The 144179-nt window shown below is 46.1% G+C and overlaps 2 long non-coding RNA genes across 2 annotated transcripts; both read left to right on the top strand.

Annotated features, from left to right (window-relative positions):
* The first annotated feature begins 41185 nt into the window (after positions 1–41185).
* LOC128575519 (uncharacterized) lies at positions 41186–45714 on the top strand. The gene is made up of 3 exons (XR_008377016.1): positions 41186–41827; positions 42654–42858; positions 45429–45714. It is a non-coding gene; the product is annotated as an uncharacterized LOC128575519 (long non-coding RNA).
* A 10832-nt stretch (positions 45715–56546) lies between these two features.
* LOC128575518 (uncharacterized) lies at positions 56547–96039 on the top strand. Its single transcript, XR_008377015.1, has 4 exons — positions 56547–56656; positions 58494–58566; positions 95683–95781; positions 95916–96039. It is a non-coding gene; the product is annotated as an uncharacterized LOC128575518 (long non-coding RNA).
* Positions 96040–144179: the final 48140 nt, after the last annotated feature.

Here is a 144179-nt window from a genome sequence, read left to right as displayed (position 1 = left end):
ACTGAGATGTTGCCCCGGTGATATTTGCGAATGTGATTCTGTCATGTATGCCATATACATTCTTACTCTTTCTGGTATATGGGGCCGGCGCCCCACTCCTTGAGCCACAGGCGCCACCCCATTCTTACTCTTTCTGAAAGTAGGGCCTGACAGTGTCTGGGGGAAGCTGGCCCAAGGAATATCCCAGAGGCATTTCTGCAAATCCCGAATCATGGTGGGTCCCAGGTTCTGCCCCAGGGAACAGTGGGGTGTATCAGGTGGTGAGGAAATGGCTGCTTCTTGAGGTCCTACTGTGTGCCTGGCACATGGGGTATCCTGTTCACACCTCACAATGCCCCCCAGGGGTGGGTGGAATTCTTCCGTCACAGCTGAGGGAGGAAGCCTTAGAAAGGCAGGGGAGCTTGTCTTGGGTTACCCACAGGACAGGAGAATGGCTGATCTAAGGCTGCTCTCCCTAAAGCCGGGCCTGAGTTCATGACTGAGCTTGGGCAATGAGATCCCTGTTCTGCCGGCCCCACTACTGACCACGAGTGCAGGATGCCATCTGCTAAGGGCCATTGGCAGTGCACAGAGGAAGGGCTGGGAATTTTCAGGGTTTGGGGGATTATAGCAGGGGCGGGAGGACAGAGTGGGGGTAGTAACATCTGTGCTTCCAGGACTGGGGACAAAGTGCCATCTGTGCCTGCTCCATGACAACCACTGTCAGTGTTATTGCAGCTGTTATTGTCATGGTGAAGGTGTTGAATCTTCCATCATCGTCCTTCTCCTCATCATTTTTTTGCCTTCACTGTCACTCACTGTCACCTTCATCTTTGTAGTCATCATTGTCTTGGTTGTCATCATTACACTCATGGTGTTATCAGTCATTATCCTCATCGTCACGGTCATCATCCCTATTGTCATCATTGTCATCCTCAGAGTCATCACCATCTTAACCACCCCTTAGGGAGTATCACCTGTGAGGATGCTGTGATGATCATCCCTGATTACAGATGGGGAAGCTGAGGCACAGAGAGGAGAGGACCTGCCCAATGGCACAGAGCAAGTCAGGGCTGGAGCTGGGCTTTACACTCAGGCTGCCTGGCTCAGAGACAGTGTCTTCACCTGCCGTGGAGGACAACATGAGGGTGGCTGCCCATCAGATGCCTCCAGATGCCCTGAGTATATCCATCCAGATCACCTGCAGAGCTCCTGCTCCCCTACCACACCCACACAGCTCCTGGGGCCCACTGCTGGCTGAAGGCCTACTGTGTGCTAGAAACTGTGCGCTCCCGCGCGTGTGTGCTTCCACACCTGTGGGCCCTCACCTGTGGGCTCATAGAACCTATAGCTCCTCCAGATGGTAAATCACTGTGGGGCTGTCCTTTCCACGGAGGAGGACCCTGAGGTTCAGAGTCCTCTATGATGAAGAACGATAAAGCCCAGCCCCAGACTCTTCTAAGTGCTTATGGGTTGTTGTGGGGATAAAAGGAGCTGGCACAGGAAATCTGCTTCTTCCGAAATGGCAGCTTTTGTAGGTGACACTGAAGCCTGAAGTGGAGACCTTGAGGTTTGGGCAGACCAGGGAGGGACTGGGGAGGGACTCTCCTCCCACCTCCACCTTGGCCCCTGCCTGCTGCCACCTCCCCCACCACAGATCCTTTTCCAGGAGAAAAAAATGACTTCCTGGTTTTGCCAAAATCTCACCTCTATTAACTTAAGCAGTTAACATAGTTCTCATGGGGGAATGTGTTTTGTTTAATACCTTGATCTCTCATCTGCTGGAAAAATGAATTCTGTCAAGCCCCTTGAAGCCAACTGTCAAAGTAAAGCATTTTGGGGGAGACAGATTTCTTACTCTGATGGCAAAATGCATTTGAAATGATCCTTTAATCTAGTCTCGCTGTGAAACCTGGAGCTGAAATTTTGAAAGCTGTTTGCTCTAAACAGTTTCTTCCCACTTCTCCCTGTCACCCCCTCTCCTATGCCCATCCCTCCTCCACCTTTAAAAAACAATACAGCAATGAATCATGGCTGCATAATGATAAGCACTTGGTTTCTCATACAGCGTCTTAGGGAGAAAGGGACAGAGCACCCTTGTCTTTGGTATCTGTTTGGGGAAGGGGGTCCAGAGGGCAGGCAGGATTTCACAGACCTGACTTCTCTGCCATCAGGAGGGATGTCTGGAGGATAATGGTGCCCTTATTCCTGCTGAGCAGTGGTAGGGGGGTGGGACAGGTTGTCACTTTTTCTCTGATCCCTGCCCAGCACTTCCTTCCATCCTCTGTCTGTGTCCACCTGCCAGAGCCTCACCCTGCCTCTGGGCCTAGCACTTCATAATGTACAAAGCATTTTCACATCCAACATGATCTTCTCTTCTATCCCTCCCTCCCTCCCTTCCGTCTCTCCCCTCCTTTCCCCAGCCCTCCCTCTGTCCCTCCCTTCCTTCCTTCTCTCCTTCCTTCCTTCTTTCCTTCTTGTTGGCAATCTCATGGTGATCAAGATTCACTGTGGGTTCTAGCCTGTGAGACGCTTGGGAACTACAAAGACCTACAAGTCACTTCCCTGTGTGGCGTCTAGAAGCTGAAGGAAAAGATAAAGTGTGGACCACGGGTTGCGACCTTCTGCAGGGAAGCCTGGGGCAGATGCGTGCTTGGCCCATAGTAGGCACGCCCACTGGTTAGGATGCGTTGGCAACATGTAACAAAAGACTGAACAACAGTGCCTTAAATGATGCAAAATGCTCTTGCATAACCTGACATGTAGTGGAGGTAGTTCCTGCCTTGTCTTTCCTCTGTTTTCAATTTTTTTTCAGTTTATGGTTGGGGCTGGGTTTGAACCTGCCACCTCCGGCATATGGGATAGGCATCCTACTCCTTTGAGCCACAGGCGCTGCCTGCCTTGTCTTTCCTCTTTACCATCCTTGGCTTGCTGCCTCATGGTTGAAAGATGGCTGCCAAGCTCCAGCCATCACGTCTCACACATAGCATTCAAGTTGAGAAGAAGGTTGTGGGATGAATCAGAAAAGTATTTCCCAGAAGCACTCCCTTCACCAGCAGATTTCCCCTTACACTTTAATGGCCTGGTCTGGGTCACATGCCCACCCCTAAACCAATCTCTGGAGAAGAGGAAGTGCCCAACTTGGCTTCACCCCAGGAGCTGGAGGGGCTCCCATCTCAGTGGTCTCAGCCTGTCTCTGCAGAACCCAGGGTTCTGTGAGTGAGGAAGGAGGGCCGGGCTGCTGCGGCATAGCCCTGAGTGTCCCTCACCTTCTCATCAGTGTTTGCTGACAGGGGTCCCTGGCAGTGTGTGCCAAGCCTGGCCTTGGGGGCAGAAAGCTCTGCTCTGAGCCTCACCCCTACAAGCCGTGTGATCTGGGAAGTTCTTGACCCACCAGAGCACAGCCGCCTCCTCTGTGGAGCAGGGACCGTAACAGCACCTGCCATGTAGGGAGGTCACATGGGTGACTTTGGCTCATGTGTGTAGGTGCCTGGTGCATGGAGCTGTTAACACCTGTCAGCTATTGCAGTAATTAGTCCTATCTATGAAATGGGCCATGAGGGTGACAACAGGAATGCCAGGTCCCAGGGGTGGGCACTTTTACCTGCACTCCCTCGCTCGGTCCTCACAACTCCCCAGGAGGAGGGAGCTGTTTTCATCTCATTTTATGTCAGAGGAAACTGACATAAACTGGGCTCTGGGTGGAGTTGGCACAGGCAGGTGCCCAGGGGACTCCCCCCTCCTGGTGACATCACTGAGGTCCAGGCTGGTGGCTGCGCTGACCTCTCTCCCGACCCTGTTCTCTGTCCCTCCTGGCACTCTAGGGCCCCAGACCTGCCTGTGGCGGGAGGAGATTTGCCCACCATCCCGGCTGCCCTTCTCCCCAGGACACATGATGGCCAGACTAGTGTCACTGTGACATGGTCATGAATTGGCAATGCACATTCTATGGGCAGCAGGCCGCACTTCTGCAGAGTGTAAGCATATGCTAATGATGGATAATTACACTCCATATTTATAGATTTATCAAAACTGGCTTCCACAGTTCCACACCTATGGGCACATCACAGTTTAATAACTGCTCCCCAGGCTGCTCGTCAGCACCCTAAGGGAAGCTGGGCTCCAAGAGGGACACAAAACCTGCAGTGCAGCCCTGTGGGGGAGGCCCCAGCTATCACTGCTGCGGCAGACTTGTCCATTGCTGCTTTCAGCCTTGCTGGCCTCCCGGCTCCCCAAGGAGGCTGTCCTGGAGGTGGTGGGAAAAGGGCCAGATGGGAGAGACTGTAGAGTCGATGTCCCCATTTTACAGACGGGGTAACTGAGGCCCATTCATCCAGTTGGTCACCGTAGAGCCCACTATGTGCCAGGCCCTGATGGGGCTCAGCTGGTGTTCTGGGCAGAAAGGGGCAATAAGCAAATGCAGGCGGAGCACCAGGCTGTTACTGGCGCTGTGAAGAGCCCTTTCCAGACACAGGGAGAGTGTGTCTCTGACCTGGAAAGGCAGCAACATTTTGTTTTTCAGCTTTAATAGCCTCTGATTTCTGTGTTCTGCGAGTGTAGCCTCTGTGACCCCCAGCCTGAGTCTCCCCAGGCTTCAGGTTACCTGGCCGCTTCCTGCTTAAATCACGTCCAAACCTTCCAAGGCCTCTCCCCTTTCTGGGCCCACTTGAGATTTTCTGGGTTTATAGCCACCACATGTATTATCCGCTATGACAATGGCAATTAGAACAATAACGTAGGGGCATAGACTCCTGTTGGACTCAGGACAGCCAAGTCAAGTCCCCTGCCCTGCTGAAGAGGCTGCCATAAGTCACCCTAGTGACTCAGCCCTCAGGCACAGGACAAGGGGGCAGTGCCACTCACTGGTTAGACCACGGCTTTTGCTGGCTCTGGTTTTCAGCCTTAGCTCTGCTTCCTCACTGTGAGACCTCTGGAAGTTTATTTAACCTCTCTGGTCTCAGTCTCCTCAAGTGTGAGTTGAATAACAAAGTAGCGTCTGCCTTTGGGCTGGGGAATCCGAATTTAATGCAGCAATGCAGGTACAGCAGGCTCAGTAAAGGATTCTGCTGTCATCCCTATTCTGCTGTGTCAGGGCCTGTGGTTCTCTGGTCCCAGGAGCATTCGGATGGGCAGTAACTCCTGTACCTGGAGGGCACTTGTCACTCCCTCAACCCCCGGGGCTCTCATTGTTGGAAAAGTGAGAAGAAAATGAGCCTCGACCCCCCTGTGCCCTGCAGACCCAGGCTCAGGTTCATCCTTCAGCACTCACTCAGTGTGTGACCCTGGGCAAGTGGCTCACCCTCCATGAGTCTCATCAGTTTTTCCCCCTGTAAAATGGGCACAATAATACAAATAACCCCTTAGGGTTATTGTGAGGATTTCATGAGGGTACATCGGCTGGAGGAAGATTCTTGGGTTCAAATGATACCTTCCTGCTGGGGGACTCTGGAAAAAACTCAGGGTCACTCTGTTCCTCAGATCCTCATCATGAACATGGAGGCTGTGACAGTCTCTGCTGTGTAGGATGCTGTGGGGACTTCAGGACGTAATGGGTGTTAAATGCCTGGCCCACAGTATGCCCTGGATGCACGCTAACTGGCACTGTTACCATCATTGTTATTATTCTGCTTGCAGGCAGACACCTGTCTCCTCTTTGTGCATGAAGACCCTGGCACGGGTCTGGGCAGAGTAAAGTCCCGATGCTCACCAGAGCAGGAAGAGCAGGGACCCAGCGCAGATGACATTGCTCAAAGTCTAGCTCCACCATTTCTGAGCTGTGTGACCTTGGATGAGTTTCTAAACTTCTCTGAACTTCAGTGTCTTCATCTGGAAAATAGACAGGAGGGGTGGATAACAACAGTGGCTCCTTCATAGGGTTGTGAAATAAGTAAGTGAACTAAGGCATGAAAAGCGCTCAGCACAGTGCCTGGCACACGGTAAGTTCCACACTGGTGGTGGCTTGGATTACTCCAGACCCAGAGGAGTGCTGGGGTTGAGGGGCCTCTGAGGATCTCTCTTTCTCCCGCCACTGCACTTTGAGATGAAGACACAGAGGCCAAGAGACACTAAATCAAATGTTTGGCAACAAGACTGTGCTAAGTTACGCAGGGCAGACAATTAGGGGAAAAAATGATCTACAATAAAGGGCTAACTGGGGGGGACAGATGCTAAGTGTCCAGGAGCCTGAGATGAAGGAGAGAAAACTGCAGCCTGGGACAAGAGTGGCCTAGGCCAGGGCTCACGTGTTTTTATTAGTAACACCGATCTTTCCCCCTTAACAGAGCAATGGGTCTTCACTGAGAAGCAAGTGGCAAGTGCAGACATTTATATGCAAGAGCTTCTAAATCATCTGATAGCCTGCCTCCAAAAGATAGGTTTTACTTATTAATACCTTTCTTCATTCCTGTTTCTATTTGTATTCAAGTATATATTTTCATACTTGCTTTCACCCTGGTGTGACTGTCAGGATGGGTTAGGATGTGCTGCAACAACAAACACATCCCTGAGAAACAACAAAGGTTGGAAAAGCTTACGTTAAGGAACTGCGGAGGGAAATAGTATGAAGTTTTCAAAACTAATAAGACTTAATATTTATGGAGTAAATAATTTTCAAGTCCTATTTGTTCAACCTTAATGTAAAGCCAGATCCAGTATCTTTTCACCCCCTCCAGGCTCTCACCCTGGCCCCACCATCACCATGCTTGGACTGGTACAGTAGCCCCCTAATGGATTCCTGCCTCTACCCTGGCCCCACCCACACTTAGGGACTCTGTGGGACTCAGGGAGGAGCCATCTCTGCTCTGCATCCAGGCTCCTGCCTCCCTCCGCCACAGTACAGCTGACAGCAGCTCTGCCCCAGCCAGCAGTCTCCAGCCCTATCCCTTCTTGGCCCAACTCACACTTCTCCCCTCTTCTTCACTTCCCTGGGATGGTCCTGCCTTCAGACTCTGCGTTTGCCTTTTCCTCCAGCTGGAACCTGTCCCAGTGTCTGCCCCCCTCCTTCCCTCACCTTTCTCAGGTACAAATGGTCACCTGCTTTGAAAGGCCCTTCCTGGCCCCTATTTACAAGTGGGTCCCCATTCCTTTTTCCTCTGAGCTCTTATCACCAACTTACACTCCCTGCGGTTCCCCATTTAACCCTCCGTGGCTGTCTCCTTCTAGCTTCTGAGCTCTGACACCAAAGGCCTTTGTCTGTCTGGTTCTGGGCTTTTCCCTACTGCCTAGGACAGCACCTGCCCACCACGGGCACTCAGTGAATACTTGCTGAAGAGGCAAGTGACTTGAGCGCCGGTGACATTTTGTGTTAGACACTGTCCTAACCCAGGTGTTCTTTCACTACTTGTCACAGACGCCCTAGGAACCAGGTTCTGTTGACACTCCTATCTGTTGCCTGGGCACACACAGCTAAGGACTGGCGGAGTCAGAACCCCCACCAGCTCCGCCGTGGTCAGGCTGGGCTCTGAATGCTGCCTGACTCAGCCCTTGTGGAGGTGGAAGGGAAACACTGATCTAGAGTGTTCTGGAAAGGCCCAAGGGGGATATCAACATACCCTTGCCAGGACTGAGAATCCTGCTAATTTGTTGGGGGAAATAGGTCTCCCTTCCTTGGACCCTGAGCTATAAGATGGGTCCGTGTTGGGGGTGGACAGTTGTTCAGAGACCAGGAAATTCTCTGCCAGCCTATGGCCTCTGGTCTTCCCCTCTCTGTTCAGCTCAGCTGCCTCCACAACCTCCTTATCACCATTGGGGACCCCAGGTCTTTGTCTCACATCCCAGGACCCAGCCATTGCCCAAGGGTATAGCAAAGACCTTCTGGCAGGTGTGCAGGAGGTCTCTTAACGCTGCTGTTGGCTTTTGTGAGAGCTGGGGATGGCGTCCCTGTGTTCCATTTGCGAGACGGTGGCCTATTCCTCCCCAATATCAATGCACCAAACTTGCTCTTCCCCTCCCAGGTGTCCCCTATCTCAAAAGGCCCTGCCCTCTACCCGGCAGGCCTGACCACTTGGTGAGGGAGGGGTTCAGGGTGGCCTCCACAGACACCTTTCTCCCAGGGGCCACATTCATTTCAGAGCACTCTCTACTGTCCCCAGTTTCAGGGCCTGATCAGGCCCAGAGACTCCTGAGTCCCAGGAGACATTCCCAGACCTGTGACACACCCCCCACACTTAGTTCTTTCTTCCTAAAGTTCCCTAAGTGCTTTTCTGGTACTTGCACAAAACCCTGACTCAGATACCAAGGAAACCTGTTTATTTAAAACACTGATTTTTAAAAAAGCACTCTTTCCAACCACAAGTGTGTGTCTCTCTCAGACGCATTCACAGAGGCCTCGTCGAAGGAGAGAAATGAGCCTTTTGCAAACCTATGTGGAAATCAAACCTGCAATCTGGACACATACTTATTAGACAAGTGATAATTAACTGCTGATAATATAATTTCAGCTTGGACACAAACATGTTTTTTTGTTAAACAGTAATTGAGGTGATCCCTGGGCTGGGGAGTCCAGCCCCGTCTGGGGAGCTCAGCTGCTCTGCTGGCCTGGGGTGTCTGCTGCTCCCTGCCAGGCTGGGCATGGGCCCCAGAAGAAACACTAGGACTGGACTCTGGTCTTGAGGTGCCCCAAAGACTCCCAGGAGATGCTCCTGGCTCAGCCAATCCCTCTCTCACTCAGGGACTATCCCCTCCTTGGGTATCCCAGCCTGCAAGTGCCTGGAACTAGCACAGGGACATGTCCCTGACTCAGAGAAGGAGATGAATGTTCTCTCTCTTTAGCCCCTACAACCTCCCAGGCCCTTAGTGGTCATCTCCCATTCCCCCAATTTACAGAGGAAGAAACTGAGGCTCAGAAAGGTGGACTCACTTGCTTAAGGCCACACAGAGGCTGAGGGGCTGAACAAGGATGTGAACTTCAACCTGCCTGACTCCCAGGTCCCCTCCACCCTCATCCCATCCCCAGCCCCTGTCTCTACCAGACACATCTGTTCTGTGCTTCAGTTTCCTCACCTGTAAAATGGAGCTAACGCTAGGAGTCTCCTTGGAAGGTGGTTTGAGGATGAAAGGAGTGCCAAAAAAAGTATACATATTTTAAGTAAGAAAAAAACTATATTAAGATTGTAATGCTCGGGTGGCGCCTGTGGCTCAAGGAGTAGGGCACCGGTCCCATATGCCGGAGGTGGCGGGTTCAAACCCAGCCCTGGCCAAAAAAAAAAAAAAAAGATTATAATGCTCAATATATATTGATAACAAAAGATGAATACCAGTCACATTGAATACCTCTTGTAACTGCATAAGTCAAATGTGACTTGAGTATTTCAAATTTAATATGTTTTTTCCTTTCTTAGAATGTGTATATATATTTTTGGCACCCTCTGTGTACACGTATAAAGCACTTGTAAGAGTGCCCGGCGCATAGTAAACCCTCCTAGTTACTTCTGTTAGCTACAAGGTCATCAAGCAATATTAATATTAATGTCAACACATGCTGATATGATTAACCAAACTTCTTTTCTCTAACCTATGGGCCAGTGGCTCTTCCCCCTTTAATCATCTCTAGGAACCCTGGGCAGGATGGAGAAAATTGAAAGCATGAAATATAGAACACCAAGAAAAGAGAAGGTTTTCAAAGAGCAGCCAGAGAGAAGACAGATCACTTACCAAGGAATGACAGCCAGGCAGCAGGTTCTCCACAGCAGGTAGAGGGACAGACAGCCGGGGAATAATATTTTTAGAGTCAAATGAAATAAGCAAAGTAGGATTCCAGATAAATTACCATTCAAAGTCCAGTGAGGAAGACATACATACTGAGGCAAAGACACATTTGCAGGCCCGTGTTAAAAGAGCTAATAAAATCAAAATCACTCAGGAGGAAGGATATTGAATGCAGAAACCAGGAAGGAATCACACCAGCAAAGAGGAGGGAAGAGATGGGTGAACTTGAGTCCAACTCGATGAGACGAGTGGGGAGGCAACAGCGAGGATAATGACCGTGAGTGTGGGGGTAGAAAGGAGAGGGGGGTCGAGATGGTGCAACAGCCGCTGAGAGAGCGAGGTCAGAGTTAATGCATTCTACCGGCTGTGTGGCGTCCGGAGGGAGGAGAGAGCTATCGATTGACTTTAGTTTAGACTGTGTTAAGCCAAGTGTGCTTATTATGATTTTTAGGACGGATCAATTAAAGAATAGAACGTGTAATTTCCAAACCAGTAGAGGGAAAAGAGAATAAACAAAACCTGATCAATACGAACTGGGTGTCAGGAAGAGAGCCAGAGAGCAATGTAGGCACACGCAGAGAAAAAAGGTGAAAGTCAACGGAAAAATCCTTGTAATTCAAAGCACAGCATGAGAAGGTGGGATCCTGACTCTGACTTTGACGTCTGTGCAACACTTTGGGCAAATGACTTAATTAATGACATCACCTGTCTGACCCAGATTTCTTCCTCTGTAGACTGGGGATAGCAGCGCATTTTGTTACAGGTTGTGATAGCATGTTCCACGTAAGGGCTGTCGTCAGGATCACACTCGGAAAGCACCCAATGAGAGCGAACTGGTCCATTATCACCATGTCCATCACCCCGCGCCAAGCACAGTCCTAAGTGCATCCCATGACCATCTCGCCTAGCTGTTCCAACAGCCCCACGAGGGGGGAACCATTGTCATCTTTACTTTACTGATGAGGAAACTGAGGTGAGAAGCTTGCAGAGGTCACCCAGCTGAGGATGTCTGCAAACCGAAGTCTTCTGATCTGAAGCCACATGTTGACCCTGGAACTTTGAACAACTGAGGTCACCTCTCTGGGCCTCAGTTTCCCAACTGTGCCTTGTGGTGCACAGGTGGACATGGGGCTGGACAGAGATGAGGTGTGCAAGCCCTGGGCACCATTCCCAGCGGAGCACCCAGCCAATAAATGGGGGCATCTGCTACCATTAGCCCTGATGCTGGTGTCTGCTGCCCTGACCTCTGCTGCACAGAGAAGGAGCCCGGGCTAAGAGAAGGCCAAGAGCTGGCATCACCTTGGTGGTCTGTGCTGATCTACAGGCTTGAGGCCTCAGCTGCAGTGTGAGTTCTGGGAGGAGCTCAGCTGTCTGGTTGCATTGACTCATACCCAGGACCAGGCATGGAGAATGAACGAATGAATGAATGAATGAATGAAGTCCTGAGATCCGCTCTGCATATTCCTTGTTCCCATAATTGTTCCTTATGCTGAGGGGCCTTCCCAGCAGAGAGAAGCTCCGAGGAGCTTGTAGTGTTAGGACTCAGGTAAGTTTTTTGTTAGGACAAACGAGGCCACCCAACTTCCAGCTTTGTCTGCTTGGCTTTCACCACTGTCTGATACAATTTACTGCTTTGCCTCTTTTGATCCACGTCCCCCAATGAGCATCAGCTAGTGAGAGCAGGGACTTTGCCTGGTTTGCTGCTGGGTCCCATGTGGTAAGTGTTCAGTAAAGGTATGTCATGTATGGGATGTCACTGCTCTGGGCCTCAGTTTCCTCATCTGTACAAGGGGAGGATGACACCCCCTGAAGCGATTGTGGGGATGCCCTGAAATACTGCCCATCCAGTCCTCAGTGCAGGGGCACAGGCAGGGACGGTGGCTGCCCTCTGCCCCTTTGCTCCCAGGGTCTTGGGTAAGACATGAATTTTATGGCCATTGCAGTGTGGGCATCTTTTTCCTTTTCTTCTTTAATGCTAAAGCTTGCTGCAGTCAAACTTATCAGAGAAATAAGAGATCACCAAACTGGCTCAAGCCGTCTAATAGGGAAATTTCCAAAGGGACAAAGAGGCATGAAGCATCTTTCCTGAGACATCCCTGCCTTGGCTTCATCCTGTGCTTAGTCCGCAGCAGAGTCACCGTGTTCTGGGTGGTGGCAGCACCCAGAGTGGCGCTGTTTCACCCACACTCCTTCATTTACACCTGTCAGAGCAGTGTCACCCTCCCTACTTTAGAATGAGGCAAGTGATGTTTGGAAGGCGAAGAGAAACCGGCCCAGGGTTGTGGCTGGGCTAAGGCTCAAATCCAGGCCTGTCTGATGCCAAAGTTCTTTCCCTTCTTAAATTCCTGGAAGCCTCTAGTCCCTTCCTTAGTCAATAATCTCCTCTACCATGTGTCAGTGTGCTGTGAGAAAGGGCATTTTAAATGCTTGCTTGTATTGAAGGAAATTTGATCTGTCTTTATAGGGCCAATTCTCTCTCTCTCTTTCTCAAACAACTTCTTCCGCTATCTCTTGGGGCAATTTGTGATGATCAAGGACAACTTGAAGAATATGGCAAACATAAGAAGAAAGGCACAGGTCATCTGCAGCTTCCTCACCTAGAGGTGGCTTACAATGGGTGTCCATGAAATTGAGCAGAGATCCCCTGATCCAAGTCCTAGGGAACATGGAGCTGCCCTGAGGCTGGGCTTGCTAAGGGAAAGCAGAAGGAGGAGTCCAAGGGAGAATGTTCTCACTGACAGAGCCTGTGCAGAGGACAGGCCTGGGACAGTCGCCACATCTCTGTGCCCAATGCCATCAGCTGAGGTAGGGAGACATGTAGGCCCTGGAACCACTGGAGTCTTACAGGTGACAGACCCCAAGGTAACTCATGGTCACATAATTTCTTTGGCCCACCAGGGGTCACCTTCAGGTTTCTGAACCCCTGGACAAAGGCCCTGAACATAACTGACTGTCATGCTCTGTCCTTGTTGTTTATAGGATCAAGTCCAGGCTCCTGTCTGTGGCTCTCAGGCCCTTTGCCGTTGGTTCCTGCCTCCCTCTTAGACTGGACTTCTGTCCCCTCCCTCCTGCCTGGGCCACTTCTACTATGTGTAATTGAGGGAGGAGGTGACTGTCACCCAAGCTGGAAGAAGTGGTGCTGGACAGAGAGTGAACCATGAGGAGGAGGTGTGGGGTTTGGCAGGCGCAGATGAGGGACAGTGGGCTGTCTGCTCCACAGGAGGGACTGAGTGAGGTCCAGTTTCCAAAGCCTGGGAGAGAGAAGACAGTTGAATGAGATGGACTATTTGGGAAAACAGACTTCTGGAAGCGGGAAGACATCCCAGAATCACAGATGCAAACCTGACACACAGTATTCAGTCCACACGACGGACAGCAGGGACGGCATCAAACAACCCAGATTCTCCCCCAGCCCCTCCAGGTGCTCCTCAGGCAAATCTCAGGCAAATCTCCTGCTGTCCCTGCAGCTCTGACTCACATGCTGACCTTCTGTCAACGCTGGCCCATGTCAAGTCCGAGTGGAGCCCTCCAGACATGTTATCTCCTTGCAGACTTTCACTCAGCACGGAGCCCCGCCCCTCCCCCAGAGCCCGTGGGTTCTTACATTATTCACATTTGCACCTGCCTGTTTCCAGACTTCTCAGGCCCCTGACACTAGAGGCAGCGCGCAGCCAGCAGGGAAGGGCTGAGACGGGCAGATGCTGATGGAGTGAAAGAGACAAGTGACAGCCTGCAGGGTCACCAGAAGACAAGTGACTCCAGGATATGGTGAGAGGTCTGCTCAGCAAACTATGGTTGTTCTAAAGCAGCGGTTCCCAACCTGTGGGTCGCGACCCCTTTTTAACAATGAAAACACATTGCGGCTTTAGGAAGGTTGAGAACCACTGTTCTAAAGAGACTGGAGGTAGCTTCTAAAACGTCCCCTGCACAACAGGGTCATCGTTCCTCAGCCAGCGCCTACTGAGCGCCTGCCTGTACCTGGCCTGGTGCCAGGGCTGAGAAAGCACCAGGGAGCGAGACATGGCCTCCACTATCTTCTAGAGGACACATTAAGAAAAGATCCCACCGTTATCCATGATAAGGGGTGCCCTCATTTTGGGACATGGTTGGGGGTGGGTGGGTGTGACTAACGCTGACCCTGTTCCAGGCCCGGAATGAGATTCCTGATAGCCGAATGAGTGTGAGAATTGGAGAACCATCCTAGTTTAATAGGGAGGTGACCGTGACTGAGGCCCAGAGTGTAGAGGTTTGTCTAATGCCCTGGACCCAGAGTCTCCAAACCCAAGCTCTGTACAACAGCATCAGTCAGCCTTGGGGTCTCACAGGGGGTCATAGCGACAGCTTCAACCCATCCTCCATTCCTAGGCCAGGCAGCAAACCTTTCCACGCCAACATTAATTACACCTTCAGGGGGTTAATTTGTAGGGAGACAGTGAAAACGTGTTATTTAAGTAGCGATTATTAAAATCATGACAGGGGTTTGCTACATAATAGGTAATTATCTTTGGCCTAATTGTGAAAACAATATAGTCAATTCTATTTAGCTCTTTCCGCCGAATCCAGAATTAATCCTGCCAAGGAACATGCTTAGCAATTTGGCTGATATTTGTTAAGTAATATTTTCATCCCATCCTAAGTGAGGGTGGCTGGGAAATTCTGCACCTCGATGCTCAGGTGCAGAGACTTTCTTTGGACTCTGGGGGGCTCGTGGCTCTTCAATTTATCTTCCCCTCGTCTGCTGAGGATATGCGTGTGTCCAAGTGTCCACTCATTGGTAAACTCATGCACTTTTATGTCCATTTTTTCTTTCACCTTTTCAAATAGTTTTTGTATATTCCTTTATTTCCTGAATTCATTTGTCACATATCCTCTTGTTAATTTATTCCTCTTGTATCATGTCCATTCCTACTTCCATCCCTCCCTTCCTTCATTTTTCCTCCTGTTCTTTATGTGTGCCCTCAGTTCCTCGCCTGGTGTCACCAGGGATTCATTCTGTCATCCTTTATTTCAGTGGTTCATTCATTCACTCAGCCCTGACTGTGCTCCTCTACTCACAGGCATTCCTCCTTTTGTGTTCATTTTGTGTATCTGTGAGTTTACGAACTTGTTTGTTCATTCATTCAACACTCATATATAATGTGCTGGTAAGAGTATAGATTGGGTGTGTCCGATCCAAGGTGGTTTCACACATGTCTGTCCAGGACATTCTGGGCATTTAATAACAAAGGCCCTGAGGCCTTTAAAGTACATTTTTATTACAGTACAACATAGTATGTAACAACAAAAGCACACAAACACAGTTGTAGAGCTAATGAATTCTGCAAAACAAATAAACAACAACAAAATTCTAGTACTCTAGAAGCCCTTCTGAGCCCTCTTCTTGGTCCCTACTCCTCCGGGGGTAACAGGCAGCTCAGACTGCCTGATCCTGTTCCAGAAGTGGGAACAGGTGGACTCACCTGTCTGTGCTCCTGCACCTGTGGCCTCCTGAGCACTTTTGTGTTAACTGAGACTTACCCAAGTTGGTGGGGTAGTGTTCCCCGGCATGAAGATGCAACCATTTATTCAACTCTAGGTGGAGTTTGGGTACTTTCCAGTTTGGGGGTGCAATGGACAATATTTTTATGCACATTCTTTTGGTGACCAGATGGCTGTCTTCTTGCAGGGCACATGCCTAGGAGTGGAGATGCTGGGAAGAAGCTATGTGGAAGTTGAGCTTGAGTAACACTGACGGTTTTCCCAAGTGATTGTTCTGGTGTGTGGGACCCACCTTTGCCCACAGGCCTACCCCTGGACCATTTCCTCATGACCTTGCCTCGCCCTTGATCTGTCACAGGTTCTCTCTCCAAGACTTACCCCTGCCTGGGGACTCAGTGCAGGCCTCCATTCCCCCAGTCTTGGTCTTGGCTCCCTGTAGCCTTGGTCCTGCCTTTCTGCCCTGGAGACACACCCTCAGGCCATACTGGGTAATGTCTTCCGGCCTGACCTGTCCCCCCTTCCCCACCCTGTGGTATAAGGGGCTTACTTTTGCTAGGGAATGTCTGAGACCCAGGACACACACTTCAGAGTGATCTATCCCATCCAAAGGCCAAGGAATCCAGGGGGTTTCCCTGGCCATGGACTCTTACTGGTCACTGGTTGAAGGCTGTTGCCAAGGGCATTAATTCCCTGGCCCTTCTGACCCCATAGGAGGTTAGAGTGGGTTGTGGTTCTTAACCTTTCTAACCGCACGATGTATTTTCATTGTTACAAAGGGGTCGCGACCCACAGGTTGAGAACCGCTGGTTTAGAAGGTCCAGGAAAGTCTTCAGGCAACAGAATGAGGAGCTGGTCTTTGGAAGTCAGGCTGTGCTGTAGGTGAGGGCCAGGGATGCGGCTGGGGCATTGGTGGTGTCTGCCATGACTGTAAAATGCGGGTAAGGAACAGTTGGGATGTTAGCAGGGGCATATGGCACAGGTAAGTGAGTTGTAAATGGAGCTACATTCTATGCTGATGCTGAACCACCAAGCCTGGGTGACCCAGAAGGCCGTAGTATTAGTCTTGGTGACTGGGGACACAGGCAAGGGGGAGACTGAAGTAGAAATATGATGAGCTGAGTTTTGAGCAGGGTGAGTTTTGGACTCGTGAGTTAGAGCTGAAAACAGTGTATCTAGGAGGAGACAGAAATACAGAAAACAGATGAAAGTTCCTGATGGGAACGGAAGACCTGGGGCGAGTCTCACCTCTGTAGACCTCACTGGGAGCAGGAGGTGGATCTGCTTTCCCTGCAGTTTCCATTTCTTGCTGTATTTCTCCACCCTTTGCAGGATCTAAATAAGAAACAGTGAAGTCCACTGTTATCCACTGTCAATGATGCGTTTTACTTTGAAATCCTAACACAGCCAAGTTGAAGTTCACTGCCTTGCTGAGCTGTTTTAGCCCTGACTGAGCACCTGCTGTGTGGATGACACTGAGTTTGGGATGAAGGGATCAGGCTGAGATGGATCAACATGGGTAGGTCTGGAAGAGAGAAACTCAAATGTTGACCCTGAGGTGGTGCGTGCCCCCTGGCATGTGGGTCTGCCTGCACCTCAGGGGCCTTGGTCCCAGGACCAGAGGGGTGTGGGAAGTGATTCTCCCGGCAGCTAGCTGCCCAGGTGTCAACCCTCATACCTCATCTTCCTGGGAGTCCCTGCCTAGACCTAGAGAGAAGAATGAGGTATCTCGTAATCTCAGGCCCAAGCAGCTATCTCTGATAAGCCTCAGGAGAGCGGAGAGCAGCTCTCTGAAAGCCCACTCTGCACTCCCTCTAGGCCTCAGCCTGTGGGGCTGCCTTGGAAAGGCACAAAGCAGCCTCAGGTCCCTTTTCTTCTGTTTCAAGGGCTCAGAGCTTAGGCATCTGGAGCAGGGAGGGAGAACGTCATCTGGAGCCAGGAGACCTCCAGTCCCAGTTTTGCAGGTGACCTGTAGCAGGTGCTGTTACTCTGGGGTGCCCCATTTGGGAGCTGAGTGATAATGTCTGCCTCCCAGGGTCACAGCCAGGAGTCAGACTCTGACCTTCTCTATACTGGAGTTAGGCTTGGTCATTTTCACTGTGAAAAAGACAGGATGGCATCTCACCACGATTACACTTCTTCTTACTGTCCCTTGTTTATTGTCCTCAAACTTTAATTTAAAAATGTAATCCTGGAAGGAAACTTAGAGGATGGCTAGTCCAGCCCCTTTATTTTATAGATTGGGAAAACCGAGTCACAGAAGACAGACAAGGGGTTCCAGGTGTCCCAGCCAGTTGTGGCAGCGTAGGACCCTCACCTGGGAATTTTAGCCCCATGTCTCCGCTTCACACATCCCTGCCTCTCTGAGGCATCAGGGTCTCCCATAGCCTTGCCACAGTTCCTTGCAGGTTGCTCTCACCAAGATCAAAAGCTAACAGGAGGGAAACCTGGATTTTCATGGCTGGAGGCTAATTTGCCCTAAGGCTGCTTTTTGGTTTGTTTATTTTCTTTTTAGAAATACCTCCACTGCTTAAAAGCCATATTTTTAAAAACTAAAGCAGCTCTCGGTTTCTCTCCAAAAGCAAACACGTGATCTGTTCTCCGTATGGAGTGGGATTACATCTAGTTCAAAGTCCCAGCAAATGAATGTTACAAGAAGGGTTTGATTTGGGAAAATTCAAACGATCACATATAGTTTTCTGCCTAACCTTTTTAATACATATTTTTAACCATGAAAAAGAAAATAGCTTTTAAAGGTTACCTTCCCCTTAAAAAAGATCTGAATGTGTGTAATTTAAGCTCCTGTTGAACATGTGAAATGTTAGCATTTTATCACTTACATAATCCTGCCCTTTCCGTCTGCTCCGAGAGATGAACTCAGGAAAGGCCAGGCAGCTGGGGGATTCCAATTCAGGCCTCTAAGGACCTTCTGTCTGTGGATCATCTAGTTACCACCTCCCAAGGGTCTACTGTGTGGGTGTGTGAGGTCCTTTTTAAATGTCATCTCTAACCCTCAGGCTCCCTGACTCCTCCATCATCACCCACGGCCTGGATCCTGGCAGGAACTGTCCCACAAGCTCCCTGATCCCATCTTGCCCCTGTGGTCTCCTCTCCACTGGGCAGCAGGAGAGAGCCTTTAAAAATGCCGGTGCTGCCACTGTCTTTCTCTGTTCGCACCCTCCATGGCTCCCACCTTCCCCAGGTTAAAGCCCAAGTCTTTCAGGGACTCCCAGGCCCTGTGGCCTCTCTGACCTCACCTCACCCCCGTCACTCTGCCTGAGCCCCTTGAGCCTCCCTGTTGACCTTTGAGCACACCAGGCTCATCCCCCCTACAGGCCCCTGCACGTGTGGCTCCCCCACCTGGAGAGTCCTCCCCAGATATACTCATAGATCACGGCTTGACCTCCTCTGGGGCTGTCCCCAAGTGAGTCCTGCTGAGGGAGGCCTTTCCTGGCCCCCATAGAGAATTGCACCCCAACCTGCAGACCCTCCTCGGCCCTCCTCTCTGCCGAGGGTGTCTCCTCCTCACTTGCCACTGTCTGGTACAGTCTATATATTTTCTTTGCCTGGTTTATGGGCCACCTCCTCCAGCACATTAGCACTATGTGAGTAGTAATTACGGTCTTTTCACTCACTGCTAAGTACCCAGTCCCTAGAACATTGACTAAGACATAAATACTTGTTGTATGAATGAATAAAACATTCACATTTAGTGTGGATGGGATCAAGAGCGTACGGCTGGAACAATCACACAGATAAATAATACAATGTCAGAGAGTGGTGTGTGCTGTGGAGAAGGTAGAGCAGGCCTCTGTGGCTGCTTCTGGTTGGGGCCTGGGAAAGCCTTCTCCTGCGTTTGTGCTGAGATCCGAATTTTACAAATCAGGTGACAGGCCCAGGGAGTGGATGGCTTTACCCAGGCCTGGCAGGGGTAAGTTGTGGGCTGGATCTTGAGGTTGCAGAGCAGGTGGGTGTGCCAGGGTCCTGGGGAGCTCTCCAGAACTCCCGAGATGGAAGATTCCTGCAGTACCCTCTGCTGACCCCACAGAGGGGCCTTTTGCCCACCAGGCTGTGGACATTTATCTGTGTGGCTCCCTTGTCTGTGGGGCTCATGGGGTGTCACTTGGTGGGATGATTACCTGTTCTGTGTCCCCAGCATCCATCACAGGGCCTGGTACCCAGTAGGGCTTTGGAAGAGTTCTTGGAATAAAGCAGATGTGTGTATTTCCAGACAGGTAGGAGCATGCTTCAGCTATAAGCATCGAACACTGTTTAGTTATAAATTAATTGAATAAATGGATTGAATTATTTTTAGATTCTAGAAATAACTGACTTTATTTAAAAAAATAACAGAGAAGGAAGTGGAAGCCCAGGGTGGGCAGGGTGAGTCAGGCCAGGGTTAGGTCCTTCTTGTGGGGCCGCTCTGTGGAGGAGCCAGCCTGGGGCTGGGGACCCTGATTCCTTTAAGAGGAATCCACGTGACTCAGGGAGACAGGGCTTTTGCAGACACTGGCTGGAAAGGACAAAAAGTGAGGCTCTGCGCTCCCTGAAGTTACAAATACCCTCAACCTGCAAAGACGTGTGTCCAACCTTAAATGAAAAACTAGCTTTCAATGCATGAAATTTTTTTCTTTGAACTCACGAAAGAGCTAACCCCAAGGAACAAATAACTGGCCCCAAATGTGAGTGGAGACAGGAGCCTGCAGGGAGAAAGGAGAGAGAAGCAACCTCACCCGGGGTAGATGCACTGGACACTGGGAGGGAGAGTTCAGCCAGAAGAAAAGGATGAAGAAGTTGGTGAAGGCCAAGTGCAGAATGGCTGGATGGTGGGAAGCCACAGAAACTGGGGAGTCCTCACCAAATTCAAGCTCTCTCTCTGGAACCCCAGGGGATGCACACAGGAAAGGTCAGAAAGAGTCCTAAATAGTGAGTTGCAAAATACTCTGCCCAGACCTTTCTCCCCTAAGAAAGGAAAGCCTTAATCTAGGTGAGAAAGGGGAATGTGTGCCCTGAGGCACTGATGAAAGCCCATTTCAGGTGGGGAAGGGAAGAGGGGATCCTTTTCCTGGGGGGTGAGAAGGAACTGCAGGGGGACAGGGGATTGAGAAGATCACACCCTGAGGTGCAGAGCATCAGGGCTTGACTAAGACAGACTAAAACTGATCAGGACAACAAAAAACACCCTCCCATGGCCCTCCTATCACCAAGCCAACTAGCTTCACTTAGCAAGCAAGTCCAGAATGATGCAGGGAGGGGAATAGGAGCGAGAGTGTGTAAAGAGAGCCTCTGAGGCCCAGGGCAGCGGGCAGGCCCAGAGCACAGCCGCATACAGGCACTGTGCTGGCGAAGCAGCCCCCGCCCTGAACGTGGGGTGCACTGCAGGAATCCGAACCTGGCAGTGCACCCAGGTAACCGCCGCAGAAACCAATTTCAGAACCAGCCCAGCTCCTAAGGAGAGTAATTCAATCCCCATCTCCAAAAGCTGAGCAGAAGGAAAGGTGTGTCCACTTCCAGCCATCAAATCCGTGTTCCTCAGTCTCTGCTGTCTGAGCCAAAAGGTCCAGCTCTCAGCAAAAACATCATGAGGCCTGTGAGGCCCACAGGGACCATCAGAACCTGACACAGACATAGCACCAACGCTAGAACTGGCCAATAGGGAATTTAAAATAACTATGATTAATATGTTGAAGAACAAGATGAAAGAGCCGATGAAAAATGCCTCCCATGGGCTCCTCGGCAGAGTCGGAACAGCTAAGGAGACGATTGGTGAGTAAACATAAAGATGGATGGCTAGAAATTACCTGAACAGAAACACGGCAAGAAAAAGGAGTGAAGGAAAAGAAACGAAGAAAACAAAACACAGAACTTCCCTGAGCAGTGGGACAATAGTTTAAGGTACGTGTGACCAGAGCTGCAGAAGGGGAGGGGACAGACAGAGGCAGAGAATGCACGTGAAATGTAGTTGCCGAGAGTTTCCCAAAATTAATGACACAAAAAACTACTTATCTAAGAAGCTCAAAGACAATCAAGTAGAAATACCCCTGTCCCCATCTATAGGTACAGGTGCACACACCTAGGCACATCTTACTTATATTTATTTATTTGAGACAGAGTCTCACTTTGTCACCCTTAGTAGAGTGCAGAGGCATCATAGCTCACAGCAACCTCAAACTCTTGGGCTCAAGCGATACTTTTGCCTCACCCTCCCTAATAGCTGGGACTACAGGTGTCTGCCACTATGCCTGGCTAGTTTTTCCATTTTAGAAGAGATGGGGTCTTGCTCTTGCTTAGGCTGATCTTGAACTCCTGAGCTCAGGCAATCCACCTGCCTCAGCCTCTCAGAGTTCTAGGATTACAGGCATGAGCCACCGCTCCGGGCCTGACCTATCATATTTAAACTGCTGGAGGAAAAAAGGCAAAGAAGACATCTCGAAGGCAGACAGAGAAAAGAAGGCACATTATACAGAGGAAAACTAAGACAAGAATCACAGTAGGTGACTCCTCAGAACCCAGGAATGCTGGAAGACAGACAGTGCAGTGACAGCTTTGAAGTGTTGCCAGAAAAACAAAAGATTGTCAACCCAGAATCCCATGCCAGAAGAAACAGCCTTCAAAAATGAAGCGCAGTAGAGATAAAAACTTCCTCGGTCAAACAAAAAGGTGAAGAAATTCGTTGTCAGCCTAGCTGCTCTCCAAGAAATGTTAAAAGGAGTTCTTCAAGCGGGGATAATGTGACATGAAGCAGAATCTTGTATCTGTACAAGGAGATAAAGAGTTCCCTAAACAAAGTGAGTACATTTTTTTTGGCTTCGTTTAATTGCCCTACAAAGTAACTGTTTAAAGAAAACTTATGTTTATAGAATATATACAAATGTAATGGATGACGACAATCATACAAAAGTAGGAGGAGAAATTGAGATGATAATTTAAGTCCGTTATCCTACAAAGGAAGAGGTATAATAAAGGTAAACTCTTATTAAAGATGTATATTATAAACCCTATAGAAACTACTAGAGATACAAATAAGACTAGATTAAATGGAATAATAATAAGTGATCAATTTACCCAAGAGAAAGAAGAAAAAGGAAAAAAAGAAAACCCAAAGAACAGATAGAACAGTGAATAAAGATGGGTGGTGGAACAGTCGAGAAGCCTTTCCTGCTAAAACCATCATCTGAATCTGCGTCTGCTTCCTTGATTTGGAATACTTTGTGAGGTCTTCAGTAAAGAAACTCTTCATACAATCCCTTTAATTGCTTGATGTCTATTGACCCAGCCACACAGGGGTTAGTCTTTTGTCACACTGCTGCCATGTAGGACAATGGAAAGGTGAAGTGCTTGGAAGCATAATTACAATGGGAGGTCACCAGACTCACAGCCTGTTGTCCTCCACCATGCAAGGCCACCCAGTGTGCTGTGGAGCTCACAGATCCTGCATCTTTCCTCTTAAACCAGGAGACCAGGATTTAGAGCCGTGACTCAGAGAAGGGAAGTGGTGCAAGGTCATACAGCAGATCCACTTCTAGTCACCTCTCACTGTGACTCTGCTGGGATTTCCTAACCTTTAAGAAGAGTGGCCCTGCAAAACAAGGTAACTCTTGAGTCACAAAAACCACAAGACGAGAATCATAGTAGGTGACTCCTCAGAACCCAGGAAAGCTGGAAGACAGTGCGGAGGGGGGCAGAACCAAAGGCTCTATAGTCACTGCCAAAGGTGCTGGGGAGACTACAGACCTGCCCTACCCCAGGGCATGTAAGGACAGAAGAGGATACAGTTGGATTCTGGAAATCTCTCCTTCCCTGTCACAATGGGTCTTCCTGCCACCTCCTCCACCGTCCCACCCTGCTGTCCCCTACCCCCACCCCAGAGTCTTGGAAAGCACAGATAGCAGGCAGATGAGAAAATAGGACAGAGGGACGGAGGGAGGGGGGTGGGGCCTTGGTGCGTGTCACACTTTATGGGGGCAAGACATGATTGCAAGAGGGACTTTACCCAACAATTGCAATCAGTGTAACCTGGCTTATTGTACCCTCAATGAATCCCCAACAATAAAAAAAAAAAGAAAAGAAAAAAAGAAAAGAAAATAGGACAGTAGCACAAAGGTCTACAGTGTTCTCAAGTGGCAGTTGGTGGCCTGATGGAGTTGGTCCTTCCTGCTCAGGGCCTGAGGCCATGTCCTTCCCAGGTGGAGGTGGTACAGCATCAAAGGTGAGCCCTGCCTTCTCCATCCAAGGTGCTGGAGGATAACCAGGCTGGCTTTCTGGGCTGCGGAGACCTAGTGTGGCCTTCACTTGATAGGGGCTGGGTGAATGATGTAAGAGGAGCACCCAGGTGCCATGGAGAGAGCCATGGAGTGATTCCAGGTGGGCGTCAGGACCCTGATGGAGCAGGTGCAGCAAGCAGAGTGAAGCACCAGGGATGAAGGGGGTCTGGAAAGGAAGTGCTGTGGTTTGCACGTGTCCCCTCCAAAATTCACGTGGAAACACAGTCTCTATTGTGGTGCTCTAAGAGGTGAGGTCTTTGGGGGACGTGATTAAATCATGAGGCCTCTGTCTTTATGGATGGATTAGTGCCTCACAAAGGGGCTGAAGAGAACTGTCTGAGGCCTCTTTAGCCCTCTGCCTTTCACCAGGTGAGGACACAGCGTGAAGGTGCTGTCCTGGAAACAGAGACCAGGACCCTCACCAGATACTGAATCTGCTGGTGCCTTGATCTTGGACTTCCAGCCCCCAAAACTGTGAAAAATAAATTCCTATCATTTATAAATTACCCCATCTCAGATTTTTTTTTTTTTTTTTGAGACAGAGTCTCACTTTGTCGCTCTTGGTAGAGTGCTGTGGCATCAGAGCTCACAGCAACCTCAAACTCTTGCCTCAGCCTCCCAAATAGCTGGGACTACAGGTACCAGCCACAATGCCCAACTATTTTTTTTTTCTTTTTTAGAGATGAGGTCTTGCTCTGACTCAGGCTGGTCTTGAACTCATGAGCTCAGGCAATCCATCTGCCTCGGCCTCCCAGAGTACTAGGATTACAGGCATGGGTCACAACGGACTAAGAGGAGAAGGGAGGAGAATTGCTGAGTTAAGATTTGGGAGTTTAGAATCAGAACATATAAGCAGCAATTATAGACTGGAGAGTAGAATGTTAAGTTCCAGATATTCCTAGTGACGTCACCTCTTTCATCTTCCAATTTAACACACTCTTTGTGAGTGTCCTCATGCTATGCTACCCATTTATATATGTGATCCCATTTAATTATTTTACAAACCCTAAATAAAGCAGTGTTATCACCATTTACGACTAAGGATGTGGAGCCAAGGTAGACACTTGGCCCTGGCCTCTCTATCGGTGTGATGGGCAGAATTCTAAGTTAACCCCTAATGGCCGATGGCCTTGCATAATCTCTTTTCCTTTAGTGTGGACAGGATGTATAATTTGCTTTACTAACAGACTATGTTCAAGGTGAAGGGATTTTTTAGATGTAATTAAAGTTCTTAATCTGTTGACTTTAAATCAATCAAAGGGGACGTGACAGTGGGTGGGCCAGGTCTAATCAGGCGAGCCCTTTAAAGGCCTGTAGACCAGGCAAGGGACGCTGTGGAGACTCTCTCTCTTCACTGTTGGTTTTGAAGAAGCTGCCGTGCATTTTACAACCACATGGAAATTAATTCTAACAACTTGAAGAAACTTGGAAGCAGATCCTTCCCTAGCTGAGCCTGTAAATGAGAACAGAGCCTAGAGGACACCTTGATTCCAGCTTTGTGAAATCCTGGGCAGAGAACCCAGCTAAGCCGTGCCCCAAATTCTCACCTCCAGAAGCTGTGAGGTAACAAGTAGGTGCTGTTCTAAGCTGCTAAATGTGGAGTAATTTGTGATGCAGTGGAAGACAAGTAATACAGTTGGCAAGTGGCAGAACTGAGGGGTAGAAACTTCCCTGTTTTCTGTAAAGCTTATGCTTTTCCCACTGCAGAGCCCCTCACCCTACCAGACACACACACACACACACACACACACACACACACTGCATCGTTGCCAGTTGAGGCTGCACGTGCCCTCGGGGGAATTGTGATTGCTGGGCAGGCAGAGTCGGGACAGAAAGGGTAACAACCCCATCTATTTCCTCTGACTTTGGGGCGGAGACAGCTAGACGGCTGAGTCGGTGGGGCCTGGCAGCCCATTCCCAGGAGGAAGGAAGCTGCTCACTCACTGGCATCACTCATGGCTGGTGGGGACTCTGAGCACCCACGGGGAGGTCACCAAAGAAAATCGACCTTTGGCTCTTGAGCCCCTGGCTCTCCCTCTGATGTGTCTGCAACATTGGTTATCTCTCCCCTCTTGTGGATCTGCAAATAACACTAAGAGCTGCTATTGGTTGAGTTAGATCTGTTTCACTGTTCCTGTTCAGCAAATACCTGTTGAGTACTCACCAGGTGCTGACATGGGGGCTATACCGGTGAACCCTGCAGGGCTGTCAAAGGACAGGGACCAGCCAGCTGGACCCCCAGCTGTGTCAGCACCTCCCCAAGTGAGGGCTTCTCCTTCGTATTCTGAACTCTCTGGCTGCTTGATCTCAGGCACTCTTTTCCCCCTCACTGTGTGCTGGTCCTGGGCATTGTCATAAACTCAGATCTTGGGGTGTGGGTAGGGGAGGGAAACAAACACATGGAGGCACATGGAGGACAAATCCCAGGGCCAAGGAAGGATTTTCTTCCTTTTTTTCTCCCTGAGACGTGAGCAGTCTAACACAAAGTAATTTAAGTACAGCCTGCATCTATGGAGAAGCCAGTTAGATTCATTTTCTTAATCAACTATTTCAAGCCCCGTATTAATCTGTTCATCAGCTCAGCTCATCAGGACGAAACATGCTTCTTCAGGAGTTTTCTAGCTGAAAATAGATGCCTCATTAAGAGAAACATATTAACCTGAGGACATACTGATGTCAGACACACTAATGAATGTCATTATAGAGAAAGCCCAATTGTCCTCCGAGGGACCCACCCGCCACCAGGAGCTCTCTGCAGAGTCCCTCAGCTATTATACCACATGGGTCGTCAACAGCAGAGAGGCAGGGAGGGGGAACATTATTCCTGATCAGCTTTGGTATCTCTGGAGCTTGAGAATGGGCATGTGTGACGTGATTCATTGTTGGATCGCAGGGGAGAAGCCAGTGTGGCCTCTAAAACTTGAGGAGAGGAGAGGTCAGGCTTAGGTATCAGGAAACCTGGACTCTATTTCCTGTTCTGCCCCATGGTGGGACCGGGAATAATTCCCAGGTTTTCTGCAAGTGTCAGGGGACTAGGCCTGGTTTCTTCCAATCTTTATTGAGTCACACGCCAGGCTAGGCAATTTCTCATACATTATTTTATGGGGAAACCCAGTTAGACATCTTTGCTAACGGCAGGCTCAAAGAAAGTGTCTTATTTGTTTTGCTAGATCGTTAGGACACGCAGACACAGGCCATGAGGCCCTGATCTGGGAGGGTCATCCATGAAGAACTGATCCACTTTTGTGAGAAAACGTATAAGGGGGAGAAGAAACTTAAGCTTGGTCAGAAGAGCCTGGTAACTGGGTGAGGGGGCTGAGTGACGCAGAATGCTGAAGGAGGAACCCTGGAGAGACCAAAGAAAAACTTAAAAATCCAGACAGGGCTGCCATGTGGGAGGAGGAGCATGTGCCCTTAGTGTGGGCTGAAGGCAGACATTTCCAACAGGCACAGCTGTCCAGAGACGGAATGGGTTACCTTGAGAGGCGATCAGCTCCTCGTGGGAGGGCAAGTAGCAATTAGACAACTTGCGGGCATACCATTAGGACAGAATGGATTGGAATGACAGCTGTTGTGTTTTCGCAGGACAAACTGTTTCATCTCTCTGACCAGTTTCTCATTTGTAAATGGGGATTATAAAGTTATTGAGATCGTATATGTAACACACTCCCAGGCTGGGTGCTGATGTTGCTTTTATGATCTATGTTTTATTTTTATGGAGAGGATTCTGACATCAGATAGGGCCATTTCCAGCACCTGGTATCTTTAGATAAGACCCCTCTAAATGCTCTGAGAATTAGGGAGCTGTTTCTACTATTTATTTATTACTTTTTAGCTCAGATCTCTTTCCTCTTGCCATACTCCGTGATACTGAAGCTGGACCCTGCCAACATGGCTCCTGTGCCAAAGGGTGCACCATCAGACCTTGTCAGCAGGAAGTTCTGGGGAGACTGCAAGGCCATGTATAAGAGGATGGGACTTTATCTAGGTTCTAATTTCCTTTTCTTCTTGCTCCTATGGCCTGACTGCCAGTGGCGTTAGAGCGACCCAGGGACTCTCACCTTCCAGGGAGCTTGGTTATCACCAAGTGAATAGCTTTCAACTCACTGCTTTTGGTCCACTGACTAGGGGCCATTTCTAGCCCATGGCACCCCAGTGAACTTCTTCATCCACTGGGCCACAGTCACATGACTTCCAACACTGTCTGCATCTTGGCCTTGGGCAATGTCACCCTCTTCCAACATTACTTCTTGCTTCAGGACTCTTTCTCAGCCCCAGAAGTAGCTACACCCCATGTTTTGTATTTCTATATTCATTAGTGTTTAATTTTATTTCTTTTGGTAGTTTATCATCTTTTCTTAGTTAATAATTCTTTTTTTTTTTTTAGAGACAGAGTCTCACTTTATTGCCCTGGGTAGAGTGCCGTGGCCTCACACAGCTCACAGCAACCTCCAGCTCCTGGGTTTAGGCGATTCTCTTGCCTTAGCCTCCCGAGTAGCGGGGACTACAGGCGCCCGCCACAATGCCCGGCTATTTTTTGTTGTGGTTGCAGTTTGGCTGGGGCCGGGTTCGAACCTGCCCTTGGTGTATGGGGCCGGTGCCCTACCCACTGAGCCACAGACGCCGCCTGTTAATAATTCTTTATATTAAATTTTCCATGTTCAAATTACTTTTGTGATTTCTTTCTCCTCATTGGGCCCCAATATGAGATATTCACTAATTAATCTCTATGGTGTCAATTTTGAATTACCAATGCTGTCACCGGAGTGAAGTGTGGAAGAGACGCAGAGTAACGCACCACCAGATGACATTTCTACCATACAGACACTGTGAGTCAATAATCTCTTAAAGCAGACACATTCATAACATATTAGAAAGTAATTAGGAATTGATGAGTTTTGAGCATTTATTTCCTTTGTTTTTCATATAATTTATTTCATTATAAGTTCATGTAATTTAATTTTTAATATTGCCTGTGTTTAACCAGCTGAAGATTTCCTACACCTCTACCCAGCAGCTCCGTGAGCTGCGCAGAGCCAGCTCCAGCACACCACTGCCCCCACTCTTCGTGGTCCCATCACCTTGTTTCTTGATCGTACAATAAAGGAAATAGAAAGTTGCCTAGTTTCTCAGACCCGTGAAACCAAAAAGCAGAACCCCCACGCCTCACTTTGATGATCCCTGCTCATGTGGCGTTTTGTACTTTCAATTTAATTTTTCAGTTCCTTTGTTATCATAAAGGATTCTATTTCCAAATAGTTTGCTTTGACAAACTGAATTAATCACAGGGTGGGGAGGCAGGGAGAGCATCTCACTTAACCCTTCAGTCCTCACCAAGGACACCCCAGGGGAGTCCTGGGCTTTAGGGGCCTGTTTAGAACCTCAAAGTTTGTGGTCACCTCCTTCCTATCCACCCTCCTGACCTCTGACCTACCTCCAGAAAGGTCTCCACTGGATCAGTCTCCTGCCCTGAATGGCCCCCAGGAGAGACTAATGCTGAGGTGGGATGGGGGTTTCTTCTCTCCCTGCTGTCCAAGCAGGTGTGGCATGATGGCTGTTCATACTGAGAGGGGACATGGAAACACAAAGGCTGTTCACTAACCCACTCAGGGGCTTGGGGAGCTGCCCAGCTGAGTTCTGAGGGTCTCCTCCGTCTACTGCACAGGGCCGATTTCTGTTCTGACGAGTTCTCAATCGCCTTCTTTGGACTCCAAAGTGCACTTTAGTTTCAGTATTGAAGACATCTAAACCCTGAGTGTGCCTTCCGCTCCAGGGCTCTGCGCAGAGCAGCCGTCAGGGTTTCCATCTTCTCCTGGTCTCGGTCTAAAGCCCTTTCCTCTAACTATTGGCCGCTTAGCACTTGTTAATGGATCTCAAAATTTCTTGGAATTGATTTTCTCATATAGAATATACCTGGGAGAAATAAAATAACCATCAAGGAACCTTAAATGAATTACAGCCTTGTCAAGAGAAGAAAAGCAATCCACTTGAAGCATGAACTACAAGGGAAATAAAGATCGTTGTGCAGTGAGGAAGGGAGGGTGTGATGGGGGACCCCAAGTGCAGCTGAATTCATGGCAGCGCGAGTCAATTTCTCTGCTCTGTGATGCAGCATGTCTTTGCTCCATCCTCCAAGCCAGCTCTGCCCCCATGGAGAGGTGGATGTCTAAATTACTCTCCTGGCTTCCCTGAGGGGGAATGGTTTTTGCCTTGGAGAAGAAAGGTGGGGAGGGGCTCTGCTCTTGCCCCAATACCTCCTGCCTCTGCTTTCTCTCTCATAGGTCCCATGGACTGAGGAATGAGTCCCAAGACACTGGGCAAACAAGAAGGGGGTCCTTCCTCCGGGGACCTGATGGCCAGAGGGAGCAGACAGAAGACAGGGGTAGGCAGTTCTGCGAGGGCTGCAGGGCCGACAGGGAAACGCAAGCTGTCCAATGAGGACCCGGGAGGGGTGATGGGTTCAGCTGGTGACAGGCCCAGGGCGCCCCATGACAAATGCATTCCCCAGTGGCACAGTGAATTCCAGAAGGCCTGAGCTGCTCCTATACTTCCTGACCTGGGTGGAGTTAACACAGCAGCCTGAGTCTGGACCAGAGAAAGGAGTAGAGCTTCCCCTGACACTTGCTACGTTGGATCCGTGATCCCACTGAAACACTCACTCCAGGGAAAATATTTGGAGGTGGTGGCTTTGGCAGGCAAACTGCAGAAGGAAAAGTCCAGGAGGTGGCAGGGAGGGCGGCTGAGCCTCCAGGGCCCTGGGACTAGGATGTGTAGGTGCAGGCCTTGGGGGCTCCCGTGGGTGCTCTAATGAGCCAGCAGGGCTGGACACTGAGGCTGGCAGCGATGTCGTGTCCATGCATGTATTTAGTTACATTTGTTTATATCCTACTATGAGCTGAGTATGGGGAGACAGTAGCAAAAGACAGACATGGCCCCTGACCGTTTCTTATTACATGTGAGGAGACCAGGATTCGCCTCTACCTGTGAGCTACATGATCTTCTTAATTGATTTTGTCTCATCTCAAACTGAGATACCCAAAGCAGAGAATCAGACATGACTAGCTTGGGTGAGGCATCCGCTCCAGTGCTATTAATAAGCTGTCGTGTCTGGGTAGGGGGTGGCAGAGAAGGCTAAGTAAGCTAATGAGCTGAGCAAGGACAGATATGCAGGGAAAAATGAGCAACTACAAACAGATATGAATTCTGGTCCCTATTTTCCAGATGGGGAAACCGATGCCCAGAGAAGTAAAGTAAGTTGCCCAAGATCACCCAGCTGGGGAGTTACAGAATTACATTCCCTCCCATCTTGCTCCACTGACTACAAACTCCATGGTCCTTTTATGTTTCCGTTTCTTCCTCCCGTTCACCCACATCCTATTGGCTGAGAAGGGCAGGAAACAGGAAGAGAGGTACCTTGCCCAGGGCTGGGAGGAGGAAGACCATCGTGATGCTCCCAGCACCTGGGCATTTGGGGTTTTCCATCAGAAGCAGGCAACTTCCCTTCCAGTGCCAGTCCTAAGCAGTCAGCAGGCTCGAATTCCACACTCAATTATTCAACACAAATATGAATTTAATTAAAATTTCATGATCCTATCATTTTTTACCCAAACATCTATCTGATTATGAGCATATTTGTCTGCAGTCCAACAGTCTGATAAGTAAAATCATCATCCAAAACCTTTCAACCTCCATAAATCATCTTTGATCACAAACCATCTTGTAATTGTCTCCAGGTCCGCAGTGGAGCAGGCCTCTCTGCAGACACAAGGCCCGTTGACTGTCTATTGAACCAGTCCCTCTCGGGAGCAGGGCTGGGGTTTCACACGGCATCTGACGGCCAGCTGGTCATGACCTCTGGTTCCAGGAGACAATCTCTAACATTTGCTCAGTGGGATCGATGGGACGATTTCAGGCAAACAATAGCCAGGAGGGATTTATGAGGGTCGTATCTGCGGGTTACTAAAAACTGCATCTCCACAGACAGGGGCGGTAGCAGGGAGGGATGTGTGTGTCCTCATCTCCTCTGACCCTTTAGCATTCCCTAGGTCAGGAGGGTGGCCTTGGGGCAGTGACATAACTTGCAGCTCCTCAGTTTTCCCACCTGGCAGAGCTGATGAACCCTTCCTGACAAGGGCAGGTGTGAGGGCCACAGGGTAGGTCTAAGAGACACTCTCAGCTCAGTTCCTGACACACAGCAGGAGCTCAGATCAGTCAGGGCTGATGGCCTGAGCTAGGATGAGTGCGATGTGGTGCCCTGGTGTCCAGGCCTAGCCTGTCCCAATGCTGTCATCTGAGGAGGCCCTGGGCACAGCTGGGCAGCAGGAGCCTGGGCTGACATCCAGGTGGCCCAGAGGTGAGATTCAGGATGTAGCCAATGGACTTTCCTGTACAAACAGACAAGATAGCTGTGTAACCCCAGGCCCAGCTGACGGGAAACAAGACTCAGCAGTTAGAGTTGGGAGGAGTGATGATCAGAGGATCAATCTGAGCATTTCCACAACAAAACAGACAGAGCACGATGTGTTTCCAAGGCAGGCTGAACTCCTTTCACCTCAGGGGATAAGGGCAGGTGAGAGGGGCAGATCCTGACTAGGGGTGAAGAAATCCCCTCCCCTAAGATCTGAGAAAAGGCGTAGTGCCCAGGCCCCAGGGCCTGGCAGGTCCTGTATTAGTCTGTTTTGCACTACTATCAACTAGGAATACATGATGCTAGGTAATTAATTTATAAAGAAAAGAGGTTTGTTTGGCTTGTTGTCCTACAGACAGTACAAGCATGATGCCAGCACCTGCTTCTGGTGAATCAAGGCAGAAGGAAAACGAGGAACAGGCACGTAATATGGTGAGAGAGGGAGTAAGAGAGGGTGGTGGTGCCAGGCTCCTTTAAACCACCAACTCTTGTGTGAATAAAGTGAGAACTCCCTCATCAGGGGAAGGCATCAAGCCATTTATGAGGATTCTGGCCCCATGACACAAGACCTCCCACTCTGACCCACCTCCAATATTGGGGATCAAATTTCAGCATGAGATTTGGAAGGGAAAAACAACCTAACTACATCAGGTTCCCAAGGTACTCACCATTGAGGGCCTGCTGTGTAAGAAGAGTAGGAGGAGCTGGAGTGCCCAATATGGTATAACGTCTCAGAGACACCTAAAGGCATCCTGTGGGGGTGCTGCCCAGGACTAAGTCTCTGGAGAATCTCAGGGGACAAGTGAGGAGAGGGATGGGAGTGTCTGGGCAAGATGCAGAGCTAGCCTTTTGACAACACCATGGTTGACAAGTGGGGACACTGGGTTCTGGTACTGACTCTGCTTCTAAATCACTGTAAAGCCACTGGCCGTCCTGAGCTTGGTCTGCACGTATTCAGAATAAGAGATGTTATCTACAGGATCTCTAGGACCCCTCTCAACTCATACAGGCCTTCACTCTGTATGGTTCTATGTGATGCCCACCTCTTTTCCACCCCTCCTGCCTTAATAAATCTTACCAGTGGCTTCCTACCTCAAACTGCCTCTGCCAGAAGAAGGCAAGTCAGCACCCAGAACCCGCAGTGCTGACTCAGCCACTCTCCAGGTCACTGTGTGATACCAGGTCTTGGTTCATTAGAGATCAGGGCTAATGTACCCTTGCCATTGAGATGCCATTACAGGGTGCCATTTCTGCAGCTGCCATTTCTGCAGCTTTCTCTGTGGGAAGGAAGAAAATGAGGAGAATGGACAGCTGGAGATGAACCTGACTTACCCTCCCAGAGAGAGGCCGAGCAAAGTTTTGTGCTAGTCTCAGCTTGTAGACTTAGGTAATGCAGGGGGATATCCATTGGGCTCTTCTATTTTCCATGACAAGAGCCTCAGAGTAACCTAGCTTGAGTTCAGATGGGATTCATTGGTTTGCACAAATAGAGAAGCTCTGAGACAAGGCAGCCTTCTGGAGCAGCTTAGACTCAGAGGCTCAAAGGATGCTGACAGCACCTGCATCTTCTTTGTCCATCTTTTAGCATTTCCCTATGATGCAAGGCCATCTCAAGTCCCCCTTCCTGGTGGCCAGAAGGTTTTCATGTAGATTGGCATTCAGCAGAGAAGAGAGAATTTCTCTTCCTTATGGATGATCAAAAGTTCTGGGCCACTAGCTTTAAGAACCACATTCCCTCCTCTGCACCATCAGATGGGACAGAGGACTGGAATGTACTAACTGACTTAAGACAACCAAGGTCCATCCCATGAGTGAGATCAACCCTACCCAAGCCATGTGGGCTGAGAGAAGGCGAAAGGGCACTGCTTTATCAGTAAAAGGATGAAAGGGTATCAGACCACAGAAACCCACAGATGCCCTGAACTGGGTTTAGGATGGGGGTGACAATAACAACAACATATTAACACAAATCTTATAGTTGGTTTCATCTCATTTTCTCAATAATACAATAATATTAGCACTTCTATTGTATTATCCCAGGAATAGAGTCCTAGGTGTTTAGAGATGGAAGCATCTTCAATACTCTCAGATAAATCACACTTTCTTATTTACTTTAGTTATTTTAGTTGACAGCTACAAATTGTGTATATTTATGGTGTATAGCTTTGTGTTTTTAAATATGTATACACTGTAGAATGGTGAAATTAAGCTAACTAACATGCACTAACCTCATGTATTTGTTTGTTGTGAGACTCCCACTCAATCCCACTTTCATAAGCAGGGAAATAAAGATCCAGAAAGGTTAACTGACTGTTTCAAGGTCACACAGCTCAGGGGAAGATAGTGGAGCAAAAAGCAAAAAGAATCTTTCTATCTTCCCACCTAGATAACAATGGTACTGACAACATCTAATGTAACTATTTTGGAACTCTAAAGTCTATTCAAAGGCTTGAATATTCCAGAGGAACGCTTGCACAGTGAATTATAGCTAATTTATGTCCATTCCAGCACCTGGTTAGGTGTTATGTCTTTTGACATAATTAAACTGTCAAAAGATAAAGACAGAAGCTTGAAAACAGCAAAAGACAAGGGATTAATCACATACAAGGGACCTTCAATAAGATTATCGGCAGATAATCAGAATGGAGCAGCACCCATTCCCCACCCCTCAGCCATGTGGCAGGCAGCTGTTCCTGAAGTAGTTTGTGTGCTACTAGCGTGAGAGCCTGGGTGGAAAATAAGGGCCTTGTCCTGAATGTTGGGGATCTGTCCTCTGATTGCTGATTGCTTTTGTTTGTGGAAATGGAGACACAGAATGAGCATCCATTGTTGCAATCTTTATTGCCATTGTTACAAACCCCTACTCCTCTGGCTAAAAACACTTTCAGGTAACTTAAAGAACTAGCACATTTTCCCCCTTTATTTTTCCTTTTTCTTCTTTTGGGAGACAGACATTTAAGGACTAGGACATTTGGAAACAATTGCATATACAGGGGAATTTAGAAAGTCGCTGCACATGCCCAGAAGGAGATGAAGCTCAGAAAAGATGTAAGAAGACCTTAAGTTTTTGCCTCAGACTGATTCCTGGTATAAAGACAGACAACAACAAAAAGACAAACCTGAAGAAGGAGAGAATCCTGTTTCCAGAGTTACTACATTATAAGATTCAAATGCCTGGTTTTTAAACTAAAACCTCATAGGGCACACAAAGGAACAGGAAACTACTTTCCATTTGATGAAAAAATTAAATTAACAGAAACTGTCAAGATGGTTGACTTACTAGACAAAGACTTTAAAACAACTGTCTTAAAGACTGTCAAAGAACTAAAGAGAAAGTCAAGACAAAATTGTATGAACAAAATGAAAAAATCAATAAAGAGTTAGAAAATATAAAAAGGATACAAAAATATTCTGGAGATAAAAAGTACAATGGAAATAAAAATCTTTAAAAGTATTCAAAAGCTGATACTATGGTTGGACCGTTTATGTTCCCACAAAATTTATATGCTAAAACCTAATTCACAGTGTGAGAGTATTTGGAAAAGGATCCTTTGAGAGATAATTAGCTCATGAATAGGATTAGTGCCCTTATAAAAGAGACCCCAGAGAGATCCCTCCCTCCTTCTGCTATCTGAAGATACAACGAGAAGAGGCTATCTATGAACCTGTAAACTGGAAGAAGGCTCCCACCAGACACCAAATCTTTTTTCTAACTATAGCCTTCCCAGGTCCTAGAAGTATGAGAACTAAATTTCTGTTATTTGTGAGCTACCCAATCTATAGTATTTTGTTACAGCAGACTAAAAGGACTTAGCAGATTTGAGCAGGCAGAAGAAAGAATCAGAAAACTTAATATAATAAAATTGCAATGATAAAATCTGAAGAACAGAAAGAATAAAGATAGAAGAAAAATGAATAGAACCTATGGGACATGATCAAGTAGACCAATACACACATCGTAGGGTCCCAGAAGGAGAGCAGAAAGAGCAAGGAGCAGAGAGATTATTTGAAGAAATAATCTCAAATTATTGGGAGGCTGAGGCAAGACAATTGCCTAAGCCCTGGAGTTGGAGGTTGCTGTGAGCTGTGACGACATGGCATGCTACCAAGGACAATAAAGTGAGACTCTGTCTCTAAAAAAAAAAAAAGGAAAGGAAAAAAAAGAGAAATAATGGTCCCAAACTCCCCAAATTTGATAAAAGATAAAATACGACAATATAAAAAAAATTCAGTAAACCCCAAGTAAGATGAACTCAGAGACACATAGAACGATACATAATTAAACTGTCAAAAGACAAAGACAGAAGCTTGAAAACAGCAAAAGACAAAGGGTTAATCACATACAAGGAACCTTCAATAAGATTATCAGCAGATAATCAGAAAAACTGGGAGGCCACAGGCAGAGGGGTGAAATATTCAAAGTGCTAAAAGAAAATAAACTATTAACAAAGAATGGTATATCTGGAAAATCAGTCCTCCACAAATGAGGGAGAAAATAAGACAAAACCTCATGGAGTTTGTTACTACTAGTTCTATTCCACAAAAAATGCTGTCAGATAAAAATTAAAGGACCCTAGGCAGTAATTTAAATATGCATAAAGAAATAAATATCGCAAGAAAGGCAATTATAAAGACTTGAATAATTGTAACTTTTGTTTTTAACTCTTTTTTGTTTGTTTTCTACATGATTTAAGAAACTAATGCACTTAGAAAAATAATCATTAATCTAAAATCTAGTATTATTATAACTTTGGCTTATAGCTCCACTTGTTTTCTACATGATTTAAGAGATTATTGTATAAAAATGTATTAGTCTGCATTTTTGGACATAAAATGTATAAAGACATGGTTTATAACATCAATAACAGAAAAGGGATTGGAAGGAGCAGAATTTTTGTATGTTATTGAAGCTAAACTGGTATAAATTTAAATCAGAGTAGAACGACTTTAGTTAAATGTAATCTCCATGGTCACCACACAGAAAATAGCTTTGGAATATATACAAAAGAAATTAAGAAGGGAATTATAATGTTTCACTACAAAAAAAAATCAATTGAACACAAAAGAAGACAGCAATGCACAAAACATGGGATTAAAAAACTATAAGGCAAAATATTTCAAGAAAACAAATAGCAAAAGGACAGAATTAAGTCCCTCCTTATCAGTAATTTCTTCAAACATAAATTTAGATTAAACTCCAGTCAGAAGACAGAGATCGTCAGAAAAGAAAAAAATAAAATCACATGGTTCATGCTCAATCGCATGGTTCAACTACATGCTCTCTATAAGAGACTTACCATACATCCAAAGACACAACTATGTTAAAAGTGAAAATAAAGGAAAAGGTATTCCATGCTAATAGTAACCGAAAAAGAGAAGGCGGGGGGCTATACTATGTCAAACAAAATAGAATTTAAATCAAGATTGCACAGTTCATTGGTGGAATACCTAAGTATTCCCAGAGAAATATCACCCCAGCAGGCACCTCTCTGCTAAGAGTTGCTGCAGAATTACAGTGACCTGTCTGCAAGAGGAGCCTCACTCTCACTCAAATCAGGTAGGGCAGCTGAGTAGGTCAGAGTCTACCTTGCCCTGGGCTAGCAAGAATGAGGGTCCCTCATCGCTTCCCAGGTCCCTTCCATCCCATCTCTTCCATTTGTGCAGATGCTGCCTCCCTAGGTGCAACCAGCTAGGTCCTGGAGACCTCTCTCCAAGGATCCCGTGGCTCATTGCACCCCAAACTCCTGGTAGCATAGCTGATCCCAACCTCTGCCACCTCTACTCTTTATGGGTCTGTAAAAGCATGAAAGTTAACTTCAGTAGTATAAGAGATGACGACATCCCCCTTCATTTTACAGGGAGCAGAGTGTGGGCCAGGGGAAGGAGCAGTCCCAGGCAGGCGGAATGCTCCAGGTGGAAGGCATCTGGGCTCGCAATCTGGTGCTCTCCCACCACACTACCAGCTTTGCTGGCTGTACCAGTCCTGAGCTTATCATGCCTCGTTAGAACTGTCAGCCATCCTGAAGCCTATTTATACATTCACCACCTCTATCCCTTAAACAGTGTTAGGTGTATCCACTTTCCTATTTAAACATGAGAAAACTCAGGGCCCAAAAGTTGTTGGGGTTTGTCCCAGATCATGCTGGCTGACCTGCCAGAGATCAGGACCAGCCCCCAGCCTTCCTGCATTCCAGGACAGATATTTTCAGACAGTTTATGTCATTTTTTCCTCTTTTGATCCCTGGTAGGCTGACATCACTGGGAATATTGCCCTAGTTATAGATGAGGGATGCTGCTCAGAGAGGCCCCGTTAGCTGGGCTCCTGACACACAGCGGGCCAGTGGTGAAGAAGTAGGCCAGGTTTCCTAGAGTCCAATCTGATGTTCAAGTTCCACCCATCCTCAACCTCCCACTACCACTTAAACACCAGGGAAGGGCATTGCTCCCTGAGGAACAGAGACACAAATTAGGAGTTTACTTTCCTCACCCCAAGGGGCATCTAGCAAAGGCCCTGCAGCTTCCTCCTCTATTTCCCCTCAATGGCCTTGGCATGTGTGGATGCCCTGAGGTCACAGCCTGGCTGCATCGCCCCCGGACCTTGGATTCCATGTCAAGAAAAGCAGCCACTGTTCTCAGCCCAGCAGGCTCTAGCCCTTATCAGGAACACTTTCCCAGAATGCTCCGCAAAACCTCTGCTCCCATCCCATTGGCCAGGACTGTGGAACAGGCAGTGTAGGTAATCTTTTCCACCTTATTGGCTGGGGCTATGTCATGTGACTAGGCAGAGTAAGGTGAGAAAAATAGCGTTTTAACTAAGGGGCGCCGTTTCTGACAAAATAGGGGTTCTGTTAGAGGGAAAGCAAAGGAAAGTTAATGTCAGCGGACAGCCTGCAGTCTTTGCCCCAACACTTGGGAGCTCTGTTTCACATTGGTTAGTTACCTCATTGCCTCTCCAGCGCCCCAGACCAGCCTTGGTCAGCACAGCCCTGCAGCCTGGAGTAGAGGGGGCAGGGACGGTGGTTTATTATTTATGTTGCTGGCACCACTTTCAACTTGAAGTACTTTAAATAAGTCTGATGTCCAAGTCCAGGAGCAGACCACCACCTGCTCCCATCCCGGTATTATATCCTGTGGATGTGCATGGTGGGGGGGTAACCTTAGTAGAGGACATTTGTATAGCATCTATCAAATTCCAAATGCACGTGCCCTTTGATTCGGCAATTTAAATTCTGGTACCAGATCTCTTCCAACTTAGGAGTATCTATGTATGCAAGGACGTTCACATCATTTGTGAAAACGTTACAGCAAAAATTTGAGATAATCTGATGTCTATTAATAGAAGATTAATTACATAAATGATGGCATGGCTCTAGTAGTCATTAAAAGATAACAAGCACAGTCCCTATGCACTGGCTCAGAAGGCTGTCCATCACATTTTTTGAATAAAGAGGTTTGATGAAAAATATGAACAGCATACTGCTACTTTGCATAAAATTTCTGATCATTTTGTATGTGGACAGATACATATTTTGATGGATGAACACTTGTACTAAGAAACTCTTGGGGAAATCCTTTATAAATCTGACACTGTCTGACAACATGAACTATCTGAGGTCGCTTGTCCAAGATTATCTTCCTTGTCACTGCTCGAGGTCATGGCCCCAGCATTCCTCCCCTCTGTCTCCTGCTTCATCAATTTTGCCTCTCCATAAGGTCATTACTGTTAGTGTACTAACACCACATTATTTCTCCCATCTCAAAACAAACGAAGGAAACCCACCAAAATAAAAACAAAATTAACCTTCTCCTGCTACCTTTGCTTTCCTTTACAGTAAAACACCATACTTGTTAGCTCTAATTTTTCTCCTTACGTTTTCTTTGCATCTCAACCCCTCACACTCCCCTACAACTGCTCTTGCCAAGGTCACCCACCAATGAATTCCTCATTTGTAAACCCAGTGGTCAACTTTGAATGACTCCTACCCTGTGGTCATTTGGTAAGGGGCTTACTCCTCTCTGAAACCCTCTCTCCGTGCCCCTGGGACGCCGCCTTCTTCTGGTGTTCTTCCCGTCTTCCAGGCTGTTCCTCCCTGTTTCCTTCCTTCGTTCCTTCCTGGCTTCCAAGGTTTACTTCCCAGTTAACCTTGAGCTGCCCCTGAGCTCGGTCCTTGGTCGTCTTCTCCTTCTCTTTCCTTCCCTTGGGCCTTTACCTGCAGTTCTCATGCTAATGCTCCCCAATTTACATCTCAGCATGACCTCTCCTTAAACTCCAGGCTTGTACGACCTACTACTCACCAGCTCTCTCTCTTTTTTTTTTTTTTTCCCTATTTTTAGGAACCATTTGTATTTAATCAATGTGCATTTATCCGGGCCTCAAAATATGTGCATAGGTATACTGAAATATGAGCAGCAAATATTCTATGGAAATGTTGGTCATGACAATAATGACGGGCTGGTTAATATGTCTTGAACACTGGTTACATGCCAGTTGCTGTTCTATTTTTTTTTTTTTTTATTAAATCATAGGGCAGCTCAGACCACATACTTGGAGCCAAACCGGACCCCTCTTCTTCTCATATCCCATTTATCAGCAAACCTGCTGGCTCTTTTTCAAAGCATTTCTCGAACTGACCACTTCTCATTACCTCCACAGCCACCTCCCCAGTCCTCACCGGCCCTCTCACTCCTGGACTATTGCAGCCTCCTCCTAACTGCTCTTCCTGCTTCCTCCCTTTTCTATTCCTCGCAGAAAAGCCCCGTGATCTCACGTGTTCCTATTAGATTCATTAGATCCTATCTCTCCTCTGCTGAGAAACTTTCGATGCTCCCATCAGTGAGAGGAAACTCCAGAGTCCTCACAATGGACCACTTGGCCCTGCAAGAACTGTGCTCCCCGCTCTGACCTCACTCCTGCCGTTCTCTCTAACCCTAACCCTGCTCCCTCTGCTCCTGCCGCACAGTTCTTTTGCTTTTCCAGGTCTGTCCTGCCCAAGGGCCTTCGTACTTGCTGCTCCTCTGCCTGGGGTCCTCCTCTCCAGACATCTTCAGGGCTTAACTCCCTAGTCCTTAGTCTTTGCTCAAAAGTCCCTCTCAAGGAAGCCAGGCCAGCAATTTTATTAAAAATGGTACCTCCCTAGGCCCCTCCAGCTACTTCCCTTTCTACCTGGCATCCTCTGATACAGTATGTCATGAACTTATTTTTTTGCTTATTCTAAAGTTAATGATTTATAGATAATTCAGTAAGTCAGCCTGTTTTATTCTCTGAGTTTCCCAGAACACCAAACTCAGTTCCTTGGAACAGCGCAGATGCCCCGTTAACATTTGTTGACTATCTGAATGAAGGAAGGCAATCGCTTTCCCTCCTCATAGGAAGAAAACAAGAGGACGAAGCTGTGAGCAACGTGGATTGTTTTTGTACAAATTTCTGCAGAGCCCTGAGTTCCTCCAAGAAAGACCACGTATCTGTATAGAGAGAATCGTAAATGGTGTTGGGGGTGCTTTCTAGAATTTACTTGCTCTAGAAACTATATCTGCCTCTTTTTAATGTTTTTATTAAAAATGTGCCAACCTAAGTGAAAAAAGAAATGGAGAGAGATTCTCCAAGGATCATGAGTTTAATTGGGAGTGAGCCTTGCCATGCAGAAAACGTGTGCCATAGGAAACTGCAGACATATCAGGAAGGCAAAGGAAGATGAAGGCTTTACTGGGTTGTTTTGAAACAATTATCTTTGGTTATGAGGCGCAGTAAAAAGAGTGGCATCAGACCAAGACAGGACAGGCCTTGCTGAGCTGATGTCCCTGCAGGAATACTCTTTTGTGTACAGTTGTGGTTTTGGCAGACTTTTTTGCAATCAGTCTTCTCATCAGGACATTTCATGTGAGAACACTTCTTTTGCATCCTTCCCTGGCTTCACTTAGGTGGGCTTTGACCCAAGGGACTCCATTTGACTCTGACAGCTTCCACAAATGGAAAGCTTTACATGGTGTCTCGAATAAGGTAAGAGAATCTTGACTAGATGTGAACCATGGCTGCAAGTCCCTGCCCTGAAGATGTCCGGACAGTGAACAGAACCCAACCCTCCCGGAAGGATCCCCATCTTGCAGACTGAGGCTCAGCTGAAGGGGAGCTCAGCCTCCCCCGGTAACTGCATGCAAAGCACAGTGCTCTGTGCCAATTCTGGGGATCTATACCAGGAGGAAAGTTGACAGCCACACCCTCCCTTCAGGATGGAGGTCGGGCAGCAGGGGCAGAGTTTCCCAAGGATTAGGGGGACAGAGAAATCTTTTGGGCAAACTGTTGTTGTGTGTCCTGAAATTGCCTACTCATTGTAATTAAAAAAAAATTGTTCAAAATATTTTTGAGGCCGAGTGGGGAGACATTTCTAATCTAAGCTGTTCCTGTGACCCCCCTGAATTTTAGTAGTGAGTGTCGGCGGAGGGGAATGGAGAGATCCTGAGAGAAAGGCTTAAAGTTTGACATGTCCTCTTCTGCTGCTTTTGGAGTTGTTTTTTTCAAGGAGCATGTATTACCTTTATCCCGTGTGTGTGTGTGTGTATTACTTCCACACATGTGTGCACACACGTGTGTGTATGTGTATGTGTCTCCCAGCTTCAGGAGGGAGGGTTACTCACGAGACAAAGAGATTCCACAGTTTACAATAGGATTTGCTAAAGGCTTCTTTGAAGTGTTGTGCTCTCTAGGGACCAACAGAAAAGGCTTTTGATTTATAAATCCTTTCTTTGTACCTCGTACATGCCAACACAACCCTAAAGCACAGGATCAATTTCTGTTTCAAGTTCTGTCTGATTTGCGTTCTCCCCAGCTGTCCTCCCCTGGCACTGTGCTTGGCCCACTGGGGAACAAAGATGAAAAAGAGCCCGATTCAAAGAGGGCCTGGCAGTGCCGACTCTCTCCCAGAGGAGACTTTTACCGGAAGGTGTTCCCAGGCACAGTTTAGCAAGAACCCTCTGTATTGTCATATATCCAACCAGGATTACAGCCATGGCAAGGTGCCTCTGGTCTCCAAGGTGAGCTGTATTGGAGTCAGAGTGGGCCTGGGGAGTTGTTGGTGAAGGGAGTGCAACTATTGTGCTCCCCTGCTTCCACCATGGAGGTGCAGAACCCACAGTAGGAACCCTGCAATGTCATGCGGGATAGTTTTTGAAACTATGATCAAATGATGTTAGAGAGAGGTTGGGAAAGCAGGCCCCAGATACACCCAGAGAGGGCCAGGAAGGGGCAAGGAGCCCTCAAATAGCCCCATGGTTTACTTCACCTGCAAGACCTCTTATTACCCACGGCTATCAGCAGCCCGCCTGTGTGGCTGATGTTGGGTGGGAGGGAGGCAATGGGAAACCCTACAACACCCTTGCAGTTATATCTGAATTTTTATTTTATCGTTCCTACCTGAGATGAGTTTCTCTATTGATAAAATATTTTAAACAAGGCTATATTTCTTTTGAAATGAGAAAACACAGCACAATAAAAACGTTAAAAACAAGAAAAGATAACAGCACACACCTCACTGGGTTGTGGTGAGATTAAAATGAGATGATCCAAGGGCCCAGGGCACAGAGCCTGGCAGTGGGGTTGGGAGCCGCCATGGCCTCACTACTCTTGTGGCTATGTGGTTGTGGTGGTCACTGTTGGACATCAAGGGTCTAGGTAGTGTTATTGCTGTGAGACTTTGACAGGTAGTGTGATTTCTCCATGCCTTCGATGATTCGTTGATAAAATCAGAACACCTTCTTTCCAGCCTGAGAGTGGGAGAATGGGCTGGAAGACCTTGTAATGCTATTTCCAATGTCAGAAATCTTGATTTTTGTGGCTATGCTAGGTTGGTGTCTTTTGATATTAACACAACAGGAGGACAGGGGGCATGATAGAAAATCCTACACCCATTTCTTCACAATTCAGTAACATGCATTCAAAAACACTTACTCAGCTCTCTCCTTATTCCCATTATACAGATGAGGAAACTGAGGCTTGCAATCCTTGATAGGGCCTTAATCCTCTCTGTGCAGTGGGCTCTCTGCTTGCCTTGACTGTGTTGTCAAGAGCTCAAGGATCTGAGTGGCAAATCAGGACATGGGTAGTTTGAAACAATTGCCTCCCTTGAAGAGGGGTGGGGGGGTGGAGTGTCTTTTCTTTCTGGATCATTGCCAAAAAGTCAATATTTGTGCCACCTACACAAAATGTGCTGGTGCTCACAAGAAGTGATAGAGAAGATCAAAAATCTTGACAAAACCTGAATAACCAGAGTAAACCAGAGGGGGAAACCAGAGGGGAGGAGATGAGCAGGCAGCCCTCATATATCTGAGGCTGATGAATCACCTGGGCAGGTGCCTCTGCCACCGGTATCCTGGCTCAGGACAGAGCAGCGTAATTACTTTTCTGGCGGCAGTTATCTGGAGTGAGCCAGTCCATTTTTCTCTTTTATTACCATTGAATTTCGGGAAAGTGTGCTCTGCAGGCCCCTCTTATCTAAATGTTGGATTTATTTGATGACTCCACTAGGCCTGGTGATAAGGGCCAGAGCGTGCTCTGCGGGAAGGAGGGCTCAGTCCTTGTGCTGCCTGCCTGGAGGGCTCTCTCCCAGTATGATGAGTGGGCTGCTGGACAGCCAACCGTTCGTAATTGTCACCCCCATCAGTGGTCCCATTCATTTTCCTTCCTTCCCTGTTTCCCTGCTTTGTGCACTGGCTGGGCCCAATTCAAGGCAGTGGGAAGAGGCTAAAGCTGAGAACAATTCAGGACTTTGGGAAGAATTTCCTGGCCTAGACAAGGAGGGAAAGGGGCAGCTGCCAGCAGGGCCATCTCCCTGCAACCGGCTATAACCTCCTCCTTACTTAGTTTATGTTCTATTGTGGTCACAGCCCCAATAGGAACTGGCTCCAGTTAGCAAAGCCACAGATTCCAAGGTGTCCTTCTTCTAAGCATGTTGCCCCAGCTTCCCTGACACTCTAGGTCTACGGCCCAAGTTGTATATCAGAATTATTGTTTTTCTTCCCAACTCTTAGCCTAGACCTTTTTTTTTTTGAGACAGAGTATCATCTGTCTCCCTGGGTGGAGTGCTGTGCCATCCTAGCTCACAGCAACCTCAAACTCTTGAACTCAAGCCATCCTTTTTTCTTATCCTCCCAAGTAGCTTACACTACAGGCATCAGCCACAACGCCTGGTTATTTTTTCTATTTTTTAGTAGAGATGGGGTCTTGCTCTTGCCCAGGCTGATCTCAAACTCCTGAGCTCAAGGGATCCTCCCATCTCAGCCTCCCAGAGTGCTAGGATTACAGGAGTGAGCCACTGCACCTCGCCTACTTTTTGAAGTAATGTCAGCTTCGCTGAAAAATATCCAAGTGTCTGATCTAGGCACTATTGAAAATTACATAGTAAGACTCCATATAGTGGTGGCTTATCTAAGACAATACTATATTGCTCTTGCACGTAACAATTCTAACGTTAGCTATTGAGTCCTCCTGAGGCGACTCTGTAGAGTTGGGGACACCAGACTGCTTCCATCTTTTGTTGTTGTTCCTAATTTGTAGGCCCCATTAATTTTGTGCAAAATAACTCAATTTCATGTCCACACCCGTCCAGGAGGAAGGAAGAACAAGAGGACGTGAACAGGGCAGCCCTTCTTTTCAAGGACGCACCTGGAAGTTGTCCGCACGATGACTTGCATGCAATTGGTAGAAAGTAGTCACGCCACATGGCTACAGCTCCTTTGCTATGACTTCTGCCTCTTGTCAAGATGGAATAATAGGCACTGGATTTACCTTGGTGCCTGAAACAACTAAAACAGCTGAACAAAAAATATATGAAGCAACAACTTTCCAGACCTTAGGCATCAGGCAAGGAAGACGCAATGATCCCTGCAAGATGGGAAATGAAAAGGCAAGTCCCGCGAATAAATATTTTAGGTTTGAATTTCTAAAAACTTTTTTCTCTTTTGTTTTTGAAATATTCTTGCAGGGCTTAGAATTTTAGGCTCAGACGTGTTTGTTTTTTTGTTGTTTTCCCCCTAGCATTGCCAGATTTCTTCTGTTTCTTGATTTATTTCTGAGAAGACATCTGCTGTCACTCTTGTATTTGTTCCTCAGTGCTTCCTCCTCCCCCACCATTCTGGCTGCCTTTTTTTTTTTTTGCTGTTTTGGCCGGGGCTGGGTTTGAACTCGCCACCTCCAGCATATGGGGCTAGCACCCAACTCCTTTGAGCCACAGGTGCCGCCCCATTCTGGCTGCTTGTAAGACTTTATCACTAGCTTTCAGTACTTTAATTATGACCAGACTTTGTGTAGTTTTTTCTTTTTTCACGTTTTGTGTGCTTGGGATCTGTTGCAGTTTTTAGTTCTGTGTGTTCTTACTTTCCATTAACATTGGGAATGATTTGGCTGTTGCCTTTTTAAATTATTTCTTTCAGGATACCAGCTGATCTATGCTACAAGAAATGTCTTCTAGGGCGGCGCCTGCGGCTCAAGGAGTAGGGTGCCGGTCCCATATGCCGGAGGTGGTGGGTTCAAACCCAACCCCGGCCAAAAATCACAAAAAAAAAAAAAATAGCCGGGCGTTGTGGCGGGCGCCTGTAGTCCCAGCTGCTCGGGAGGCTGAGGCAAGAGAATCGCGCAAGCCCAAGAGTTAGAGGTTGCTGTGAGCTGTGTGATGCCACGGCACTCTACCCGAGGGCGGTACAGTGAGACTCTGTCTCTACAAAAAAAAAAAAAAAAAAAAGATGTCTTCTAAGCAGAAGCAAAATGATGCCAGGTGGAATTATGGATTGCACAAAAGAATGAAGTGCATTGGAAATGGTAATTACACAAGCTAATGTAACATACTATTATTATTATATATTATTCTTTATTTATTTTTATTTTTTGTAGAGACAGAGTCTCACTGTACCGCCCTCGGGTAGAGTGCCGTGGCGTCACACAGCTCACAGCAACCTCTAACTCTTGGGCTTATGCGATTCTCCTGCCTCAACCTCCCAAGCAGCTGGGACTACAGGTGCCCACCACAACGCCTGGCTATTTTTTTTGTTGCAATTTGGCCGGGGCTGGGTTTGAACCCGCCACCCTCGGCGTATGGGGCCGGCGCCCTACTCACTGAGCCACAGGCGCTGCCCATTATATGTTATTCTTTAAATCTCTCTAGAAGGTCCTTGACCATTTGAAGATAATAAAAACAATATAGTGTTGGATTTACACCATATATAGAAGTGAAATGAATGATGTGAATAGCATAAAGGCCTAGGGAAGAGAAAGAGAAGGTGCTCTTATAGGGTTCTTATATGCACAGTGGTACTTTAAGGAACACAGCGATAAGCTAAGTATGTATAATATAAACTCTACAGCAACAATTGCAATACCCAATCAAAGAGTTATAGGCAAAATTCCAACAAAGAAGATAAAGTGAGATCAGAAAAATATTCAATTATTCAAAAGAAAGAAAAAGAAAAAAGTAAATAAAGAACAGATCACATTAAGTGAAAATGATCTAAACATCTCTGATTAAATGTGGAGATCACCAGATTAGATAAAACATCAACACTCAACTCTACATTCAGAAGGAATCTACTTTAAATATTAAGGCATAAGTAAGTTAAAAGTAAAAGCTTAGAGAATGGGTTATCATGCCAGCAATAGTAAATCTAAAACAGGAGTGGCTATAGTAATATCAGAATATATTTCAGAGCAAAGAATACTATTACAAGAACAAAGAGGATCATTTAATCACGATAAAGGTGTTAATTATCAAGAGAATGTAAGAGTCCTAAATATATATATGGAAAAGCAGAATTTCAAAATAAGGAAGCAAAAATGGATAGAACTACAAAGAGAAATAGACAAATCTGTAATTATAGTGGGACATGTCCATATTACTCTTACAATAACTGATAGAATAAGTAGAGTATAAATAAGGAAATAAAAGACTTTTATAACACCATTGATTTATTCTAATAGACATTTGTGAGACTTTCAGCAATAGAAAGATACATATTATATTCATTTGTATCACATGAAATATTTACCAAGATAAAGCATAGAAAGCAAGTCTCAATAATTTAAAAAGATTCTAGTAATATAAACTATGTTATCTATCAATAATAAAAATGAATTAAAACTCGATAGCATAATGATATCTAGAAAATTCTCAAAATATTTGGAAACTAAGTAATATAATTTTAAACAGTTCAACTTAAAGAGTAAATCAAAAGGAAAATTAAAAAAATTATTTTGAATTGAATGAAAATTAAAAACAACATATCAGAATTTATGATATGCCACTGAAGCACTACTTAAGGGGAAATTTATACCAGTAAATGTCTATGTTAGAAAATTAGATTGGTCTCAAATCAATGGCCTCAGCTTATACCTTAAGAATCTAGAGGAACAAGTGAAACCCAAAGAAGAGAAACGATAAGTTCAGACCAGAAATTAATGAGATAGAAAACATAAATACAATAAAGAAATAGAAGGAAAATATGATTATTTGAGAAGATCAATAAAACAATAAACAAATATGCAGAGGGGATAGAAAAAAAGAGGGAAGACACAAATCACCAATACCAGGAATGAGAGCGGAGCCATCACTACCATGGAGTCCAGTTCCTCAACTTATTTATGATAATAGTCCTTGGAAGTAAATAAACAATCTCCAGATGTCAGCACGTGGGCTCATCCAGCCTTATTAGGGCCTGACCAGCGGTGCCCTGCATGAAATGGCCATTCAGGTTAACAGCAGTTGGTGACACACTGAGTGTGTGCCAAGTACTTAAGTGCATTACCCAGTCCAATCCTCCCCACATCCCAGCACAGTCCCCATCACAGGAATATAACAACTGAGGCCCAGCAGCATAGATGACTGACCAAGAGTCTCATGGCCACGCAGTGGCAGAGCCGTACCTCATGCCCAAGTGCCTCAAGATCCTTAATCACCTCACTTCTGTGCTCCTAAAGTACAAAGCCAATCTCGGCCCTGGAGGTCCCGGTCCCTCCCCAGGAACCCCAGCTCTTGAGGACGGACATCCTGGTTTGTGTCCCCATGTCTTTCCCCCCCAGCCCAGGGCCTAAGCATACCTACCAGACCAATGATGAGTAAGAGGAAGAGAAAGCAGATTCGGCCCCAAATCCAGGCTCATCAATAGCTGTCAATTGGCAGAGTTCAGTGGGTGCCCGGAGCTATTCGCTGCATGAAGGTCTGTGGGAGAAAGCAAGAGGAGCAAAGAGCCTTCCCCCACCCCCGCTGAGCCCAGTGTTCACATTTCTAGTTGATCAGCAGGGATCCTTGCAGGGTGAGCTGGGCTCTGGGCTGCTGTCCAAGGCAGCAAAGCTGCTCAGAGGTCTCCGCCCTCCCACACTGGTGCACGGTGGCCTGCACACCTTGTCTAAGTATCTCTAAAGACCCAGCAAAGGGCAGGGCAGGGACTATAGCTGCACTGTGAATAACACAATTAGCCCTTTAATGAGGAGTCCAGGGAGCATCCCCTTGGACTGCCCCCCCCAACCCAAATCACAGTGATTATGAATTGCTAATCCCTTCAAAGGCTCTCGAGTTCTCACCACACTTAGGACAGATCAGAGCCTCTCTGTGCCTCTCACCAGATTCTTTCTAGATCAATAGATGTGCAGCCTTGGGAAGAAAACAAATCAGAGTGAGCTGAGGCTGCAGAGAGGCCCAGTGTGTGGAAACTAACAGATTAGGAGACCTGCGTGGATGAGGCCATTCATTCATTCTGCCCAATAAACACCCTGGACTGGGCAGTATTTACCTAACCTCTGAGAAGTTGTGTGATCAGCAATCCCAGATACAGGGGTAGAAACGGTCTGCATTTAGCCAGTTGAACCTCAGGGACTGATTTCTGATGGTCACTGGTTTGAATCCTGCTCTGACTCTGTCATCCCCAGATAGAGTGGCCTTTGGAGAGTCTCATCACCTCTCAGAGCCTCCATTTCACACCTGGATTGCATGGGGGTGGGGGAGGGCCCTGGAAAGAAGCCCTCAAGGTTTGGGTCTTTGCTTTAGGAGCAGTGGGAGCCTCTAAGGGGCTTTAAACAGCAGAAGGACAGGAAAGTTTTACATTTCATTTCTTTTCTTTTCTTTCTTTCTCTTTCTTTTTTTTTTTTGAGATAAGAGTGTCACTTTGTCATCCTCGATAGAGTACAGTGGCGTCATAGCTCACAGCAACCTCCAACTCTTGGGCTCAAGTGATTCTCTTGCCTCAGCCTCCCTCGTAGCTGGGACTACAGGCGCCCACCACAACTCTGGGCTATTTTTAGAGATGGGTCTCACTCTTGCTCAGGCTGGTCTCGAACCTATGAGCTCAGGCAATCCACCCACCTCAGCCTCCCAGAATGTTAGGATTACAGGCAAGCCACCATGCCCAGCAGGTTTTTACATTTCAAACAGATCACTCAGGACCTTTATCTCAGCCCTTGTGTGGGTTGGGGACAAAATGGTAAAATGCTGCTGACAAGTTTAGACCAGAGATGGCTCAGAGCCCAGAGGCTCTGGGTAGAGGCTGCAGCCCCACCCATCATAGCAGAGTCCCCGCATTCCCCTACAACCACTCCCATCACAGCAGCAGGGGGGCCCAACCCCCAGAAGCTGAGCAACTTCACACGTACCCTCACTGCATTCTTACAGCACATAACGACAAGAGTTTTATTACCACCTTGTGTTATAGGAGGGGAAACCGAGGCTCCAAGAGGTTATTGACTCTGTATCTGTTAGACCACAAAATCTAGAGTGGGGGGCACTTTAGGGACTATCTCACATATGGGAGAAAGTGAGGCATGGAAAAGGGTCGTGGTTCAACTACAACTTGAACTTTGCCTTAGAAATGCAAACAATGTAACCTAATCATTTGTATCTGACAAGGCCAACCACAGGGACCCAACTCAAATAGAACCCAGCAAGCTCAGGGACACAGAAACAGAGTGCACATGTCCTGCGCAGAAAGGGATGAGTGCACCAACCCCCCCAGCCCCGATCTTTATTCCCACCCCGCCCTAACCACATGCTGACTTCCTTTTTGAACTCAGCCCACTCACACATGAGTGGATAAAGGCCACGTTGCCCACACAGAACCCGGACCATTTCTTTTTATTCACGTCTCAGAATAACCTCTCAGGACCCACATATTAATCTGAATTTTAAAAAACTAAAAAATAGCCTGTAGTCCCAGCTACTCGGGAGGCTGAGGCAAGAGAATCGCTTAAGCCCAGGAGATGGAGGTTGCTGTGAGCTGTGTGAGGCCACGGCACTCTACCGAGGGCCATAAAATGAGACTCTGTCTCTACAAAAAAATAAATAAATGAAAAATAAAAATAAGGCCACAGTGACTGATTCCGGGCACCTGTGTAGATGTATTTCAAGCTGGATTTGAGTTACTCACCATAGAAAATGTCCTGATCTATATGGAGGAGCTTTTGTTTATCCCTGGGGAATCCTTTGCTTTCCTCCCTTCCTCCTCTGCTCCTCACATCACCTCAGACCTCGAGGGCAGGGAGCAGGCCTCCTTCAGCCCCATGCAGCATCTGCACAGTGGATATGAGCCGCCTGTTGGTGAAGCCCCACGGGCAGCCACGTCCTGGCCCTGCCACCTGCTGAGCTAAGCGCAGGCTTCTGGGTGAGACACCAGGGCTGAATCCTGGCCCTGTGACCTCAGGCAGGCTGCTTTACTGCTCTGAATGTCAGTTTCCCCAAATATCAAAGGTGGATTTTAATATCAACCAAGCAAATATCATTGTGAAAAATAAATGAAACATTTAATGCAAAGACCCTGGTGTGGTGCCTGGCATGTACCAAAGTTCAACAAACAGAAATAGCCCTTCTCCTCTCCTGGCTCCTCCAAGGCCATTGTCACCAAGGGAGCTCCACCTGTAAGCATCATTCCACACCATCAGGACAAAAATGAAACGTGGAGTGGGTGACAGGGCCCTCAGTGTGACCCCATCCCCCATCCTGCTGGGCCTCTGTCTGCCCAGGGTGTGGTGGGAACCTCCTGGGTTTATAGCCTGGTCAGCCATCCTCAGGCTCCCAGCACTGTATCTCATGAGGCCTCTGCGGAAAGAGGCCAAGGCCAGGAGGCAGGAAGCTGGGGAACTGGGGGGTGGGAGGAGCTGGGGTGCTGGGTGCCTGGGGTGCTAAGGGGATGAGGGCTGGGGAATGTGGGAGCGTGGATGCTGAGGGGCTGAGCCCTGCCTCACCAAGGGCCCAGGGCCCAGGTGGGGTACGAGGGTCAGCTTCTGCTGTGGGGGTCAGGGGGCCGGGCTGGGAGGGAGCAGAACTTTATGATCCCAAGTTGTACAAGAAACTGGACTTCTGACCCACAGAAACGGATGATATATAGGTGTTGTTTTAAGCTGCTAAGTTTTGGGGTATTTTGTTACTCACAGAAAACTAACATTGGAGAGTCCTGTCTGCCTCCTTCTTGGGGGAATGCAGAGTTGAGTGGGGAAAACACCAACCCAGGTGCCCCTATAGAGCCAGGCCATTCCCATCGTCAAGCCCTCCACCCTGGGATCCACTTCTTCAACCTACTCAGCAGCACAAAACTAGAGGGCAACAGGGGATCGGCGAGCCTCAGAGACACGCCCTGCCCTCTCCTCCTCCACCCTGGCGCTACTGGCCCCGGCCAGGCCCTGCTGCCGACTGGCTTCTCTGCCCGTGCCATGTCCCTGCTTCAGCACAGTCAATAGTTCCTTGTTTCTTCCTGAAGGAAGCCCCTGAGCTTTAGCAGGCCAGGCTGCCCGTGGTCAGCGGGGGTTCAGCGGTCAAAATACAAACTCTGGAGTCAGACAGGACACCACAGTCCAAACCTGGGCTCTACCACCTGCTGTGTTAGTCACTGAACCTCTGTGAGCCTCAGTTTCCTCTTCTATAAAGTCTGGATTGCTTTTCTCATAGAGTCTCCTACACAGAGTTGTGGGGAGAGATAAGTTAGTGGATGCGGAACCCTTAGAACTGTGCCCGATCCACGGTAAGCTCTCAGTGTGTGCTCATCTTTGTGAGATGTTAGGTTAATATTTGGGGGGGAGCTGGTCTGACTTGCACATTTTCTGTCTGGGATCAGACCTTCCTCTCACCCCTGCACACCTGACCCTGGCACTGGCCTCTCAGATAAGCTAATGCATTTCCTCTCAAGCTCCGCCAGATGGGCTGGGTTTTCTGTCACTTGCAACCACGTAGACCAAGCCTGCCCATCACTGTCCTCATCCTCTCTTGCTCCTGAATCCTTCACCACAGCTCCATCAAGTGGCCCCTCAAACATGCCCAGCACACGGCTCACCCCTGCGTCTTCACCCTTGCTTCCCCTCTGGTGGATTTCAATCTCCTAAACTCTGAGTCTCCCCAAATGCTCCATGTCCTTCAACACACCAGCCCCATGGACCTTGAAAGTGGAGCACACAGGAAAGAGCTGGGCTTTGGAGTCAGGGAGGTGCTGCTTTCAACCCTGCTCCACCCCTCACTTGCTGAGTGAGCAGACTCCTTATTTAACCTTTCTGAGGCTCGGTTCACTCATCTGACATGTGCAGATGGTGACGCCACCCCCACAGGGGTCTTCAGTGGATTGAGCACAGTAATTCATGAGAAGCGCCTGGTGCACTGTGGGTGCCTAATAATTGCTGGCTGACACACACTGGCTTCACCACCACACTGCACCTCCAGAAGGGCAGGACCCTGGGGAAATCTCACCCAGCAGCCTCATTCTGGGAAAGAGAAACAGAAAATATTCTAATTCTAAAGAGTAAATGTCAGAGGCGTGGGAAAGATTCTGAAGTTCTGGAAATAAACACCAGGCACTGAAGGGGAGGAGGGAGAGGAGTGGAAGTGGAAGGAGTGGCAGGTCAGGGTGAGGGTCAGACAGGAGATGCCAAGACTGGAGAAGGAAGAAGACAGGGGAGAGAGAGAGAGGCAGAGGTAGATTCTTTTCTTCGGGACTAGTCCTCACCCACACACACACAGGAGGTGGCCTCACCTGTAAAATGCAGATGTTGATCTAAGTCAAAGGTGGCAATCTGATGGCTATAGAATGGATCCACCTTCGTTTTTTCTGCATAAAGTATTTTTTCAAAATAGGATGGACTTCCGATGTCTACCAGTTGGGATATTCTGTGTAGAAATCCACATCTCTGTCTCCTTGGATTCACAGGGAGGCTGGACACTCTGGGCTTGAGCCCCCTGGAGAGGGGCAGGCACTTCAGTTTCCCACAGTCCCTACCACTCCTGACCACCACACTCAGCCTGGAGGTTGCACACCAGTATCTTCAGCATCATGCTTACCCTGTTTTGTCTCTTACTCTGGAATTCTCCCTGCCCTCTGGAAGATTCCAGTGATCCCTGGACTAGAGAATCTAACTCTAAAACTTACCTGTCCACCCTGACGGTCTGTGATGGTCTCAGCTGAAGGTCCTCCTCAGAAGGGCTTCCTGAAACAAGATGGTCATCCCCCGACCTCACTCTTTATTCTGTTGCTTAGGTGTCAGAGACAGAATGAACCAGAAAATAGTGCATGGCTGGGCCTGCTTTAGTGTCCCATTTGAGAAAGGACCTGAGGCTGCAGAGGCAGGGATGAGAGATTTGTCCTAGATGGTTTAAGAAGAACTTCTCTAGACCTAGGTCCAGGCTATCTTTGGGAGGAGCAGGGTCCAGGACTTTCCCTTATGCAGGCGAAGTTGAGACTCTTTTAGAGAGATGACCTTTGGGATCAGCATCTGAAATAGATGAATTGGGCTCCGAATTGGGACATGTCAGAGTGGCTTCTAAGAGAGGACCAGCCCAAAGGAGCCCTCTCCAGTCCTGAGTGAAGAGCCTAGCATCAGGCCTTCTTACCAAAGCAGGAGGATGGCAAGGCTGGAAGCCCCTTCCTCAGCTCAGAAAACCTGGGAGAAGCCAGCAGCCCCCTTGGCCACTGACCTGTTGAGTGACCCTGGGCAAGACCCTTACAGACCCCATGCCTCCATTCCCTGCCCTGTCTCCATCAGCCACACACACCCCCAGCCTCCCTGCCTAGTCCAGAAGGGAGCAAGCCATGGGGCAGACCCAGACTATGCCAGGAAGAAGGCCATTGGAGATTTAGCACCTTGGCGAGGGCCTGGGCTGCAGCCTTCCCCAGGTGTCAGTTACTATTTACTGTCTTCCTGACCTCAAGGATGGCTCCTCAGTGAAGCCCAAGGACCCAGGGCTCACCCCTGACACTCCCAAGTAGGAGGCAGCTTTCCTCCACATGGTGACTCGGGGCCTGAGGATGAGGATGGCTCCTGCTGCAGGTCCACATTTGGGACAAACAGAGCAGGTCTGTAGTGCTTGTTCCCACAAGCACTTCATTCATCCTGGTGAATATTTCTGCAGGGCTAATTGGATGCCATGCTCTATGCTTAGTATATCCGTAGACTATTTATTTCTCACATCCAAAGTACATAAAAGTATTATTATCCTCACACTGCAGATGAGGAAATAGGCCCAGACTGAAGGTTGCATAGCCAGTAAGTTGTCTCAGGCTCAGCCCTGCAGCCCACATTAGTCCCTGCCATGGAGCCTTCACCCAGGCCTCACCTTGCCTTGGGTCCCACACCTGTAGGACAGGGGCAACTCATAGGATAAGCAGGTCTCGCTTTTGAGAGTTGAAATCTGTCCCCTGCAAGTTTCCTTTCAGAGGTCCCAGGTCTGCATCTTGGGCTTCACAGATTGAGTGGCATCATCCACCAAATAACTTTTAAGCAACAGCAGCCGCAGCCACAGACACCCACAGAGCCAGCTGACCTGTGCTGGATACCTACTGCTTGTCAGGCCATTCACTTCGGGGTGAGGGATGAGGTATGGATCAAAGTCCATTTTTAAAAATACGAATATCCACTTGTTCCAGCACCATTTGTTGAAAAGACTGTTTTCCTCCACTGAATCAGCTTTGCATTTTTATCAAAAATCAGTTATCCTTAATGTGTGCGTCTATTTCTGCACTCTCCATTCTGTTCCTATGGTCTGTTTGCCTATCTTGATGCCAATACCACACTCCTTTGATTATTGCAGCGTTATCCTACATCTTAAAGTCAGGAGTCTTAGTCTGTTTCTGCTGATATAACAAAATACCTGAGACTGGGTAATTTATATAGAACCATAATTCTGCTGTTTTATTTCTCACAGTTCTGGAGGGAGGGAAGTCCAAGACCAAGGCACTGGCAGCTGAGGGCACAGTCTTGCTTTCATGATTGCACCCTGAATGCTGCATCCTCCAGAGAGTAGAAATGTTACGTACTCACATGGCAAAAGGCAGGAGGGCGAAAGAGGTGACCTCCCTGTGTCAAGCCTTTACATAAAAGCATTAATCCATTCAAGAGAGCAGAGCCTCATGATCGAAACACCTCTCAATACTGTTATATTAGGGATTAAGTTTTAACACGTGATTCAGAGTAGACAAAAATATTCAAACTATTGCACAAATTTGTGCAGATTTTGTATGATTTCATCCTTAAAAATTTGTTACAATTCTGTAGAGAAGCTGTTTATACAGAGGCCTTGTGTTTTCTTGAGGGAAGATTTTTAAGTCTAATTGTTCCATTTCTTTCATGAACATGGGACTATCTTGGCTATCAATTTCTTCTTGAGTAATCTTTGGTAGCTGTATCTTTAAATACATTTTTCTACTGAAGTTGTCACATTTGTATAGATTTGTTCATGTTTGTCTCTTATACTCATTCTAATGTCTGTGGGATTGGTACCAGTCAAGGACCCAGGACACTCTGTGCACACAGTGAAGTGCTGACTAACTATAAACTTAGTCTGGAGTAAAATGCTTTGATGATATAACCACTCTAAGGTAGGAAGATGTTGTGTACGTTTGTAACCTACGAGGGGCAATCTGTTTGAAATATACTGTAATGGGTAAGAACACTGGGGAGACTTACTGTGAGACTATAAAAGTAAAGAGAGGGAGGATGGCAGAACAGTACTTTGAGGAGACACCCTGGCTCTTCTCTGGAATTGCTGGCTTTTCTGTAAATACAAGTGAAACTTTTGATCTCTCATCTGCTTCTCCATTAATTGGCTTGAGTGACAGGCAAACAGAGTCCTTAGTTTGGCAATAGGTGCTTCATAAACAGTAGCTCTTATTTATGGATCTAGTAAGCAGGTGTTTAGTGAGCACCTGCTGTGTGCCAGGCTCTGTTCAGGGAACTGAGAATTTGGCAGTGAAGAAAAGCCAGGCGCAGCCTCAATCTCAGTTGTCTTAGAGTCTGACAGAAGGGGTGCAGGAGAGGCCCCAGGATGGCCTAGCCCTGAGGGAGAAGCCTCCCCAGGAGGTGGCAGGTCCACTGAGATCTCTGCATTAATTAGACATTTACTAGGGAGGGAGGAGAAAGAGATGTTTAGACCCGGGGTGTCTCTCTGGTAGAAGAGCCCCTGAAACTTGCCTCCCACTGGAAAGAACCCAAGGGTCCATCACTTGGTAAATGAAGAAAAATGTGGTATATTCACGCAATAAAACACATTCGGCCATCAAAAAGAGCATTTGCATTAAATGTTTCATTTATTTTTCACAATGATATTTGCTTGGTTGATAGTAAACATGCTATGGCATGGAGAATCTTGCAAATATTTTACTAAGCGAAGAAGCCACACACAAAAGACCATGCACTTCAGACTTCCATCTGATGAAATGTCAAGGGAAGGCACACAGAGACAGAAAGATTAGTGCCTGCCTGGGGCGGGGAGGTGCACACTTCCATCAGGCCAAGGTTTGTTACTGGGGTGATACAAAGACGCTGGCTGTAGTAAAGGCTGCATAGTTCTGTAGGTTTGCTGAAGTTCCTTTAATTTTATACTTAAAAACCTGTGAATTTTATGATTCTATCTCAATAAAGCTACTAAAAATAATAAGAGTCATTTGCAGAGCCTGGTTATCGAGCCAGGCTGGGGGGTTGTGGCACCAGGACTGGTGTCCCAAATCAACCTCCTGAAGAAGCATCTTGGGCTCCACCAAGTCCTGCACCCCACAGCTTGCAACACCCTTACCACCATTATCCCAGCCTGCAGGCTGCAGTGGACCCCTGCCACCGAATCCCCATGTCCCAGCCTCTGCTGCCACCATCACCACCATCTCCAGAATAGGCTCTGCGAGGAGAACTGCTTCCCCTTGGGCGGCCCAGGGTCTAGCAGGAAGGCGGGGGTGGGGCGGAGTGGGGGAGGATCTGATTGGAGGAGACCTGTCACATGACCTCACCCAAGCTGTACAGGAGGCTGGGAAGGAGCAACTCTGGCATTTTTAGGCTCTGTCTCCTATGGGGGGCATCCTCCAATCATAAGGATTTCTGTTGCCGGGGAACCAATGAGATTAAATATTTATGTTTGTGTACACATATAAGTGTGTGTGTATTTATAGGGCATGTATATAATAACAGGTCTGGTGTTGGGCCAGCCTGCGCTGGCTCCTCTGTGGATTCTGGGTTTGAGTGACAGTAGCTGAGGATGCTGCTCACAGTGCTTCTAAGGGCATTTTCTGGGGAGTGTCAGGGACCACGGTGGCAGCCCTCATTATCCCCTCCTTGCCTAATCAGCTGCCTGATGCTGCCTAGATGCTGGCAGCCAGCAGGCTGCATCCCTGCTCCCCTGCAGTTCTGCGAGGTGTAAAAATAGATACCTTCACCTCCCTGTCTCTCTCCAGATGAGAGAAGCAAAGGCAATCGGCCAGAAAATGCCCTGCAGGAGAACCGGCGTGGATGAACTCAGCCTGAGGCGGCAGGTACATCTATTCTGGGGTGTCACAAGACCTAAGCTCCCTACTCATTCATGACTTCATTTGGCTGATGTCTTTTTATGCCTATGGCCTCACCCTCTCAGGATGTCTCCACCCCTGCTCTCACCTCACTGCTGCATTTTGTCTTGGTATTTGTCAGCTGCAAAGGTGTTTCCAACTACAACCACAAACATGGCTGCTTGAGGACCCCACATTACCATGGATTGCCGCGCAGCTTTGGCTCCTCAGGGCTCCAGGGCAGGGGTGGGGACAGAAGAGGCAGTCATGGTGCCCACAGGAGCTTGAAAAATCTGCAGCACTCAGTAGAGGCAACGAGAGGGGTGTGTGTGTGTGTGTGCACTTGTGTACACACACATGCACATGTTTCAGTAGCGTTGGGTAGGAAAACTGGAAGTAAATGGTGGATTCTACTTAATGCCTCCCTGGAAAGTTCTATCGGGGATCATGGAAAATCATTCCCAGGGAGACTGAGGATGCTTTTCTGGAGACTTGGACTCTGTTAGGCATAAGTAGATGGGACAAGATCCAAGGAAACTTGATAGGAGGGTGGATGGATGGATGGATATGGTGGGTGGATGGATGGGTGGGTGTATGAGTGAGTGGATGGATGAAAGCATAGATGGTTAGATAAATGGTAAGAGGGATGAAGGAGAGAAAAATTGTGAAGATGTGTGAAAAGAAAATGAAAAGGGAATGGATGAGTAAGTGGTGGGGTGAGTGGATACAGGCTCGAGATGAATCACAAATGATAGTTCTCTCTAGTTAATGGAAATACAGTAATAGTTTGTAACAACAGGGCAGTATCATGGAGAACAGCAACCCTTATTTCATCATCTCTCTTTCACTGTAGTCATCTCACACAGCACTGGTGTCTTCCCAGTTCCAGCTTGTTCTGCAAGCTGCGATGAGAAATGGGAGCTTGTGCTCTGGCAGGAAAAGCAGCTAGGCAGTGGCTTGTGCTCCACGCTGAGGCCGTGACAGCAGTGTGCTGAGTGCTCCCTGAGGTGTCTGACAGCCTTGGAGAAGCCTGTGCCCACCTCTTCCCTGGGCTGCTCCCACATGCCCTTTACTGAAGGTGTGGCATTGGGTACTGGTCGTGTGGTGGTGCTCCTTTGCCATGCAGAGTAGTTCAGGGACATCTTCTTGGTCATTTTCATGCCACATTTCATTTTATTCACACCAAAAGACTATGTGCAGTTAGGACTGTGGATGCCATTTTCAACCAGATGCACGATGACAAGTGAGGACAGAAAATCTGTGTGAGAGGCAGCCACAGAGTCTATATAACTTCTCAGAGGGAGGGGGAGAAGGAGAGAGATGCCGTCTTGATTCCTTTGGCTTCCCATGCCCAGTACCCAGGAAGTGCAGTTGTGACTGTTTCTGTGACAGACAGCAGCAAACATTATTTAATACCCTCATTGGAGTTACCTCTGGACACTAAAGAGCCTTGAATAAGATGGTGGCATGTGAAGGGGAGACCAATCCCACCAGAGGAGGGGAGTTAAATGGTCAGAGAACGCTCCATGCGCCCTGTGACACCTGAGGGTGGGTTTTAGAGGATAACTAAGAGTTCTCATGTTGGAGAAGAAGTCAAGACATTTTGACCAGAAAATGTATAAAGGTGAGCATGTTCCTTTGGTGTGAGTGTGCATCAGGAGTTTGTGTGATAAGGAAAGATAATAAAGAAGTAACATTGGCTGAGCACCTACCTGGTGCCACCAGCTGTACAGGCACTTTTCCATGTAGCAACAACTCTTTTTCTCCTCACAGCTGGCTCCTAAGTCAGGTAATATTTCCCCCATTTTACAAACAAGAAAAATGAGGCTGAAAGAGTCTAGAAAAGGATGGAGTCGAGGAATAATCTGAACCCAGGTCTGCAGACTCAGAGCCTGAGTCCTCTCTGCAAAACAGGAGCACTGCCCTCTGCAACACAGGGCAGATGGGCTGGGGCCAGCAGTGAGGCTCAGTGTGTCCTCTCTGTCAACTTCTCTGTGACTCTAGGACACACCTGCCTCCAACAGGAGAAGCTCAAGGCTGGTGGTCCAATGCCTGACTTTTCTTTCTCAGGATATGGCAGAAGCCTAGGTGCTGGGCTGAGAATCACACAGCCACTGGGGAGGACGCTGCCCTCCTCTGATGGATGTCCTTAAGTAGAGTTGCTCTGTTCACAAACAAAGCAAGCTGCACAGGCCCAGTCCAAACAGCCCACGGCAGTAGCTAATTAGAAGGGACAGCAAGAGTGTTATTTCACTAGCAGCAAGCCCAACGACAGGGGACTTTTCTAGCAAGTAGCCTGGAGTGCAGGCTAGAGACAAGGGTGGTCCCTCTCCATGGGGAGCAGAGGGACTCCCTGGAGAGAACAGAAAGGGAAGGGGAGGACAAAGTAGGGTAAGGGAAGAGAAGGCGGAAGTGAGAAGAAGAGGGGAAGAGGGGAAGAAGGGAAAGCCAGAGTAAGAGAAATAGAGAAGAGAGAAAAATGGGGTGAGGAGGGAGAGTGATGGAAAGAAACCCATTTTGGGTTGGGCCAATACTTTGCTGCCCATTCTAGGGCTGGTCACTTCTCCTCTCTGGGTCTCAGTTTCTCTTAGGTCATCTCTAACATTGCTCATAGGGAGAATGTTCCAATGGAGTGAGGGGTCCCAGAAAATGGTTCAAACAAAACTTCCTTCATTCAACAATTATGCTCCTGCTCTGTGCTGAGCTCAGTGCTGTTTTCCAGGGAGGTGACAACTTCCAGCCTGGTACCCCAATCACTAAGAACAAAATCTAGAAGGAATACAGACCTTAAAGGAAGAAGCTGATTACAATAGACTAGACTGGGTGCTTTGTAAGAGTCTTGCTTCATTCATACCATAACAGGTGTCAGCTGAAAAATGATGAGGTTCATACATCAGGAAAGGATAAGCTTTATTACTCATAAAGGGTTGCAGCCCGCAGGGTGTCCGTTCTGACAGACCGGGAAGTATAGCCTCTGGCTGGAAGTGGGACATAAGCTCTTCAAGGGAAAGGAACCTGGAATGGGAATTTATGCTGAGCAGGGTGGCCAAATATACATACCAAACCAGGAAGAATCACGAATATTCATGAAAGGAGAAACATGCACCTGTGCACCTGGGCTCCATGGCACTCCATGCGATCCATGTTCAGAAAATTATGGTGTTAGCATGATCTGAGGGTGGGATTTTTAGCCCTCTGACATCAAAAGATGACGCAGAAGACACAAAAACCTTCTGTGCAGCCTCCACAGTCAGAACTGCTCCATGGTCAGTGGTCTCTTATTAGGAAGGAATTCTGGTTGGTTGTTCTAAAAGTGCAGAAAGGGAGAGCAGAGTTAGGCAGTTGATTGACATCAGTGGCAGGGCATATCTTTCCAGAGGGTTGGTTCTGTTTAGCCCTTTGGGAAGGAAGTCTGATGGTAGTTAATGAGGGAGGGGGCATAATGAGGTGTGTCTAACCTCCCATTCATTTGTGGCCAAGAACCCAGTTTTAAGGTTTCGTGGGAATTCCCTTGACCAAGAAAGGTTCCATTTGGTCAGCTGTGGGGCTTGGGATTTTATTTCTTACAATTATGACACTGAGGATGCCAAATCATTTTTACTGACATATTTTGCAGCCAGTAAGAACTGTGAGGAGAGGTACACTGAGTGTTTGCTTCTAGAACATACAGGAGGGGCAATGGTCCTGGCTTAGAGGGTCCAGAGGAGTTCCTAGTAGAGATGGTGTCCAGGGTGAGATGTGAAGGATGAGTTACTGGGGGAGGGGACAGGGGTGCTACTCCAGCACATGGGGCAGAGGTAGGAGAACTTGGTCCCTTCCAGGATGGACAAGTGGTTTATTGTAGAAGGTGACACAACTTGCCTGGGTCATACACCTCGTAAGAGGTGGAGCTCAGAGGACATGACCCCAGGAAGTTAGAGCTGTTCTCATGACAACTCTGTACTCAGCCATTTTATCACCATTATGTACCATTAGATCGTTGTTACTAAACTATATATTATTATCTTCACTTAAAAGATGAGAAAGATGAACTGCATTGGTTTCCTATTGCTGTTATCAAAAATTCCTACAAGTTTAGTGGCTGAAAACAAGTTGAATTTATTATCTTACAATTTTTGAAGTCAGAAGTTTAAAACCCGTTTCACTGAGCTTAAGTCAAAGTGTTGACAGGGCTGGTTCTTTCTGGAGGCTGTAGGGGAGAATCTGTTTTCATGTCATTTCCAGTCTCCAGAGATGGCCCCAGTTCCATAGTTTATGGCCCTGTCCTTCATCTTCAGTGCCAGCAACATCATATCTTCAAATCTCTCTCTGGCCTTGAACTCTTTACTTATATTCTCATATCTTCTTTTTGTGAAAGTTGTCAGAATAAAAATGGTATCAATTGTGTTAAAAAATAAATAAACAAACGGAAAAAACAAAACAGCTGACAAAGAGCTGGAGAAGGCTCCGAAGAGAGGGTTCTCATGCATAAATGCCTGGTGATAAAACTAACATAAAAGACTCTGCAAAAACCACAACCTTGTGCAAAGACCACTACAACCTTATGCCAAAAATATTTCTGTGAGGACATCTCTCCAGTAACTGTTCAATCTTGGACTGGAATCATCCTTGCTATTCATCCTTGTATAGGTTGATGTAAATGGTGTCAGAAGTGGGATCTGAAGAAAGGATTACTATTGAAAGGAATCAGCAATTCTTGAAAGAGTGTTCAGTACTCACTTAAACCCTTTGAATTCTCCACTTCTGTGCTCACTTTTTTTGCCCTGATGAATTTTCTCAGAATGAACATCCCTATATCTGGGATAGAATAATTTTTTTTTTTTTAACTTTCTGACAATTCCTCTCTGGTCTGGAGGCAAGTGACTTCCTGGTTTGGATACTCTGTTTTCTATGTAATTTAGATTCTGTCTATGAAACAAGTCTTTTCTGGTGAACTTACTCTTGGTTCTTTCTGCATGTTTAATTTAATATTTTATTTGATTTGCATACCTTGGTTAAATATTTTTTGTGATCAGTCTTACCTTGGTGTTATTTTGGTTTGGTTATGTGCATCTGTAAATGTTTTGTCTCTTTTCCCTTGCTTGTTTCTAAAAATAGTTTAAGATCAAAAATAAACATTATAAATATTGGTTTCTTTTATATACCAGTAAGTTCATTTGTCTCATTTTGTTTCATGATTAAAACTCTATAATGAAAGCTGTAAGAGCTTTCTGTGTTTAGTTTGTTCACACATATGTACATGTACTTTGGTATATGTTGTACCTGCGTGGCAAAATCTGATGTAGTCAGTCAGCAACTCCTTAAGAAATTCTATTCATATTGGCTTAGATAAATAAGCACTTATACAAAATATATACTCATTAGCCCAAATGACTTTTAGTTCACTTAAGTAAATATTTTATAAATAAGCTGATTTTAAAATTGTTAACAAAACAAAAAATAGACATTATCAGAATACATTTTTGCCTGGATTTACTGGTCATGTGGTTTTTTATTTGTCTCTGTTAGATGACTTAAGGTGTCAGGGTTTGACACAAAGCTTATAAAATTCTAAACCCAGCCTAAAACAGAAAGATCTTTCTTTGTATACTTTTTTGATAAGTAAGACTCATTCAATATCATTGGTTTAATGAAGATGGCAGTATCTTCTGAGTTACCTGCAAGATACCTATATTTTGAGCTTCAAGGGTCTTGCTTTGGTAAATGTCTGATATTCACAGGAAATAAAAATGATTAACAGGGAACTAACTTGAAATGATGACTAGCTCTGTTAATAACTCAGTTTTTTTTCATAAGGAATTTAGGCATAATTATTAAAGACAAACTAAATAAGTATAAATTGGATTAATACTTATAAATAAACTTTTCATATGATTTAAATTCTTAAAGATATATTATTCTAAGTTAAATAATACTCATGAAATGTCTGGGTCATTTGCAATAGCATAAAGAACTGAAACCAATTGCTGAGAATAAATATAAGTTTGCTCTGGGATTATATTTGAGTCTATTAATACACCTTAAAATTATGTTGTGGGGAAACATGTTTTTAAAATTATAAAATGTTTTTGTCTATAAAATAATAATATGTGACAGTTCAAAAATTTTTTGCTTCCTAGATTTTCACTAAAATTTAGGGTTGCTAAGAGTTAAAATCTTAACTAATGTATATAATTCTGTATACAAAGTGTACTGAAAAATGTGTTTTAATGAAAAATTAATAAAAAGCATAAAATGTGTTTGTTATTTTAAAATATTTTTTTCTAACTCAAAGGCTATTTAAAAGTTGCTCTAGGACTGGGCATCTGTAGGTCAGTGGTTAGGACGTCGGCCACAGACACTGGGGCTGGCAGGTTTGAACCCGGATTGGGCCTGCTACACAACAAGGACAACTACAACAACAACAACAACAAAATAGCTGGGCGTTGTGGTGGGTGTCTGTAGTCCCAGCTAATTGGGAGGCTGAGGCAAGAGGATTGTTTAAGCCCAAGAGTTTGAGGTTGCTGTGAGCTGTAAGGACACGGCACTCTACTGAGGGTTACATAGTAAGACTATGTGTCAAAAAATAAAAAAAAGTTGCTTGAGAATATATATTTAGTAAGAAAACAGACACAAGGTAGAAAAGAACCATGAAGTAGGAGTGACAAGTGAATAAAGTTATAAACATGAAGATGCATTTTTGGTAAGAAAGGTTAAAAAGAAAAAAATAATTTTGTATAAAAAAGAATTTTGTGAGGTAAATTCTTAACCTAAAGGAAAATGGCTGGTTATTTAAGAAAGAGGAATTATAGTAAAAGCAAAAAGTTTAAGTGTGGCGTGAAATGTCTAAGTCATGCTCAGTTTGGTGAAGGGATGAGTTTATAAAAGGAATTTTATGTATGATCAAGTTGATTGTAATTAGAAAGAAATGATTTATAAGTCTCATTAAAAGATTGAGCTCTGATATTAAAAATACACTAATACAAAAGCAAAAATTTGGTCCCCATAGTAGAACAGCAAGGTTTTCTTTTTTTATTTTTTTATTGTTGGGGATTCATTGAGGGTACAATAAGCCAGTTACACTGATTGCAATTGTTAGGTAAAGTCCCTCTTGCAATCATGTCTTGCCCCCATAAAGTGTGACACACACTAAGGCCCCACCGCTCCCTCCATCCCTCTTTCTGCTTCCCCCCCATAACCTTAATTGTCATTAATTGCCCTCATATCAAGATTGAGTACATAGGATTCATGCTTCTCCATTCTTATGATGCTTTACTAAGAATAATGTCTTCCACTTCCATCCAGGTTAATATGAAGGATGTAAAGTCTCCATTTTTTTTAATGGCTGAATAGTATTCCATGGTATACATATACCACAGCTTGTTAATACATTCCTGGGTTGGTGGGCATTTATGCTGTTTCCACATTTTGGCGATTGTAAATTGAGCTGCAATAAACAGGCTAGTACAAGTGTCCTTATGATAAAAGGATTTTTTTCCTTCTGGGTAGATGCCCAGTAATGGGATTGCAGGATCAAATGGGAGGTCTAGCTTGAGTGCTTTGAGGTTTCTCCATACTTCCTTCCAGAAAGGTTGTACTAGTTTGCAGTCCCACCAGCAGTGTAAAAGTGTTCCCTTCTCTCCACATCCACGCCAGCATCTGCAGTTTTGAGATTTTGTGATGTGGGCCATTCTCACTGGGGTTAGATGATATCTCAGGGTTGTTTTGATTTGCATTTCTCTAATATATAGAGATGATGAACATTTTTTCATGTGTCTGTTAGCCATTCGTCTGTCATCTTTAGAGAAAGTTCTATTCATGTCTCTTGCCCATTGATATAAGGGGTTGTTGGCTTTTTTCATGTGGATTAATTTGAGTTCTCTATAGATCCTGGTTATCAAGCTTTTGCCTGATTGAAAATATGCAAATATCCTTTCCCATTGTGTAGGTTGTCTCTTTGCTTTGGTTATTGTCTCCTTAGCTGTACAGAAGCTTTTCAGTTTAATGAAGTCCCATTTGTTTATTTTTGTTGTTGTTGCAATTGCCATGGCAGTCTTCTTCATGAAGTCTTCCCCCAGGGCAATATCTTCCAGTGTTTTTCCTATGCTTTCTTTGAGGATTTTTATTGTTTCATGCCTTAAATTTAAGTCCTTTATCCATCTTGAATCAATTTTTGTGAGTGGGGAAAGGTGTGGGTCCAGTTTCAGTCTTTTACATGTAGACTTTCAGTTCTCCCAACACCATTTATTGAATAGGGAGTCCTTCCCCCAAGGTAAGTTCTTGTTTGGTTTATCAAAGATTAGGTGGTTGTAAGATGTTAGTTTCATTTCTTGGTTTTCAATTCGATTCCAAGTGTCTATGTCTCTGTTTTTGTGCCAGTACCATGCTGTCTTGACCACTATGGCTTTGTAGTACAGACTAAAATCTGGTATACTGATGCCCCCAGCTTTATTTTTATTACTAAGAACTGCCTTAGCTACATGGGGTTTTTTCTGGTTCCATACAAAATGCAGAATCATTTTTTCCAAATCTTGAAAGTACGATGTAGGTACTTTGATAGGAATGGCATTGAATAGGTAGATTGCATTGGGAAGTATAGACATTTTAACAATGTTGATTCGTCCCATTCATGAGCATGGTATGTTCTTCCATTTGTTAATATCCTCTGCTATTTCCTTTCTGAGGATTTCATAGTTTTCTTTATAGAGGTCCTTCACCTCCTTTGTTAAGTATATTCCTAGGTATTTCATTTTCTTTGAAACTATGGTGAAGGGAGTTGTGTCCTTAATTAGCTTCTCATCTTGACTGTTATTGGTGTACACAAAGGCTACTGACTTGTGGACATTGATTTTATATCCTGAAACATTACTGTATTTTTTGATGACTTCTAGGAGTCTTGTGGTTGAGTCTTTGGGGTTCTCTAAGTATAAGATCATGTCGTCAGCAAAGAGGGAGAGTTTGACCTCCTCTGCTCCCATTTGGATTCACTTTATTTCCTTGTCTTGCTGAATTGTATAGGCTAGAACTTCCAGCACTACGTTGAATAGTAAAGGTGACAGAGGACAACCTTGTCTGGTTCCAGTTCTAAGAGGAAAAGCTTTCAGTTTTACTCCATTCAGTAAAATGTTGGCTGTGGGTTTGTCATAGATAGCTTCAATCAGTTTTAGAAATGTGCCACCTATGCCTATACTCTTCAGTGTTCTAATTAGAAAAGGATGCTGGATTTTATCAAATGCTTTTTCTGCATCTATTGAGAGGATCATGTGATCTTTATTTTTGCCTCTGTTAATATGGTGGATAATGTTTATGGACTTGCGTATGTTAAACCAGCCTTGCATCCCTGGGATGAAGCCTACTTGATCATGATGAATGGCTTTTTTGATGATAAGCTGTAATCTATTGGCTAGGATTTTGTTGAGAATTTTTGCATCTATGTTCATGAGTGAGATTGGTCTGAAATTCTACTTTTTGTTTTGGTCTTTTCATGGTTTTTGTATCAGGGTGATGTTTGCTTCATAGAATGTGTTGGGGAAGATTCCTTCTTCCTCAATTTTTTGGAATAATTTCTGCAGTACAGGAATAAGCTCTTCCTTGAATGTTTGATAGAATTCTGGAGTGAAGCCATCTGGACCAGGGCACTTTTTGGTTGGAAGCTTTTTTATTGTTTCTTTGATCTCAGTGCTTGAAATTGGTCTGTTCAGGAGGTCTATTTCTTCCTGGCTAAGTCTAGGGAGAGGGTGTGATTCCAAATATTGATCCATTTCCTTCACATTGTCAAATTTCTGGGCATAGAGTTTCTGGTAGTATTCAGAGATGATCTCTTGTATCTCTGTGGGATCAGTTGTTATTTCCCCTTTATCATTTCTGATTGAGGTTACTAGAGATTTTACTTTTCTATTCCTCGTTAGTCTGGCCAATGGTTTATCTATTTTATTTATTTTTTCAAAAAACCAACTCCTTGTTTCATTAATTTTCTGAATGATTCTTTTGTTTTCAATTTCATTGATCTCTGATTTGATTTTGGATATTTCTTTTCTTCTACTGAGTTTAGGCTTAGATTGTTCTTCTTTTTCCAATTCCATAAGATCTCTTGTGAGATTGTTGAAGCACTCTCTTTCTGTTTTTCGAATGTAGGCATCTAAAGCGATGAATTTTCCTCTCAAAACTGCTTTTGCAGTATCCCATAGGTTTTGGTAGCTTGTGTCTTCATTGTTGTTATGCTCAAGGAAGTTAATGATTTCCTGTTTTATTTCTTCCTGCACCCATCTGTTATTCAACAGAAGATTGTTTAATTTCCATGCCTTTGGGTGGGGTTGAGCATTTTTGTTAGAGTTGAGTTCCACCTTTAGTGCCTTATGGTCTGAGAAGATGCAAGGTAAAATTTCAATTCTTTTGATTCTGTTGACATTTGTTTTGTGTCCCAGGATATGATCAATTTTGGAGAATGTTCCATGGGGTGATGAGAAGAATGTATATTCTTTATCTTTGGGGTGAAGTGTTCTATATGCGTCTATCAAGCACAGTTGTTTTAGGGTCTCATTTAAATCTCTTATATCTTTGTTTAATCTCTGTTTAGAGGATCTGTCCAGCTCTGTAAGAGGAGTGTTAAAGTCCCCTGTTATGATGGTATTATCAGATATCATATTGCTCAGACTGAGTAAGGTCTGCTTCAAGAATCTGGGAGCATTTAAATTGGGTGCATAAATATTTAGGATTGAAATGTCTTCTTGTTGTAATTTTCCCTTGACCAATATAAAGTGACCATCTTTGTCTTTTTTCACTTTAGTTGCTTTAAATCCACATGTATCGGAAAATAAGATTGCAACTCCTCTTTTCTTCTGAATTCCATTTGCCTGAAAAATTGTCTTCCAACCCTTGACTCGGAGCTTTAATTTGTCTTTTGAAGCCAGGTGTGTTTCTTGCAGACAGCAAATGGATGGCTTGTGTTTTTTAATCCAGTCAGCCAATCTATGTCTCTTCAGTGGGGAATTCAAGCCATTAACATTTATTGAGATAATTGATAATTGTGGTAGTATTCTATTCGTCTTATTTTGTGAGAGTCCATTGCTTAGTTTTATCTTTTGCATCAGTGTGGAGGTTAGGTTCTGTCCTTTGATTTCTGAGTTCTGACTTTGCTGCTGATCCATTGTGGTGGTCAGTGTGCAGAACAGGTTGAAGTATTTCCTGTAGAGCTGGTCTTGTTGTGGCGAATTTCCTCAATGTTTGTATATCCGTAAATGATTTGATTTCTCCATCAATTTTGAAGCTTAGCTTAGCAGGGTACAGAATTCTGGGCTGAAAATTTTTCTGTTCAAGTAGATTAAAGGTAGATGACCATTGTCTTCTTGCTTGGAAAGTTTCATTAGAGAAGCCTGCAGTCACTCTGATGGATTTGCCCCTGTAGGTCAACTGGCGCTTACTCCTGGCAGCTTGCAGAATCTTTTCTTTTGTCTTGACTTTGGACAGGTTCATCACAATGTGTCTTGGAGAAGCTCGGTTAGAGTTGAGGCGACCTGGGGTCCGATATCCCTCTGAAAGCAGTGTGTCAGAATCTTTGGTGATGTTTGGGAAATTTTCTTTCATAATATTCTCTAGTATGGCTTCCATTCCTCTGGGGCATTCTTCTTCCCCTTCTGGAATTCCTATAACTCGTATGTTGGAACGCTTCACAAAATCCCATAATTCTGACAGTGAACGTTCTGCTTTCTCTCTCTTCTTTTCGGCCTCTTTTACTATCTGAGTTATCTCAAGAACTTTGTCTTCTACCTCTGAAATTCTTTCTTCTGCATAGTCTAACCTGTTGCTGATACTTTCCATTGCATCTTTAAGTTCCCTAATTGACTGTTTGAGTTCCTTCAGCTCTGCTATATCCTTTTTATATTCTTCATATCGTTCATCTCTTATTTGTTTCTGTTTTTGGATTTCCTTTTGGTTATTTTCCACTTTATTAGCAATTTCCTTCATTGTTTCCATCATTTCTTTCATTGTTTTCAACATGTGTATTCTAAATTCCTTTTCTGTCATTCCTAACATTTCTGTATAGGTGGAATCCTCTGCAGTAGCTACCTCATGGTCCCTTGGCGGGGTTGTTCTGTACTGGTTCTTCATGTTGCCTGGAGTTTTCTGCTGATTCTTCCTCATGAGTGATTTCTTTTATCTGTTTCCTTGCCCTAATTTTCCGTTCACTTCCTCTTGCTCTTTAAGTTCTTGTGCCTGTGGACTAAGGGTTACAGGACCAGAAGGGTGAGAAGGTTGAAGAGCAAAAAAGGGATGAAAGAAAGGAGGATCGAGTGATAAGAAAAAAAAGAAAGAGAAAGGAGAGGGGGTGGGTATAAGGAATATTGACAAAAAGAAGAGAGGCACAGAAAGAGGGAGACAGGGCAATATAGGTGTACAGTAGGGTACTTTGACAGAACCTTAAAAAAACCCCACCTTCTGGTGGTGCCCAGTTGCGTGGTTCCCTTGAGGTCAGCAGCTCTTTGCTAACCTGATCAGACACAGTACCCCACCTCCACCAAGTAGAGAGGAAAGACAAAAATGCTATAAATCAAACCAAAACAAGCAAACAGAAAACTTTGCGGGGATAAAATTGGGTAAAAAACCAAATGATAGTGGTAGAAACACTAGGAAAAATGAAGTTCTAGTTATTAAAAAAGGCAGCAATGGGAAATTGTAATTAAACTAGAAAAATTGAGAAAGAAAAAGGATCTGTATGGAAAAGATTGAAATTAAAAAACAAAAGAACATCAACAACGTCAAAATAAACAAAAAAAACCAACCAAACAAAAAAAAAGAAAAAAATACACAACCAAAGACAAAGCAGTTTGTATGTTATTGAGTGTTCTCTGGGCAACACGTGGTCTTCTGGGGTATGAGATGTTAATCACAGTTCTGATACGACTGGAGGCTGCTGATTTCTCAAACCCCAGCAGGTAGACACTCTAAATGTCTCTTCAGCCCACTTAAAAGGCACTTTGAACTTGTAAACTTGCTGAGCAAAAGCTTTCCCAGCTTTCTCACTGGAATCACTGCTGAAGTGGCTATCCACTTACCCAGTATCCCAAAACCGGTCTCACTCTGCCCCTGAGGGTTAGGGCTGCAAGGCGGCTCAGACCCCACCCTTAGGCTACTTGGTTGCTGGGTTACCAGCTCCCACCCGTTTCTAGCTCTGCGACCCTGAGGGCGGAGCTTGCCGGGGCAGATCACTGACAATGGTTCCATGTGACCCACCGCCAAACACTATTAGCTCCTTCTGGCTCAGCGGCTCAGACTGGGGCCCTAGACAACGGCCAAAGTTCTCCGCACTCCCACTCAGGCCCTCCCCAAGGCAGTTCAACTCAGTGCCAGGTCCAAAGACACCAAAACAGTTCACAGGTAAGGCCTTTCTGGTTTGCAGTCTCGCCCGTACTGAACTTACAGTTGTGGGCGGGTTTAGACGGATTGAACACACGCGACCACTTGCCAGTTTTCCACTGTTTTAGTCCTCCTCTTGGGGTCCAGAAGTCTCTCGCTGACTCCCTGTATCCTCATAGGAATGATAATAGGCAGATCCCACCAGCCAGAGATGCCTGGAGTCCTATCTCCCCAGACTCACGGTACCCAGATGTAAGGAAGCTGTTACTCGGCCGCCATCTTGCTCCGCCTCCCAGCAAGGTTTTCTTTAAGTATTGATCTACTTTTAATAAAAATTGCAAGAGATTTTAATTTATAACTTTGAAATCTGTTTCTTTAAGGAAAGTGTCTCTAAACTGCAGCTGGGTTTTTTCTGTTTCTTTTATAATTTTTATTTAATTTCCCTAGTTTCAGGTTAGAAATGCTGTCTTTTTATTTTTTGTTTGTCAAAATAGTAACTTCATTTCTTGACGGAAGAGGTTTTTTTTTTTATTGTTTGGGATTCATTGAGGGTACAAAGAATTAGGTTACATTGATTATGTTTATCTAAAGCCCCTTTGATAATTGTGTCCCCCCCAAGATGTATACCTACACCTTGACCCCCCCATTCCCCTCCCTCCTCCCTTCTCCCAACTTGCTTATTTCCCTACTCCTCCCTTTTATTAGTTCATCTGCTGCCTTCATATTAGAATTGAGTACATTGGATTCTTGCTTCTCCATTCTTATGATGCTTTACTAAGAAAAATATGTTCCATCTCCATCTTTTTTAGTGGCTGAATGGTATTCCATGGTACACATATACCACAGCTTGTTAATTCATTCCTGGGTTGGTGGGCATTTAGGTTGTTTCCACATTTTGGCAATTGTAAATTGAGCTGCAATAAATAGTCTCCTGCAAATGTCCTTATGATAAAAAGATTTTTTTTTTCTTCCGGGTAGATGCCTAGTAATGGGATTGCAGGATCAAATGGGAGGTCTAATTTGAGTTCTTTGCAGATGTTCCATATTCCCTTCCAAAAATGTTGTATTAGTTTGCAGTCCCACCAGCAGTGTAAAAGTGTTCCCTTCTTTCCATATCTGCAGCTTTGAGACTTTGTAATGTGGGCCATTCTTCCTGGGGTTAGGTGATATCTCAGGGTAGTTTTGATTTGCATTTCTCTGATAATTAGGGACCATGAGCATTTTTTCATATGTTTGTTAGCCCTTCATCTGTCTTCTTTAGAAAAGGTTCTATTCATGTCTCTTGCTCAGTGATATATGGGATTGTTTGGTCATTTTTTTGTTGTTGATTAATTTGAGTTCTTTATAGATTCTAGTTATCAAGTTTTTGTCTGATTCATAATATGCAAATATCTTTTTCCCATTCTGAAGGCTGTCGGTTTGCTTTGGTTGTTGTTTCCTTAACTATACAGAAGCTTTTTAGTTTATTTAAGTCCCGTTTGTTTATTTTCGTTCTTACAACTGCCACAAAAAGACTTCTTCATAAAATCTTCCCCCAGACTGATATTTTCAAGTGTTTTCCTCACAATTTCTTTTAGGATTTTTATTGTTTCATGCCTCAGATTTAAATCTTCTATCCATCTTGAATCAATTTTTGTAGTGAGAGGTGTGGGTTCAGTTTTAGTCGTTTACATGTGATTATCCAGTTCTCCCAACATCATTTATTGAAAAGGCATTCTTACCCCCATTGTATGTTCTTGGTTGGTTTATCAAAGATCACATGGCTGTAAAAGGTTAGTTTTTCTATCTCATGTTTTTCTATTCAGTTCCAAATGTCATTGTCTCTATTTTTTGCCAATACCATGCTGTTTTAATCACTATGGCCTTGTAGTATAGCTGAACGTCCCATAGGGTGAGATCCTGGCTTTGTTTTTATTACTAAGAATTGCCTTAGCTATATGGGGTTGGTTTTTTTTCTGGTTCCATACAAAACATCGAGCTATTTTTTCTAAATCTTGAAAGTATGATGATGGTATTTTAATGGGGATTGCATTAAATCTGTAGATTACTTTGGGTAGTATAGATATTTTCACAGTGTTGATTCTTCCCAGACATGAGCATGGTATGTTCTTACATTTGTTAATATTTTCTGCTATTTCTTTTCTTAGGGTTTTGTAATTTTCTTTGTAGAGGTCCTTCACCTCTTTTGTTATGTATATTCTTAGGTATTTCATTTTTGTTTTTTTTTTAAGCAACTGTGAAGGGAATTGTGTCTTTGATTAGCTTCTCATCTTGGCTGCTATTGGCATATACAAAGGCTACTGATTTGTGGACATTGATCTGATATTTTGAAACATTGCTGTATTTTTCGATCAATTCCAGGGGTCTTGTGGTTGAGTCTTTGGGGTTCCCTAAGTATAAGATTATATCATTGGCAAAGAGAGAGAGGTTGACCTCCTCTGCTCCCATTTGGATGCCTTTATTTCCTTCTTTTGCCTGACTGTATTGGCTAGAACTTCCAGCACTCTGTTGAATAGTAATGGTGATAGAGGACAACCTTGTCTGGTTCCAGTTCTCAGTGGAAAAGCTTTCAGTTTTACTCCATTTAGTAGAATATTTTCTGTGGGTTTGTAGTAGATGGCTTCCATCAGATGAAGAAATATGCCACCTATGCTTATTTTCTTCAGAGTTCTATTTAGAAAAGAATGCTGAATTTTGCTGAATTCTTTTTCTGTATCTATTGAGAGGATCACATGGTCTTTGTTTTTGATTCTGTTGATATGGTGAATTATGTTTATGGACTTGCATATGTCAAACCTGCCTTGAATCCCTGGGATGAAACTTACTTGATTACAATGAATGATTTTTTTTAAATATGTTGCTGTAATCTATTGGCTAGGATTTTATTGAGAATTTTTGCAGCTGTATTCATTAGTGAAATTGGTCTGAAATTCTCCTTTTTAGTTGGGTCTTTTCCTGATTTTGGTATCATGGTGATGTTTGCTTCATAGAATATGTTGGGGAAGATTCTTTCCTTCTCAATGTTTGAAATAATTTCTGCAGTATGGGAATAAGCTTTTCTTTGAAAGTTTGATAGAATTCTGGTGTGAAACTATCTGGACCAGGGCATTTTTCTGTTGTTGTTGGCAGATTTTTTATTGTTTCTTTGATCTGAGTTCTTGAAATTGGGTTGTTCAAGAGATCTGTTTCTTCTTGATTAAGTCTAGAGAGAGGGTGTGATTCCAGGTATTGATTCATTTCCTCCACATTGTCAAATTTCTGGGCATAGAGTTTCTTGCAGTACTCAGGGATGATCTCTTGTATCTCTGTGGCATCTGTTGTTATTTCCTCTCTATCATTTCTGATTGAGATTATTAGAGATTTTACTTTTCTGTTTCTAGGTAATCTGACCAAGGATTTATTGATTTTATTTATTTTTTCAAAAAAACCCCAACTTTCTGTTTTATTAATTTTCTGAATGATTCTTTCATTTTCAATTTCATTAATCTCTGATTTATTTCTTTTCTTCTGCTAGGTTTAAGCTTAGATTGTTCTTCTTTTTCCAGTTCCATGAGATGGTTCATGAGTTTGTTGATGCACTTTCTTTCTGTTTTTCAAATGTAGGCATCTAATGCAATAAATTCCCCTCTTACAATGGTTTTTGCTATATCCCACAGGTTTTGGTAACTTGTGTCTTCATTGTTTTTATGTTTAAGGAATTTAATGATTTTCTCTTTTATCTCTTCTTGAACTCAACTATCATTCAGCATAAAGTTGTTTAATTTCCAAGTCTTTGTGGAGATGGACGTTTTTGTTGGTGTTGAGTTCCACCTTTATTGCCTGTGGCCTGAGAAGATACAAGGTATAATTTCTATTCTGTTAATTTTTCTGAGGTTTCATTTGTATTCTAGGATATGGTTGATTTTGGAGTATGTAGCGTGACCTAATGAGAAAAAATGTATATTCTTTAGCTTTGGGATGGTGTGTTCTGTATATATCTATTAATCCTGTTTGTTCTAGGATCACATTTAAGTTCTTTGTATCTTTGTTTAGTTTCTGTTTTGAAGATCTGCCCAGTTCTGTCAGAGGGGTGTTAAAGTTCCTAGATATTATAGTGTTATAGAATATCATATTGCTCAGACTCACCAAGGTCTGTTTCATATATTTGGGAGCATTTAAGTTGGGTACATAAATATTTAAAATTGAAATGTCTTCTTATTGTGTTGTTCCTTTGACCAGTATAAAGTGTCCATCTTTGTCTTTTGTAACATTAGTTGCTTTAAATCTCCTTGTATCTGAAAATAAGATTGCAACTCCTACTTTCTTCTGATTTCCATTTGTTTGGAATACTGTTTTCCATCCCTTAACCCTGAGTCTTGATTTGTCCTTCAAGGCTAGGTGTGTCTTCTGGAGACAGCATATGGATGGTTTATGCTTTTTTATCCAATCAGCCAGCCTGTGCCTCTTCAGTGGTAAATTAAGTCTATTGACATTGAGGGAATTGAAAAGTGTGGTGGACTTCTATTCATCTTATTTTGTGAAAGTCCGTTGTGTAGTTTTATCCTTTGCATCATTGTGGAAGCTGTTTTGACCTTTAGCTTCTGGACGTTTACTTTGTTGATGACCCATTGTGATGGCCAGTGTTGAGAATAGGTCTATGTATTTCTTGTAGAGCTGGTCTTGAGCTCAGTGCTTGTATATCCGCAAAAGATTTTATTTCTCCATCAATTTTGAAGCTTAGTTTAGCAGGATACAGAATTTTGGGCTGAAAATTGTTTTTTTAAGAATGTCAAAAGTGGGTGACCATGATCTTCTGATTTGGAAGGTTTCAGTTGAAAAGTATGCTGTCCTAATGGCTCTGCCTCTGTAGGAGGCAGTTGAAGCTTATTCCTATCTGCTTGCAGAATTTTTTCTTTCATTTTGACTTTGGACAGGTTCATTACAATGTGTTTTAGAGAGGCTCTGAGTTGAGATGACCTGGGGTTTGATATCCATCTGAAAGAAGAGTGTCAGGGTCTTTAGGGAAACTTGGGAAGTTTTCATTTATGATAGTCTCCAGTAGGGCATCCACTCCTTTGGGACAATCTTTTTCCCCTTCAGGAATCCCTATCATTCATATGTTTGAATGCTTCATGGAGTCTTATAGTTCTCTAATCACATGTTCTGCTTTCTTTCTTTTCTTTTCTGCCTCTTTTTGATCTAGAATTAACTTTGGGATTTTCTAGTTGGTACCCAGATAGCATCAAAGAATATATCTCTCATCTTGTAGAGCTGTTTAATGGTTAGACTCATTTGGTTAATTGTATGGAAAATACAAATATGTGACAAGTGATGCTAGATCTTCTTTTAGTTACATTTATGGGTTACCGATATGAATATTGCAAAACTGTATAAAGCTCTTAGAAATCCAGTATGTCATAAATCATAATCCTAAATATTATGTTGTATGCCACAAAATAACTAAATTTCATTATAAACAATTATCACTTATAATATTTTAACCAGATTTTAATCATGGTTATCTTAAGTTTGTCATTCATAATTGTTTTAATTTTTCTCTAAACACATTTTCTATCAGCTTTAGTCCAAAATTGCTTTTCACAAAAAAGGCTTTAACAAGTACTCTTGAATACAAGTTTCTAATAACTTTAAGATTAATGAGCTAAATAATTTTTTTTCAAAACTGATAGGTTCATAAAAGTTGTAATTAAGATGAGACAGAATACAAATTAATTACATGAGATTAAGAAACTGATAAAGATAATATTTCTATGACTTTTATTTATGAAATATTGCTGATTCTTTACTTAAATATTTTGTTTTCCAATTTCAAAGAAGTTTTATCTCTTAAGCTATGTATAGTTTAGAGCAATTTGGTAAAGTATGCTTTTGTGAACAAAGGCAGAAACATTTGCATTTTCTCCCTACTTGATATTTTTCAAAATTTGGGAAATATTTGTAAGTATTCTTATTGCAATATGGTTATTTGTGTTAAGTCCAATTAAAAAATATGCTTTCTCAGTATAGCAGGAGATAATGGGAAACTTTGGTTTTATAACCAAAGCTTTGACTGGAATATCATATTTGAAAATGTGCATAGAATGCCTAGCTTCAAGGGTTCCCAGTTTTACAGTGAGTGATCAAAAATTGTTTTTCCTAGCAGGCTCTGGAACTTTAAGATTATAGGAAAATCTAAAGCCTGCCTTGCTTTGGCTTCCTAGCCTCAGGAGGTTTGTATATCTGAGATTCCTATGTAATCAATGTTGAGAGAAAAAGTTATATTTATAAAAAAAAAAAGCTATAATACACCTATTATTATGCATTGTTCTGAAGTTCTTATTATCTACTTAGAGACTGGACTTGATCATGAATTCTAGCTTCCTCTAATCCAACTTTATTTCATGGAATTATTAAAAATGGGAGCTTCTCTGTAACCAAAGCCCTATAAGCTGAAAGTGGATAAATTTTAGGCACCAGGTCTCATATCTGATGTATAGGCCCCAAACAAAAAGTTTATCAGACTTTAATGTGATAACCTGAGACATCCAAACTCCAAATGGAAATGAAAAGCTGACATTTTCATGCTGTAGAGAGCTTCTCCCAAGATAGCAAAACAAGATTTCATGCCATAATGAGACTCTTACCCCTTTTAATATCTACCTTTTTCACTTTATGGGAGAACGGTCATTTGATGTATTTAACTTGTTGCCTTTAAGCTTAGGTTCATGGCTGAAAACAATTATGCAAACTTGGATTGTCAAATTACCATTAATTTTACTTTGTGTTTTCCCTTTTTAAACAAGTGTTACTTGTTGCATTTTTGCAGAAGTAGTACTATTAACAGAATAATGCTGCCCAGCACTTTGAGATGATGGCAATGTCTACAAAACAGACAAAATTGAACTTAGTAACAGAACCCCTGGTAGACTTAGCCTGAGAGGGCATCCCTCCAAACCTTCCTTACTGTTCAAATGTGGCTGAAAGGGTTTTGACACTGACTCCTAGCCACCACCATTCACTCCCTCCAATGTGAGACCAGATCAGCAAACTATCACAAAAGAGTCTACACAAACCACAACCTCATACAAAGGCCATCCTGACCTTGTACAAAAAATATTTCAGTGAGGACTTTCCCTCTAAAAATCCTTGTCTTCCTTTACCTGAGTACACACACAGTTTACACTGACACGCGTATTCCCGTTGCAATGTCCTATTCCCTGGATAAATACTTTCTTTTAGAGATCTTTTCTCCGCTGTTACTGAGGTTGACATTTTCTGCTTCTACTTCTGTTGTCTTCTCTTATCCTCCTGTCCCCCTCTTATCAGGCACCTTGTGATTAAGTCAGGCCCACCTAGATAATCCAGATAATCGCCCCATCTCCAGAACCTTAATTTAGTCACATCTGCAAAATCCTCTTTGGCATGTAAGGTAACATATTCAAAGCTTCTGAGGATCAGGAGGTGGACATCTTTGGGGAACTATTATTGAGACTACCACGTGAGGCTCAGCGATGGTTGGTTGCAATATGTGTCCCAACATTGGGACTTGTCATACAGAATGCTCAGTCCAAATCATTCCCCATCTACAGGGAAATCTGAGCTTCCTGTTGAACCACAGCCTCATTTCAGACTCACAGGACAGACTCGAGGGTTGGGAGTCTCCCGGGGCACCTAGCCAATGGGCTGACAAATGTTGCAACAAGCGATGTATTTGAAGCAAATGATTCTGCTGAGCTGAGTGGTTCTTGACCCAGAGAACTGGCTGATGAGGCGCCATTCCCCCGGTGTGACATGTTGGAGAGGTGCTACCCCACTGTGCTGGTAGATACTTCCCAGACAGCAGAAGCACCAAAATGATTCTCCATGGATCTAGGCTCCATTGTGACTGGCCTTAAGAGCAGGAAGGCGCCAAGGCAAAGTGGCTGACGTCTGTAATCTTAGCACTCTGGGAGGTCGAGGCAGGAAGATCACTTGAGGTCAGAAGTTCAAGACCAGCCAAAGCAAAGCAAGATCCCTGTATGCACTAAAACATAGAAAAATTAGCTGAGTATTGTGGCAGGTACCTGTAGTCCCAGCTACTCAGGAGGCTGAGGTAGAAGGATTGTTTGAGGTTGCTGTAAGGTAGGCTGAGGCCATAGCACTCTAATCTGGAAGACAGAGTGAGACTCTGTCTCAAAAAAAAAAAGTCATGGAGGGATAGGAAAAGAATTCCAAGACTTTACCAGGGAGGGGTCAGAGCAACTGGTGGGAATACTGCACCTGACAATTTACAAAGAGCTCACATGCACCTGTGCCTTGTCAGATCCTTGAAACCTCCCTGGGAAGTTGATGAGGTGGGATGCTGCTCTCCCCTTGAAGATGTGGCTGTAGAAGGAATGTGCACTGTTCTCCAGCTTCTGCAGGACTGGTCAGAACCTCTGATGTACATGGCAGGGCTTATTTTGTAACTTTGGAAGGGTTAGGGAGGAGGCCTTGGGAGCCCTCTCTGAGCCAGCTCAGGAACACAGACCAAAGGGAGAGAAAGGAAGAGAAGAAACACCAGGAAGGTGTTACATGAGGAGTGCAGCAAACCAGACTGGGTGGCATAGTCAGCCCCACCCAACAGCCTGCAGCAGGGCCTGGGCCCCCTTCCTGCCTGTGCACCCAGAGTCTGGCACAAAGCCTAGAACCCGAGAGGGCTTTATAATTGTCAAAGAATGAATGAATGAATGAGTAGGAGATGGAGAGTACCATGATGGTTTGGAGAACAGGTTCTGGTCTTGACCCTGCCAGGTATTAGTTGTGACTTTGAGTCAGTCACTTACTCTCCTCCTTTGGACTCTATTTTCTGACTGTAAAATGAGAATGATAATAATAGCACTTTTCTCATAGGGCTGTTATAAGAATTACAGAAGTGCTTAGAACCAGCCTGGCCCATCATGTGCGCTCAGTAAATGCTAGTTATTGCACATATTACACAAAGACTGTTTCTAGATTTCTGGAATCCTTAACTGTTCTAGCCATGGGTAAATTGCAGCAGAAAGGAAGTCCTTCCTGGTGTCTAGCCTACAGTCTTCATGCTGCAGCTTCATCCTCATGCCTCTCCCTTACCAGTCTGATCTCAGACCTGCCAGGACGGCAAGTTCAGACCAATCATGCATGCAGCACAGATCACATTAAAAGGCCCAATCAATCAATATGTCTGCAGCCCTGAAGTGACTCCTGTCTCATATCAATGATGTTTACAAAGTTGGGTGGGAAGACCCATTTATTTTCACTTCCCTCATGTCCTTTCTGGGATAACAGACCATCCCTCTTGCAAATAAACATCTGCTTGTGCCTCCCCCCAGCCCCTGAGAGGCTGGCAGCCTCTTCTCAGTGTGGATTTTGGTGTCTTGTTGACAGCACCACAGGTGGACTGAGTTCTGAGTGGGTCATTTCACTTGACCTCACCCCCTTACCTGCAGCAGCCCTGTGAGATGGGGAGTATGGGTTCCAGGAGAGTTGAGTCACTTACCCAAGACGCATGGCCGGGATGTGGCAGAGCCTCAGTATGAGCCCATAACTAACTGATTTAACCTTTTGCTGATTTAAATGCCTATGTTCACTAATAGTGAATTGTCATCCTCATTCTACAGACGACAAAACAGAGGAACAGAGGGGTAGGGTAGTTTGTCCCCATCACCCAGTTGTTAATGGATTTACTACTGGGCTACTGAATCTCTGCTGGGAGCTGCTGGTTTCCACTGACCAGCAAGTTGCCGTTCCACCTGTTGGCCAACACTGCCTACCTGACTTCATCTGATGCCAGAATTGCCTCCCAGGAGCCTGAGCTGGGAGTCGTCCCCAGTGGTTGGTGAGTAGAGGATGCTTCGCAAAGAGCCAGGGGCAAGGAGGCTACCATCAAGGATAGACATACTGACTCCCCATCTCTTCCCCTATTCTGCCAAAAATTAATCCTGCCTTCGGAGAGCTCCATTTCCCCAGAGAAAGAACCACTTTATTAGAGAAGATCCTCCACAAAGACAGAGCAAAGAGGCCAGTGAAACTCACTGGGTTTGGGCATCACTTTGGAAATCGATGAGCTATGATTGCAAATCGGGCGCCTGACGGCAGCTGCCTAGTTTTGGCCGGATCTCTTCAGGCTTCTCAAGCCCTGCTCATCCACCCCCGTGGATGGCCAGAGAGGTTCTGAGAAGCCTCATTGATCTTTTGACTAAAGTGTCCTAATGAAATACAAATCTGTTGTCACTTAAAGAGCCATCTGTCATGGCGGCACAGAAAAAAATGCTACCAGGAGAACAATAACCATAATTTCATTTTAAGAGCCAGCCTTCCTCCCGCTTTCCCTGCCAGGGAAAAATCGATATCTTTTACTGTTTCATTTTGTCACGGAGCAGTAGGAGGAACAGCCATCAATAGGGTGTTAAAGATATTTCCAATGATGTGCAAGTTCTCTATTACAAGGGTCTTCGTCTTCTTGCAGTGAGTTAACACCTATTTGCATGGGGTGCGGAGAGTTAGCAGGAGGGAGACTCAGAGCCTCTGTCCCTGGGCATTTAGCGCTGCTTACTGCATAAGTGGCTTAGGGAGCAGCACAGGTGGAAGGTTCCCAGAGGGCTTGGGTTCTAGAAAATGGAAGCACCAGCCTTAAATAGCGTCAGACCTTTCCTGGGTGGAGCGGCCAAAATAACAAACTCATAGAACAGACGGAGGGGACCGCCCAAAGAGAGGGAGGAGAGAGCGAGGTTGGGGGTTGGGGGCGCTGGTTTTCCAGGCAAGGATGGGGTTATCCAGTCTGCATGAGAGCGTCCCACCACCTCTCTTTCACTCGGGACTTTTGAGGCAGGGAAGAAAAACTATCTTTAATGTCACCCAGCTAGTTAACAGCAACAACACAAAAAAGAGAAAAAGAGAGAGAAGAGAAGTTGATATCCCCTTTGGTCAGCTCCCTAACAGGAGGTGTTTGTCTTGGCATAAAATATTGGAGACATCAAACAGACTACGTTTTTATGCATCTCAAAGTCTGGACTTAGGCTGAAAGGCACTTCGTGTGTGTATTTTAAAAATCAGCTTTATTGCTACAATGTGGATATAATAAAATGTAACCATTTTAAGCATTTAATTTGATGAGTTTTTGACATAGGTACATAGGTTTGAAACCACCTCCACAGTCACAATTTGAACATTTCCATAAACCCAAAACATGCCTTATGCTTCTCTGTGGTCAGTCCCTTCCCATAAACCATAGCCTTTGTCACCCCATCGGCTCTTTGTCACTATGGTTTTGCCTTTTCTAAAATTTCGTATAAATGAAATCATATTCAGTTTTTGGTGTTTTTCAAAACAACTCGGTACAATGCCTTTGAGAATCATCCACGGTGTTCTGTATCAGTTGGTCATCATTAGCAGTAGGGAGGAGTATTTCCTTGTATGGATCTACCGGGTTCAGTTTGTTTATTCACCAGTCGATGATGATTTCTTCCAGTTTGGGGCCCTCATGAATGAAGTCTTTGCGTGGGCGTGTGCATTCTTTTCTCTTGGTAAATACCTGGTAGTGGGATGAGTAGATCATTTGGTAGACGTGTGCTTGGAAAGTGCCAAGCTGATTTCCAAAGATTCCATACCCATTTGTATCCCCACCACAATGTCAGAGAGTTCCAGAGGTCAGCCATTCACGTGGGTCTGTGTATTCCCATCCACTCCAGGTTACCCTCAAATGGGACAAAATTAGCCTCCTCTCCCCTTTATCTCCCTGCAGTGCTTCTAGGAAAGAGCTACTTGACATGGTAGGAGAAAAAAATGCATAAAAGCTGAAGGCACCTGGTATCCAGTAGAAACTGTAGGATGGAGAAATCTCAGTGGCCTTATGCTCTGGGCCTCCTTGAGATACTGAAGACAAACCAAGTGAGGTGAGAAGGTGGGTCTGGTCCTGTGCCGTAGGGTGGGATCCCCCAGCCAGGGGCTGGGCCCTCATCTCCTACTCATATGTGTCCCCCTAGATGGGCATCGAAGCTCACCCCCCCCTTCCCTAATGATCAGCTCCTTGAACCCTTTGTCTTCTCAGCCCATGGCCTTCCCTTCCTCACGTCATCCTTGGCTTTGCCTACAGAACAGGTTCCTCAGCCTGAGCAAATGCGCCTCCTCCCTTCTCTTCATTCCCTGTGATGTTTCCCTCCTCAGCGAGCATTGTCTGCCAGTGGGGCCGAGCCAGGGCCTCTGGAGTTGAGTAAGGTGCTTCGTACCTGTGCTGTGGGGCTGCTCGGTGGAGTCAGGGCAGAGACAGGCCCCTTCAGCTTCCTCTCTAGCAGGGTCCCCTCTCCCCAGGATGCATAGGCTGTGGACTCGGCTGAACAGGGTTCCTGGAGAAGTGGCATTTGCCTGACCCAGAGAAATGAAACACTTGGGGGCTTGCGATCTTCTGACTTAGTAGGAAGTATTTGTTTATTTATTTATTTATTTATGGAATGGCTCACACGGTTATGGAGGCTCGCAGGTCCCTACCACCTGCCATCTGCAAGCTGGAGAACCAGGGAAGCTGGTGGCATAATTCAGTCTGAGTCCAGAGGCCTGAGAACTGGGATGTGGTGGTGTAATTCTGAAGATCCAAGAACCAGAGATGCCAGTGTCTGAGGGCAGGAGAAGATGGATGTCCCCACTTCAGCAAGTAGGATGAATTTGCCCTTCCTCTGACATTTTGTGCTATTTAGGCCCTGGATGGATTGGATGATGCCTCGCTCAAATTGATGAAGGGAGATCCTCTTCACACAGTCTACTGATAATGCTAATCTCTTCCAGAAACACCCTCGCCAATGCACCCAGAAATGATGTTTTACCAGCTATTTGGGCATCCTTAGCCCAGTCAAGCTGACAATAAAATTAATCATTGCAAGGACAGTCCATGGAACATGCACCGTTCAGTTGAAACAAGCGATATCCCGGGGACCGGGACCTTTCCTGCAGGAACATTTCCTGGAAGTGATCTTGTCAAACCAAACACTCTAGATGCATGTGCTAGCTGCTCTGCCAGGAGTCTGTGTGAGCATGGGCAAAAGATTTCATCTCTCTGATCAGGATAACAAGAACCATGGTTCTCACTGTCAGAGAAAGGAGCGACAAACGTGAAAGGAGGAAAACGAAAATCAATCCGTTTATAGAGCTCATGTTCCTCCCCTGGAAAATGAAGATGGTGATAGTATTTACCTCCTAGGGTCATGCTGACACAGCAAAACCCGGATCATTTATTATTATCTATCTATTATTATTAATTGCTTTTGGATGTCATTCCATGAGAGCCATGTAGTTTGGTTTTTATACCCACCTGTAGCATGGGAGCGCCTCAGAGTGGGGCGGCACCAGTGGTGAGGCCAGAGGTCCTGCCCCGTGACCTTGACTTTTGGGGTCTTCCCTTGAGTCCCTTTCTCCCAGTTTATATTATCACTGAATGCAACTCTGAGTTTATGCATTTATGAATATTAATAGGATGGACATCCTTCGCAATCTTGCTGACACTCTTATTTTTATTTATTTATTTTTGAGACAGAGTCTCACTATGTCACCCTTAGTAGAGTGCCTTGGTGTCACAGCTCACAGCAACCTCAGACTGTTGGGCTTAAGTGATTCTCTTGCCTCAGCCTCCCAAGTAGCTGGGACTACAGGCGCCCACCACAACGCCCGGCTGTTTTAAGAGACGAGGTCTTGCTGTGGGTCAGGCTGGTCTCAAACCTGTGAGCTCAGGCAATCCACCTCCTTCACCCTCCCAAGTGCTGGGACTACAGGCATGAGCTACTGTGTCCAGCCTCTTGCTGACACTTTTAAATGGTTCAGTAAAACATTGTTCCCAGATGCGTGCAAGATAAACTTCAGGACTGATGCATGGTGAATGAGGAGTTACTGGGTTCTGCCTTGCAGCTATTTGTTCTTTCCGCATCTATTTCTATTTCTTCATTTAATAATAATATAATTATTATAAACCACCATGGGCACTGTGCTACCAACATGTATGAATGAACCAATACTCATTCATCTGAGGGCAGTTAGTAAGGCCCACCACACAGCAGGGTACAAATCGCCCCAAAGAGGTGGGAGATTGGTTGGGGCAAGGGTGACAGAGAGGGCTGTAACAGGCAGATTTCAGATAGGGGGATAATGAGAATTGGGGTTCTTGCTATTGGAGAAAAGAGTTATAAATACAGAAAGGGAGAAAACCAGATTCGATTCTGTTTACAAAATTCTGCAGTACAGAACCAGGCAGGGTAAGGCAATGAAAGTGCTTCAAATGATGGATTTCATAGCCCAGGCACCCGGGCTAAAAATAAGAAACTGGGCCCACCCACAGGAGCAGCTGGAGCCTTAGGGCGATGCCACCCACGGGCTGCTGCTGTGCCCTGTGCAGCCGTCTGTGGTGGGCTTCCCGGCGTCCTGACCACGGGCTCTCAGTCCATGCAACCTGTTCCTGCTTGAGAGCAAGCTTCGGGATGGGGGGGGGGCCTTCATGCCTCTCCTGGCCTCACATCCCTCCAGAAACTACCAATCTCCTCTTTTCCTGGCCTCCCCTCTGCTCTCTGGAGACTCCTCTTTCTGCAGGTTCCCTGGGAGCGGCCTTTGGGAGGCAGTGCAGTGGGCAGAGCGTGTGTTAGGACGCACTCCTGGGTCAGCACCTGTGGAAGGGAAGCGGGAGGGAAGCAGGCCCTGGCAGTGTAGATGGAGGCCTGAGCCGACCCCATGGGGAACTATAGGGCCAAATGCCTCCTAGAGAGGTCCTCTTGGGGCCTAACTTGGGGGCACTCTTACCCGACCCAGTCAGTCTTAGGATGTTGTAGCCCAGGAGGGTGTGACTGTGGCCGGGATGCTGGCCGTTTCGGAGGCCCCTGAAGGCTGTGTGGTGACAGAATCCCAGCCCCCGGGGCAGCAGATTCTTTCTTGAACCGGGTACAGAAGGTGTCTCACAGCATTCCTGAGGGAGCTGCAGGGAGTGGTTAAGACCAAGGGCTCTACCCCATACAGACCTGGTTTGAACCCCTGTTCCATGTGACTGCTCTAGGCCTCAGTCCCATATCCATAAAGTGGGCCTCATGCAGGACTCTGTCAATTGCAAAGACGATGATACGGATTTCAGAAGCCTTTGCACACTGTAGAGTGCTGTTCACACTGTAGAGTGTAGAGTGATGTGCACAGCGTCTCTTACAGTTGTATTATCCCTGCCTTCAAAAATATTTTCCAATATTTATTTTACGTTTTACAAATTAGTATATTTTAAACATAAGGTTAATTATAGAAAATGGTGTAGACTACAGAGAGGGCTAAAATGTAGCGAGCGGGTAAGAGACTTAACGTAGGGGTTAGGCAGTCTGGTTGGAATATATCACCCTAACGCAGAAGCTGTGTGATTCTATTTTTTATTTTATTTTATATATTTATTTTTTTATTTTTTTGGAGACAGTCTCATTATGTTGCCCTTGGTAGAGTGCTATGGCGTCACAGCTCACAGCAACCTCAAACTCTTGGGCTTAAGCAATTCTCTTGCCTCAGTCTCCCAAGTAGCTGGCACTATAGGCTCCCACCACAATGCCTGGATATTTTTTTGTTGCAGTTGTCGTTGTTGTTTAGCTAGCCCAGGCCGGATTTGAACTTGCCAGCCTGTGTATTTGTGGCCGGCATCCTACTGACTGAGCTACGGGTGATGCCCAGCTGTGTGATTTTTAGGTGAGTTACTTAACCTCTCTGTGCACTAGCTTCATCATCTGTAACAAGGGAATAACAATGGCACCTGCCTCAGAGCTGTTAATACATACAAATTCCTTGGCACGTGAGAATATATGAGTAATGGCTTTTATTATAATTACAATCGCAATACTCACCAGGGAGACTTACAAGTTTGCTCATTTACTTCAGATTCATAACTTAGTTTCACTTATTTTGAAATCACTTTTATGTTTGAAATAACTATAGACTCACAGGAACGCCTGTGGAGCCTTCACCCGGCGTTCCTCAAAGGCGACGTTTCAGGTAACTGTGAAATAATATCAAAACCAGGAATCTGATTAACATTGCATGATATCAGCAACTGGGCTACAGCCCTTGTTCAGACTGCACCAGTTTTCATAAGAGCTCATTGTGTGTGTGTGTGTGTTATACGTGATACTCTCTAAAGTCACATCACTTGTACACCTTTGTGCATTTACCACCAAAATCAAAATACAAAATATCCATTACCATAAAAAAGCTTGCTACTCATTTATCCTTATTTTTGAAAGAAATAGAATGTGTCAAGTGCAGTTAAATGTGTGCTCAATTACATTCCTCATCCTGCATCTGCAGAGGGAATGCCTATTTCTAACATATGTAAAATATATATTATACATCTTCCAAATAGCTGATATTTACCAAGTGCTTTCTGTGCTCCAAGCACCATTTCTAAGTGGTTCTAATATGTTTACTCCTTATCCCAACCCAGGTGTTATTAGGTAACATTTTCAGATGAAAAATCTGAGGAACAAAGAGGTCAACAGAACTTGCACAAGGTCGCCCAGCTGGAAAGCACTGGTGTTGGGCCTTGAACTTGGGTCTGTAGTCACTGTTCTGTCCTGACACGTATCTGTCTTCTTGTAAGAAGCTTTTTTCTCACCATCGTGTCTATGAGATTCACTCGTGTTGATACCTGTGGACATAATTCATGTTAACCACTCTGTAGTTTTCTCTTTTAGGATTATACCATTGGTATAACTCTGCTCCTAGTGGTGGTTATGCTGGACGTTAAACACACAGCGGAGGCACCTGCTTGCTGTTGTCTCCCTGTGCTCATATGTCTAAGTTTCTCTGTGATTGATTCCTAATTGGGGAATCATTGAGTCCATGTGTCTTTGACTTTGGAGGATGTTACCAGATCATCCTCCAAAGTGTTTGCAATAATTTACATTTCCACCTGCTGCTAGGAGACTATGAGACGATATGTCATTATTTTAGTGTGCATTCCTCTGGTTGCTAGTGAGGTTGAGCAGGTCACTTTGGATTATTGGCAACGTGTGTTTTCTTTGCACATATGTTTCCATTGAGTAGTTGGTTGGCTCTTATAATTTTTAAGAATTCTTTACATATGATGGATAATAACTTTTTACTGATAACATGCAGGGGAACATCTTCTAGTCTGTGTCTTACCTTAAAAAAAAAAAACAACCTTCGCTTATGGCATCTTTTATCATGGAGAAGTTTTTTTGTGTGGTTTTTGTTTGTTTGTTTGGATTTTTTGCTCTTTTTGTTGTTTTGGTTTTTGAGACATAGTCTCACTCTGTTGCCCAAGGTTAGCGTATCCTGGCCTCAGCCTAGTTCACAACCACCTCAGACTCCTGGGTTCAAGTGGTCTTCCTGCCTCAGCCTCCCAAGTAGCTGGGAATACAGGTGGCTACCACAATGCCTGGTTCATTTTTCTGCTTTCAGTGGCGATGGGATTTCACTTTTACTCAGGCTGGTCTTGAACTCTTGAGTCCAAGATATCCTCTGCGTTGGTCTCCCAGACTGCTAGGACTACAGGCATCAGCCACCATGCCCCGCACACAGAGAAGTTTTATTATGATTACTGTTGTAGCCAATTCTATCAATTTCTTTCTTTATGGTTTGCGCTTTGCTTTTGAATGTTATTTTCTGTAGTTTTCACAGTAAAGTTTTACTTCATACAGTTGTTTTATAAGATGTAAACTTTTCCTAATTTCCCGGTGTTATTTATTGTGTTATCTATATTTCTTCTCTTATTTGCAGTGTTCCCTCTGCATGTGGGAAGTTCCTGTGTCTATCTAAGTTTGTTTCTGATTTCTCCATTGGCCTATTCACCTTGTCCTATACCAGTGGTTCTCAACCTGTGGGTCGTAACATGAAAATACATTGCGGCATTAGGAAGGTTGAGAACCACTGTCCTACACTAACACCAATTAATTCAAGATGGATTAAAGACTTAAATATAAGGCATGAAGCCACAAAAATTCTAGAAGAAAATGTAGATAAAACTCTTACAGACATAGGTCTAGGCAAAGAATTTGTGACTAAGAGTCCAAAAGCAAATATAGCAACAACAGAAGTAAATAAATAGGGCTTAATTAAATCAAAAAGCTTCTGCACAGCAAAGGAAATAATCAACAGAATGAACAGACAACATACAGAAATACACAACCTATAGGAAGAAAGAAAACATTCAAAAGCTACACATCTGACAGAAGGAATAATATCCAGAATCTACAAAGAACTTAAACAAATTAGCAAGAAAAAAATAAACAACTTCATCAAAAAGTGGGCAAAAGGCATGAACAGAATTTTTTCAAAAGATAGAAAAATGGCCAAAAATCGTATGGAAAAAAATGTTCAATGTCACTAATCATTAGGGAAATCAAATTAACACTACAATGACACATCACCTCACCCTTGTCAGAATGGCTATCATTTAAAAGTCAAAAAATCATAGATCCAGGTTCAGATGCAGGGAAAGAGAAATGGTTATACACTGTTGATGGACCTACAAATGAATATAACCTCTAGAGCAGCAGTTCTCAACCTGTGGGTTGTGACCCATAGAAACTGTAGTGAAGGGTCACGGCGTTAGGAAGTTTGAGAACCACTGCTCTAGAGAAAACAGTATAAGATTCCCCAAAGAAATAGTAGACCTACTAATCCCACTCCTGGGTATCTACCCAAAGGAAAAAAAGTCATTTTATCAAAAAGACATCTGCACTTGATTGTTTAGTGCAGCACAATTTATAATTGCAAAGATATGGAATCAACCTAAAGGCTCATCAGTTCATGAATGGATAAAGATGGACACATGCACACCATGGAATCCTACTCAGCCATAAAAAAGGGATGAAATAATGTCTTTTGCAGAAACTTGGATGGAACTGGAGACTCTTATCCTCAATGAAGTAGTGCAGAAATGGCAAAACAAATAGCACATGTTCTCGCTAATAACTGGGGACTAATGAATGGGTGCAGATAGGTACCAAGAGAAAGGACCCTGGAAACCAAGGAGGGGGGAGGTTAGGGATAAAATCTTACCTATCGGGTACAGCGAACATTATTCTGGTGACAGCACATTAAAGGCTCTAAGTGCATCATTATATGATCCATGTAACAAAAAAATTTGTACCTCTTTAATATTTTGACATAAAAAACAATAAAACACTAGAACTGTACCATAAATCTTGGCACTGGGGGAGGGAAGTGCTCCTTGTCCTTCAAAATTATTATCCATGAAAACTTTTGAATCCTCCCATCCTGTTCACCAGAAGCCCCACTGAGATGTTTAAAAATTGTAATTGTATTGTGTTTATAGATTAGCGTGGGGATAATTGACGTCTTTAGAATATGGGTCCTTCCTATCCATAAGCATGTGATAACTCTCCCTCTATTCCATTTTTATTTTATGTCCTTCAAGAAAGTTTCATAATTTTCTCTTTAAAGGTCTTGCACTTAGTTTAGTAGATTTATTTCTTGGTATTGTATATAGTTTATTGGAGCTTTGGAGTAAGGCATGGCTCATGTCATAGCCCAGCCACTTAAAAAATGCATGCTCCTAGTCAAAGCTCTTACGTGGTTCAGTCCTCGAATGCCTCGTAAATAATTATGCCTTCGGCATAGAGTAGATGTGAGGATGGGAGGAAATAAAGAATGTGACATCTTTAGAACACTGTAAATATTCAATAAATGTTAGCTCTTCCTGGAGTTGGCATAAATTTGAAGTTGAGTTTCTGATTGTGTGTGTAGCTGTACATCAATAAGTGAGCTTGGAACGTGGTCCCCCGTTGGAAGCAGTCAAATGTAACAGGATCTGATCTATAAGTAATCGGCAAACAGCATGCTCCCTCCTCTAAAGTCAAGAGCATTTAATAAAGGACTTTATATAGATGCATGTATGTGTGTAAGATATATAAATATCTATATATGTGGCCAATTAGGTTCAAGAACTCATCCTAGAAAAAGTGCTACATACTTCATTCTTGACAATCACCTCAGTCACCTTCGAAGTCCTCCCCTTAGCCCTCTGGAGACCGCAGTGATGTTCAGCAATGAGATATGTAGCACGTTGTCTAGAATGAGTTTGTGAACTTAATTGTCCAACCTCGTATACATACAAAGTCCAAAACTTCCACCAAATCTCAAAACAAGGACACTTGAGTTAAATTTTAAAACCAGTCCCGTTAACTTAACAGAAACACAACTAAAAAACACACTCAGAGTAAAGATTTTTTATCCGTTGAAAGTTTACTGTGACTTATCATCATAATTGTTTTTATTACTTCTTCAAGCTTAAAAGATCCTCAAACTGGTTTCATTTTTTGAAGTTTTTCCTAAACAGCACATGTTTTATTATAAATGCTTCAAACATAGATAAAAGTACAAACAGATAAATTTCTCCCAAATCATACCACCCACATGGAACCATTGCTCACGTTTTGGTTAATATACTATTTTTTTATTTCTTCATGCTGGTAAATGGACTTCTGGGCTTCTGTCCACTTTCATTTTCCCTCAGTAGGGTACTCTGAAGTCTTTCCACTTTGAGAGTTGCAGAATCACATCATTTTTCATCATTGCATCATATTCCATTTTTGCAATGCTCACTAATTTAACAAATCAATTCCCTATTTGTGGCTATTGGATCTTATAGAGTAAATCATGTTCCAATGAACCACCACCGCACACCTCTTTTTTGTCAGCTTCTGTAACCACCTCCGTCAGTGTTCCTTGGGATTGAGATTACAAGGGAAAAGGGCGTGCTCATTTTAGATTTTGACACGTATTGCCAGACTGCCTTCCTGAAAAGTTTGAATCAATTAGCACTATCATCATCTGTGCAGAAGGGTGCTCATGTTCCAATAAACTGAGTTGGTCAGTTTTCTTAGTCTTTACCTATCTAGTAAGTGGAGAACAAGCCCTTCTTTGCATATGCATTTTTTTGTTTCGTGGAGAAATTAAACCTCTTTGCATCTGTCGATGGGCACTTTGGAATCTTTTCTGGATTGCCTCTGGGGAGTTCTTAGCATATTCTTCTGGTCTTAAAAGAGTTTTTTGTGTATTCACATTGTGTGTAACATTTTGTGCATTAACATTAATCCTTTGTCATGTGTGTGACAAATATATAATGTACAATCTTATTTATAGTATACTTTTAATGGTTTTTTTTTAGGCAGAGTCCTACTCTGTTGCCTGGGCTAGAGTGCCATGGTGTCAGCCTTGCTCATAGCAACTTCAAATTCCTGGGTTCAGGCAATCCTCCTTCCTCAGCCTCCTGAGTGGCTAAGACTATAGGTGCTTGCAACAACACCCAGCTAATTTTTCTGTTTTTAGTAGACACTGGCTGGTCTTGCTCTGGCTGGTGTGGAACTCCTGAGCTCAACTGACCCTCCTTCCTTGGCCGCTTAGAGTGCTAGGATTACAGGCATGAGCCATTACACCCAACCTGTTTTTCATGTTTAGTGGAAAAAGTATATATATAATAAATAGCAATTGATTTTTTTTTTTTTTTTTTGAAACAGAGTTTTACTCTATCTCCCTGGGTGGAGCACTGTGGCATCATAGTTCACAGCAACCTCGAACTCTTGGCTCTAGCAATCCTCTTGCCTCACTTTTTCATTTTTAGTAGAGATGGGGTCTTGCTTTTGCTCAGGCTGGCTTTGAACTCATGAGCTTAAGTAAGCCACCCACCTCCGCCTCCCAGAGCACTAGGATTTCAGGCATGAGCCACTGTGCTTGGCCAATAAGCAGTAACTAATTAAAGACAGAATATTTATTGTGAGAGCCCCAAAAGACCCATATCCCCCCATTTAGTCTCTGCATGCCACCAAGAGGACGCCTATCCTGATTTCTACAGAAATAAATTGGCCCCCTGTTTTTCCCTTTATCGTTTTTTTCCCATTTTTACTTATTGTCAATGATCCCATTAACATACAAAAGTTTATAATTTTATGTCAAGTTCAATGATCTTACCCTTTATTATCTCCAGTCTTCTTGACATGCTTAGAAAGCTGTTTCCCATCCCGCATTTATTTATTTATTTATTTTTTGCAGTTTTGTTTTTTTTTTTTTTGGCTGGGTTTGAACCCGCCACCTCCGGCATATGGGGCCGGCGCCCAACTCCTTTGAGCCACAGGCGCTACCCCCCATCCCACATTTATAAAAATATTTTTCTATCAGAAGCCTCAATTGTGTTTTTTGTAATCTTGACGTGATGAGCCAGTTGCCACAGTCTAGCTCATCAATGCCCCATCTTTCCCTTGTGGAGCTGAAACATACATATATGACTCATATACATACGTGTTTGTCCATGCGCTGAACATCTATGCACAGATGCGGATCTAATTTTTGATTCTTTATTCTTTTTTCTGTTCCACCATGCCTCCAATCTCTTGTATTGATTAGCTTTTCAGTGACTGTAGACTTAGTTCTGAAATCTATCAATACCTGCTATGATTTAATTTCTCTCGTAGGACTTTTCCTACCGATTCTCCTACACTCACGCTTCCACGTGAATTTAAAACAATTTTATGGGGATGGTTTCTACCTTATTTAGCCTCTCTCTGTTCATTCCATGGGTTTGCAAGACCACCTTAGTCTGAGAATGTGGAGGGCACTGTTTCCACACTTTGAAATTGGTATTTTCTTTGGGATGTAATATTTGATCCATTAAATAAACATTTTTAAAAGGTGTATTTCTTGTTTGCAGTATGAAGAGTTGTGTCTTGTGCTTTATCTTATTAATCATGCTTTGTATGTCCTCAACCCTAGTTCTTAATATGTAACCAGCCAAGAGCCATTCTTCAAATTTCTTACTGCTACCATAGTCTCGGGGATTTTTCTTTGCAGAAATTCTGCAGTTTTTATTTCATACATTTTAATGTTCTATAATTGGTCCAGATTGATTAAAGCCCATCCTATCTTCATTGTGATTGTATCCTTAATAATTAACAAATAGCCTTTCTTATCCAATGTAATTTCTTTGTTTTTCCTTTGGCTTGTCTGTGTTTTCTTGACCTCATCACTTACATCAAACTCCTTACAATTTTGGTGTTTCCATTTATGGGCCTACATTTTGCCCATCAGTAGAGGTATTTCTGGCACAGAACCTCCAAATAATAAATATTTTAACCCAGTGTGGGCGAAGCCATTACAGGTTTTATTTATCTTGTATCCAATTATTGGTATAGCAGATATTTTAGGTGGTGTCTCTTTCACTGATTTCCATGTGAAATATGTATACTTTTGTGATGCTTCATTCGCCATCTGTTACTTGTTTTATGGTTTGTTTTTGTTTGTTTTTTCGCCCCTTCTTTTATCATGGGGTTGGGATGTGCTCTGGTTTAAATTTTATCTTTCTACTTTTAAATCAAAGTGTGTAAATTAAAGGCAAGTGTTTGGCCCTGCCCTTCTCAATTGGTCATCTTATGTGTGTATTAAGAGGACATTAAGACACACCATTACCCTCCTCCCCTTCCTACCCTACCTCGCTCTTTTATGGGTGAGATTTCTGCTCCAGGCTATTATCACCGAATTATTATTTAATATCATGTAGCCTTTGTTTCAAGAACCATAAAAATTATGTTCTGTTTTGTGACCATGATTACAGTAGTTTTTCCGACCTAATTCCATGCTTAGAATGATTTGATAGCTCCGATCTGTCCCACACCACAGCTTTAGCCCTGTGAATTCTTTCTTTTGTATCATCTTTCAGTTGGGTGGAGTACGTGTTAAGTCGATTTTTCTAGAAGTTTATGGGAAAGCCATCTTTCCTGTTTCCGTGCATATTTGAGAATGTATTTCTGTTGTTTTTGCAAGGCTGGCAGCTTGGCCTCATATGCAACTCGGCAGTAAAGTTGTTTGCCGCAGTGCAGCTTTGCTGTTTGGACCCCGAGTGCACTGTTTGGGGATCTGTAGGTAAGAACATGTCTTCTGTGCCCTCACACCCCACTGGCTTTTTCCTTTTCCATCTGCCCATCCTGTTTCTGTCTCCATAGCTCACTGTACCCTGAAGGTATCTCCAAAGCTCTTTCCACTGCTCTTATTACCAGCCGGGGAATGGGAGTGGAATCCAGGGCTGTGGATCCCGCGTGAGGAACTTGGGTACCACAGGTCAGCAGCCTCTGCAATGCAGGCACAGGGCACTCAAAGCAAGCATGATCGTGACGCTGCCAAAAAGTAAGTGGTCTTTTGCTGTTGTTTTAAGTAATCCAATGTCTTAGAAGGAGAACTTTGCACAAACACAAAAGGACTCAGTTCTGGGCTCAGAGCACTGTTGGGTATTGTTTGCACAGCCACTGAACAGTTCCAGCTGTTTATTTGGTGTTTATGGGTATAATAGATGGTCTGAGCAGAGGTGGCCAAACCCCCCAGGCCAACTTAAAGCCAAGGCAGCCAGTGTGCGCTGCTCTTCTCTTCCACACAGGATGGCCTTCCAAGTATTCCTCCTTCTGTAAACTTATTGCCCCCCTTTCCTCAGGCTCTTTTCTTGTCCCACTGCTGGTCTCTCCCACTGTCCTGTGGTTCTGTATTCTTAGCACGCCCTGGAAAGCAGCCTGTGGCTTAATGGATGCCTCGTGGTTTATCTGGCACATGGCCTTTGTGTTGGAACATGAGTGCTGGATGTGGGTGCTTGCCGTTCTTCTCACAAGCCCTTTCTGCTGGGTAGGAAACCATCCCCAGACAAAGCCTTCATGGCCTGTGCTCATCATCCCACAGGTGCTCAGTGCTGGCTCCCAGTGACACCCAGGCCCCTCCTAACTGACCCTTCTGAAAAGTACCCCAGCTTTGCAGTCACGGGTACTCTCCCTTACGGAGGTGACGGATGTCTTCAAGCTGATGCAAGACTGCAGGCAGCATCTTCAAGGAGAAAGGATGAACTTGGAAGCAGATACACCTCGCTCCATGTTCCGGTCATGGGCAAGTCACTGCCAACCCCCTGGTCACACACAAGACAAGGTCTGACACATCCTTGGTGTTCAGGAAGTCATGGCCTGCCCTCTGTAGAAGCTAATTTTAATTCTTCTTTTATTTTGAACCTTTGTCCTCTTTCCTATTTTGATCTGATCATCAGCTTAATGGCCTGTAGCCTCCACAGGTCACTTTAGACCCTGAACTCCTAGTTCAGTGCATCCCAGTTAATGAAGCCTGAAGTTGAAGAACATGTTGGAGTTCTCCGGAATCTCTCTCTCCTCCCAATCTTGTTTTCTGTATAACCCAGATCTCTCCTTGCTCTTTCGTCCACATCCCTCATTCTCACTATTTTTGTTATTGCAACTTTGATCTGTTCCATTTTAACTTGAGTAATTTCCTGAAGCAGATTCTCTATTTCCCTGATGGAATTTTTTGTTATGATCTATCATTTATTTTGCTTGGCTTTTATGCGGCACTCGTCTCTGTAATGTTTTTATTTGTTTCATATCTCCTGCCTAAGATGTACCAGCTCATTTTTCTTCTCTTGTTTTATGACTTCTGTGGGTAATTCTTCTTTGAACCATGATCGTTTTGTTTTAGTCTGAGTTCTAGTCATCTTGCCTCTGGTTCTCGGGTACTTCCTCCAGGGGGTAAGCTCTTCAGTTCTTCCATCTTTTGCTCATGTTCTCATTCCCCCTTTTCAGCAGGGAGCCACTCCCTCTGGGCGGGGCTTCTGTTGTTCCTTGCTCATCATTATACAGCTCAAGTGGGGTACCCATTTGTTTCAGGGTGGGAGAACTGAGCTAGGTATTACTTAATTTCAATTTGGGTTCTTCATCTTAAATACCTTCAGAACTAACCCATCTTTTCCTTTTTTCCCTGGGGGGGCCTCGCTCCCTCAGTTTTCAGCATCAGCAGGTTGGTGTTATCCTTGGCAAAGCCCATTAAGTCTCCAGTTCTCCTGTGAGCTGTGGCCTGTCGGTTTCCACTCCTTCCTCCCCCAGGCCTCTTTCCAACTGGCCTGTCACAACCAGGTTTAAGGTGAGGAGAATGTCCACAGCTCAGCAGCCTGCTGCTGCCTCTGCTCTTTGCCTCTGCCACACTGAATTGAGGATGTGAATCTCTTGGCACCTTCACCAAACTCACCTCTCTTCTCTCCAGTCAAAATGTCACTGCCAGGCTTTTGAGATTGCAAAACTTTGATTTCATCTTAATAAATGACAGCTAGCAAATTGGCAGCTCCATCCCAACAGTACCCTGAAGTGAAAGTGTAATAGACCAACAGCCCCCCAGAAGACGCAAGTCTGTCTCAGCCTGTCTCAGCCTTAGTCCCCCATGTCCCTCGCCCTTGGGTTAATTCCAAGAACAGGTTTCAGAACAAGGAAGTTCCCAAAATGTTCCCGAGTTCCCCAACCCCCCTAGCCATGACCAAACAATGGAAACATACTCAAGCTGAGTTTCCCAAGCTACCAAGCTGAGTTTCCCAAGCTACAAAGCTGAGTTTCTCAAGCTGTCCTGAGCCAACCACCACGCTGTAACCCCCTGAGCCAACCACCACGCTGTAACCCCCTGAGCCAACCACCACGCTGTAACCCCCCTGAGCCAACCACCACGCTGTAACCCCCCTGAGCCAACCACCACGCTGTAACCCCCCTGAGCCAACCACCACGCTGTAACCCCCTGAGCCAACCACCACGCTGTAACCCCCTGAGCCAACCACCATGCTGTAACCCCCTGAGCCAACCACCACGCTGTAACCCCCTGAGCCAACCACCACGCTGTAACCCCCTGAGCCAACCACCACACTGTAACCCGCCCCAAGCTAACTGCCACATTCTGCTTCTGTACTTGCTTGCTTGCCATGCAGCACAAAAAGGGTATAAAAATCAGCCTGCTCCTCACTTCAGGGCTGCCTGCCTGTGAGAGCAGCAGTCCCCTGCACAGGTGTAATAAATCACCATCTAATTTTACCTAAGTGGGGTCTGAGTCTCTCTTTACAGGCTGCGACTTGTGAAACAAAAGTCCTGCAGACACCCCTGTTCCTCTCTCTCATGTCCATGCTCAACCCTGCAGCAAACCCAGCTGGTTCCTTTCTCAGCAAAGGTCCAGGTTCTGACCTTCTGTCTCAGCTGCAGCACCCCAGGCTGGTCCACACAGCCATCACCCTCACCTACATCACTGCAGTAGCCTCCTTCCGGGCCCTGCTTCCTCCCCACTTGCTCTGTTCACATTTACAGGTAGAACAATCCTGCACAAGCATGGATATGTGCCCTGCCCTGCTTGCAATACCATCCAGCATAAGATCCTGTCCAGGAGGCCCCATGTGGCCTGCACCCCCACTTCCCTTTCCCAGCATCTTCATCACTGCCCCCTTCTCTACCTCCACACTGTCTGCTCCTTCCACCCACAGTGTTCTTCCCCAGCATCCCCCACTCAGCTCCCTCACTGCCTTCAAGTCTTCTATCTAGTGACACTGCTGTGGGCTGAATGCTTGTGTCCCCCTAAAATTCATACGCTCAGTGCCCTTTAAAAATGACTCCAGAGAGCTCATTGCCCCTTCTACCACAAAAGGGCACAGCAAGAAGGCTATGACTCAGGAAGTGGGCCTTCACCCAACACCAGATCTGCCAGCAGCTTGATCTTGAACTTCCCAGCCCGTGAGAAATGAATTTTTGTTATTTACAAGCCACTCCGTCTATCCTGTATTCTCTTATAACATGGTGATCAGACTAAAACATCACTAGGTTTGTTTTCTGGGGCTGCCATGACAATGTGCCACACACTGGATGTCTTAAACAGCAGGAATTTATCATTTCACAGTTGCAGATGGTGAAGTTCAACATCAAGATATTGGCAGGGTTGGTTCCTTCTATGGGCTCTGAGGGAGAGTATTTTCCATGTCTATCTCCTCTCCTGGTGGTTTCTGTCCATCTTTGCTGTTCTGTTGCTCTCAGGTGCCTTGCCCTGATCTCAGCTGTGATGCTCACATGGAGGTCTGCCTGTGTGCATGCCCCTCTTCAAATCTCCCTCTGATATAAGGACATGGGTCTTGTTGGATTAAGGCCCCTCAGGCTGAGCAAGGGACTTGGAGAGAAACTTCTCTGAAGAAGACAGGCACTCGGCTTACAGACATATGAAAAAATGCTCATCATCCTTAATCATCAGAGAAATGCAAATCACAACTACTTTGAGATATCATCTAACTCCAGTAAGATTAGTCTATATCACAAAATCCCAAGACCAGAGATGTTGGCGTGGATGTGGACAAAAGGGAGCACTTCTACACTGCTGGTTGGAATGCAAATTAATACATTCCTTTTGGAAAGATGTTTGGAGAACACTTAGAGATCTAAAAATAGATCTTTCTTTTTTTTTTATTAAATCATAGCTGTGTACATTAATGCAATCATGGGGCACCATACACTGGTTTTATAGACTGTTTGACACATTTTCATCACACTGGTTAACATAGCCTTCCTGGCATTTTCTTAGTTGTTGTGTTAAGATATTTAGATTCTACATTTACTAAGTTTCACATATACCCTTGTAAGATGAACCGCAGGTGTAATCCCACCAATCACCCTCCCTCTGCCCACCTCCCCCCTCCCTGTCCTCGCTCCCCCCTTCCCCATATGCTTAGGTTATAACTGGGTTATAGCCTTCATGTGAAAGCCATAATTTAGTTTCATAGTAGGGCTGAGTACATTGGATACTTTTTCTTCCATTCTTGAGATACTTTACTAAGAAGAATATGTTCCAGCTCCATCCATGTAAACATGAAAGAGGTAAAGTCTCCATCTTTCTTTAAGGCTGCATAATATTCCATGGTGTACATATACCACAATTTATTAATCCATTCGTGGATGGATGGGCACTTGAGCTTTTTCCATGACTTAGCAATTATGAATTGGGCTGCAATAAATATTCAAAGATATAACAAATATCTTTGTTATAATGTGATTTTTGGTCTTCTGGATATATATATATATATATATATATATATATATATATATATATATATAAAACCTGCAAATATCTACTATATAATTCCTAGTACAGGAATTATAGGATTGAATGGCAGATCTATTTTTAGATCTCTAAGTGTTCTCCAAACATCCTTCCAGAAGGAATGTATTAATTTGCATTCCCACCAGCAGTGTAGAAGTGTTCCCTTTTCTCCACATCCACGCCAACATCTCTGGTCTTGGGATTTTGTGATATAGACTAATCTTACTGGAGTTAGATGGTATCTCAAAGTAGTTTTGATTTGCATTTCTCTGATGATTAAAGATGATAAGCATTTTTTCATGTGTCTGTAGGCCATGTGCCTGTCTTCTTCAGAGAAGTTTCTCTTCAAATCCCTTGCCCAACCTGCGATGGGATCACTTGTTCTTTTCTTGCTTATTCGTTTGCGTTCTCTGTGGATTCTGGTTATTAAACCTTTGTCGGAGACATAACCTGCAAATATCTTCTCCCATTCTGAGGGCTGTTTGCTTGCTTTACTTACTGTGTTCTTGGCTGTGCAGAAGCTTTTTAGTTTGATCAGGTCCCAGTAGTGTATTTTTGAAGCACTTCAATTGCCCAGGGGTCCTCCTCATAAAATACTCACCCAGACTGATTTCTTCAAGAGTTTTTCCCTGCACTCTCTTCTAGCATTTTTATAGTTCCATGTGTTAAGTTTAAATCTTTAATCCAGTGAGAGTCTGTCTTAGTTAATGGTGAAAGGTGTGGGTCCAGTTTCATTCTTCTACAGGTTGCCAGCCAGTTCACCCAGCACCATTTGTTAAATAGGGAATCTTTTCCCCCACTGAATGTTTTTAATTGGCTTGTCAAAGATCAAATAACAGCACGTAGCTGGATTCATCTCTTGGTTCTCTATTCTATTCCAGACATCTACTTCTCTGTTTTTGTGCCAGTACCATGCTGTTTTGATCACTATCAATTTATAGTATAATCTGAAGTCTGGTAGCGTGATTCCTCCTGCTTTGTTTTTATTTCTGAGTAATGGCTTGGCTGTTCAAGGTTTGTTCTGATTCCATATAAAACGAAGTATTATTTTTTCAAGATCTTTAAAGTATGACAGTGGAGCTTTAATAGGGATTGCATTAAAATTGTATATTGCTTTGGGTAGTATGGACATTTTAACAATGTTGATTCTTCCCAGCCATGAGCATGGTGTGTTTTTCCATTTGTCAACAATTTTAGCTATTTCTTTTCTTAGAGTTTCATAGTTCTCTTTATAGAGATCTTTCACATGCTTTGTTAGATAAACTCCCAAATATTCCATCTTCTTTGGCACTGCTGTGAATGGGATGGAGTCCTTAACTGTTTTTTCAGCTTGACTATTGTCGGTATATATAAAGGCTACCAATTTATGAATGTTGATTTTGTAACCTGAGACACTGCTGTATTCCTTGATCACTTCTAAGAGTTTTGTAGTAGAATCCCTGGTGTTTTCCAGATATACAATAATATCATCTGCATGGAGAGCAAGTTTGATCTCTTCTGACCCTATATGGATACCCTTGATCACCTTTTCTTCCCTAATCACGGTTGCTAAAACTTCCATTACAATGTTAAAGAGCAGTGGAGACAAGGGGCAGCCTTGTCTGGTTCCTGATCTGAGTGGAAATGATTTCAATTTAACTCCATTCAATAGGATATTGGCTGTGGGTTTGCTGTAGATGGCCTCTATCAGTTTAAGAAATGTCCCTTCTATACCAATTTTCTTAAGTGTTCTGATCATGAAGGGCTGCTGGATATTATCAAAAGCTTTTTCTGCATCAATTGAGAGAATTATATGCTCTTTGTTTTTTAATTTTTTTATGTGCTAAATTATACTTATAGATTTACATATATTGAACCAGCCTTGAGACCCTGGGATAAAACCGACTTGGTCATGATGTATAATTTGTTTGATGTGTTGCTGGATTCTGTTTGTTAGGATCTTGTTGAATATTTTTGCATCTATATTCATTAGTGATATTGGTTTATAATTTTCTTTTCTTGTTGGGTCTTTTCCTGGTTTGGGGATCAGGGTGATGTTTGCTTCATAGAATGTGTTGGGTAGTCTTCCTTCTTTTTCTGTATTTTGGAAGAGGTTTAGTAATATAGGTACTAGTTCTTCTTTAAAGGTTTGGTAGAATTCTGACGTAAAGCCATCTGGTCCCGGGCTTTTCTTTTTAGGGAGATTTTGTATGGTTAATGCTATTTCAGAACTTGATATGGGCCTGTTCAACATTTCCACTTGATTCTGGCTAGGTGATGTGGAAGGTGATGTGCTTCCAAGTATTGGTCGATTTCCTTCAAATTTTCATATTTCTGAGAATAAAGTTTCTTGTAATATTCATTAAGGATTTTTTGAATTTCTGAGGAATCTGTTGTTCTTTTGTCTTTGTCATTTCTGATTGATGAGATTAGAGATTTTACTCTTTTTTTCCTGGTTAGATTAGCCAAAGGTTTATCTATTTTATTGACCTTTTCGAAAAACCAACTTTTTGATTTATTGATCTGTTGTATAATTCTTTTGTTTTCAATTTAATTTAATTCTGCTCTAATTTTAGTTATTTCTTTTCTTCTATTGGGTTTGGGGTTGGAATGTTCTTCCTTTTCCAGTTGCCTGAGATGTCCCATTAGTTGTTAACTTCCTCTCTTTCCGTTCTCTTGAGGAAGGCTTGCAGTGCTATAAATTTCCCTCTTAGAACTGCCTTTGCGGTATCCAGAGGTTCTGATAATTCATGTCTTCATTGTCATTTAGTTCCAAAAATTTGGTAATTTCCTTCTTAATCTCATCTCTGACCCACCTATCACTCAGCATAAGGTTATTTAACTTCCATGTTTTTGTATGAGTATATGATTCCTGTTGTTACTGAGTTCAACTTTTATTCCATGGTGGTCTGAGAAGATGAAGCAATAATTTCTATTCCTTTAAATTTACTGAGTTTAGACTTGTGACCTAAGATGTGATCGATTTCGGAGTATGTTCCGTGGGCCGATGAGAAGTATGTGTATTCAGTTTTGTTGGGATGAAATGTTCTGTAGATGTCTGCTAAATCCAAATGTTGGATGGTTAGGTTTAAATCTAAAATTTCTTTTCTCGGCTTCATATTGGAGGATCGATCCAACACTGCCAAAAGTGTGTTGAAATCTCCAACTATTATGGAGCTGGAGGAAATCAAGTTGCTCATGTCTGTTTGAGTTTCTCTTATAAATCGAAATGCATTCTGGTTGGGTGCATAGATATTAATAATTGAAATCTCATCATATTGAGTATTACCCTTAACAAATATGAAGTGACCATTCTTATCCTTCTTTACTTTTGTTGGTTTAAAGCATATTGTGTCTGCAAATAGAATTGCAACACCTGCTTTTTTCTGGTTACCATTTGCCTGAAATATGGATGACTATCCTTTCACCTGAGTCTATATTTATCTTTTAAGGTAAGACGTGACTCTTGTATGCAGCAAACATCTGGCCTGAGTTTTTGTATCCAGTCAGCCAACCTGTGCCTCTTTAGAGGACAGTTTAAGCCGTTCACATTAATGGAGAATATTGATATGGCTGGTAAAATTTTGGGTATTGAGTTTTTTGAAAGTCCAGTGGACATTTTTAATCCTTTCACCACTGTGGAAGTTGGAGTTTGATCAAAAGTTTCTGAGTGAGATTACCTTTGTGGTAGAGGATTGGGCTGGTCATTATGGAGGATAGGTCTGAGAATATCCTGACGATCTGGTTTGGTTATGGCAAATTTCTTCAACATGTGAATGTCATTAAAGTATTTAATTTCTCCATCATAAATGAAACTCAGTTTAGCTGGATACAGGATCCGGGGTTGAAAGTTATTTTGCGTTAGGAGATAAAAGTCGATGACTACCCTCTTCTGGCTTGAAAAGTTTCAGCAGAGAGATCTGCAATCATTCTAATATTCTTTCCTTTGTAGGTCATGGATTTCTTACGTCTGGCTGCTTTCAGAATTTTCTCCTTCATATTAACTTTAGTGAAGTTAATTATGATATGCCTGGGGGATGTCTTATTTGGATTGAGTCGTACTGGGGTTCTGAAACTGTCTGCTATCTGAATTTCGGACTCTCTTGTCATGTCTGGAAAATTCTTTTTCATAATTTCATGCAGAAGGGCCTCTTCTTGAAGGGCCTTGCAAGACCACTTCATCACTTTCAGGGATTCCAATGAGGCGGATATTAGCCTTCTTCAAATTATCCCAGAGCTCTCTGAGAGAATGATCCATTTTTGCTCTCCATTTCTCTTACTCTTTGAGAGTTTGGGAGCGTTCAAGGACTTTGTCTTCAAGGACTTTGTCTTCAATGTCAGAAATCCTTTCTTCTGCTTGCTCCACTCTTTACTGAGGGATTCTACTGTATTTTTCAGATCTTTGAGGGCTGCAAATTCTTGCTTCAGTGTGTCAAAATCTTTAGTGGTTTTGTCTTTAAATTCATGAAATTCTTTTTTTTTTGTAGAGACAGAGTCTCACTTTGTGGCCCTCGGTAGAGTGCCGTGGCCTCACACAGCTCACAGCAACCTCCGACTCCTGGGTTTAAGCAATTCAATCTCAGCAGAAAGGGTGAGACACCACCAACACTTAGTCAGCCACAATAAACACAACTTAGCCTAATGAAAATGCCTTTACTTCTTGGCTCAGAATTGAGAAGAGGGCTTTCTCTCTGGCTGTCAGGTCCATTTCCAAACCCTGCAGCCTGCAGATGTCACTATGCAGCTGGTGGAGCAGTGACTGACTGCCCTGGCCCCACACAAGTGTCAGCGGTGTCCCCTGCCCCCATGCTTAGGCAGAGTGTGGTTCTCCTCTCCAGCTCCACATGGCCTGGTGGCCCAGCTGACCCTTCCAGGAGATGCTCACCACCTCACTAAGTATCTCATGTCAGGCAGGTGTCACAGGGCCTGTGGCTCCTCCACAGGGATGCCCACATGGCAGGGAGGAGACTCTGGGTCTGAATGAGGAGGTTGTGGTGCAGGAGGGACACAGCCAGGCCTCAGACTCAAGATAACACAGAAGAAAGAAGAAATTAGTCAACAGGCCAAACCCAGGTGGCCCTGAGACCTCCAGCCGTGCTACACATCCCGCACAATCCCACAGCCAACTCCTCTGCCACCTCCACAGCCTTGTGGCTGGCCTGGGGCCTGTCCTGGGTCCCTAACCGGCTCCCAGCTTCCTTCGCACCTGGGGTCAGCTCTTACTCTCTGCTCAGTTGCCCCAGTTAGCTGTCCGCTGTGACAACCTTCCAGCAGAGGTGGCTTTATCACCTCTGAGGCTAACCAAGCTTCCTTCTAGCCCCCTCCATCCCCTTCTGAAGCTCTGATGGGACCCCAAGCGAGGAGGTTAATGTGTGTTGCCAGCTCACATGTTAACTAGGATTAGTAGCTGCAAAGAAAATTTGCTTTGCCCTGAAATCTTACCATTCATATATAAAAGAACCTTGGCAGAGGATTTCCCAAATTTGATAACAACTCTGAAAATTTGCATGACATAATCCATAATGAATTTTGAAGGTGGCAGAAATTTGTGGAAACTGTCCACAGTAAAAAGGCATTTTGATGCGACTCCCCTGGAGGAAAGCTTGAACTAATGTTCCGTTCTTTCCACAGAAAACAACATTGCAAAATCTTTGCCTTGTGAAGAGGTAAAGAAAGAGCACGAAGCACCAACGCTTGAGGGAAGAAAACTGTGAAGATGTGGCAGGACGCCAAGTAATACATTTAGTGTGATTTTTCTTGATTTTGTGTTGCTTTTGGTAATTGGTGGTTTTTGAAATCTGTAATTCATTATGATTTCCCTTCTCATTCTAGATAATGTTAGTTAATGTCGAATCCTGATGCTATGTTCTACTTTTAAAAGAGGATGCCCTGAGTATCACTGTGATGGATGTGTTACTTAGTTCAATGTAAGCATTTCATGTTGTATATCAAAGCAGTACACTGAACCCCACAAATGCATCAATGTACAAAGTTATGATTCAATAAAAAACAAATAAATAAGAAAGAAAAAGAGGATGCCCCAAACTGTATCAGAACACTGAAACCTGGATCCGCTGCCTATGAGAATTCCTACTACTCTTAGGGTAAAACTTATTCCTCTCCTATGGTGTGCCAGGCTGCCTGGGTCCTCCCTGTCCCCTCTAATTCCATCTCTTGGCACTGTCCCTACATCCACTATACTGCAGGCTCCCCAGTCTTTTCCCAGTCCCTTCAACTTCAGAGCTCAGCCCTACTTTGGTGACTGCATTTGCTATAACTCCTGCCTGGAACCCCTCCTGCAAATTTTCCCTTCTGAGCTCCAGGCCACCTCCTCGGAGAAGACCACCAGGATAATCCTACCTAACGTAGAAATCTCTCTGTTTTGTTCATTTATCTGAAAGTACCGTGTTTCCTCATCAGTGCCTGCCCCCTTCCCCCACCCTGGAAGCAGAGGTCAGACATGTCAATGTTGCCCGTCCCTGTGTCTTTAGCCCCCGCAACAGTGCCCAGCACATAGTTAGCACTGTGGGTGAACAGACTGTTGGTTGCAGTTTGAATTAACACCTTTCTGGAAGGTGTGTTAGCAGTATGTCTTGAGAGCCTTAAAATGTGCAAACCTACTAATTCTACTTCTGAAAATTAATCCCAAAGGAATCATCAGGGAGGTTGATGGAGGTTAGCCTTCTGCTTAAAATCACGAGAATCGTCAGGGAGTGGTAGCTCATGCCTGTAATCCTAGTACTCTGGGAGGCCGAGGCCGATGGATCACTTGAGCTCAAGAGTTCAAGACCAGCCTGAGCAAGAGTAAGACCCTGTCTCTACTCAAAAAAGAAATAGAAAAATTAGCTGGGTATTGTGGTGGGCACCTGTAGTCCCAGCTACTCTGGTACAGCCCAGGAGGCTGAGATTGCTGTGAACTAGGACGACACCACATCACTCCAGCCTGGGGCAACAGAGTGAGACTCTGTCTCAAAAATAAATAAACAAACAAATGAATGAATAAATAAATAAACAAATGAATAAATAATAAAAGTTGTAAGAATCAATCAGATATGGGTGTTAGTCTTGGCTCTGCCAATGAAATAGCTGTTGTGTGACCCTGGGCAGTTCCTAATGTCTCTGAGCCCTGGTTTCCTCATGTGTAAATAAGGACAGTAACTGTACCTTCCAGACGGGAGCATGAGGCTCATGTAATATCACATGTGGAAAGTGCTCACATAGTTTATATAAATACAGTTCAATCAATGTCAATTAGTATTATAGTCCATGAAGTTCACTGCAGGATTGTTTATAATGAAATAAAATTTGAAGGAGCCTAAATATTATATCTAGCGACAGGGGATTGTCCAGGTAAGTTATTGCTACATTTTTAGAATAAATTATTATATATCCCTGAAAAGCCTGTTCTCTTTTTTAACCAAATGGGTGAATTTGTTATTATTTATTTCTTTATTTTTTATTTCAGATTAATATAAGGGCACAAATAATTAGGTTACAATGTTTGCATTTGTTAGGTAAGGTCCCTGCTGCAATTGTGTCCTGTGCCCAAAAGGTGAGTCATATACACTTACATTGTGCCCATTAAGTGGGAGCACACCAATCCTCCTCTGTCCTCTCCTGTCTCCCACCCTCCTCCCTAGACCCCACGCTTCTCCCCCCTCCCCCCAACTTGAATTGTATTGACTTTTCTTTTCTTGCACAGGTATACTAGTTTGTCCACTGCTTTCCTATTAATATTGAGTACATTGGATACCTGCTTTACTAAGAAGAAGGTTTCAGCTCCATCCAGGTTAATACAAAAGATGTAAAGTCTCTATCTTTTTTAGGGCCAAATAGTATTCCATGATATACATACACCATAGTTTATTAATGCATTCGTGGGTTGATGAGCCTCTGGATTGTTTCCACATCTGGGCAGTTGTAAACTGAGCTGTGATAAACAATCTAGTGCAAATGTCCTTATGATTAAATGATTTTTTTCTTCTGAGTAGCTACTTCATAAGGTCTATTTTGAGTTCTTTGAGGATTCTTCATAGTTCTTTCCAAAGAGGCTTAGTTTGCAATCCCACAAAAAGCCTGTTCTTAAAGAATATTTAACAATGCAAGTAAAATGCAAAATGAGATGAAGTGGAAAAGGTAGGATGCCTACTCTTGGTACGTAAACATACGCCCATGTTTATCAGAGCGTGCACGTGGCTGCGTATACTGCATGGAAACACAGTGAAATTTAACAGCCCATCTGTGAATAATGGAATTGTGGACATTTGAATTTTCCCTTCATTTGTACTGTAAGCATGTGTTACTTTAAAGTCAGTAGAGGAATAACGCTTACTTAAAAGCGTATAGAGGATGCTCAGTTTTCTTACAGATAACAGGACCTGACCGCATCAATCATTTGTGGATGCGAGAAAATTAAATTACTAGCTCTGCTTCTTTACCCTTCCCTGTGCCCATGCACTTGACTGTGTAGTTTCTTCTAGAGAAAGCAAAGTGACCCTCACAGCCTCTTGATATTGGGTTTGGCCTGTGAACTCTTTTGGCCAGTGAGATATGGAAAGAAGTGATAGTTGCAAATTCCGTGTCTTGATCATAAGGCACATGTTTCCAAGTGCCTTCTTATATATCTGCTGTTGCCAGGGGAAGAAGATGCTCCTGCATCATGTGGAGTAGACCAGCATCCCAAAGGTGCAGCTTAGAGCTGACCAGCTGACCTCTAAAGGGATGGGCAATGCATCCTCACACGTGCTGCTTAGATTGTGTACTTGTTTATTACACAGCAATAGCTGGCTGATACAGTGAGACTGAAATGTTTTACATATACTCAAATCCATCAAGAGGAGGCTTTTGTTACCTCCAGAAGGTACAACTAGATTATAATGATACGAGAGCCAAGAGCCACAGTTAGAGAGAAGGAATAAATCCTAATGTTCCATAGCAGAGTAGGTTGACTATTAACAACAGTGTATTTTCTTATTCAAAAAAGCTAAAAGAGAATTTGAAAATGTTCTAAAAAAAAAAAAAAAGAAAATGTTCTAAACACGTAGAAATAAATACTTGAAGTGACAGACACTAAAAATACCCTTTCTTGATCATTATACAGGCTATACATGTAACAAAATATCGCACTACCTATAAATATGTACAGATATTGGTGTCACTAAAAAAAAAAAAAGCTGAAATCTAAAACATTTTGAAATCAGCAATTTTTCAATGATCTCCAAGGCAAAGGCACCCTGACCCTCCCTAGTGATCTGAGTATGCTGTCAGACCCTGTTAGTGTCTAAGAATTAGAGTCACCACCAGTCAGAATCTCCTTGTCCCTAGATAGCACCCAGTCCTAAGACAATAAAATGGTAATCCACAGTTAGACAATTGTTTTCTTCTGATAAAAATTGTACATAGTCATTATAGATAATTCAGACAGGTAAAGAGAAAAATCACCCATAATGCTACCCCCCAAAATAATTTATGTCCAGCATTGGATATATACATATGTATGTTTATATGTTGACCATGGAAAGAGGAACATGCTACGCGTTCTGTCTTCTAATCTCCTGTTCTATGAGTCTCCCCAGGCCATTCTGCACCTGCACAGCTATTTCAAAATGTGCAGTTGTTGTCTAGTTTTTCACGGAAAGGAAGCAACATAAATAACTACCTAACTCCTGGGGTAACGTATGTAATTACCTCTAGTTTTTAGCTACTATAAGCCATCCTATACCGGATCACCATGTACATCTCTGATAGGTTCTAAAGGTTCTTGCTGAAGGTGGGAACTCTGGGTCAGGGTTCTGGATATTTACAAAGTGTTCAGTCTCCGCCATCGTCCTTGACTGTCTGATGGGAGGGGTGTGATCTCAGTGACCTGCATTGTTTTCTTCCTCTCTCTCTCTGGCTTTCTCTCGAATTTAAACACCCCTGAGAAGGAGGGACCCCTTAAGCCGACATCAACCAAAGCACCTTAGCTTGACTAAATCAGAACTTTACAGCAAAAAGCAGGGTCTGGCAGAAGTGAGGATGGAAAGATAAGCAATGAGAGTGTCAAAGTCTCACCCTCACACGACTCCATGAGATGGATCCTCCTCCTGCAGCCTTATTGGGAAGGTGAGGAAACTTTCCAAAGGGGCTGAAGGCCAACTCTGCATCTGGACCAGTTTCATGGTCAAGAGCCCTAGAGTCATGGCTCTCTGCTCTCGCCCATCATTCTTCAGACAGCAGAGGCAGCACGTGGACCACCTGGGAGTCTCCTTCCCTCTGTACAGGTGAACCTGTGTCAAGGTCTCACTGGCCGTCCTGTGACTGTGCTTCATTGATGCTGGGTGTGACATGTAGAGGGCAGAGCCTGGGGCCCAGGGGCACACCAAGAGGCTGGGATCTAAGGTGGGCTCAGCTCTTCACCCTCTGGGTTTCCATGGGCATCATTTCACCTCTCCAGGTATGGCAGAGACTGTCCAGCTGTGCACCAAATACCTCTCTTCTTCTTGGGCATACAGCAGGACTACACCTCCAGCCTCCATGGCAGGGGAATGAGACCAGGTGACAAGCACCCCCACCGACAGGATGAGAGCTAAAGTGACGTGTCTACTTCAAGTCTTTGAGACCCTCCTACAAGCTCTTGACCTTTCTGCCAGCCTGATGCAGACAAGCAGGATGACCCGTGCTGTCTTCCTTGCCAAGGGGGCCGTCTCCCACAGCTTCTTCATCAAAGCGTGCAAACCAAACAAGGCAATAGAAGAGGCTCTCAAGATGGCAGCCTGGGTAGGTACTGATTGGTGGGTGCCTTCCCTGGACCCAGCCTCCTTCTAGTGCCTTCTAGTGCCTACTAGTCCAGAACACCTGCTTTGGAGCTGAGATACAACTTTTGCTGCATTGTACCATCATATGTTTGGGAGTAAGTTTACTGGGGCAGCTAGGGTTACTTAAGTAATACTCAGAATTCACTGAGTAATTTGTGCAGTACTTGTGTTCCACATGCATCTGCTTTTTCTACCCCCACAGCAGGACTGTGACCTTGGGACTATTATTCCCATTTTTCCAGATCAGTGACTGAGAACTCAGGCCTTCTGGGTCCTCATCCCACAGCTTGAGGGCTCTGGAGGAGCTAACATTGCAGGGTCCTGCTTTCTCTGATCCTACTAGGAGAGCAGAGTGGTGGAGAGTGGTGAAGAGCACCAGGCTGGAGTCTGACAGGGTGGGGCCTAGGCCCTCCAATTTGCCTATGCCTCGGTTTCCCCATCTGTACAATGGGATCTGCCACATGGTCTCATTTCAAGGTAGGATGAGATCATGAATATAAAGCGCTCCCAGGATGTGGGGCAGATTATAGACTCACCTAGAGCAGGCGCGCCCTGTGCTCATATCTGCGGCCCAGCCACCTCCGGCCCTTCCCGTCCCAGCCCTCAGCCTTCCTGAGCCTCGTCTCTAAGCAAAGGGCTTTCTTCACCTCCGCTGCAACGCTTGGAAGCTCTGCTGTGATGGAGGAACTGGGACACCTCCACCGTGCTTCATAGTCATCCGGAAGCCCAGATGTCTCAATTATTCATCAGGCAGACTTTCCCATCAAAGGGCCCGAAATTTTGGAAGCTTTTCCCCCAAGTTGCCTGCTGTGAGAGTCTCGGGTTCCTCCTGATTTAGTGAGCTGGGAAGAGAAATGCTTCCAAAGAGCAGACTAGCCGAGTTGATCTAAATAAGAGGGAAGAAGGTTGACCTGGTTTGGGCCAGTTATTTGGGGCTGGCCTTCCGGGGCAGCTCCCCAAGGGGCTGGGCAAGGATGCGGGGCAGGAGCAGCGGGAGGTCTGGGTGCTGCAGGCACTTCCCATGGGTGGGCAGGGCCACCAGCAAAGCTGTCTGTCGTGGGCTGCACCCATCTGTGTATGGTCCCCACCTTGGTGGGAGTTGGTGTCCCCCATCAGCTCTGGTCTCTGACCTGCCCCCAGCAATCCTCAGGGGGCCCCAGTCAGCACCAGCCTTTGCATCTATGCTCAGCATTCTGGTCAAGGACCCTTTCTTTCTGGATAGCTGGGATGAAGACGAGAGAGTACAGACAGATGCAGCCGACTCAAACAAGACTATTAACTTTCATGCAATTAAAGCATTGGCTGGCTTTGCTGGCTTCTTCCATTTTAAACCTGAAAGGGCCTTTGGAAGTTATTGAGCCTAACTCCTTCAAATATTATGACTTGCCAGCTGCTGAAAGAGTGGGCCCTGCCTTAGGAGGCAGCCCGAGCTCCTCAGCTCTGTCTAAGGTCAGTGACACATTTAACCCTAGGACACTTCCAGCTTCCTCTGAGGTCATACTCTTGCATGGAAACTCCCCTCTGGCCACAACACTGGTTGTTCCAACATGGTTGGCACCTTCTCAGGTCTGGCTCTTTCGGTGTCTCTGCTCGGGAAGCCCTCACTCTCCCACCTGGTGGAATTCTCAGCTTTCACCAATAGCTTAGGTGTCACCTGCTCTGTCAACACTGTTCCCAAAGCAAGCTCACCCATCAGGGGTTAGCCTTTTGCCTCAGGAGGCCCCCTACCTGGTGGCTTTGTCCAGGGATGGGTGCATCTGTGTCCATTCCTGCTCCTCCTTCAGGTCTCAGGGAGACCTTCCCGGTCCCACAGTCCAAGGTGGTCACTGTTGAGCTCTGCCCTGAGCCAGACTCTGTAACATCATAATAGTTTGATCTCTTCCCAGCACCTGTCCCCCCTACCCTGAATGATCTTGCTGATGTGTTGTTTACCTGATTCTTCCTGTCTCCCCACCACCCTGCCCCAGACTGTGTTCAGCTCTTGGTCCTGGAAGCAGGGACCTTGGCTGTTCAGTACAGCACCCCCAGGCCCTAGGCAGGCCTGCAGGTAGAAGGGCCACAGTGAGGCTTGGTGGGATAAAGGTCCTCTCCCTCCAGCACTGGCTGGTGTCCTGATGGTTCGTGGCCCCCAGCAGGATGCCCCCCGGCCCCACTCCCACCCCACCTGCCCATGCTGGCCCTGCTGACTCTCCCAGGCAGCGAGAGGGGCTCGGAGCCTTCAGGCAGGGCATCACCAGAAGATACTTTATGTCTCCTCCCTGGGCTCCTAATAACAGCCACATTTGGGGAGTTTGGAGGAGGAGTGCTAAGACCAGTCAAGTGGATAAATCACAGTTTTTAAAATGGGCCAAACATGGATTTACACAATAGCCTCTGACAAACGCATCTTCAGGGGATGATCTGGCAGGAAACATCCTTTTTCCAAAGGGCACCAAGGCCCTGGGAGAAATAATGAGTGCTTTTTTAGGATTCTAATTATTCTCCGGTGCTGACAGGCCAAAGAGCCAGAACTGCCACTGCTCAGTGATCACGTGCGCACCCAGCAGGATCTATTCTTGGTCTCCAGGTAGGCGGCCCACGCCCAAAGGTGGCCTGGCATGTCCAGCTTTGATGTCCTTGAGATTCCTGTCTCCCCTCTGCTCACACATAGTTCCAGAGGGAACAGGATGCTGGGGAGCCCAGAGTCGGGGACATAGCAGGTCCTTGACCTGTGGTGGGTCTTTCCTCCGGTGACAGCTCTGGGGAAAGTCAGAGAGGCTTTGGAATCTCCTAAATGTGCCAGACAGGCTCATGAGGCTGGGGGTGAAGTGGTTAGGGATCAGGGGCTTGAGGCTGTTGCTCAGCAAAGAAATAAGGGCCTTCCACTGTCCAAGCTGAAAGGTTCTCAGCGGTGGGCCACCTGATGCCATGATTGTCCCAGTGGGGGAATGGAGGCCTGTATGGGAATGTTGAAGGCAGAGCAACCCAGCTGCTGGGTTCTAGAATTGTTGGTGCCCACCTCTACATGGTAGGGACCGGCTTACCGATGTAGAGCACTTGCTGAGGGCCAGGCATAGCACTCGACCTTGGCGCAGGTCATCTCCCTCAGGGCTAGCTCTATGAGGTAGGCATTAACCCATAGCCTAAATGAAATGGTTAAGAGGTTAAGCAACTGGCCCAGCATCCCACAGCTAATCCCTCCTCCACACCAAACCGGCCAACCTGGAAAAGACCTCCAGATGCCCTGGCCTCACACACAGGAAGTGCCCCAACTGCACCACGTCCTGCCCCCACGCTGGAAGGAGGGAGGCCGGGGAGGACCAGGGGCCTCAGTGGGGCCCTGCTCCTCAGGGAGTGACACCCTCCTTCCCCTGCCGAGGGCTGTATGTGCTGAGGTATGGCGCCAGCTTAGTGCTTGAATTGAATGCCTCGCTACAAGCCTGGTGTCTCTGGCTCCTGGTCCTGCCTGACCCTGGGCTCATCTTCACTGCCACCATCTCGCACAAACCCCATCCAAGCAGGCTAGACCCTGCCTGCCTTCTGAGCCTTCCTCCGCAGCAGCCCAGGGGGCCTTAGGAAAAGTTCAATCAGATTCAGTCTCTCCCCTACTTACGCCCACCAGGGATCCCATCAACATTTAAAGAAAACCCAAATCCATTTCTGGGAGTATTGGTCAGTGTCTCTGCATGAGAGGGCACGAGAGGGGCCGCCTAAGGAGGGAGCCGGACCTATAGAAATCCAACAGAGTTACATGGATGGAGCTGGAACATACTCTTCTTAGCAAAGTATCTCAGGAATGGAAGAAAAAGTATCCAATGTACTCAGCCCTACTATGAAACTAAATTATAGCTTTTACATGAAGGCTATAACCCAACTATAGCACAAGACTGTGGGGAAAGAGCCAAGGAAGGGGAAGGGAGGGGGGAGGTTTTGGTGGAGGGAGGGTAATGGGTGGGGCCACATCTATGGTGCATCTTAGAATGGGTACAGGTGATTGCACTAATGTCCACAGCTATGATTTAACAATAAAAAAAAAAAAAAAAAGAAATCCAACAGAAGCCCTGGAGCCCTGTGGCTGTCCCCAGGGCAGTTGGGTGTCCTGCCCAGAGCAGGGGAAGTATGAGGGTGGTCCAGAGTGCACCTGGCGAGGCTGTGCTTTCCCCTCCCGCTCCCTGTGGGAGAGACTGTCAGCCTCATGCTCTCTCACCCCACCAAGTCCCTCCTGGCAGAAACCTTGGTGACCTTATGGGCAACACACAAGTCTTTGGATAGCACCGCTGGTTTGAACCCCCACCAATAGCAATAATGGCAAATAGCTACTTACTTATTTTCACTTAAAAATAAACTTGCCAGAAGCTGAGACTCTCAGTTCTGTGACTGACCTGGAAGTTGACTCCTTGCTGCCCTCTCCCACCCCCGGCTACCCAGTGCAGAGAGTGTCCCAGGAAGAAGGGTGACGCCTGCCCTCCTCAGAGACCTAGAGGGGAGGCGGAGGCTCTGCAGCTCTCAGGACAGATGGTGAGTACAAGGGCCTCTCAGAGCCCCGTGGAGGGCTCATCTCCCCCAACCTCACCCCAGAGAGCTCAGCTAGCTCCTGTTCCAGCCACACCTGTGCCCCAGTGGAGCGGATGGGCACTGCTAGGGCCTGGACTGTTGGAGAACAATTGCATGATGGTTCTCATCCAAGGGTCTCGCTGCAGGTCACGGAAACCACTGCAGGTTCTCCAACAGGGAATGCAACTCAGGCCGGGCACACAGAGCTGACCGATACCTAGACACAGGAGTTCTGCCTGTCACATTGTTGTGTGAGCTTGGGAGAGCCACCAGGCCACTCTGAGTGAGCCCTGGCAAGCCCTCACTGCGTCCCCACTTGGAGCCAGGCCCATGTAGATTCAGAGGAGAGACAGTCGAACAGCATGGTCTCTGCCCTCAGGGACTGAAGCAGAGATGTCACAGTATTTGGGGGCTGGAGGGGCAGGGGTGGGTTAATTTGACTGTAGACTTAGTGACTCAGTCCACTGCCGAAGCTGCTCCATATATACCACTTGGCTACCCCCTGAGCCCGGGGTGCAGGCTCTGGAGATTGGGTTCACCTTCAGGGCATCTCTATATTCCACAAGGGGGCAAGAGGGGTAGGCAGGCTACTGTTGGGCAGAGAACTCTGGGGCCCAGAGTGAGCTCTAAAGGGGACTACAGTCTGGCTGGGCCCTTCCCTTTGGCCCAGAAGAAGTCTCACCCATGGAGCAGAGAGTGGTGAGAGAGCCTGGCGGGGGTGGGGGTTCCTCTAAAGCTCAGGGGCCTCTAGTTACCCGTTTAAGTGTGGATCTACCCCAAATATTTGTCACCCCCTTTTCCCCCATCCCTGCCACAGCTTGAAGACCCAAATAAGCCCATCTGGTGGGCACCCTCTTGTGAAGCTGCCCACCCTCCTTCTGCTCCCCCTGCCCACCTGGGCCTGCTGGTCTGCTGGGCTCTGCACGAGGGGGGTGCAGCTGAGGGATGGAATCCTCTAGAAATCAGTTTCCCTGCACGTCAAACCCTCATCTCATACTACCGACTCCCTGAGCATTTTATAGCAGGGAAGATGGGAAAGAAAGAAAAACACTTGAGTTTCTTGAGATAAATAGGGAGTGTCGGAGAAGCTGAAGTGTTGAAAACACTTCTTGTCTGCTGCTGACACCCTGCCTGCTTCCTGATAAGCGTCGCCTTAGCGTCCTTGAAGCGTCTCCGGGCAGAGAGGGCTCCGCTGCCCACTGCTCCAACCTGCTGGTTTCAAGCTGCAGGATGAAGATGCCACTTCCATCTTGAGGGCACCAGCGCAAACCAACCCCGCAATGCCTTTCCAGTTCTGCAGGGCCCTTCTGAACCAGAGTCGCCTGGTTTGCACGGCTGCTCTCTCGTGGGGAAGGAGGAAAGCAGCGGGCACGGTGCCTGAGTGAGAGGTCCCACGCTGCCCAAAGCACCGCATGTGGTCCCGCAGCCACCAGCTCTCCACGCTCCTCAGAAACATCCTCTTCCTCACCCCGAGGGCCTTCCTAAAACCACTGGGCAGAAGGTCGCCAGGCTCCAGCTGGCTCACTGCACAAAGGACCTTGATGAACACAGAGAGATCTGAAGTGGCGGTAGGTCATGGAGTCTGCAGAGCTTGACCAGGCACTGAGCCTCCACTGCGGGGTCTGAGCCAGCTGGTTCCTGTCCTAGAGTTGGTGGCAGCAGAACTCGGGATTGTGGCACAGACAACATGGTTAAGGGCATGGGCTTTGGGTTCAAATTCTGGCTCAACCATTTCTCTGCTGTGCCATCTTGGCAAGTCACTTTGCCCTCTGAATCTCAGTTTCCTGTCACAAGACAGGGATGAGTAGTTGAAGTTGAAATGAGAAAATGCCTGGAACGTGAATGACACGGACTTGAGGCACCGTGGGCACGTAACACCTGTCAGCTCTCATCACTCCAGCTAAGTCATCCCACTCCCACACCCCATGCCCTTCCATCCAGCATCTGCCCAGCGTCTGCCCAGCCTCTGCAGCAGGCCAGGCTGACCTGGCCCGTTCAGTGACAGCCCATAGGGTTGTCCCTGCAGAATCAACAGGAGCATAGGGCTGAATGTGGCATGAGGCAGGGCCACATCTCCTCTGGGGAAGGCCCGGGGTGACCTTTGCTGGCTTCATCCTTGGAGAGGGGCAGAGGAGACTGGGTGGAACTGGGAGACTGTTCTTCTCATCCACCTGGGTTTCATGATAATTTACAGATGGGGGCCCTGGGGGTAGAGCTGTCAAGGAAGTCTGTCACAGCACCGTGGGTCCCAGTAGATCCCCAGGCCACTACCATCCCTCCATCCCCTCTCAGCAAGGAGACCCAAACCTCTTTTCCCAGCACCTGCCTGAGCAGGGATGGCCCAGGGTCACGATTTTTTCCTTCTTCAAAGGCCCTTCCATCAAGTACCTCCCCTTCAGCCCCTCTCAGGGCTTAATTTCGCCTCTGAGAAGCCCTTGTATGGAAGCATCTTTGTGGGCATGTGAAGTCCCTTTCCCTGCAGAAATGGAAGTGGGGGATGGGCCAACATCTGCTTCCTAAACCGCTCCCACTCGACACAGCCACAGTGATATTTTCCTGCATTTGTCTGAGACACTCCCCTGCCTGCATCAGAGGAATGTCAGTGCCAAAGGTGATTTGTGCTTAGATTATGAACATGTCCCCTCCCCACAGTGCACCCACGGAGCTCTGAGTGAAGTAGAGTGTAGATGATGGAGAGAAATGATGAGGATCTCCAAGTAGCGGAGCCTGGGTTTCTATTTACATAATTCCTTCAAGATTGTCCTTTTCTTTGTGGGTTTTGGGTAAATTTTATGTCTTAGCTGATCCTAGGAGGCAGTAGGAAGAAGGAACAATAAAGAGCTCAGGGTTCTACTCAGGCAAATGCAGGTCTGAGTCCCAGCCCTCCCATGAACCACTTGTATGGCACTTAACATTCTGTGCCTGTGTATCCCCAGACCTGGATGAGGATAACACGCAGACATTGTCACGGGTCGGTTGGGGGGCTTAGATGCGATATGCATCCATTTCTATTGCTGTGTAACAGTTACTTCAAAATTAGTGGCTTAAAAAATAAAGACACAGTTATTAACTCATAGTTCCTATGGGGCAGAAATCTGGGGGCAACTTAGCTGGATCCTCTGCTTTGGGGTCTCTCAAAAGGTTGGAATCAAGTTAGGGGCTACAGCAGATGTTATTCGAAGGTTTGACTGGGGAAGGCTCTGCTTCCAGGCTCTGTGGTTGTAGGCAGCACAGCCAAGGGCCTTGGCTCCTGGCTGGCTCTTGGCCGGATGCTGCCTTGAGCTCTCTTCCATGGGGGAGTCCCCACATAGCCACTTGCTTCACTGAAGCATGGAAGACAAGAAGGTGATAGAAAGAGTCCACCAGTAAGGCAGAGGCCCCAATATTTTGTGACCAAATCCTGGAAGAGACAGAATTTTCTACATTTTGCAGGTTCAAAAAAAGTCATGGGTCCTGCCTGCTCTGCCATCCTAGGAGTCTAGGATTACATGGGCCATCCCAGAAGGTCTCCTCCTCTAGGACAATTCATTAAAGTTGTTAACACAGCAAATACTTGGCCTGCTACCATGTTCCATTCAACCCATCTACTGCCACCCCCACCCTTTACCACTGCCCAGTTATGTACTCTGTTGTCCACTCAGCAAGTGCTCGCTAACACCTGCCTGTGCCAGGTCCTAGGCCGGGCCATCAGAACAAGATGACTCAGCCCAAGAAGCCCCCAGTCTGTGGGAGAGGTAGACATTCTCAGTGATGTCACCTCCAGGCCACTTGACCCTCTTCTGAACACCGTGTGCTCCACTCAGCCTCTTAGTAGAATGTCAATGTGCAAGCCACACCAGCCTTTAGAAAATTATAAAACCTTCAGACCATTCTGAAGACTCCCTCCCCTCTCCCTCTCACCCCAGCTAAACTTTCTTTAAGAACCAGAAGAAAACTTGTTTACCCCAGGGCTTTGGTGCTGGGATGCAGGCAGATGGCACTGAATTAGCAACCTGGCAGACACAGAAGGTTCTAACCACAATCAGCTCTAAGAGCCTAGATCGGGTGTGGGAGCAGCCTGGGAGCCATTTCCCCTGCCCTCTGGACCAGGCATCAGTTCAGCCAGAGGCCCAGAGAGAGGACTCAGACCCGGGGGTCTCAGCAGGAGGCCCAGAGGGGCAGAGATGGCCACTGTGCTGCCTACGGCTCACACTGCCTTCCAAGGTGTGGAGCTGGTGCTGGGAAGTAGCTGCCCAGTCCCCTGCATCTAGGTGGGGTCACAGGACAATTCTGGCCAGTGGATTGTGAGTGGAAATGCTGTGGAGCCCTCTGGCCAAGGGTATTAATCATCTGGGTCCCCTACCGCTGCTCAGGTCCCTTCCCTAGTGCCCCTGGAGGTCAAAGAGTGCAAATGATGTCATCCCAGGTGAAGAAACCTAGATCCCACATCACCTCTGGGGGAGGCGCCCCCTGGAGGAGATGCACAGAGCAGCAGCATCCACCAGGCTCTGCCTGGGAGAGGTCAACTCTTCTGGGATGTGGGGCTGTTTGTTTCACACCTCACTGTCCTGACTGATGTAGCCCAGTCCCACTCCTCATCCCTCCCTCCAGCAGGAGTTTATCAGCCTCCTCTGTGTGCCTGGCTCTGGGCTGAGCTTGGGGACACAGCTGTGAACCAGACCCACAAGTCCCTGTCCTCATGGGGCTCTTGGACACAGTTTGGGGAACAACCAAGCAAAATGAGTAAATGAACAACAACAGAATAACAACATGATGTGAAAAGAGCCAAGAAGGAAAAAATATGGTGATGAGAAACCAATGGGAGATTCGGGAAGAGTGTGGTGAGGAGGGGCAGCCGGGGAGGGGGGCCGGGAAACTCCCAAGGAAGGAGGAGCTATGGGGGCAGAGTAGATTCCTGCAGAGAGAACAGAGGGAGCACCGACCAGCTGCTCAAGATGCCCAGCTTCACCTACAAGGACTTGGGGGGCTATTACTGTCCCCACTTTTATAAGGGAGAGAACTGAGGCCTCAGAGAGGTAAGGCAAAGGGGCCAAGTCACACAACTGGGAAGTGTGATTTTCTGGTTTGTTCTTTCTCAGGTAGAAATATGTCAAAGTCACTCTGACAGGTGCTGGCCCCCTCCAGGCCTCCTGCAGGACACCTGTGTCTCCCCCACCAGCTGGACCAGGACCAGGGCTTCTTACATCTAAATGGGCCCACCTGCCACCTCAGGTGTGTGTTGCAGAGTGGTCAGGCTCAGCAGAGGCCTGGGGAAGGGGTAGAAACTTTCGCGCACTCCTCACTGGTGATGATGCCCCTTCTAGGATGGAGTGAAGTAATTTTTTTTTTTAACTTAGAGAGGCTCTGGTTTTTATTTATTTATTTTTATTTTTTTATTAAATCATAGCTGTGTACATTAGGGAGTGAAGTAATCTGCAGGAAGCTGCCTTGGCCAGTGTGGTCAGCGCTGCCCTCTGTTCTCTCTGCAGGAAGCTCCTCCGTCCTATAGCTCCTCCTTCCCTGGGAGCTTCCCGGTCCCCCTACCAAGTGGCCCTCCCCATCTGACCACACCCGCCACCTAGAACAGCAAGGCTTTGAGTCCAGCCAGCCTGACCACCTAACCTGGCACTCAAGCGTCACATCCAGAGTCAGGGCAATCTAGCTGCCTTCCAGAAGAGGGCAGAGCCCAACCTCAAAGAAGGCCCAAGGTCAGGAAGGATATGGAGGGAGAGAGCCTCACCATCCGGACCCTTTCAGAGGGGCAAGGTGAAGTTTAGAGAGTTGGAGTGACTCCACACACCTGAGTGGACCAGACACCCAACCCCAGTCTGGAGTCAGCCTCTGCTCTTGTTTCCAGGCTGAGGTACTGGAAAACATTTCTCTCTGACCCGTGGAATGAGGGTGGACACAGCCAGCATGAAGCAGGCCTGTGAGAAGTGCTCCTCTCCAGAGAGTGCCCTTCTGAGCAAACTCTGAGCACCTGGGGTACTAAGTCATTTATTCCTGATTAGGCAAAATGTCAAAGGTTGCTGCGTGCCCATGTTTACTGTTTCCGTTTTTCTGCTTCCCTCACCTCTGGGTTTCCAGTGTTCTCTGCCTGCCACTTGCACTGTGCCTGGGGAGCAAGGCACCTTTATGTATTCCCCTCTTTCTCTTCTTCTCCTGGCTTTCCTTCTCTTCTGTTCCTTCTCTCTTCCATCCAGGGTTTTTAATCCTGCCTTGTGCCTGCAGAGTTCTGGGCCCCAAGACACAACAGTGCATGAGACACAGACAGCCCTGCACCATTGTTGTCCCAGAGCCTCCATTCTGTCGGGGGAGATGTAGAGGAGATGATTTGAGGCCACCCTCATCTGCCTCCAGAGACTTGCTCTGTCACGGGACCCTGGGGGTGGAGAGTGGCACAGGAATCAGCAATGCCAATCCAGAGGCATTCCCAGGATGCAGTAAAAGCACAGTGTGTGTGTTGGGGGGCGGGAGGGGGACTAACCCTGGGTATCAGGGAGGGCTTCCTAGAGGAAGAGATATCTGAGCTTAGTGTCAGAGGATGAGTGGGCGTCACCAGTAGAAGACAATGCCAGCACTGACTATGTCATGAGGACTGTGTTCCCAGGGTGTCTTTATGGAACAGATAAAATCTAATCCAGACCTCCCCCACTTTCAGCAAGAGAGCTGGGCCTGGTGCCTGAGCCCACATAGCCCTCTGCCTCCCTAGGGGGAGAAAGGGCCCTTCTCCCCCTGCTGCCTGAAGTCCCTGCTCAAGATCTGGGAAGCCTAAGTTCTCCTGCCCTAGGTTTGTTTGTCTGTGGTTTGCTCAAGCTTTCAAGGAGCAGTGGAGTCATGGAGGAGAACACAGCCCTGGGCTTCAACCTCACTACTGCCCTTGGTAGCTGTGTGGCCTTGAGAAAGTCACTCATGTCTCTGAATCTGGTTGATTATAATGACACCCACCCTCTTGAAGACTGATGGCAAAAGTGGGCCCCTGGCCTGCCTCTCTCGGACCTATACTCTGCTGCATGACTCCTCCCACAAGGAGGCGGGGCTTCCTTCCTTCTCCCTGAATAGCTGCTGCCTGTGACTCTCTTTGGCCGGTAGACTGCGTTGCATGCGATGGTTGCTGACCCTAAGACTGGGCCTCAATGAGATTTATGTGTTTTGTTCACGTTTCTGCTAGTTTCTGCTGGATTAGCCCAGGCCGGCCTACGGGAGGATGAAAGACCACATGAGGCCCCCGAAGAGGGGAGGGAGCTGGCCAACATCAGCAGAGCCAGCCCACAGAGGAGAAGCCAGCGGACTGTGGAGGCCTGAAGGAGGAAGCTTGGCCAAACCAGCCAAGTGTTCAGCCAGCCCAAAGACTCACGGGCTAAGTAAATGCCCGTTGACCAAAGCTCCTGGCTCTCGTGGTTGTTGTCTGCCATGACTGTGGCAATGCAGAACTGGGGTGTACCCCATAGGGTCATGGTGAAAAAGAAAAAAGTTAGTAGACAGGCTCAGACCCTGTGCCTGGCCACCAGGGAATTTTGAATGGGTATGAGCTATTGTCACCGCTTCATAGCTGCCGGCCCTCAGGTGGAGTTTGTCCCTGTCATTAAATTGAGGGTCTGGATAAATGTTGTCCTGGATGCTCCTGATGCCCCCTCCTTGTGTCATCAGCAGCCTGGACACCAGGATGCTGCTATTTAATGGCTGTGTAGCCTTAAGGAAATATCTGAACCTTGCAGAATTTATATTTGCTCATTTGCAAAGTGAGAGGATGCTGTCAGTCTTGCAGACTTGCCGGGAGCCCCCACCATTCATCCCAGCTGAACCCACTTGAGTTCCTGCTCAAGAACTTGCGTCCCTTTGACACAGGATGCAAAACGGGTGGATGTGGGAGGCCACCTTGACAGACATCATCCAGGAGACTGCACTGGGAAGAAGAGGGACACAGGCCTGGATGGCTCTTGTCCTGTCAGGCCAGGCTCCACCTTGGGTCCTTTCTCCAGACTCCCCAGATTTATTTAGGATGGTTGGGTTTCCCTGGCTCATAGCCCAACACCCTTGGTTGGTCCTGTCACTCTCACTTGGTAAGTGCTGACTATTGCAGCTGCCCAGGGGTCACTCAGGGAGCTGGCCCTCCTTGAAATACTGAGGAAATATCTATCCTTCCCCTTGTAAGATTCTTGCGGACAGTGACTTAGCTGTTCCTACTCTTCCTGGCATCTCTCACCAAACAGTACCTTGCATGCAGTTGGTGCTCAATGAATGCGTGTCAGATGACTGAGTATACACACTTAAGTGCGGATGCTAATCCTCCCATGCCCCTCCCAGAAGCCGGCCTTCTCCCACGCTGCAGTGAACAAACCTGCTTTCAGGTCAGCCGGTCCCAACTCCTTCTTTGCACTCACCTTGCTATGGCTGGAGGTGAATTTAGAAACTCAGATCTGATCGTGTCTACTTTGCTTCCTGCCCTCTGCCCTCTACCATCTCCCCACTTTTAAGATGAAGACCCACATCCTTAAAGGAGCATTTGAGGCCTTCACACTGTCCCACCCCTATCCCTCTGCAGGCTCCCATTCTCTCCCAGCCCTCCTATCACACAGGCCTTGGACTTCTTGGTGGCTGCAAAGAGCCCTCCAGCCACTGGGTCTTTGCACATGCTGCTGCCTGCGCTGAATGCCCTCGCTGGTGTGCTTTGAAATCCCACCTTTATGTACCCTGATAGTACCCTGTGCCTATCCTTTAGAGCACTGTAACTTTTCACTGCTTCATGTGGTTTCCTGTGGTTCTAGATCAATCGCTCCCTCCTAGAGACTGAGCTTCATGGGGCAGGGACCATGGAGGTTTTGCTTAGTGTTGATTTTCCCAACACTGGGAAAATCTGTAGCAGGTGCTCAGCAAACGTGTTAAAGAAGAAATGGCATGACACTGCAGGGCTCAGGGTCCCCCGGGGTGGGGAATATGTCTCAGGCAGAGGTGAGAGAGATGCCCAGGCCACGATATTTAGGGAGCGCCCTGCCATCTCCAAATCCCTGGTGCCACCCTCAAGGTCTGCATTTCATTGGCAACACCAAATGCCAGCCAAGGGGAGTGAGGTAGACAAAAAGAAAGAGATTTGAGATTTAAAAGAATTGCCTACTCAGCTTCCTGGGCCTGCATCTGGAAAGCTGATCTGTGCAGAGAACGGATGCATCTCCCACCCACGCAGGCATCTGGCTCCCAAAATAGTTTCAAGAATACCCCCCGGCAGCTGAGCTGATGTGTATTTTCATACCCTTGTGATGCTGTTTTGCTTCTGCAGGCTCATTATGGGGAAATGGGCCTCAGAGACAGAGCAAGGAAGAGAAACGGACTAATTTCCCCAATTGTGTACATAATAGGGAGATTCTTACCTTCTCGGGCTGCTGCCCACATAGGGAATTTGCAATGGAAATTGCAAGGCCCTTTGGTTGTGTATTTCTCCACTGATGAGACACTTTGCAGAGATTGTCTGTGGGGCTGTTGGGGCCCATGGCTGATGGAATGGGATCTAATGGTCTCATCAGAGCCGCTTGTGAGAATATTGTCCCCCTCACAGCAGATGGGCAAGGACACTTGCTCCCTTAAGGTGCACCTGGGCCTGAAACCAAGTGATCAGGGTCCCCAGGAGCTCCCACTCCACCTTGCCCATTACCCCCTACCTGAGAGCTGCCTCCCACCTGGGCCTGAACACAGCTCTACCTGCTCTAGGGAGAGGTTCTGGGTGGGGAGAGGCCTCCCCAGAAAGACCTTGAGGGTACTCATGGCGAAATCCTGACCCAGAGGTCTAAAGATCTGAGAGCAGCAAACCGTGGGCTGCACCTCCCTCCCTCACACTCTTCTTCTCCAATTTGTCCTCAGGGCCCAGCTTGGGCTCCCCCTCCTCCAGGAAGCCCTCCCTGGTGCCTCCAGCCCATGCTGGTCTCTTCCTTCCTAACTCCTTCTTCCTGCTCTGCAGGGCAGTGTGGTGTGAGAGGAGCGTGGGTCTTACTGGCAGAAGCTTGGGTTTGAATCTGCTCTGCCATCCTCAGCCGTGTGACCTTGAGCAAATCACTTGACTTCTGGGGGACTCCATTTCCTCCATGCAAAATATTTTATTTCATTCATTCATTCATTCATTCAAGCTGTGTATATCCCATGGTGATGGAAATGAAGGTACAGTGTCATTAAAGCAGTGTTCATTGGAAATGTGAGGGGAGATGTTCTGGCCACTCCATGCTCAGGTTCCCTCCCAGGACATTTGCCCTCAGCAGTGTCTGCAGATAGCCTGGCCCTTCTGGGCATCCTGTGGGACCCTGGGATCTCTGCTCTCCTGTGGAAATGACAGGCAGTTCCTTTTAGCCTCCACTTAAGAGCCCAGGACATAGTGAGTGGAGCACTGGCCCGGGAGTCAGGGAGCCCTGGGCCCAGACCTTGCTCTTCCCTGCTTTGACTCTCTGGATAGGTCACACCACCTCTGTAAGGCCTTGTCTCTGCATCTCTTAAGTGGGGGCATTAATAGCAGGCACTGGCTATTTACTGTACACTTTCTATGTGGCTGTCACAGGGCTGAATCCTTATCCCATTTACTCCCCACGGCAGTCCTGGGAGCAGGGCCATTGTGCAGATGAGAAATGCTGGCTCCAGAGAGGAGACATGGTCACATGGTGGCAAGTGGCAAAGAATCAAAATATCATATTTACCCCATAAACATGTACAAATATTTGTCAATACATTAAAAAAAAGAAGAAGAAGAAGAGCCATGGGCGGCGCCTGTGGCTCAAAGGAGTAGGGCGCCGGTCCCATATGCCGGAGGTGGTGGGTTCAAACCCGGCCCCACAAAACTGCAAAGAAAAAATAAAAAGCCAGCTTACCTATTCTGTGTGGATGTGCTGCACACTGTAAAGTTCTGTGGACATGTGCAGAGCTACTGTTATTGTCCTTCAATTCCAGCACCTACTGGCCGGGAGAATTGGGTCCCAGCACCCAGCACTGAGCCCATTTTCAATATTTCCTAGGGGTGCCGCTCCTGCATAAAATTGCCAGCCAACCACCTCCTGAGCCCAGCTGTTCTCCCCCAAGGGCCCAGTGATGAGACGCTGCTGCTGCTGTGGGGAAGCGGAGGGTTGTTTATCAAGTCTTAGTTCCCAGAGTGATGGTCCCATTTGGGTTCTCTGCAGCTAGAGGGGAGGGGCAAAGGAGGTGGAGAGGGAGAAGTGGCCAGCCTCATTCATTGTTTTTCCCTTCATTGCCTAAATGAAGCACTTACCATCAGGCACTGTGTTTCCTGGTGGTAGCTACAGAGCAGGCTTGGGACTCATTGGTTTGTGGGTGATAGAAACACATTGCAAACTGACCCAAAGAGAAAAAGAAACGTGTTGGCTCATGGAACTGGAACATTTGGGGCGGGGTACCCCAGGAACTCAAGTAGTTGTCCTAGTCTCTGCAGGGAGGGTTCTGTCACTGGGAATAGAGCTGGAAGCAGAGAAGGTCTCTGCCTTGATCATCTCTCTTTGTCTATGTTATCTCATCTTTCAAAGATCTGTTGATCTGGAGTGGTTGTATTTTTAGACAGGTTCTTCCTACAATGCAAAACCAGTCTTATGCTCTACCGGCTTAGCCATCATACAGGAAAGAAAAATCTTCTTTTACACTACTTTTTCAGTAAAAGCCCAAAGGCAAACTCTGATTGGATTACGTGGATCTTGTGCTCATCTCTAAGGCAATCACTAAGTTTGGGGGCGGGGAGTGGGGGTGGGGAGGGTGGAGAGATGGAAGTCACTGACTGGCCAGGACTAAGTCACATGCTTACCCTTCCAGCCAGTAGAGCAGGGCTTGGCTCTGCCCTGGCGGAAGCACGGAGATAGCAAGTGTAGGAGGGCTACAGTTTCTAAAGGAACATTTGGAGAATGGTGGGAGTGGGGTGGGATGTGAATCCTGAGCAGGTAAAAACAAGGTTATTGCACAAAGCTAACCTAAGTCCTGCCTCTTGCTCGGAAGCTGGGCTGGAATGCCCAAATACAACTGAGCTCATGTGGGTGACCTTGAGGAACCTCTGTAAGTAGAGGCAGATGATGCACTTGTAATATAGCATCTCCTCCAGACTCAAACCACTTGGCTCAGGTGACCGTTTTTGCCTTCAGTCCACCCCCCAGCAGACCTGGCCTCCATGGGAGGGGATGCAGCTGGGCAGAGGTTTCCTCATGTTGCTGGGCTGACAGCACAGGTTGACTCAACCCCTCCCTGGCTGTGTGGTCCTGGGTAAGTCCCCCAACTTCTTCAGTTTCAGTGTTCTCATCTCTAAAATGGGAATGATTAAACTGAATTTCTAGCAGGGAGGTTAGAGACAACACCTCTGAATCTCCCGGCTCCGTGCCTAACACACAGTGGTTGTATACAGCAGGTGCTCACAGAATAGCAGCCATTGTTGCAACCTGTAGTCTGGTGCTTTGCAGGTGGGCCTGCCTCCCCCATCTGACCGTGACTCCTCAAGCACAGGAACGTGACTGCTCTTTCTCCCTTTGCCAGAGCCCTGCACCTGGCCTGATGCTCCATGGTGCTGAGTCATTGGAAACTGACTTCTTAGTGGACAGAAGAACAAAGAGGGCACTTTGTGGTCATTGTCCAACAGCTGCCAGGCTTTGAATCTCTCTGGAGCATCTGTTCATAGCACACACGTCTCAGCAGGACACATATTTCTTGGCAGCAGAGGGATTATTTAAAGTCCCCATGAAAACAGCTGGACCTTGATGGAACAGAGCTGTTGTCACCACTGGGACCCAAGAGGTACTTGAGAAGGACAGGGACACGGGCTGGGACAGCATTTATGCCAGGCTTTTCAGAGATGCTTGCTTTTACACTGTGCTCCAGGAGTGAGGATGCCAACCTGCCTCTGACATGAAGGGGAAGCCTGGAGCTCACAGCAGGTGGGTCTTCGTGAATGACACTTCCATGTTGGGGATGTGAGCAGCCTTGCCTACCTTTTTCTTTATTCTCACTCTTAGAAGTTTGCAAAGAGCTGGGCTGTGAACTGCAGAAATGTGAGGAGATGCTGTTTTTGCAAAAGTGAAAAATAGACATCACCTGCCGCCACTGGGTTAATTTCAGTCCACCCACTACAGACATCTACTGTGTGCTGGGCCCTGAGCTTGCTGCTGCTCTGAGCTTGGAGGACGGGGCTGGTGCACAGTGGGCTCATGATAATTCCTGGCTGTTATTCTAATCACGATGATGACGATGATGAACGACAGAGATGGTGACACTCCTCATACCCATGTCTCCTCTCCAGCCATCAGCTGTCAGCCCCTCCTTGCTGGTCTGTCTCTCTCGAGGCTCTGTTACCTGGAGGGGCCTCATTTATTCTCTCTGGCTCGGTTAATCCTGTGACTCACATGTCAGAGGAGGGGGCACACTGGTGTTGGTCAGGGCTTCATCCTGCTCAGCTCACACTGGGAACTAACGCTGCCTGCGGCCAGGCCAGCAATGACCAGCATGAAATTGTGTCTTTCAGTTTCTGGTCGTGGTGTTCATGATTCATAATCAGGCTGACATTTGTTCACTGACTGACTTTTCCTAGACAGACCAGCACAGTAGACCGAGTGCCATTTTTCTGTGAATATATGAGCAAGATTTTCCTGCACAGACTCACAGATTCATGGATCCCCCAGAGAAGCGAGGAACTAGGAGATTATCAAGTTGAGCCCCCTTTACTGTATACTTGTTTAAACTGAGGCCCTTAGTGCTGGCTGGGCCCAGGATGCCAAGTCTGGGGCAGGCAAGGGAGGGGCAGGTTTGAACATAAGTTGTCCCTTTAAGGTACTGTAACAAAATTCCATAAACTGGGTAACTTACCCACAGTAGAAACATACTTCTCATAGTTCTGAAAGCTGAGAAGTCCAAGTTCAAGCCACAGATTCAGTGGGTGAGGGTATATGCTTCCTGGTTTGGAAGAAAGCACCTTGCTGTGTCCTCCCATGGCTGAAGGAATCGGGACACTCTCTGGGGTCCTTTTTATAAGGAGAGTAGGTGGCCATAGGGTTGTGGCTCTGGAGGCTGTGATGGGCTGAAGTATCACTGGTGGTGTGTGAAGAAGAGGGAAGCCAGGTGCAGTGGCTCACGCCAGTAATCCTAGTACTCTGGGAGGCCAAGGTGGAGAATTGCTTGAGCTCAGGAGTTCCATACAAGCCCGAGCAAGAGGAAGACCCTGTCTCTACTTAAAATAGAAAATTAGTCTGATGTTGTAGTAGATGCCTGTAGTCCCAGCTACGTGGGAGGCTGAGGCAGAAGGATCACTTGAACCCACAAGTTTGAGGTTGCCTTGAGCTAGGTTGATGCCATGTCACTCTAGCATGGGTAAAAGACAGAGTGAGATTCTATCTCAAAAAAAAAAAAAATAGTAATAATAAAAAAGAAGAGGAGGGGAGATGAGGGCTGGGATATTGCAACTAGAACAGTTGCAAAGAAAATTCCAAAATAGCAACCAAAATCAGCTCTCACAATCCTTTCATAAAAAAAAAAAAAGTTGAACCAAAAGTAAGAACAATGTGATTGTGTGGTTAAAGGTCTTTCCAACAAGTAACAGTTGGCAACTTTGCACTGAAGCCACAGTGACCTTCCTTTTCTCATTTCACCACGAGCTCATTGTAGTTTCATCCCATGGCATTAGGTGGAGTCTGGCCATTGGCCCAGTCAGTACTGGGGAAAGCCTTGTCCACCGACCACTCCAGGGCAGAAGGGCCCAGTGTGAGGCTCGAACCCACAAATCATAACTTTGCTTCTCTCCACCTAAGTCCACGCCTCCTGCTATGGTCAGAACGTCTGTGTCTCCCCTAAATACATACGTTGAACTTTCATCCCCTGAGGTGATGGTGTCAGGATTTGGGGCCTTTAGGAGATGATTAGGCCATGGAAATGGAGCTCTCATGAACAGGATGAATGCCATGGGATGCCCTGCCCATGGGGCCAGGGAGGTCAGGTCCACTCCCATTGTTTCATGTAAAAATTGCTTCAGCTCTGGCCAATGAAAAAGGTACCTGTGGGTTGGAACTTTTTGACTAAAGATAAAAAGAGGAAGACCAAGCCAGTCAGGGAGAGTGGCATTTGGAATTCTTCTATGCCGTAAGCTCCCGCACAGTGAATAAAGCCCTTCCTCTTATTAAAAAAAAAGAAAAAAAAAATTGCTCCAGCTCCCTCCAGGCAGGGTAATCTTCTCTTTCGTCTCAGCCCCTCTGCTCTCAGGATGAAGACCAGACATCCAACAGGGCCTTCAGGACCCTGTGTGACCCAGCCATGCCCATCTCTCTGGCTTCCTCCTGGGCCTTGTCCCCTCGGTCACCTTCCTCCAATCACCGAGGTCTCCCTCACATGTATCACACCCCTTCTCAACTCCAGGCCTTAGCATCTGCTGGTTCCTGGGTCTGATATTTCTTCTCCCTGACTTCCCCCACACTTTTTATCCTCCCTGAAAAGCCACTCACTTCCTCTCCCGCTCCTGATGTGAGGGGATCTGATCCTTCTTACTAAGGAATAAAATCTGTCCTTGACTGCCTGATATCGGTCTCCCTCCTTGACTGTAAGCTTCCTGAAGGCCGACATGATTTCTAGCTTATCTGCCACTGCTTCCTCAGCATTAGCCCAGGGCCTGGCCCATGGTAGACGCTCAATTAAACATGTGCTGAGTAAACCAAGGAAAGGAGGAGGGAGTGAATGAGCTACCTTTATCCACCATAATGTTGACAATTTCTAGAGCTCTGCAGAATCGGTATAGATTTATACCTTCAAAGAACACATTCCCCAATAGGGGACCCCCTGCCTGCCCCCCATCTCTCCTCCTCTCCCTCAGGCACCCACCAGTAACACTATAGCTCATCATGGTGCCGCCTCAACAGTCACAGCCACCAAGGAAGGTGTTACAAGGAGCTCCTTATATGTAGAAGTACAACTCCCTCTTCCTGGGCACCCGAGGCTTCTAGACTAGGAGAGCAAACATTCCTCCTCTGCTCTGCCTTCCCACTCACATCGTCCTCCGACAGACCAAGGAGTCCAGTCTGGGACTCTGCATAGAGCAAGTTGCTTGTGAGGCGAGGGAGTGAAGTGTGAATTCGTAGTAACGGAGTGCTTAGTATGTCAGGTGTTAGTCTAAGCCCTTGAAAGGTTTTAAGTTATTTAACCCCCCTCAGAAACCTTCCTTATGGAGTACAAACCACTATTTCCCTCTTTAATAGATGGACGAACCAAGGAACAGAGCAGTTATGGAACCCGTCCAAAGGCCCCCAGGTAGAAGTTGGTGCCATCGAGATTTGGCACTGGGCTTCTGGGCAGGTCCCTGACCACCACATTCGGAGCTGCCTCATGTGCTCACAGTGGCGTCACTGAGGACTGGGGTAGAAGACATCTGCTCTGGGGCCTTTATGCCTGTGCAAAGGCAGCACTCAGCACCTAGTAGTACCTAGAACAGCCCAAGAGAAGAAGAGAGAGGGGTGGGGGGCATCTAGCATTTGGGGATGGTGGAGGGGTTCTAGGATGGAGTGCTCAACTCCAGAGCAGCAGATTGGGGGGGCAGGGAAGAGAGAGGCCAGCCAGAGAAATCTCCAGAGTCCCAGATATGGGTATCTGTCCTTTTGCTTGTGCCATGACCCCTCACTGTGCCCTAACCTTCTGGGATGTCAATGGCAGGGAACAGCTTCTTCTTTGTGGTCCTGCAGGAAATGTAGGAGGATGGCGGGGTTCCTGGGTTTGGGCAACCATAGGGCACAGAAAGGTCAGAGGCTGCAGGAGACCAGACAGGGAGAGGGTTTGGAGGGCCCAGGTAAGAGGTGGACTGAAGATCAGCAGGTGCTGGAACACTGGCCACCCCCGACATCCTTAGCACCCAGAGCATGAGATGGACTTCCCACAGCTCAGAGACTCTGGCTGAAGTCCTGTTACTTGTACATTAAAGGCTTGGCCCCTCAGGAAGCCTGACATGGGAGTTACACCCTGTGTGTACACCAGCTTCTTCCCTCCTGGCTCTGTTCCCCTGACCTTCCCTCCCTTGGCAGCCTCATCTGGAGGAGTGAGAATGGATGCCCACAGCCACGGGTCTGTTTCCATCCATCACCACTGAGATATTTGCCAAGAGAGTGAAAACACTTATATTCATCAGAAACTTGGGAACCCAAGCCATGTTCCCATTTATCTCTGTTTCGATTGCTTCGCAGAGCCCCAAAGGGGCTGAGCTCAGTGGCTGGATGGGCCTCGGCCATTAGAGGGCGATCTTGCATCAGCAAAATGATGCTCTGCCAGCTTTAGGGGTGACATTTTCTGGACTCAATCCACCTTCCCACAGGCCAACCCTGTCCCCATTGTGACTATGATTTTTAGGATGACATCTCTATAGAGTCAGGGTCACTGGGGACAGGAAGATGGATTTGATGAGGCTTCACTAGTTACTTTCTTTGTTATTTTTTGGTGATTATTTTTATAAGAGGGGATGGATCCAATTGTGACACATCCTGCCAGCACAGGCCTTCTCACTAAAGCTCTTACCAATCATTGATTGATCAATGTGTTTAAAAGTCTCAGGGTCACATACAGCAGATCACACTTCCAATCCTAGCATTCTGGGAGGCTGAGGTGGGAGGATCCCTTGAGCTCAGAAGTTTGAGACCAGCCTGAGCAAGAGGGAGACCCCGTCTCCACTAAAAACAGAAAAATTAGCCGGGCCATGTGACAGGTGCCTGTAGTCCCAAGCTACTCAGGAGGCAAAGGCAGGAGGACCACTTGAACCCAGGAGTTTGAGGTTGCTATGAACCTAGGCTGATGCCATGGCTCTTTAGCCTGGGCAACAGAGTGAGATAGTGCCTTAAGAAAAAAAAAGAACACTTACAAACACTTATCTGATAAAGGTCTTATATCTAGAACATATAAAGAGCCCTCTAAATTCAGTAACATTAAAAATAAGACCACTATTCTGAAAGATCTTCTTTGAACAGACACTTCCCCAATAGGAACGAATTAGCACTGCAGTCAGATACGACTTCACCCCCACTATTATGGAAAATAACTGACAATACCAGGTGCTGGTGAGGATACCAGGCAACTGGAACACTCCTGCACTGTTGAGGGGACTGCAAAAGCAAAGAGACCCCTTGGAAAAAAGTGTGGCACCTCCTTAGAAAGTGTAAATCCATCACCATATGATCTTGTCATTCTACTCTGAAGTGTTTATCAAAAAGAGAAGAAAACATATGTATGTTCACAGCAGCTATTTAGAACAGTCATCAACTGGGGACTAATACCCAAATACCCATCAACAGGTGAATGGATAAGCAAGACATGATCTATCCATGCAACGAAATAGTCTTCAGCAAGACAAAGGAATGAGATACTGATACAACACAGATGAATCGTGATGCCATGGCTGCTGGATGACAAGTAAGAGTACAAACAGGACGATTCTATCAGATAAAATTCTAGAAAATGAAAACTAATTGATAGTGACAGAAGGCAGAGTAATCGCTGCCTTCCACCTTCGGGGAACATGAAGGTGTGGTCGGGACTGATGAGAGGTGGATTACCAAGGGGCAGGGGACACATCTGGTAACATCTGGGATGATGGGTATGTTTATTACCTGGATTGTAGGGGTAACTACAGGTCAGACTCATCAAATTGATATGTTAGATATAGCCAGTATATTGCACGTCAATTATAACACAACAAAGCTGTTGAAAAGATCTAAAAGGTCGTTTCATTGCAGAGTCTTGAGAGCTTTGAAAGATGAAAGCTTCTTGCTCCGTGGGGAAATGTGTCCTTTGCCCCCAGCTTCTTATCCCCTCTAGATCAGCACCCTTTGCTGTGTAACTTTGCAATGCCATGGGTGGGAAACTGTCCTACTCCTTGAAAGAAAACAGGTACTCCCCTGTCTGACTTGCTTTGGGCAGTGGGATGTTGGCAGAGGCAACGCCACCGAGATGTCTTGGGGCTGGCTCTAGCATCTCTACCATTGCTATGAGAATGTGCCTGGACTAGCCTTCTGCCGGATGACAGATGCATGGAGTAGAACCAAGCTGCTCCCATACCCCAGCCACGGTCAGCCTACATCAGCTAGCAACCATGGAACTTCCTAGGCATATGCGTGAGACCAGCCAAGATCAGCAGAGCTGCCTGGCCAACCTACAGTTCACCCCAAAGGAGTAAACAATAACTGTGTGTGTGTGTGTGTGTGTGTGTGTGTGTGTGTTTTTCAATTTATTGTTGGGGATTCATTGAGGGTACAAGAAACCAGGTTACACTGATTGCATTTGTTAGATAAAGTCCCTCTTACAATCGTGTCTTGCCCCCAAAAGTTGTCTTGCACACACCAAGACTCCACTCCGCTCCCTCCTTTCGTCTCTCTGCTCTTCCTTTCCCCATCCCTCCCTCCTTCTTTCTCTCTCTGCTCTCCTCTTCTCTCACCCCCCATCATGTCATTAATTGTCCTCATATCAAAATTGAGTACATAGAAATCATGCTTTTCCATTCTTGTGATGCTTTACTAAGAATAATGTGTTCCACTTTCATCCAGGTTAATACAAAGAATGTAAAGTCTCCTTTTTTTTAATGGCTGGATAGTATTCCATGGCATACATATACCACAGCTTGTTAATCCATTCCTGGGTTGGTGGGCATTTAGACTGTGTCCACATTTTGGCGATTGTACATTGAACTGCAATAAACAGTCTAGTACAAGTGTCCTTATGATAAAAAAATTTTTTTCCTTCTGGGTAGACGCCCAGTAATGGGATTGCAGGATCAAATGGGAGGTCTAGCTTGAGTGCTTTGAGGTTTCTCCATACTTCCTTCCAAAAAGGTTGTATTAGTTTGCAGTCCTACCGGCAGTGTAAAAGTGTTCTCTTCTCTCCACATCCACGCCAGCATCTGCAGTTTTGAGATTTTGTGATGTGGGCCATTCTCGCTGGGGTTAGATGGTATCTCTAGGGTGGTTTTGATTTGCATTTCTCTAATAATTAGGAACGATGAGCATTTTTTCATATGTTTATTAGCCATTCATCTGTCTTCTTTAGAGAAGGTTCTACTTTCAAGATTTGGAAAAAATGAGTCTGCATTTTGTATGGAACCAGAAAAAAAAAAAAACCCCGTATAGCTAAGGCAGTTCTTAGTAATAAAAATAAAGCTGGGGGCATCAGCATACCAGATTTTAGGCTGCACTACAAAGCCATAGTGGTCAAGACAGCATGGTACTGGAACAAAAATAGAGACATAGACATGTGGAATCAAATAGAAAACTGGGAAGTGAAACTAACATCTTACAACCACCTAATCTTCGATAAACCAAACAATAACACACCTTGGGGGAAAGACTCCCTATTCAATAAATGGTGCTGGGAGAACTGGGTCCACATGTAAAAGACTGAAACTGGACCCACACCTTTCTCCATTCACAAAAATTGATTCAAGATGGATAAAGGACTTAAATTTAAGGCATGAAACAATAAAAATCTTCAAAGAAAGCATAGGAAAAACACTGGAAGATATTGGCCTGGGGGAAGACTTCATGAAGAAGACTGCCATGGCAATTGCAACAACAACAAAAGTAAACAAATGGGACTTCATTAAACTGAAAAGCTTCTGTACAGCCAAGGAGACAACAACCAAAGCAAAGAGACAACCTACACAAGGGGAAAGGATATTTGCATATTTTGAATCAAAAACTTGTTAATTAGGATCTATAGAGAACTCAAATTAATCCACATGAAAAAAGCCAACAATCCCATATATCAATGGGCAAGAGACATGAATAGCAATAACTGTATTTTAACCTTAGCCAATGAGGTGAGGCTCTCTATAGATAGTTGGGTAGATAATTGTAGATAATTGATTCAAGTCTTATAAAAATGAACAGTCAGGGAAGGCTTCCTGGAGGAAGTAAAGTAAGTTGGGTTTTAATGGTGTGTGTGAACCTGCTGGAGGAACTATAGGGGAGGGCAAAAGAGAAGGATGTTCACAGCCCCGTGGGCTACAGAGAGCTCAGTTTGTGGAGCCTGGACAGTCACTCGGTGTGTTCAGAGCTAAGCATGGTCTGTGGAAGGGGATGGGATGAAGAGAAGGGCTTGAGTGCCAGGCTAAAACATTTTTTTCCTCTGAGACAGAGTCTCACTCCATTGCCCTGGGCAGAGTGACAGGGCATCATCGTAGCTCACAGCAACCTCAGTCTCTTGGGCTCAAGCAATCCTCTTGCCTCAGCCTCCTGAATTTCTGGGACAATAGGTGCCTGCTACAACACCTGGCTGATTTTTCTGTTTTTAGTAGGATGGGGACTTGCTCTTGCATAGGCTGGTCTTGAACTCTTGAGCTCAAACTCTCCTAAAGTGCTAGGATTACAGGGGTGAGCCACTACGCCTAGCTGCCAGGCTAAGACATTTTTAAGAAATAGAAAGCCTTAGCAGGTTCCCAGTGAGACTTGTCTTTGAGAGTGACCATTGGAGTCAGCAAGCCATGGTGCAGGGCAGTGAGGAGGGCAGCCTGAACTCTGGCGGGGATGGAGACCTGGCGAGAGCCATGGGAGGGAAAACAACCCAAGGAGTGTCCCAAGTGCTCCTAGTTTCTTCGCTCCAGTTCCACTTTGGCCTGGGTCAAACTCACCCCCTCACCATGGCCAATTAATTTTATCAATTTATAAAGATTTGCTTATCAATAAGAGCTTGGCAATATCTTTTAAGCTTTAAGCACAGAAGGTGTAAAGAACTTCATAGCATACTTGCAAGGTTATGTATTGATAAGAGCCCTGATTTACCTCCTGTGGTGTCTAAATGCATTCTTTTATAATCTATCCTCATTTAGTTAACATTACGGATTGATTAAATGGGAAGGATATGCTTGTGTAGGTAAAAGAGGAGGTTTGTAAGAAGGTGATTGACATCCATGAACAGAGCTTGCCAATAGCATTTCCTCTAAATCGTGGGAGCTTTCTAAAAGCTTTGTAGCCAGGAGAGGGCTGGAGTAACTGGACGACTAACTTCTCTGTGTTTGTGGCTTCAGGCAACTCCCCAAACCTCTCCGGATGGCAGATTCCTCTTCTTTAACATGAGAGTAAAGATACCAACATCAGAAAAGCACAAGCTGGTGCTTTCCTTTTAGCTCCACTGGGAGATGTTCTCCCTCCTGCCTTGTCCCTACAACAGCCTGAAGCCTCTGCAGACAAAGAGCCCTTTTCAGTCCCTTGAGCAGGAATGAAGGACCCTCCTCCCTCTTTCAGGCTCTCTGCAGCCCGACCTCAAGTCCCGCCTTGTAATGAGCCTAAGAATAAGGTCCTGTGTCAAAATACTTGCCCGAAGATACTTAACTGCTGTGCACACAAAAGAATCTCCAAAGATTTGTCATCATCTAATATTTATTCTGGAGACTGGGGCATGCAGATAAAGTGAGCACGTGATGCTAGACGTGCAGGAAAAAATTACAGTGTCTAAGCCACAAAGAGCCACACTTACAGAGTTGGCTAGGGGACCCAGGAAGAGGAAACCCCCACTCCTGGTTGATGACATATTCTGATGGGAGTTTCTCTAGCAGCAAAGAGTCACTCATGAGAACACCAGCATCTTAGAGCCTGACAGTCATCAAAACCTAGACTCTGGCGGGTGCGGCGGCTCCCACCTGTAATCCAAGCACTCTGGGAGGCTGAGAGTGGTAGATTGAGCTCATGAGTTCGAGAGCAGCCTGAGCTAGGGCAAGACACTGTCTCTACTAAAAATAGAAAAACTAGCCATGGCAGGTACCTCTAGTCCCAGCTACTCGGGAGACTGAGGCAGGAGTATTGGGTGTGCTCAGGAGTTTGAGGTTGCAGTGAGCTATGATGTCACTGCACTCTACCCAGGCCAACAGAGTCAAACGAAACAAAACAACAAAAAACTAGGATCTTATATCACTGAGTCTTAGGATCTTTACTTTCATAGAATCTTAACCTATAAAACCTAAAGTCAGATGTAAGAATCATAAGATTTCAGAGACCTCAACCATCATCTTGCCCAGACACCCAACTAACATCCCTGTCATTTGAACATGTGGGTGATTTGAAGCCTTCCAGGCAGAGGGGAGAGCAAATGCAAAGGCCCTGAGGCAGGAATGTGTTTGGTGTGTTTGAAGATAAGAGTAAGATTTTGTGTGACCTCCCTGGGCTAGGAAGACCCTGAGACTTTGAGGGCAAATCAGGAATAAGGGATAGGATGTTCCCCCAGAGGTAGGCAATTTGAGGGCAGGTGCTGGACATGCAGTAAGTGTCTAATAAGAGCTCACATGTGTTCAGCTCAGTATTCCACATGGCAGGATGGACCCTGACATTGGGAGTGAGGCCCAGGAGTGAGGGGTTGACTTGAAGCCAGGTTAGAGGACGGGCAGCTAATGGTCCTGTGTGGTTTCCTTGGAGAAGGGAAGGGGGCTTCCAGGGGTTGCTGGAGTGAAGGCAGGGCTGCACATGGAGGTGTGGCCCCAGAACACAAGAAAGTGGATATGACCACGGAGTGATGAGATTGCAGGGTTAGACAGACCTGAACTGAAGGCCAGGCTCAGTCAAGGTCTCCCTATGTGACCTTGGGCCACAGGGGGAACCAAGAGCGTGAAGGACAGCCTGACAAGGGGCTCTGGATGGTTCGGGGTTTGCTCCTAGAGGAGGAACAAGCCCAGAGGGTACAAGCCAGAGGGTTGGGGTAACCCCAGTGTCTTGGGTCACTTCAGAAGGACAATGCTCCTCTAAAAGTGGAAGTTGAATATAATGGCCAGTTACCTCACCATCACAGTACACAGAAACATGACAGGAGATCCTGGGGGGCAGGGAGTTAAGAGAGGGTAGCAGACCCAAGTAGAAGTTCACTGGGGGCAGGGGTTTGCCTCTGATGGATTCAGAGAATACCAAGGGTAAGTGTCCACTGCTAACAGAGCACCTACTGTGAGCCTGGTCCCGTGCTGCAACCCGGGAAGACAACTGGGATTGAGACAGATTCGGTCCCCACCTTCACGGGGCTGTGGCTCAGGTGACACAGATGGGGGGAACCCACAAACAAGCAACCAGATGAAACAGAGATAGAATGAGAGGTACATGCCATAAAGCACACCAACAAGGCTGAGACAGAACTCCGCCTCCTCATTCAATCCTCCAAACCCTCCTGTATTGAGAGGAGGTCTGATGGTGAGCTCGTTTACTGGTGAGAAAACCGAGGCCCAGACGGAGGTGGGTAACTTGCTCCAGCCACATAGTTGGAAAGCAGCAGAGCCAGGGTCCAAGCCTGTGACCAGCTGATGCGACAGGCTGTGGCTGAGGTGTTGTCAGTGGGTGGTGGGAACCTGCCGTCCACCCCGGGGACCACAGAGCAGCTGCTCCCCTGTGTGGAGGAGGCTTTGGGGTCTAGGTCCGAATTCCGCTTTCCGCACGACTCTGAGTGTGTTCCCTGTGTTGTCCTGTGCCTCAGTTTCCTCCTCTCGAAGTGGGACTAATAACCTCTCCTTTGCATGCTGTTGCGGGATTCAAACAAGAGAAAGATGAAAAGGGGCCACAGTCCATGTTAAAATGTTCTCCAGGAACATAGTAGGTGTTTAAAAGTCTGTTCCCCCCTTTGGAGGAGGAGACCTTCAATGGTCCCCCCACGCATCTATTCCCTTAACCACACACACAGGGAGAGAATAAGGGACATGCTGCCCTGAAGCTGGAGGATGCTAACGCCTCGCACAGGGAGTCCCTGCCCTTCTCTGACCCTGGGTTTCCTCTTCTGTAAAACTGGAACATGACATCCCCCTGGAAGACTGCTGTGAAGTGATCTAAATTGAGAACTAAGCGTGGAGCCTGCACGGAGTGGGCCCTAAAGTTTGCCAGGCTGCTTCATTTGGTGAAAGGAATTTGGTTCTCTTCTAAACTCAGACACCTTTTTGGCTTCTAAATGTGTGCTGACTTGACTCTGCTCTCTATTCTAGCCTTGGATTGTACCTTGGATGAACCTCTATACCTCCCTGACCCTCTGTCTCCTTGTCTACAAGACAAGGAAAATTATGCTTACTCCTGAACCAGAATCCTTGGCAGGACCCAAAGAACCACACAAAACACCCCCAAAAGAAAGGCAGGATGAAGAATTCTCCCTTGTCAAGCTGTGTGAACTGCCCAGATTGATATGCCTAGAAGGCTTCCCATTTGGAAGTAAACACTGGCTTCATTTAAGGACACAGGGAAGGTGGGAACACTTCATTCCCAAACACATTTATGTAAAATTAATTGCATCACCTGTTCCCTGCATCTTTTAATTGCAAAACCAATTAACTTTAAAATGCTCAGCTTGTGGCCAAGGGAAGAGAAGGCAGAGCCCAGGCTGGCTTTGTAGAGTTAGCCTTCTGAGGTGACGACAGTGGCCATAGGCAGTCATGGCTGCCTACATCTGCTGGCCAGGGGGACCCTGCCGGAGGTTGGGAGAGTCTAGAAGGGCAAGCCTCTTGGAGGCTGAGGTTGGCAGCCCCCAACACACACAAGCTGAGGGGCCATGTTCCCAGTGAAAGTGTAGACATTCCCCAGTTGTGGCCAGAATGACTCAATATCAACTGCCCCCCACCCCAGCACACATCCTTTTACCCTGTTGTGTGTTTACCCTGCCCTGTTCATGACCCGGCTGGCTGTGTCTACTGTTTCTTCTCAGGAAAATGTCACCTTCATGGAGGTCCATCGACTGTGTCTACTGTTCTGTGTCTGGAGCCTAGAACGGTGCCTGGCACACCATGGGCACTCAGTACAAATGTGTGGATAGGTAAAGGAACAAACGAATGGATTTCAGTGCATTGCAAGGAGGCGTTTTTGCAGCATCAATACTGTCCCAGTAGGTGAGCAGTGTCAAGAGTCCCCTCTACCCCTGTGAGTGTTTGGTAGAACACCAGGCATTGGTTGGGGGGTACATCTGTTCTTAGCCCCACACATAAACTCCCTTCCTGTCTGTCCTGCCCAGAGGTTTCAGGTTCTTCCCTCTCAAGGGAAGGCAGTGATTTGGTATCAATCAGACATGGACTCAGCTTATGTTGCTTAACTTGCAGGTTAACAGCTGACTTCTTCATGACTCAATTTTCTCATTTCCTGAGACTCTTGGAGCTATGGAGAATGGGGAGGAAATATGCTTTGCAAAGGAAAAATGTACACGCCCAGGCCCCTTGACATCACCCAGCTTCCAGAGTCTGTGAATGCACGTGGCACAGGCTGATGAGCAAGGGGTCTGGCTGCACTGAGATTCTGCTGAGAAAGAGGCAGGTCTCCAGCAGCCAGGGTACTGCATGGCAGTAGTGAAGCTTCCAGGTCTAAGTACCTGCAGTGGGGAGGACGGGCAGGGAGGGGATGGAGGAAGAATGGCCAATTCTCTCTTCCTCTTCCCCAGAAGCCTGGATCCTCTGAACTATTTTTCAGAGAACAGCTTGATCCCTCAACACAAGCAGCCCATAAGACATGTGCGCCCCAGGCCGGGGAGGATGAAGTCCAGATGACCTGTGTGCCTCCTTTTCAGGTGTGTGAGTGAGCATGTTGGCCTGCATGGAAAGCCAGCCTGCCATCCGCTCTGGTGTCCTGCAAGGCCTGGGTTTGGCACAGGAGATGCAGGGACTGTGAGTTGGGGTGGGGGTGTTGGGGATATCTGGCAGAAATCAGTGTTAAGGAAAATAATTCAGTGATGCATCCGTGTATCAGGGAAGTAGCCAAAGCTTCCAAGTTTGAGGAGCCCCTGAGTGATGGTAGCCTGGATCCTCTTGCCCTGGTGTTGGCCTTTCTCTGAAGGTGATAGATTCAAAAGCAGCCCTAATGAGCCTAGAGTGGGTTACCAGGCAGCCATAGGCTGTCTGTCCCCACCTACCCTCCAACTGCTGGTACAGCCCATAGGAGAGACACCTGGATCAACTCAAGGACTCTTCAGGGACACCACCAGCACAGGGGAGTCACCAGGGCTGGGTAGGCCTGGGCAGGTGGGGTTCCAGGAGGAACTCTGTGAAGGACTGTGCGGGTCCTTCCTGGCCCCACCCAGTGGCTCACAACAGGGGCAAGACTCCTAGAGGTCTAGTCTTTAGACCTGGTCCAAGCCCCGTCACCACGTGTCACCAGCAGGTCCCCAAGTCACTGTCAGTAAAACCAGGCTGGTAATGATGCCAAACTCAGAAAGGAGGAGCGATCTTCAGCAACACGTCCTCCGTGGTGCTCTCGGTAACTCTTTGACCGCCTGGTGGACGCAGAGAGTAGTGGAGAGTACTGAGGAAGTTTCAGAGGCGGCCAGACCTGGGTTCAGTTCTGTCTCAGCTCCGGGGCCCTCTGCCAATCACCTAACCTCCTCCCTGTGCCTCATTTTCCTCATCTTTAAAATGGGACCTGGAAGGGTTCCCAGCACACAGGGTCACCATGAGGTGAAATGAGCTGATGAAAGCAAACCCAGGCATACAGTAAGTGCTCAATGAATAGCAGCATTTGCCTTCACCACTCCCATCATTATCATCATCTGAACTTTCTTCCTGCACATACTGAAATATTATGTAATTGGGACCATACTCTATATCCAATTCTCTTCCCTCACCATTATATCATCAGCGTTTTCCCACATCATTGAAAATTCCTCAAAAGCATGATGTTAATGGCTCCGTAATTGTCCCTCATTTAGATGCGTGATTTACCTCACCAGCTCCACCGTCAGATGCTCAGAGGATTGCAGGGCTGCTTCTCACACATCAGGCTGTAGTGAATGCCTGGGGAACCATTTCCCCGAATTTCTGACCACTTTCTGGGGACAGATTCCTACAGGTGGGGTCAGGGCATCAATAGCAGTGATGCTTCTCAGGCTTGGGGTCTTTACTGCCCAATCACTTTCCTCAAGTCACCCTGGTTGGCATCCCAGCAGCCGATGAGCTTCTCTTCTTGCTGGAGACCTGGCCAGCATCTCCCAGTGACATGGGCATCAAATCAGAGCCGTGGGCATCCAGGGAGCTCACCAAGGACAAGAAGCAGGCAGGAGTGAGCAGCCCTAGGCAGGTAGATAGGGGAGTTGGACCCATTCCACCTGCTCCTGTGCTCCTGTGCTCTTACTCCTGAACCGGAATCCTTGGCAGGACCCAAAGAACCACACAAAACACCCCCAAAAGAAAGGCAGGATGAAGAATTCTCCCTT

Source organism: Nycticebus coucang, chromosome 22 (assembly GCF_027406575.1).
Source record: "Nycticebus coucang isolate mNycCou1 chromosome 22, mNycCou1.pri, whole genome shotgun sequence".
Taxonomy (NCBI): Eukaryota; Metazoa; Chordata; class Mammalia; order Primates; family Lorisidae; genus Nycticebus; species Nycticebus coucang.
The sequence above is the reverse complement of the archived record's forward strand: the minus strand, read 5'-3'. Positions and strand labels throughout refer to the sequence as shown.